The 128,105-nt window shown below is 45.6% G+C and overlaps 1 protein-coding gene and 1 non-coding gene across 3 annotated transcripts; both read left to right on the top strand.

Moving 5' to 3' along the window:
• Positions 1 to 24,439: 24,439 nt before the first annotated feature.
• USP12 (ubiquitin specific peptidase 12) lies at positions 24,440 to 102,955 on the top strand. Of its 2 annotated transcripts, XM_059042105.2 has the most exons (9): positions 24,440 to 24,686; positions 58,235 to 58,315; positions 68,396 to 68,609; positions 84,007 to 84,236; positions 87,943 to 88,019; positions 88,132 to 88,215; positions 95,005 to 95,202; positions 97,704 to 97,782; positions 99,763 to 102,955. In XM_059042105.2, exons 1-9 carry the CDS (start codon positions 24,639 to 24,641, stop codon positions 99,862 to 99,864), a joined length of 1,113 nt encoding a protein of 370 aa, XP_058898088.1. In that variant the 5' UTR covers positions 24,440 to 24,638; the 3' UTR covers positions 99,865 to 102,955. The 2 variants fall into 2 exon arrangements, with proteins under 2 accessions (XP_058898088.1, XP_066872935.1); XM_067016834.1 differs by lacking the exons at positions 95,005 to 95,202; positions 97,704 to 97,782; positions 99,763 to 102,955 and adding an exon at positions 92,934 to 93,225 and having other exon boundaries at positions 24,519 to 24,686.
• On the top strand, positions 96,893 to 96,966 carry TRNAR-UCU (transfer RNA arginine (anticodon UCU)). Its single transcript has one exon. It is a non-coding gene; the product is annotated as a tRNA-Arg (tRNA).
• Positions 102,956 to 128,105: the final 25,150 nt, after the last annotated feature.

Below are 128,105 nucleotides of genomic sequence, written 5' to 3'. Positions count from 1 at the left end.
ACCCTAGCGTGTGCGCCTCCGTTAATAAATGCAGCCCCGCTTTTCCTCCTCTGCATGTGGCTGCAGGGAACTTGCCCTCAGGCCATCGGCATGTGTTGAGAGGCAGTCAAGCAGGAGGAATAGGTACCGTGGAGCCTGGACTGACTGACTGGTGGTTCCCAGACCTGCAGAGCTTGGTCTCAGGGTATCGTTCACACTTTACAGTGACGCTGCTGGGCATGTCCCGGGCGTGATGGTTTAAATCAGTTTAAATCACATAGTCCTTTGGGACCCAGGGTCAAATGTTCAGTCCCTGTGGGGCTCTCCAACGGTCCAGGGGCTGCTTTTCAACTGAAAAACTCGTTACCAGCAGTGGACTTTACTTGGGTCCTGTTGGGCTTGGCCAGGAGCCCCCGGTAGCACCTCTGTCTGCCTCAGATCCTCCCGTGCCACTGGGTCTGCTGCTCAGACTGCTTGTAACGCAGCCCGGATTCGTCTCTGAACCCCTTTCGTACCCTGTGCCCACTCAAAACCGGGAGCCTTGTAAGATACCCAGTAATTCGGTCAGAGCGGCACACAGAAAAATAGGGTTTCGTCTGCCTCGAAACTCACCACATGTCGTGTCTCCTCTGTGGTACACGGGGCGAGATGCAGCAGCTCTCTCTCCCGGGTAGCAGGAGACACCCCAGCATGCCCCAGACCACTGGGCCCCTGGAACCAGCAGTGATGTCGCAGCCCTGGCCTTCCCAGGGGGGGTCATCTCCTAACTTCTTGAAGTCCATGTGTTATGAACGCACCTAAGGCGCTTGCCACCTCCTGCTCCCTAATTCACATTAGCGTAATTCCATCAGTGTAATGGACCAGCGTGATGTCCTATAGAATATCAAGACAAACCAGCTCCCTCCAGATTATATTACGATAGCAGGATTTGATTTAGCTCTAAGGCAGGACAGTTAAGATATAGTGCTATCCTTGGCACATGAAGGCAAACTACTTTTAATTGTTTTTTTTTTTTTTTTTTTGCTGATAGAGAAAGGGCACAGTGAAAGCATTTTCCAGATAATTAGGTGCATACTGGGTGCCCCAAAGTGTTGTCTTTCGAGCAGCCAACCCACAGCAACCCTGCTGAGAGAAAGCCAGGGTCATAAATTTGCCAAGCGGTCTCCAATCTCCTGCTGGTGCCTCCAATTACCCAAGTCCAACTGAAAGCCAATCCTACAGGTCAGCCCGTGGGACCCAAGGCAGAGCGGAGAGGGCGGAGATTGGGTCAGAGATGCAAATGGAAACCAGCCACCATACTGGAACGTGACATAGCACACACCAGAGAAACGGATGAATAATTCGATCCTGCTCCAATGTTAAGGGAGGGCCCCTTTCTCAAGAGTAGAATTTTGGAGTCATGTCACTGGGCAGGAAGCTTTCTGGATCAAACCGATTAAAGTTAGGCTGCCAGGACAGGATGCACTTTCTGACTATTTAATGTACAGTGGAGTCAGAGATCTTATATGCTAGCGAGTGCAGGATTTGAGATTTTGAAAATTCTAGTGTCCTCTGCTGATACACCACTGTTTCAACAGTCTCCTTCGTGAGGTTGAGTTTTATCACAACCTAATTCCTCCCACTTTCCACTCAAGTTGGGGCACATTCTTCCTTCTGGAGATTATCAGGAGGTACAGGGTGTTAAGATATGGGCACCTATGAACCTTGAGGACATTATGCTAAGTGAAATAAGCCAGTCACAAAAAGAGAAATACTGCCTGATTCCAATGAGATGAGGTACCTAGCATAGTCAGACTAATAGAGACCGAAAGTAGAATGGCGGTTGCCAATGGGTTAGGGGGAGGGGAAATGGGGAGTTATTATTTAATGGGTACAGAGTTTCAGTTTTGCAAGATGAAAAGAGTTCTGGAGAAGGATGGAGGAAACAGTTGCACAAGAATATGAAGGTACTTAATGCCACTGACCTGTACACTTAAAAACGGCTAAGATGTTAAATTGTATGTCATGTGTACTTTACTACAGTTTTAAAAATTGGGGGGAAAAAAGACATTGGTACCTGCTGTAGGAAAGCATACTTTAGAGATTCCTCAACTGACGAAAATCCCAGCATTACCACTTACTAGCCTTGGACAAGTTACTTAACCTCTCAGACCCTCAATTTCCTTACTTCTAAACTGGTATTGATAATGCCTATCTCACTGGGATACTGAGAGAATTAGGAAGATAATATGCATAAGCATTTCCAGCAGCAGCCCTTTATAGACCCTGATGCCCTTTGTCCTTTGAAAGAAAAACACAGGAAAGGAACCATCTTAGGACAGGCAGGCAGCTCTCAGAGGCAGCTTGTTTGGGCCCATCCCATCCCATGAGGCATAAGGACACGTATAGATAGATCCCTTAGGTGCTGGCTACCCTCGCCTACAGGGATTACACATTTTCACATGCTGTTCCTTCAGGCTAGAGTGCAGTTCCTCTTCCTTTCCGTTCTGGCCACACCCCTCCTCTTGTGCCGACAGAAAACCCGATCATCCTTCAGATCTCAGCTTAAACACCCTTTCCTTTGCAGGCCTTTTCTCACCTGGTCAGGGAATCCCTCCTGTAACACTGTGCTAATGCCGTGAGCTGTCTGTTCAGCTACTCAAGATCATAAACCCCATGAGAAAAGGGACCACGTCTGTCTTCTTCCCACTTGTAAGCCCAGAGCCGCGTAGATCCCAGGGAAATGGGAAAGGATGTAGGAAAACAGTGGAAAGACGTGGGGGCCTTGAGAACAAGAAAGCACCGTCCTCGGACAAGACATTTTAGAAGATTTGTAGAAGATAGAAAGTGGATAGAGAGTGGATCATAGCAGAACAAAATGATAACTCCAGACCACCATGGAAGTAGTGGCTGTTTTTCCTGGCGGAGCGCTGGAGAAATTCCAGGACTTGGAGTCAGCAAGTTGGGAGAGAAGGAGTGATGACTTGAAGCGCCATCTGTACACTGGCTCAGACAGTTAGTCCTTCCCCTCCATGAAACATGTGGAGCAAACACCGCTTGCTGGGGCCGTAGCCCTGGGAGTCCTGACTCCGACAGTGTAAAAGCTGTGTCTGCGGAGGTCCCACCTGAAGGGGTGGGGGCAGCAGACTGAGGCAGAGCAGGGGCTAAGACTTGGGACCCCCATACGGAGCCCCAGGTAAAGGTCTCCACTATCAGAGGGGATTCCTGTTGGTTCTCACAATTCCGAGCCTGCCTCTGAAGGGGATGGACCCATTTACACAGACTTCTTAGCCACCCCGCCCACCCCGGTTCTGGTGGGGGTGGAGGGTGGGAGCGGGGTGGGGGAGAGGCCTTTCAGGTAAATGGGTCTATAGCTATTTGCAAAGGAAACTCACGTAAGTTGCCTGTGAAAATCAACGTATCCCATCATTCCTAAGCCAAGCCATGCCAATCAAAGATCGTAAGACGTTTAAAAGCAACTAATGCTGTGAAAGACCAATTTGAACAAGTAGAACACGTCGTTTCAGAGAGTGGGAGACAAGAAACAAAACTTTAAAAAAGAACTTTCTAATCTAAACTCCAAAAGATAGACTATCCATTGAAAAGAAGAATAGGAACAGATGGCCATGAAAAAAGAGCCCTGAGAAAAATCAAAATTCTCAAAAATTAAAAACATGATTGCTAAAATGAAAACGCAAAAGTAGGTCTGAATGAAGTAAAAGATCAAACAGTGATCCAGAAGATACAGACAGAGATATTCCAAAATATGGAGCAAAAATGAAGGAAAGTTAAGAAACATAGAGGATTTGATATCTATCTAATAGGAGTTTTGGAAGGAGAGAAGAGTGAATGAAAAGAAAGTGTTTAAAGAAATAACTAAAGATAATTTCCCTGAACTGAAAAAAACTTGCGTGTTCAGATGGAAAAAGTTAACTAGTACCAAAGACAAGGAATTAAATACACACACACACACACACACACACACACATTTTGATTAAGGTTCAGAATGCCAAGTTTAAAAAGAAAAACACTAAATTTTGCAGTGAGGAAAGAAAAGAAGTTTCTCATAGGAAATAAGGAATAAATTAGAATCAGAAATATCTAAAGTGACATTGTTTGCTAAAACATAGGGGAGCAACGACCCCCAAACTTAAAACTACATCCATTCAGACAAGCAAATGTGAGGATAAAATTAAAATGATGTTAAACACTCACAAAGTTTATCTCTACATATTCCCTTTCTGGAAAAATTAATCAAGGATGTGCTCCTCCCAAAGGGAGAAGGAATCCAAGAAAGAGGGAGGTGTGAATCCCAGAAGCCCAGGAACCAGCCTAGGAAATCATTGAAAAGAACCACAGGTGGTCATGTGTGTAACAGGCCTGGAAAGCTGTCAGTTCAGATTAAAACAGGAAGTAAAAGGCCTCCAAGAAGATGTCTTTAGGAACAAAATAGATTTCATTACACACATTGAATATTTAGGAACCTGGAAGTACTTAACGACAAAGTGAAGATATTTCAATAACTCCATATAAACATGCACACGCACATACACACCAAAGGAAACTAGAAACTGGGGAAAACAAAACAAATGCTGTACAAGCTAGTCATGATCCGAACAGGAAGCTAACTAAAACATGATTTTGAGCTATAGCGGAGCACAGGCTCCGGACGCGCAGGCTCAGCGGCCATGGCTCACGGGCCCAGCCGCTCCGCGGCACGTGAGATCTTCCCGGACCGGGGTACGAACCCGTGTCCCCTGCATCGGCAGGCGGACTCTCAACCACTGCACCACCAGGGAAGCCCTAGAAAAGTCTTTAATCGTGACGCAGGTGTCATGACGCTATACTTTTCTGTGGGTTCAGTCACATCACTTGTTTCTGCACTGAACCTCTATACAGAGCACAAAAGACTTAATTATAGTTGTAGGACAGAATGAAGATGTAAGAGCAATGGCAAACTTGAACAGAAATAGGGAATGGGAGAGAAGCAGAGAGACCTGCAGATCCATGGTGACCTCACCTCACAGGGTGGCCGCCTTTTACAGAGCTTAGGAGAGCTCGGAGGGAAACCCTTCCCCCTGCGGCGTGGGATCTAGAGAAGGGAAAGGAAAGGGCGGGGAAGGGGGTTTTGTACCCCAGCGTCTGGCTTCAGCAGTGACCATGGCTTTGGTCTTTAGTCTCAGGGGGGAGTTGCTGTGCTCATCACCGTAGGAGTCAGATTCTCAGCCACCTCTGCTTGTTTTGAGACCCACAGCCCAGGTCCCACTCGGCTCTTACCGTTTCTCTTTTCTTGTCCTCATGAGTAATTGTCTTATTTCTGAGCCATGTTCTATCTTTTTTTAAAAAAGTTTCCTCTGTGTATATTTCGTTTGGCATTGCTTGCTGTTTTCACAGAGGATGAAATGCACCTTGCTGTACCATCTTGACTGGAAAGCCACTGTATTACTACTATAATTCTGAAAATGATATCTTAAAACATGGAAAATCCATTCCTCTCTCCTTGTAGGATCTAATCTGCAAGATACTGACATTGTGTAGTCATTGGTTTTTATACACATGCAAAACCAGAACTTATCTTTCAGATCAACACAGTATCCCTTTTCTGAACTCCGAAACAGTTATTCCATGAGGGAAACCGAGGCACGGGAGAGGGTACCGTTGGTGTTCAAGTGGTTCACCCGCCCTCAACCTGTGCCCCGCCCCTCCTGCCCCCAGCCCCGCCTTCGGGGAGGAGCATATGCAAATATCTCAGAGTTTGGAGAGGTCCGCGTATAATCTCCACCTGCAGTGTGTTAACAGCCGCCTGCCCGGTCAGCACATTTCTCCTTACAGGTCACCCTAATTCACTTCTGCTTCTTCCCTTCTCTCCAGTCTCAGCGGAGATGAACAGCTGGCCCTCCTCTGTCTCCTCCTCCTCTCCCCTCTCCTCTGGGGCAGAGTCCTTTGGGTAGCAGGAGATCATTATTTAGTCACCCTCTAGCCGTTTCTTTCCCTGACTGGCTCACGCCCCTTCCTTAAAGGTCCGTCCTAGGTCTTATCCTGAGCAGTTAGTCATCTGGTGGCTCTTCTTCGAAATCCTTCCTAGGCGCTTTTCCTCGCTAAGAGCCGAGGTCGGAATGGATTGGATACTCTTCTGGTAAGCATTTCCAGGAGGGCTGAGACCGTAATCCTTTTCATAATTCTTAGGATTAAAACATAAAACACAATGAAGCAAACCACTGACAACTGTGCCCTAACAAATAAGTAAGCAAATACATAAAGTTGGGGGGGTGCCCTCATTCCTCTTAAATATGATCATTCTGTTTCCTGCTCTGAGCCAGTCTGTTATCTGCTGGGCTGTTTTCCTCCCAGGGTCCACATGACCACTCAGAGTAAAGACTTTCCTAGGCTCCCTCCTAACTTGATGGGACTCTGAGACCGAGTTCTGACCAATGGAATGTTAATGGGAGTGTTGGATGCAACTACTGACAACTATTTTTAAAGGTTAAGGGCAGGCCCTTTCCCCCACTTTCTCCTTCTCATTGCCTGGAAAAGGAGATCAGATGGGAGGCATCCCTCCAGGGGCCATGAGGCAGCTCTCTGTGGATGGAAAGGCCCCGGGATCCAGATAATCATATACCGGTTAGAGCAGCCCTGGGCTGCCTACCTTCTGGCTTATTTAGTGTGTGAGAGAAATTAAATTCTATTTTCCTAAACTGCTGGTGTGTATGTGTGGGGGGTATTTATTTATTTCATGAAGCTAAACCTGATTAAGCGGCCCTTAGAATGTGTTTATATATGTTTCGTTTTGTTTTGTTTCACTTGCAGAGGATGATACAGACAGAGAATACCCAGCTGGTTGTGTTTTTCTCTCCTCTGTGTATGAACAGCTCAAGTGTACCAAATGCTTACTATATACCAGGTATTTGGTATGCCTGGTTTCATTTAATCCTGACATAAACCTAGGATGCTATTCTTATTTTCACTTTAAATGAGAGTACACTGACACCCGGAGGTTAAATAGTCATGCTCAGGGTCACATACCACAGCCTGACCCTACAGCCCACCCTCCTGGCATGTGAGCATTGATTCTCTTCCCCAAGGATCTACCGAAAAGGTGTTCATAAGAGTTACCGTGCGTTGAGCCCTTGCTCCATGCAGGCACTGTGCTGGGACAGAAAGCAAATTCTAGAAAGGCTGGAGTGAATTGGCAGAGGGGAAGCAGAGCAGGCAAGGTAGCTAGGGGCTTGAATTGTGTGTTTCCAAATTCAGAGCGCCTTTCAGCCGTGCTGTGTGGTGCAATATTCCTCTTCCCACTCATGTATTTTGACATTGTGATTGATAGAGGCATTCTTTTTGAAGCTCAGTAATCCAGGATTCTTTCTTGTTCTTTCGTCTAAATTATTCTCTTAAATTGCTTCACCTGGACGTTCCCTTTGTTTTATGTTAAGCATATTGATGTCATAAACATCTTATTCATCACATGCTGATATTAATTCTGGAAAGTAGTTACTCTGAGGTACATCTTATCTTACTGACTCACATCCAAACTCATTATGAGACAATAGAATATGAAGTATGATAAAAATACAGCAATTTATCAGCTATTGACCTGGAGATATTATACATGACTTAAGCTACAAATAGAGTCAAATGAAACATTTGTTAGTGTCACTTTCATAAACTAACAGACTAACATTAAAAAATCGTCCCCTTTTTATTTTTTTTTTTTTTTTTGCGGTATGCGGGCCTCTCACTGTTGTGGCCTCTCCCGTTGTGGAGCACAGGCTCCGGACGCGCAGGCCCAGCGGCCATGGCTCACGGGCTCAGTTGCTCCGCGGCATGTGGGATCTTCCCGGACCAGGGCACGAACCCGTGTCTCCTGCATCGGCAGGCGGATTCTCAACCACTGCGCCACCAGGGAAGCCCCAAAAATCGTCCCCTTTTAGACTAACAGCCTTTGGAAAATTCAATACTCAATAAACTATTGATTGATGACACATGAAAATAACCGTTCTTATTTATTCTCCTTTAGCTATTTTTTTTTTTTTTTTTTTGTGGTACGCGGGCCTCGCTGTTGTGGCCTATCTTCCCGGACCGGGGCACGAACCCGCGTCCCCTAGCATCGGCAGGCGGACTCTCAACCGCTGCGCCACCAGGGAAGCCCTCCTTTAGCTACTCTTGAATAGGAGAAAACTCTTCATTTCCACTTTGAACAATTAGTAAGGTGAATTTCAGTCCAAATTACACTATCCTTCCTGGTGAAATTCTTTCATAAATTTTTACGCTCCTTTCTGGCTTCTTGAATAATCAACCTCACCATCTTTTTAATTGAGAATTATAGATAAAAGCATGACTCAGAGCTGAATATAAATCCTACACATTGTAACTTTGCACCAATATTGCAAATTAGATTCTCTGAGCCATTTTTTTTTCATGTTGATGCACTATAATGACACAAATAATATCAGTTGCAGGATATAAGAACTACTTTGCATAGGAAAATTGGTTATAGGGCTTTGAACTACCCAACTAGTTCTTGAATATGGAAGCAGTATCGTTTCTGTACTACCATGCAATTGTAAAAAGAAATGGTGAAGCATAAAAACAACTTAAAAAGAGACAAACTCTATAATTTTGATCACTATTAAAAAAAATAAAAATTATGTATTGCAAAAATGTGGCATTCAAAAAACGCAAACTACAAATTTGTAAAAATAAATATTTAAGACAAAAATATAGAGAGCTCACACAAATAACTTAAAAAGCCGTAGGACACCAGCAGAAGCATGGGCAAAGACTTCCGATACATAATTCACAAAAGAAGAGTTACCAGTAGCTAATAAACTTAAGAAAAGTTACTCTCGAAAACAGAGAGATGCCAATTAAAGTGCACAGTGATTTTAAAATATCTCATATAAGCAAACATTTTAAAATAATGCACCATTAAATAGAAGTGGTTGGAGTGGACAGCCTTGCTTTGTTCCTGATCTTAGGGGGAAAGGATTTGGTCTGAAACCATTAACTGTGACGCTAGATGTACATTTTTCAGATGCTCTTTTTTTTTTTTTTTTTTTCAAATTCCCAGTCCATCTCTCAGATGCTCTTTTTTTTTCAATTTTTAAAAAAATTTTTATTGCAGTATAGTTGCTTTACAATATTGTGTTAGTTTCTACTGTACCTCAGATGCTCTTGATTGGGTTGAGAAATCTTTTTATTCCAAAATTCCCTTTTCTCTGTTTTGACAAGAATGCTCAAGTTTGGCAACAATGCAAGAAGACACACGATACTTTGCCGTGGGAGTGTAAGTCTGCACACTCTCTAGAAATCGTTAGCAATATGTATCAAATATTTTGTGCCATATTTTATGTCAGTCCTTTTGTTTCTATACAGTTGACCTAAGAAAGTCATCTGATATATGGTTAAAGGTTTATTTTTTTATTTTTTATTTTTTTTGCGGTACGCGGGCCTCTCACTGTTGTGGCCTCTCCCATTGCGGAGCACAGGCTCCGGACGCGCAGGCTCAGCGGCCATGGCTCACGGGCCCAGCTGCTCGGCGGCACGTGGGATCTTCCCGGACCGGGGCACGAACCCGCGTCCCCTGCATCGGCAGGCAGACTCTCAACCACTGTGCCACCAGGGAAGCCCTGGTTAAAGGTTTATTTACAAAGATATTCATTGGAATGATATTCACAATAGTGGCAAATTGAAACTAACGTTAAGGTCAATATTGGAGGATGGTTAGGATACCTGTGGCCAAATATAAAAGCGAATAATATGCAACCATTCAATTTCAATTTACAGAGGCTTTTTTTTTTTTTTTTTTTTGTGGTATGCGGGCCTCTCACTGCTGTGGCCTCTCCCGTTGCGGAGCACAGGCTCCGGACGCGCAGGCCCAGCGGCCATGGCTCACGGGCTTAGTTGCTCCGCGGCATGTGGGATCTTCCCGGACCAGGGCACGAACCCATGACCCCTGCATCGGCAGGCGGATTCTCAACCACTGCGCCACCAGGGAAGCCCAGGTTAAAGGTTTATTTACAAAGATATTCATTGGAATGATATTCACAATAGTGGCAAATTGAAACTAACGTTAAGGTCAATATTGGAGGATGGTTAGGATAACTGTGGCCAAATATAAAAGAGAATAATATGCAACCATTCAATTTCAATTTACAGAGGCTTTTTAATGCCATGCGAAAATGCTTACAAGTGGGGCAAAAGTATGGTAAAGACAAGATCTGGCCCAGGAACATGGTTTCAGAGTCAAGGAGGTGCGATGAATGGATCTGAAGTGACAGGGCTCTGAGATCCCGGTCAGGGACGTGATGTGGGGACCAGAGATTGAGTGAAGACCCAAAGCAGGGTCACAAAACCATAGCTCTGCATTCAGCGGGGGAAGAGGTAGAACGCAATGTAGGGAAACGGCAACAGAGAGTCATCAGCGAGGAAAGACAGAACGTGGAGGCGACAGAGGCCACACTGCTTTAACACGGAAAGCAGAACGGTCTCCTCCGTGAGTCCGTCCACCCTCAGCCCCCGAGTGAGGCCCAGCGCTCCAGAGCAGACTCTTTTCAAACTGCAGACGCAGACGACTGGAAGGAAATACACCAAAACGTTAACCGTGATTTTTTGGCTGAATGGTGGATTCTGGATGGTTCTAATTTCTTTCTTCATGCTTTTACGTGTTTTCAAAGTTTTATAATGACAACGAAGTATTTTTAAGAATTTCCGACCATAGAAAATCAGCTTTCTAATTCCCTGTGCTAAGTTCAGAAACGCACTATAATGGGACAAAATAACTAAAAGATGACAAGACTTCAGGGTACATCCTCTTAATCTCCAGGCCAATTGCCAGTTGCTTTCTAGGTGAACTTTCACCCCAAGTGTCCTCAGGGCACTGCAGTCACCTATGCCGAGTTGAAACTGTGTCAGATATGTTTGTGCTAAACCTGAAAGGTTTAGCAGTCCATGGGCAGTTTTAAAAATAACTAGTCTTAACATACTCATTCAGTCATTCACTGTGTTCCCACTAGATGGTGAAAGTATTACAAAGAAGAAGCAACTATGTCTACATGTCTTACGTTCGAAGTCCTTATGTGGCACATAGGCTAGAAGCAGAACACATGAGCAAAGCAGGAGTTTTAGAGAAGCGAAAGAATACTTCTGCCTGAAGAGATCAGGGCAGTCTTCACAGTGGAGGTGACATTTGGACTTTACCTTAAAGTAAACGGGTTCCAACAGGTAGAGAGGGGAGGATGCCATGATCTCCCTGAGGGCAGGAACTATATTTATCTTGTTCACTACTTATTCTGTAGCTACTGGCTCGTTCCTGGTGCTTAGTAGGTGTCCAGCAAACATTTATTTAATGAACATTTGTGGGCAGGGTGGAGAGAAGAGACGCATAATCAGATTCTCAGCAGTGGGGAAACAGGTTTATTCATACAAAAGCTACTTTTCTTTTGTGGAAGGATAAGCCAGATGAGGAGGAACATTGGAATTTAAACTGGAAAGTTATATACGGGGTCCAGGTATGCTAGACTAAGGGGCACACAGTAGGTAATCATGATGGTGGACTGGAAATGTTCATCTGGAGTGGTTTTCAAAATCAGTGGAATAGATCAAAAGTGAAGAGACCAAGTGTTAATCTATTAAAAGAGTATTGGGGAGGGACTTCCCTGGTGGTCCAGTGGGTGAGACTCCATGCTCCCAATTCAGGGGGCCCAGATTCAATCCCTGGTTGGGGAACTAGATCCCGCATGCCACAGCTAAGACCCAACACAGCCTAAATAAATAAATATTTTTTTAAAAATAGAGAATTGGGGAAATGTGGCTGCAGACTGTGTATTTGATGTTAAAGAATTATTGTTTTTTTAGAATTTATTTTATTTACTTTATTTATTGGCTGTTTTGGGTCTTTGTTGCTGCGCGCGGGCTTTCTCTAGTCGCAGTGAGCGGGGGCTACTCTTTACTGCGGTGCACGGGCTTCTCATTGCGGTGGCTTCTCTTGTTGCAGAGCACGGGCTCTAGGGCGCATGGGCTTCAGTGGTTGTAGCACGTGGGCTCTAGAGCGCAGGCTCAGTAGTTGTGGCGCACGGGCTTAGTTGCTCCGCGGCACGGGGGATCTTCCCGGACCAGGGCTCGAACCCGTGTCCCCTGCATTGGCAGGAAGATTCTTAACCACTGCGCCACCAGGGAAGCCCCGAGGAATTATTGTTCATTTAGGTGTGCTAATAATATTTTGGTGATCTCTTAAAGAAATACAAGGAAATATTTACAGATAAAATAATATGATGCCTGGATTTACTTCAAAATCATCCCGGAGGGTCCAGGGGTAGGGGCACCGGTGAAACAAGTGTGGCTGTGTATTGATAACGGCCAAACTGGGGGATGGCAAAGGAACTTTCTGGGTTGATGAGAAAGTTCTATATATTGACTAGGGGTGGCAGTTAAACAAGTATATACATTTATCAGAACATCGCACACTTAAAATCCATGCATTTTACCATATGTAAATTTTTTGTAGAAAAATTGGGTGATGGGTAAATTGGGTTGATTTTACTATTCCCTCTACTTTTTTATATGTTTGAAAATTTTCATAAAAAAGAAAAAAAGAAGAGAGAGAGAAGAAGGAAGAAATCTACTGCAGTATTGGAAGCAGGAAAATTACTTAAATTAGAGTGGTGGCATGGAATGAAGAGAGACGGATTAAGAGTGACACCTTTTCAGGTTCAAACAGGGGATGGATCGTTGGATGGAGCAGGGTTCCGCCTCATTGGCGCGCTCACACGGTGTTGCAGAACTGCACCTGGGTTGGGCTGCTTTAACCCAGGCATTAAAAGGAGACAGCACAGGGCTTCCCTGGTGGCGCAGTGGTTGAGAGTCCGCCTGCCGATGCAGGAGACACGGGTTCGTGCCCCGGTCCGGGAAGATCCCACATGCCGCGGAGCAACTAAGCCCGTGAGCCACGGCCGCTGGGCCTGTGCGTCCGGAGCCTGTGCTCCGCAACGGGAGAGGCCACAACAGTGAGAGGCCCGCGTACCGCAAAAAAAAAAAAAAAAAAAAAAAAAAAAAAGGAGACAGCACAAAATAATGTATTCGGTGTTGTCTGATGCAGCTCCCATCGTCTGCAACCAACTTCAATATCAGCATCATCAAAAATCATCAAAATACCTACTTGATATTCTCATCCACAAAACTGTTGCTCCAGCATCTCTGAAGGGAAAAAAAAAAAAAGACGGTGAGAAGAAAATTTCTTTTATGTGCTTTGGTTATAGGATTGAGCCTTTCTCAGTCCATTGAATAGTAGACCCAGGAGGAAAGGTATTTAGGGCTCTCCTGGGCAGGTCTAATCCTGAAGAGATCTGGCCCGGTAATTACTGTGCCCTGAGTGCCTTCTTCTGTTGGAACTATGTCCACGGGATAGACCTTACTGCCATTTTCGTGTCTGTTGATTTGTTTTTATTTTAATATTTGCATGGGAGCAATCTGTCTGGGAATATTTTCGTACAGATTTGATATTATGATGACTAAAAATGACTGTCGGTGGTGCCTGATGTAAGCGTTAGGGAGCAAGAATGGGTTGCGGAAAGTTTCCATGACGAGGCTGACTGATCCTGACCCTGTGCTAATGTGAACAGGTTCTAACACCGTGTGTGCCCGGCGGGCTACTCAGCCATGGCTTTAGGATAACATTCTGAATTACATTCAGACGAGTTAAACGTACTGCCCCAGAGGTACGCTGACAGGGTGGAAAGAAGACCTTACCAGAGGCAGCTCTGGCCTGGAAGTGGGTCGTTCCCCTAATCCTACCAAATGGACGCATTTACCCAGCATGTCCCCTTGAGGCACAAGGCTGTCTGAGGTACAAAGACCACCTTGGCCAAAGCAAGCATTCGGCCAGAAGGGAAGAAGCAAAATGTGTTGATGAGAGCGGGGTCAGGGAGATGCTAGGATGCTGGCTTTGAAGATGGCAAAAGGGGGCACAAGTCAAGGGAAGTGGGTGGGCCCTCAAAGCTGAAAAAGGCAAGGAAACAGACCCCTTCCTGGAGTGTCCAGAAAGGAATACAGCCCCATCCAGATCTCGAGTGTAGCCCAGTGAGACACGTGTCAGACTTGTGATCTTCAGAACCAGAAGATGATAAATTTAAGTTCTGACAAAAGGAGACAGCCCAGCTCTGGGGGTGAGCCCGCTTAGTCAAAGCAAATTCCCATACCTCTACCCCCGCCGGTGATCTGTTCAGAAACTAACTTATGTCCATTCCCTCCCCTTAACTGTGAACTCCATGAGAATGTGGATGGTCATCTGCTTTGCCGATTACCTAATAAATGAATTTATCTTTTTCATTCCTCTTCAGCAAACTTTAACTGATCGCCTACTTTATGTCAGGGACTCTTCTGAGTGCTGGGGATGAGAAGATACATAAGACTCCAGGAGTCTAGCAGGGGGGACAGACGATTCCCTAACAATGCACCGTGATAAACACTGCCATGAAGTCGAAGGGAGAAGGCTGAGTGGGCACTGCCTGCTGGAGACGGGCAAGGCTTCCCGGCACCTCTGACATCCAGCGGATCGTGGAGGATGAGCAGAGGTTTGCCAGGTGAAGAATTAGGGCAAATGCGGTGACCACACGATTTGTTGCCTAAGCCAGGACACGTTGGAGAGTGAAAGGAAGGCTGTTAATAATTACACCGAACAACAGGTGTCAACAGAGACTGTTCTGGGCAAACCAGGCCACGTGCTCCTGCTTGGCGGGAGGAGCAACGTGGGCGAAGGCAGAGGTGGCAGAAGTGCGCGGGGAGAGGGAGACCTCAGTGTGTTGGAATGAGGAGTGGGGCGCGGGTTGGGGAGGAGCTGGTGTGGCAGGTGGGCGCCCATGCGAGGGGCCTGTCTTGGCGAGCAGAGAACTTCAGCTTGGTCCTGCAGCCCTGGGGACCCGTGGAGCTTCTCGGCAGCAGAGCACCGGGACCAGATTTGCTTCTGGGGACAACAGCTCCGGCTGTCCCAGGGAGAGAGGCCCAGAGGGACCCAGACTCGAGGGAGACCAGAACGGAGGCTGGTGCGGTGTCTCATTAGGGGCTGCCGGGCCCTGATCTCAAGCGGGATGGGAGGGCGGGTCCCAGAGGAAGCACATACGCTAGGTGTTCCTGAGGTGGAACTGATGGAAGGGCAGAGGAGGGGAAGCAGAGACGGGTGATGCTCAAGTGTCCAGCCTCGCGGACGGGTGGCTCCTGCTGGTGACACGCAGAAAATGACCTCATCTCCTTGGCAGACTCAGGGTCATCGGGGGGCAGGTACAGGAAGCTGAACCTCGCAGGGCCCAGTGCCCAGGCAAGTGGGCAAAGCCAAAAGCTAAGTCACTCGATCCAAAGGGTCAGCACAGACGGAACAGAGGGAGACCAGGGAAGCCTGTGAAGGAGCACGGGAGCAGACGGGCAGAGGGCAGGGACCGAAGCCTGGTTTCAGGTTGAGCCACAGGCATACCTGCGTGTTTGTAGCCTCTGCATCCTGGTCACGCTTCAGAATGGAGCAGAGATCCCCGGGCAGACCCCTGGGAGCGCTGAGAAGACAGCGCCTAAGGGTGGCAGAAGAGGTGAACCTGGAGGCAAGTCAACGTAAGGGAAGTGATCTGTGGGACCAGAGGGCAAAGGAAGTCAGTAAGTATAAAGGAACCCTGGCATTATCTGTAAGTCCTTGGTGAGTTTTTTTAATGATTGTTTTTTATTGTGCTAAAATATATGCAACATAAAATGTACCATTTCAACCATTTTTAAGTATACAGTTCAGTGGCGTTAAGTACATTCACATTCCTGTTCAACCATCACCACCGTGTGTACCCAAGTCCCTTTCAACAGCCTCAACAGAGACTCTGTACTCATTAAACACCAACTCTCCGTTCCCCCTCCTCCCAGCCCCTGGCTTCCACTGTTCTATTTTTTGCCTCTAGGAATTTGGCTATTTTAGATACTTCATGTGAGTAGGATTATACAGTATTTGTCCTTCTGCTACTGGCTTATTTCACTGAGCATGGTGTCCTCAAGGCTCATCCATGCTGTAGCCTGATGGACTCTTGGGCTGTTTCCACATCTGGCTATTGTGAATTCATTACTCTTTGAATCAAGCAACCATACTCTGTTCTGACTGAATCACCTTATTGAGGAGAAAAGAGGAAAGAATCCAGGGAAGCAGCCAGGCACTCTTTTATCTCACTCATCCTGGGGGCCAGCTGGGGTTCTGATATGCAGTATCTCATTTAATCTCCCCAACAACCTGAAGAAGTAGGGATGTTCCCTTCGTATCATGAGGAAACTGGAGCTTAGAGGGTCAAGGGCTTGTTCCGGATTGCAGGCTGGATATCCTCTGTGGGTGGAGGGGAGGGATTCAGCCAAGGCGACACCCTAGTTCTTAACTTGAAGCCCATTGATATCTCAGAAGTCGACTACTACAACCGTAGAGCTTTATAAAATCTGTTTTTCCCTTATTATTTTCGTCGTCTATTTCCTATTTCTTAGTAATGATGGACAGGGGAATCCTTACAATAAAAAGCTCCTTGCTGCTTACAGGCTGCAAAGACACGGAAGCAGTTCCTCCCGGGACACTGTGTGCGCAGGTTATCAAAAGGAGCAGCCCTGGGCTTGAGCCTTGGAAAGGTGGGCATGCGTTTCCCTGTTACTTGGAAGACCTATTAAAAGAAATTCTGGTATCATCTGTCATTTGTGTTATCCTCAAGTTTTGTGTCAGAAAGCAGATATATCTGCTCCTATGTGTAACTATTGTTAAAAGGAAAAAAAAGTAAAATTTCTACCACGCTTAGTAGAATTGACCAGAGGGAATTGGGAAAGGCTACAGGAGAGAAAAACAAAAAAAGCCCTACAAAAACACCCAGAGGGGCTTCCCTGGTGGCGCAGTGGTTGGGAGCCCGCCTGCCGATGCAGGGGACGCGGTTTCGTGCCCCGGACCGGGAAGATCCCACGTGCCGCGGAGCGGCTGGGCCCGTGAGCCGTGGCCGCTGCGCCTGCGCGTCCGGAGCCTGTGCTCCGCAGCGGGAGAGGCCGCAGCAGTGAGAGGCCCGCGTACCGCAAAAACAAAAGAAAAAAAAAAAAAAAAAAAACACCCAGAAAAGGTTAAGATGCCTGGGAAGACGAGCACTCTTCCTGTGCAGGGCAAAAGCACAGGACTGTTCTGTGGACAGGTGTTGGGTAACGGTGGTCTTGTGATCATTGGTTATGTGGTCACTGCACCTCTCTTCTGTTTGGGCCTTGAGGATGGAGCGCCAGGAACAGAGAGGATTTTCTGGGCTCACCTCCCTTCTTCCCATCTCTCATTTCCTCCACAACCTCTTCCTTTTGACAGAGCAGGAGAAACACCCATTGCTAGCCCTCTTGAAGCAGGCAAACACAAGCTTGCCCTTCTGTAAAGAGACTTTTATCTTCCTTAACTTGCAGAGTCTGAGCCAATGCAGGCAGAAGAGCCCAAACGGAGGCCTAAGGAAGGAAGTGTCAGAGTTCAAGTGTGTGTTCTATTTAGGCAGAGACAGACCAGAATTGAACTAGGCTCCCATTAAGTTACTTAAAAAAAATTTTTTTTTGGTTTGGATTGTGCCTAGTAATTTTAAAATATTGTCACATAACTGTCTTTAAGTTAAAAAAAATTCAATTTATTTAATTTTTGAAAGAGTTATACATTTGCATGTTTCCAAACTCAAAACGCATAAAAAGTATGCAGTAAAAACTCTCTTCCATCTTGTTCCCCAATTCCCCCATTCCCACTTCCGCAATCCTGGGAAATCACCATGAACAGTTTCTTGTATGTCTGACAGGAGTTTCTGTACGCTAAATATATTTTGGAATTTTTGTGTTTGTTTAACATTGCTATGCTCTGCTGTTTCAGTAATTTTTTTTTTTTTTTTTTTTTTTTTTTTTTTTTTTTTTTTTTTTTTGTGGTACGCGGGCCTCTCACTGTTGTGGCCTCTCCCATTGCGGAGCACAGGCTCCGGACGCGCAGGCTCAGCGGCCACGGCTCACGGGCCCAGCCGCTCCGCGGCACGTGGGATCCTCCCGGACCGGGGCACGAACCCGTGTCCCCTGCATCGGCAGGCGGACTCTCAACCACTGCGCCACCAGGGAAGCCCTGTTTCAGTAATTTTTAAAAAGAAGTGGGAGCCATGCCTGTTAGTCTCAAGAGACGACAGAGCTTGTGTGTCTCAGGAAACCCCCAGGGGGTACACTGCCCCGTACTAGGTGCCCTAGGCGGTCTCCTCAAGGTCAAGTGCCCAGGAGGCCCGGTGGGCGGGAAGATGCAAAGCTGGCAGTAAAATCACAAGTTAGAGCCAAACGTTTACAATACAAACTCCAAGTGTATGGTCAAACTCCGGTAAATCATATAGAAAAACCACCCTGACACTTGAGAAGTAGGTTGTTAAGGAGAGGGCAGGGTGAAGGAAGAAGCTGTCTCCAGAGGAAAAAACCTAAAGGCACAGTAAAGAAAATCAGAGCTGTGATTGGGGAAGTTGTAGATGCTTGAGGCTTTCTGGAGTCCAGAAGGTACATTTTCTTTTCTTTTCCTTTTTTTCTGATGAACTTTCTTACAAGAGCTGAGCAAATGCTGAACTGCAAATGGGAAACTCCAGACGGAAGGCAGAGAAACAGCAGAGTATCTGCGAGTGCTTTCTGAGACTTCACATTCATTGTGTTGATTAGTCGAGATACATCAGCTCTATGTACCAGGATTCTTCTGTTTTTATTTGCTCTGGAGGTGGACATACTTAAAGTGTAGGTGTTTTATCAGTTTCCATTCATTCACTAACATTTATTTATTGAGCACTTACTGTTCTTTCTCAGGCCTTGGGGACAGAGCTCTAAAATAGACAGGGTTCAAGTTCTCTTGAGCTTACACGAAAGGGGATCTGGTGGCATCAGGGCCAGAGGAGGTGACCCTGTAAAGGAGGGGGAGTGTTCCAGGGAGAAGGAAGGGCCAGAACAAATGCTCAGAGGTGGCATGGAGCTTGTCAGTGCTTGAGGAATAAGACAGAGGCAAGTGTTACCTAAAAGATACAATTATGTTACTCTTTGAGATTTTCCAACTTTTCCCTTTGGATCAGGTGACCCTACTCTCTAGTCAGAGGTAGCATTTTGGATGACCCAAAGAAGAAACAATCACTTCTCTGAACCCTTATAATACTACAAGTCACACAACTGGTACTTAAAGTGATTTGTGTACAAGTCTTCTCTCTCAACTAGATGGCATGCTTTTTTCCTTTTTCCTCTTTTTAAGATTTATTTTATGTTTTGGCTGCATTGGGTCTTCGTTGCTGCACACGGGCTTTCTCTAGTTGCGGCGAGAAGGGGCTACTCTTCATTGAGGTGCACGGGCTTCTCATTGCGGTGGCTTCTCTCGTTGCAGAGCACGAGCTCTAGGCATGCGGGCTTCAGAAGTTGTGGCACACGGGCTCAGTAGTTGTGGCTCGTGGGCCCTAGAGCGCAGGCTCAGTAGTTGTGGTGCACGGGCTTAATTGCTCCGTGGCACGTGGGATCTTCCCGGACCGGGGCTCGAACCCGTGTCCCCTGCATTGGCAGGCGGATTCTTAACCACCGTGCCACCAGGGAAGTCCCGACGGCACGCTTTTTGAAAGAACAAGCTTCTTTGTTCCCTGTTTCCCACAAGACTTCACGAGTCGGAGGTACTCAACAGATACGTATTGACTGAAGCCATTCAGATGCCCACTGCTGAGTAATTACATGACTGGAACGGATCATGTTTGTATCAGGGTTGTCGCTTTATGGCTCTGTCTCTCTCCGTTCTCCCCTTTTCACAGAAGAAAGCGGTGGCTGACGGAAGCATTTGAAAAGGTATCCCCTTCTCAAGTTAAGCTAAGCCACTTTGGCACTTTCCCTAAACAGCCGGGGTGCCCCCCAGCCTCCTGTAGTGAGGCCCTGCTTACTGAGGAGCTAAGTACAAACGAAAATATTCCAGTTTACCTCTGTGCTCACCAGAAGTCAAGGTTTTCTCCCCAGGTATACACCTGTCAGTTTGATGCCGCCCTGAGATTCTCTGCCACGTTCAGCCTCAACAAATTCCAGGGTGGGAATCCAAATGGAGAGTATGAAGAACAAGGAACAGGTTTTCAAGTAGGCTGAGTCTACCACTTAGTACTGATGGATATGATGGTAGAGGTTCCAGAGACCATAATCCCTGCTGGTGTCACTGTGGGTCAGGTTGTCCCCTTCACATTCCACACTCACCTCCACAAACTCCACAGGACGCTCAGTGCCGCAGCCTCAGACGTACCTCTGGCTCCTGTGGGTCAGTGCACGTGACTCTCCCTCTGCCTTCTCCTCCCCCGCCGCTGTCCATCCTATTCTTCTGGACGGTGAGGCTGTCCTCAGCTTGTCCCTGCTGCAGGCAGGGTGAGTCTCACCTGCCTCAGAGCTGACTGCACTTAGTTCTCCACTCTCGCAGCCCATTTTCCATAAAACTCATCTGTCTACCCCAATGGGCCGTGTGCTCCCTGAGTGCATAGATTTCTCGTAATCACCAGTAGATGACCAACAGAGATCCGTTTCAATGAATGGACTCATTCTTCAGTTTTACATAGAATGTAAAGGGGCTGTGCCTTGGGCCCTCTTTGAAAACCTAGATTTAAATAAAGACAAAGTTTTAGATACATTAGTTATATGCCATGCTGCCTGGCATATCGGAGTCATATATCCGTAGGGCCTATGCTTTGACTCTACTCATCTGAATTAGAAATCAGCCTTGAAAACTAAGTCACTGATTTTTTTTATTCAAACCAACAAAAGTACATCAGTGTTTTGATTAACATCCACCTCTGGACAGCTGGGTGAAGTTAATTAACACCACCAAGAAGGTTATTCCTTCGGCTGTCAACGAGCAGGGTAGAGAAGGGGGGAGACCCTGGGTTTTCAAGTCAGAGCGTCTGGGTGGGGCCCCTGGCCCTGCACTGGCTGGGCAGGGCCATGGTGAACGTGGTAAAATGAGCACAGAATGATCCAGCTCCAAGGGCCCTGGGAGGTGACATTAGAAAATGCATCGAAAATACTAATCAGTCGACTGGCACACGGCAGAGGCTTGTTACATCAGAGGGAGTAAACTGGCAGCCTGAGGGCAGTACTTGCCCGTCCTGACGTTTAAAATGTTGATACTGAACGTCCATTCAAAGCTCTCCAGTCTACGCTGAGTGCCAGGCACCTTCCTAACTGTGTCTCCGTGTTTGATCCTTGTCACACCCCTCTGGGGTGGGCATAATCGTTACCCTTCTTTTCCAGATGAGGGAAGTGAGACCTGCGTTTATTTTGTAGCTGTAACCTGGTCCCAAAGGAGTGAGTGCCTCTCAGCCTCCTTCTGTTAGAATCAAAATGAGGCACTTTGACTTGAGCTGGGTTAGCAGGCTGGATACAAGCGTGGCCTCTGGAGCTGGGTTAAAATCCTTGTTCCATCATTTTTTAGTTGTGCAACCTTGGGAAAGTTCTCTCTGTGCCTCCACTTGCTCATCTAGAAAATGGGGACGGTAATAGCACCTACTCCACTGGGTTGTTACAGGGACTTGAGGAAATGCTTGGTGCACGCGTAATTCCTTGATAAGCACTCCCTGCCGCTGTGGCTGTGCCTCTCCACCCCCTCTCCACCACGTCCTTCCTTGCTCCATCAAGGGCAGCATTTCACTCATTGATGTGAGCTGGTGCAAACCCAAATGGCTTCGGGGAAAAGAGAGGTGGCAGAAATATATGAAGTGACACGTGGTTAACTGGAGACAGGAAGAGAACAGAAAAGATGAAGTGGCTTGCAAGGAACTGGACCGTAAAGGATTGTGTAAAATTATTCAAACAAAACCATTTAAAAACGTCGTGCTAACCAAATGGAATGAGCTTGCCCTAATTTGTTTACTTGCTTGGTCCCTGAAGTTACCTGGGTGTAATTTGTAGCTGATACACTCAGGAAGGCCTGAAAGAGGTCAGTTGTTCACAAACTCATCTTTCCCTATGTACAATGAATCCCTTTGTAAAGCTGATACAGCTGCAGGTAAAAAACTATATTCTAAGTCCAGATGATCCCTTTCAAGCTCTGGGGGCACAAGTGTGACATTTCAGCTATATCTTATCTTCATCTGCATTACATATGGTAAAAAACAAACAAACAAACAAAGAAAACAACACCCCAGTGCAGCACCTAGCACATGGAAGATTCTCTCTTTACGTTTGTGCCTTTCCACTCAACCTTAACGCTGGGGAGGCGAGGCATTGGGAGGTTTGCTATTAGGATCTGTTATCACCTGTGAACTTATTTTTTAAATTAAAAAAAAAATTAAATCTTTTGGCCATGCCACGTGTCATGGGGGATCTTAGTACCCCGACCAGGGATCAAACCTGCGTCCCCTACGTTGGAAGCGTGGAGTCTGAACCACTGGACTGCCAGGGAAGTCCCTCATCTGTGAATTTAGATGGCTATAACATCAACTAAACACAACTTCAGATAGTTCTACCAGAAACCGATTTAGAAAGGCCCTCGTTCTTACATACACTTAGGTATAAAGCTGGTGGCCTCTGTTCCATGGACAAGGAGAGATCTTGGTGGGCAGCCTAGATGGAGATGGGGCTCAAATTCTGACACATTAGACCTGTTCAACGGGACAGAATGACAACCAGACTTTCATCCAAATAGATGAGACAGGGTCCAGTCTGTCATGGGCATGGCAACGCTGGTAGGAGGCCCAGGCATGCCCTGGAGGTCTAAGCAGGATCGAACATAGCAAGAAACAACTCAGGTGGGTGATACTTCCAAGTCTAGGTAGGGAAATGGGGAGGTGAGCACCCCAGCTAACTGAATGTGTGGTTCTGGCACATTCTAGCACTGGCTCGGGTATCAGGGCAAAGAGGGAAGTCCCGGCTTCCAGGGAGGCAGGTACCTGCAGCAGCAGGCCAGTTACTAGGGGACTTGGCTATATTCTGTTTGCAATTTTGTTTCCCCCAAGCAAGCTTATAATGGAAATCACTATGGAAACAACATGCATGTACCAGAAATCTATTTTTCACCTAAATTTTGTTTGAATGTTTTGTGTTTTAAATGTTTTGAACTGAAGAGTTAAGGCATATCTGATTTTAGAGATTCATCTATCATTTGTCATCTCTGCCCCACTGAAATGGGGGAACCTAAAAAAGCATCCCATCAGTTCTTCAATCGTGAAAAATCACAAGCTTTCTAATACAATAATTTATAAAGTTATTCTACTAACTTGAACTTCTTTCTCAAATAGGAAGAAGCGAAGCTGAGCTGTCTGACACGAAGAACAGGGTGCAATGATGCATTTTATCAAAGCGGAAAATAGGAACTATCCCCCCTGGCTAATACTGCTTCAGCAATTCTCACAGGACATTTTTCTTACTTGAGGGACTTCTTGTCCCTGGGAATAACATCATCACTGCTGGGTTGAGATCCTTCCCTATTTTGCAACTCAACTTTCAGAACAAGTATATTTAGATACTATATTTATAACCAAATTCTAAATTTATGGCCAACAAGCGGGCGGAAATCAACTTCGCCCCCTTCCCCATAATTTACCTTTCTTAATTCAAGGAGCCAAATATAGTTTCTTCTTTGCCTCTTTCATTTTTTTTTTTTTTTTTTTTTTTTTTTCTTCCTGTACGCGGGTCTCTCACTGTTGTGGCCTCTCCCGTGGCAGAGCACAGGCTCCGGACGCGCAGGCTCAGCGGCCATGGCTCACGGGCCCAGCCGCTCCGCGCGCGGCATGTGGTATCTTCCCGGACCGGGGCACGAACCCGTGTCCCCTGCATCGGCAGGCGGACTCTCAACCACTGCGCCACCAGGGAAGCCTGCTTCTTTCACTTTTAATTAATTTGTCTTTCTGACCCAGGATATTCACCCAATGTATGTAAAAAGAAACAAACCACCTTACATTTTAGGTGCTTGGGACATTGGATAACCCGGGCTATTTTAACCGTTCAGAAGCAGGTTTGCTCCCACCGCACCCAGAATTATCGAGATCACCCCCTCAGTTTTCTGTCTGGGCTAGATGTTCCCTAGCCCTTGGTAGAGGCTGCTGGTCAGCCCCTTCTAGGATTGACGTTGGTCGCCCCCAGAACCCTTCTTGCCCCTCGCGCGGCGCGCGGGCTCTAGGACCGCGAGGGCCGTGGGCGGGAGGCGGTGGCCAGTCCCAGTCCCGCCCGGTCCGAGCGCGGGGTGAAGCCGGCGCGGGAGTTCCCCGAGTCGCGCGCTCAGGAGCCGGGGAGGCATCCGCGGGGAGCGGGCGGCGCCGGCTTGGGGAGTGGGCGGGGCCGCGAGGGGGTGGGCGGGGCGCGACGCCCGGCCGCGCAGCTGCCAGCAGGCCGGGCATTAGGGCCTCGGCGGATCCCGCTCCCCAGCGCGCTGGGCGGGGTGTGCGGCGGGCGGCTTCGCGGGCAGGCGCGGGCCCCGAGGCAGCGGCTGCGCCCTGCGCCGGGGAGGAGCCGGGGGCGGGCAGCCGGCAGGCGGGGGTTGGGGCCCGCGGCAGGGAGTGCCGGAGCGCCGGCGGCGACGACGGCAGCAGCGGCAGAGCAGGCTCGGTGCGTGGGTCCGCGGCGCCTCGGCGTCCGCCCGCTGGCTGCGGTGCGAGCGGGCGGCCCGGCTGCCCTCCTCCCCCTCCCGCCGCCGCCGCCGCCGCTGTGATTGGGTGGAAGATGGCGCTGGGCGGATGGAAATCCTAATGACAGTCTCCAAATTCGCCTCCATCTGTACCATGGTAGGTGAGGCGGGAGGGCGGCGGGCGGCCCTCGTCCCAGCCGTCGCCGCCCGCGGGGCCTAGCGCTGGGCCGTGGCCGGGAGGGGGCGGCGCGGGCCGGGCGGGGGCGGTTGGACGGCGGGGCGCAAGCGAGCGCGGAGCGGCCCCGGGAGGCGGGCGCGCGAGGGTGGCCGGCGGGGGCGGCGCGGGTCGTCGGTGCCCGGGCTCGGCCGCGGGTCCCCGCGGCGCCGGGCTGTGGGAGCGCGAGCCGGGGCGCGGGCCCGGCCGGGGCCGGAGGTGGAAGCACGCGAGCAGCGCCCGCGTTTCCGTCCGGAGGCGCGCGGGTTCGGGCCCGGCTGGCCGGGCCAGGAGGGTCCCCGGCGGGCGAGGGGCTGCGGCGGGAAGGCGGGGTCCCCTTACCGGCCGCGAGGGCACGGAAGTCGGCTCAGGTTTCCTCCCCGCGCCTCTGGCGAGGCCAAGTCCCCGCCGGCGCCGAGGGGAAGGGGGTGTGTGTGAAGGTGGAAACTTTAAATAAGAGCTGTCGAAAATTTTCCCCTTTTTCTCCTCTTCTGCGAGGAACAAGCTTTCCCGTCTCCAGCCGCGTGTCCAGGTGGCAGTCTTGTCTTTGGGAATCCACGTTGATCTTGAAAACAGCTTAAGCATTCCTGTCATTTGTTTACTTGAACGCCCAAGACGCATCAGTGTGTGGCTTGAAGTGTTTCTGTGCAGGAACTGACGGCAAGGGTTGCTGTCTGTGTTTTACTGGGGCTTTTAAATCGATTTAAAGGGAAAAGTGCTAATGCCTGTGGAAAAGTCCCGAGTTGAGCAAAACGTGGGTGCGTTTAAATCTTGGTGTTTTGTGGTTGGTCAGAAGGACCAGTTTTCCAGACGGTGGGGCGAATTCGTTTCATTAGCTCCTTATGACTTACATCTTGCTATCTTAAGTCTGAGCCATCACAGAAAAAAAGTGATTTTTCACCACGTGGGCCTAGTGATGATGTTATTAAAGACTTCTGAAATCTTTTCATCTCTTTTATGTCTTATCAGCCCTTTTTATGCATGTGGGAGACCCCCCCCCCAGGAATCTTCCATTTAAGGGTGGTACGTTTCATATACCTTTCTTTAAGGAGCGGTGAATCAGATCGAAAAGATGCTTTAGAACCAGATTCTGTACTGCACGCTGAGGAACAGTATAAAAATGGCTGAAATCAAGTGGGATTAAAATCTACAGTATTAAAGACATCACACTGAAGAATGAATCATGAAGAATCCATTTCCTCAAATGGATGTTTGTTTTTCTTGCACAGTTCATATATTAGGAACCATTGATGTTAAAGGGACTGTATTTAAAAATTTTTTTTTAAATTAATTAATTTATTTTTGTCTGTTGTGTCTTCATTGCTGCGCGTGGGCTTTCTCTAGTTGTGGCGAGCGGGGCCTACTCTTCGTTGTGGTGCGCGGGCTTTTCATTGCGGCGGCTTCTCTTGTTGCGGAGCATGGGCTGTAGGCGCGTGGGCTTCAGTAGTTGTGGCTCACGGGTTCAGTAGTTGTGGCTCGCGGGCTCTAGAGCACATGGTCAGTAGTTGTGGCGCACGGGCTTAGTTGCTCCGCGGCATGTGGGATCTTCCTGGACCAGGGCTCGAACCTGTGTCCCCTGTATTGGCAGGCGGATTCTTAACCACTGCGCCACCAGGGAAGCTGAAAGGGACTGTATAAAAAGGATTTCCAAGGGTCAGGTAGATTAATTATTTTTAGATATGCCAGTTATTATTCTCTTTTCAAAGGAATGTGATAATTATGTCTTTGAAAGTGATAATCTTACCAGATTGCTGAGCTACACAGATTGTCAGGTCGTAGTTCACTGTCAAAGTCTAGAGTTTCTGGAGTGATGTGTTGCTCTTCACTGTTTAATCCACTCAAGTATATCAGGTATACATTTAGCACCTACTACGTACAAGAGAGTATGCTGAGTGCTGGGGGTAACAGCAGTGATCAAGACAGTCTCTGCTTTCATAGTGTTTACATTCTAGTTAAGAGAGACAAACAATATTCACATAAACATATTAATATATGCTCTAATCAGGTTAAGAAAATGAGGCAGAGAGAGATTTGCCATGTCAAACACTGAGTAAGTGGGATTTTGATCTCAACAATTTTAGACTCCAAAACTCTTTCCAGGGCTTCCGCTCAGGTGCATTAATTACGTGCGGTGTGTGTGTATTGTTGGCAGATAGGGAAACATCAGTGGCCGGCCAAATGAGATTGCCCCAAAAGTAGTGTTAAAATTGTATGTGCCTGTTTTGAATACATTCTGATGTGCTCCCAAGGTAGTGCTAAATATATCAAAATATCCTGCAGTCTTATTCTTTAAAGAGAACTTCTGTCTGTCTTCTGAGATACTACAAAATTGACAGTCCAGAAAAGCAAAGGTATGTATCTCTGTGCCTTTGTAGGCTTCTGACCTGGTCACAGCTGTCTCTCAAGCAGGTAGCCTTCCTTGAATAATCTTAGCCCTGTCCCTCCCCACCCTCCATCTCCCTCATACAATTTCACAGCAGTTTTGTGATCTCAGTAGCACTTAACCATACTTGCTGTGTTGTAAATTTTTCTCTTATCTCCTTATTAGATTCTGAAGGCCTTAAGCGAAAGGACTATCATTTATTTCTACAGTTTGATGGAGCAGTACCTTCTGCATACAGTAAAAGTCTCCCTGCATCCTTCATTTCTTCTGCTGATGTCTGGGGGGGAGTAAGTTTGGTGAAACATGCCTGAGATTGGAGTTGTGTGTGGGGTGATGCAGAGGAGAGGGGCTGGTCCTAATGAGAATGAGCTCTCAGAATCAGCAGCTGTGAAAACGCTTATAGTGAGTTGACGTTTTAGTCTATAAATAATAACATTGGCATAATTTTTTCACATGTCAACACAAGGTACCTGGGCAAATAGCAATACCTTAATAGGGTTAAGTAACTGTTAAAAGCAAATCTCTTTTGATGTGTCTTATTCTAGATCACAGTTGTTCCTCTGACATGCGAACGTCAGTTAAGTTTGTTTCTCTTAAGTTAGTGTTACAGCCTGACCGCGTGAGTGATTATGTTTAGGTTGCAATGAATCAATTTGCAGGGTACCTCTAGAAATGCCTCTTGTTTGCCCATGAAATAATTTCAGTATCACGTGGTGCTTGTTTTGCTGATGAAGTAGCTTCAGACTTCAGGGCCTGGCTCAGAGTAGCTACCTAATATTTAATATTATACTTCATAATTGTGAAATAATGGGGAAAGGGACCGAATGCATGTAGAGGGATGGCCTGTGTTTTGAAATTGAAGTGGAAGTTGTAGAGCAGCTTGTGGTGGCCCAGGACTAGAAAGTGACCATACCGGTCAGGGCACAACGCTGGGGGCTCCACGGATGTGAGAAGCACCCTCGCTTCCTGTTTGGGTTGTAGGAGTCCTGGCGGGGAAGGGCGTGCAGGGCGGTGGGGGGGGGGGTGGATAAAGGAGAAGTCGTTGCAGGGGAACGTGGTCGATGGTGGGGTGGCCTGGCTCCTTGCCCACCCCCAGTCACTGGGTTTCGGCTAGATCCCCTAGAACATGGTGTCATTGAAGCCAAGGCCACAAGTCTGCTGCTCGGTGGGTCTGACAGGTTTGCTTTGAAAAAGCCTGTACCCAGCACAGCATCCTGCGTGTGGGAAACTTTAAGCTGACTGTGCTTTACTGCGGGAAAGTCACAGGTGAGACTGGCTCTTTGTCTTTTCTTATTGTCTGAGTCTCACTGGGGTCACTCACGCAGAGTCAGATGCGTGTGTGGTCCGTGCAGTGTATCACTCCAGAGGGAGGGGCGGGAGGAAAACCTCAAACCCCGCAGTGCCTTGCTCGTCGGGGTGCGGGGTAGGCTCTTCATGTAGTCCGAATATTAGAGTAAATGATAGCAGCCCTTGTTCCTTCTTGAGAAATAGGGTGGGTGTGATTCTTTTATTAGCGAAATATTTAATTAATTTTATTAATATTTTAGTAGTAAAAAAGTGTTTTCTATGATGGGAACATTCAAAGTGAGTTGCCCTTGGTTTACTAATTTTGCTGTTTTTAATGTTAATTTAGGAGAGATGAAAACTTCAGAAATAAGGAGTCTTCTGTCATATAAACGGTTGGATAAGGAATGTTTGAACATGTGTTTGAGGACCTTAGCAGAGAGATCATTTAGAATAAGTTTTATTTAAGCCTGCTGATCATTCGAATTTGGCTAAAATACATATTGGACATTAAAAATTGCACATTCTCATTATAGAAAATTTGGAAAGTATTCTATAAAAAATAGTTTGTTAACTCTTAAGGCAGCAGAAAAGAAAATAACTTTATCTCCCAGAGCTTGTCTATTTTTAATTAATTAATTTTTTTTTTAATTTTTATTTTTAATTTAATTTAATTTTTTTTTGCGGTACGCGGGCCTCTCACCGTTGTGGCCTCTCCCGTTGCGGAGCACAGGCTCCGGACGCGCAGGCTCAGCGGCCATGGCTCATGGGCCCAGCCGCTCCGCGGCACGTGGGATCCTCCCGGACCGGAGCACGAACCTGTGTCTCCTGCATCGGCAGGCGGATTCGCAACCACTGCGCCACCAGGGAAGCCCTTAATTTCTTTTTATTTTTTAAATTTATTTTAAATTTATATTATTTATTTTTGGCTGCATTGGGTCTTTGTTGTTACACGTGGGCTTTCTCTAGTTGTGACAAGCGGGGGCTACTCTTCGTTGCGGAGCCCGGGCTCTAGGTGCATGGGCTCCAGTAGTTGTGGCATGCGGGCTCCGTAGTTGTGGCTTGTGGGCTCTAGAGCGCATGCTCAGTAGTTGTAAGTGCACGGGCTTAGTTGCTCCGCGGCATGTGGGATCTTCCCGGACCAGGGCTTGAACCCGTGTCCCCCGTATTGGCAGGTGGATTCTTAACTACTGCGTCACCAGGGAAGTCCGTCTTGTCTTCTTAAAAAAAAAATATGCCCTAGGTAAAATTTCACATTTCAGTTTCCCACGTGAATTATTGGCACTTACCACAAATAAAGGTAAGACCACTGGGATTTGAAACTTTCCATATGCTTAAAAAGTATGGTTTTAAATACCATATTCAATTAGGTGAAACAGCTATAAAGACTCTAGTCTCATTTCATTTGGCTTTGCTTACCCCTTGGTGGTTTTCTCCTTCCACCTCCAACTAAACTTTTTTTTTTTTTTTTTTTTTTTTTTTTTGCTGTACGCGGGCCTCTCACTGCTGTGGCCTCTCCCGTTGCGGAGCACAGGCTCCCGACGCGCAGGCTCAGCGGCCACGGCTCACGGGCCCAGCCGCTCCGCGGCACATGGGATCCTCCCGGACCCAGGCACGAACCCGTGTCTCCTGCATCGGCAGGCGGACCCTCAACCACTGCGCCACCAGGGAAGCCCTCCAACTAATCTTTTTATAGTAAATCTCTGAGTAGGTTAATTATTTACTGTCCCACGACCCATGTGGCCAGTTGAGCCAGACTTGATCGCAAGGTACCTAGTTTTCTTCCTTGGTTCTGGGTTTCTGATAGGCCCCCAGAGACTGAGTCCACTTCCATTTTCTCACAAGTTCTTTCTTCCTGCCTTTGAAGTCAGATTTATTGAAGGTCTCCTGAAACTTTTACTGTCTCAGGAAAGATTATTTAAGCATTTGTTTAGTTAGCATTAATTCCTTTCCAGAAACCTTCATTTTTTAGATTTAAATAATCTGATTTTGTTTTGAATTCTCCTTCAGCAGCTCAATTCCAGAAACTTAATATAGTATTTTGTAATGTGTCCTACTGCATGGTATATTAAAAAGAAAAGTTGGACCAGAAGGAAATTTCTAGTCCAGATTTTGACATTTAGATCTGTGCATATGGGAAAGTCTCCTAAAACTTTGTGAGTTGGTTTTTCTCATCTGTAAAATAAAGGGGTTGGATTAGACACGTAACTATTCCTTCTGTGTTTGTTTCCTTCTAGACCGAAAACTCAGTATTCTCTGATCCTTTGAGAGTTTATAAATGATTGTTGATGCCATCATTTTGGGAATGCTAATTGTGTTTAACTGATTTTCTTTTACCTGTTTGACCCCCTTCACCCATTTCTCTCCACCCTCCCACCTCCACCACCTCTAGCAAACACCAGTCCGTTCTTTGTTCTACGAGCCTTTTTTGTTTGTTTTTAAAGATTCCACATATAAGTGAGATAATATGGTCTTTGTCTTTGTCTTTGACTTACTTCACTTAGCATAACACCCATGATATTCATCCATGTTGTCGAAAATGGTAAGACTTTAAGTCCTTTTTTATGGCTGAGTAATATTCCATAGTATATATGTACCACATCTTCTTTATCCATTCATCCATTGATGGACATTAGGTTGTTTCCATATCTTGGCTGTTGTAAATAACGCTGCATTGAACATAGGCATGCATTTATCTTTTTGAGTTAGTATTTTTGTTTTATTTGATAAGTATCCAGAAGAGGAGTTGCTAGATCATATAGTAGTTTAATTTAATTAATTAATTTATTTTTTGTGGTACGCGGGCCTCTCACTGTTGTGGCCTCTCCCGTTGCGGAGCACAGGCTCCGGACGCGCAGGCTCAGCGGCCACGGCTCACGGGCCCAGCCGCTCCGCGGCACGTGGGATCTTCCCGGACCGGGGCACGAACCCGTGTCCCCTGCATCGGCAGGCGGACTCTCAACCACTGCGCCACCAGGGAAGCCCAGTAGTTTTATTTTTATTTTTTTGAGGGACCTCCATATTGTTTTCCATAGTTGCTGCCCCAACTTACATTCCCACCAGCAGTGCACAGTGTGGTTCCCTTTTCTCCACATCCTCACCAACACTTGTTATTTCTTGTCTTTTTGACACATTCTGACAGGTATGAGGTGATATCTCATTGTGGTTTTGATTTGTATTTCCGTGATGGTTAATGATGTGCAGTGTCTTTTCATGTTACTGTTGGCCATGTGTATGTCTTCTTTCGAAAAATCTGTTCAGATCTTCTGTCCATTTTTTGATCGCATTGGGTTTTTTTGCTGTTGAATTATACTTAGTTTCCTAGTTTTTTTTTTTTTTTTCTAGTTTGTTTTTTTCTTGTTTGTTTGTTTTTTGGCCACGCCGCTCGCCTTGGGGGATCTTAGTTCACTGACCTGGGATCGAACCCTCACTCCATGCAGTGGAAGCATGGAGTCTTAACCGCTGGACCGCCAGGGAGGTCCCCCTGGTTTTTTTTTTTTTTTTAATGTTATAGAGTTTATGGAAAATTACAGTCCAAAGTAAATATATTTCTTCCTTCAAAAGTATTTACTGGAGGTTAGTGATATCACCATTTTATTCATAAACAGGCTAATCCACGCTTTTTTTCTTTTTTGACTTTTTTTCTTTTCCAATGCCATTTTAAAAAAAGATTTGAGGGACTTCCCTGGTGGCACAGTAGTTAAGAATCCACCTGCCAATGCAGGGGACACAGGTTCGAGCCCTGGTCCGGGAAGATTCCACATGCCACAGAACAACTAAGCCCTTGTGCCACAACTACTGAGCCTGCTCTCTAGAGCCTGCGAGCCACAACTACTGAAGCCCGTGTGCCACAACTCCTGAAGCCTGGGCGCCTATAGCCCATGCTTCACAACAAGTGAAGCCACTATAGTGAGAAGCCCAAGCACCGCAATGAAGAGTAGCCCCTGCTCGCAGTAACTAGAGAAAGCCCGTGCACAGCAACAAAGACCCAACACAGCCAAAAATAATAAATAAATAAAATAAAATAAAATTTTTTTTAAAAGATTTGAATTTGTGCCCTTTTTGAGATCCCGCATTTATTTTCGTGGGTGTGAGTGTGACCTTAAACAAGTTACTTCGCTGTGCCACGGTTTTCTTATCTGTAAAATGGGGGTGAAATAATGTCCACTTCATAGGGTTATAGAATGGTACCTGGCCCAGGGTTAATCATCTGTAGTGTTTGTAGTTATTATTATTACCTTTGTAAAGTGATTTGCTCCCCTCCATGAGGTAAGGTCTCATTGGCACTACTAATACTAGTAGCCAAAATTGAAATTTTTAAAGTAAAATGCAGTTATTTTCATTCATTTTCATCATAAGAAAAATTAGTTTATTAATAGTATATGCCTGAGAAAGCAGACATTTACTTTGAAGTTAAGTGAGCTAGATTATAATATTGCAAACTAAGAATGTAGTTTATCTTTTTTCCCTGTTTTGAATATTTTGTAGAAAGATTTTATTCCTTTCGTATGGGAATAAAAATGTTCTAATTTGTAACATTCTCAAATATGTTCTAGAAGTTTAGATAAGTTGGGAATACTACTTTCAGAAGAAAAGTCTTATTTTTTCTACTTAAAAAAAAAAAAGCATACCAACTTTTTGTCATTGTTAGAATGAAACGTGTGTTTTAAAGTCAGCTTCAGGCCTTATTTCCTTTCAAATTTTCCTGTTCTTTCCTGAGGCCATATTGTTGCACTTGATTCACTCAGACCTCTGCCCCCACTGGAATGATATCTCTTGTTGGCCTGCGGTGCAGTTACCCAACCTGCTTTTTTTAGAAGAGGATTATTTAAATATCTGTAAAATAAGGTGTGGGTAGAAAAGGGTAAATGCTAGATGTTATGAGGCGTTACTGGGTTGCTGAATTTAAAAATTTAATCAGAGACCTAGTATTGTTGAAAATAACTATACATAAGACTTCATCATTTAAAACCTTGTGCATAGAATTTGTATTAGAAGGGGAGAGACAGTTTATATATGTAATTCGTTTTGGAAGAAAAACTATGAAGTCTTTACTTTCACAAAAGCACTCAGTCAAGAATTTTGTGATACTCTAGTGTGAATGAAGTAGGTGATGTTCAACATAGAACAGGATTGCGTGAGGTGCTGTGTATCTTCCTTCACTCCTGTGTGTTCACTGGCTTATCCTGTGCTGCCGCTGCTTCAAAAGAAAGATCATTAGCTTTTCCTGAGAGTTGTGTGGTGTCTACAGAATGTCTAAGCTTGCTTAGAATCTCCATCTGTAGTCGTCCCTGCGTCTAAAGCTGCATGCCAATAAAAATTTATTTCCAACTTAAAACAAGAAGTGGATGTTCTTCCAGTGATAACGAACAGATGTTCTTATTGAAATGCTTCATAGGTGCAGGAACCAACCAGCATTTCCTACTTGTGAATAGCGGTATACTTTAATGGAGTTAGAATATTATTGCCTTTGATTTTATTTTAGTGCTTTTTATTTCAGCGACCTAAGTAAACCTTCTGCCTGATGGTGAGTAAGTATATAAGTGCTTTTCATGGAAGGAGGAGTGGATTTATTATTTTTAAGCTAATAGCCACATGTTCTCTCTCTCTCTTTTTTTTTTTTTTTGTTTTGTTTTGTTTTATAAAGAGTGCCTTTCTTCGTGAGTACTTTTCAGGAAGTATTCATGGAGGCTTGCGTTCTGTCAGGGTGTTATGCGGGTCCTGACAGTACAGAGATGACCATGATAAGCTCTGGTCTTACAGAGCTTCCCATTCAGTGTGTCGCGAATGGGTTATGGTCGTGCAGAGAACACCCAACTTCTCCAACTTCTGGTGGGTTTTCCCTGTGAAAATCCAGCCTTCGCCCAATGACCACACTTGAAAATCTGCATCGTTGTCTTGTTTGAAGGCATTTATAGATTGCCCTTTTCAACTGAAAAGATATAAGTGGACTCTTCCACCTTTTTTGTCTCTCTGTTTGTGGTTGGTTCTATTACTTCAGTCCTTTCAAGGTGGCGTGGCTGCCTTGCCCCTCCTTTCTCGTGTCCTGCCGTCTCTCTGTCTCTCGGTTGCAGTGTTTCACCCCAGATGTCACCGTCTTTCCTTTTCACTTCTGGGACCGCACTGTGGTTATTATACCACCTCAGTGTGTTCTGTTAATGACGACCAGGGCCGTCTCAGCAAACTTGGTGCAGTGGGAGGTGACTCCTGTGATTTTCAGCTCCCCGGGGAATGTGTGTGCAGATCTGGCACTCGGTGGCTCTTAGAGGTGCTGGTGCTGAGTACCTCGCCAACTGGTTTAGCAAACTTAGAGATGATAAGTCCGGGCTGGATCATTAACAAGAATTAGGGTATTGGGGTCCGTTTTTGGTTGACATGAAGCTGATGAGCCCTCTCTGAATGTGACGTGATGCTGTGACAGGAAGAAGGTTGGGCTGAATAGTCGTGGCCCAGGTGAGAGATGAAATTTCACGATAGAATCTTTGTAAAAACCTTCAGAGTCGTATTCCTGGTCGGCAGGGAGTGGTTGGTAAATATTATTATTTTTGAAAGCTGTCAATTATATATTTTTACTGAATTTAAATGCTAGAAAAAAGTATTCAAAAGTATTTATCTCGGGCTTCCCTGGTGGCGCAGTGGTTGAGAGTCCGCCTGCCGATGCAGGAGACACGGGTTCGTGCCCCGGTCCGGGAAGATCCCACGTGCCGCGGAGCAACTGAGCCCGTGAGCCATGGCCGCTGCGCCTGCGCGTCCGGAGCCTGTGCTCCGCAACGGGAGAGGCCACAACAGTGAGAGGCCCGCAAAAATAGTATTTATCTCTTCATCTATTTACTTGTAATACTGCAGAACTCCTCTTTTAATACTTTCCTATAGGAAATTTTTATTAATAGACCTATTTTTATCTTATTTTCCTTCTGTCTGTTTTACAACCAACCCATGTTTAGTACTGATTCTGAACTATAATGACGTGGTCACTTTAGAAATGGGGTGGTATATATGCCTTTGAGGTTGAATGAATTGTTTTGAACTATCAAAATGAGGATTTTAAAAGTGAAATAAACCACTCAGGTTTAGCTGTATGCATTGTTAAAGAATATTATGACCTTTGGTTTCCTTGGAAACAGTAGTTTCTTTTAATTCTTCATTTTTAAAAAATCAAAAAAATTTATTATTTTAAAAAGTACAAAATTGTGTGAAGTCAAAAAACCTATCTCTCGCAAAGAGAAGGAGGAGCAGCCCTTTCCAAGAGTGAATTATTTGTTAGAGTCTGTGTGTGTGTGTTTGTGTGGCTGGCCGTTACCTGAGCACATATAAACATACAGTATTGTGTGTGTCATCACCCCCCCAAAAAAGTCTGCAACTTGCTCTTTTCACTTAGTATATTGAATACAATGGACATTTTCTTTGTCATTATATTGTTTCATTCTGGGTCAAAACTGTGCTCATTTTAATTCTCCATCATCTTCAGTGTCGATCGTATTAGAAAGGTTGGATTGTATAATACTGATTGCATATTTTCATTTTCTTTAACATCAATTGTGTTAGTTTCCTAGGGCTGCCAAAACCAAGAACCCCAAACTGTGGTTTAAAATAACAGAGTTTTACTGTCTCACAGCTCTGGAGGCCAGAGTCCAAAAGCGGCCGGGGCTGGGGGTGGGCGGAGTGGGCGCCTTTGGAGGCTGTGGGGCGGCTGCTCTCTGCCTTTCTCCTACAGCTCTGGGTGGTCTCCAGGCAGTCCTTGGTTTGTGCATGCGGCACTCCAGTCTTTGCCTTCATCTTCACGTGATGGCCTCCACTTCGTCTCTGTTCCTTCACGCCGCCTTCCCTCAGTCCATGTCTGTTTCTGTGTCCGCATTTCCCCTTTTCATACGGACGTCAGTCATACTGGATTAGGGCTCACCCTGGTGACCTTCAACTTGATTACCCTTGTAATGACCCTATTTCCAAATAAGGTTCATATTTTGAGGTATTGGGGGTTAGGACTTTCAGATGTTTTTATTGGGGGGTACGATTTATCCCAGTGCAGCAATGGAGCAGTCAGGTTCATTTTTACAAATCAGTATCAATGATGTTCATTAAGTAGGTTACGTACTAGACACTAGAGTTGGCATTTAAGTTTCAGACTTCGTCCTCAAAGGGCTTTCAGTCCTTTATATATATATATATTTTCATATATATGAAAAAATCAATAATGAAAGTAAAATGCTACATTAGAAAACACTTAATGAAAAAGAAAGCAATGAAGGGGAAATAGGAAAAAAGACAGGAGTCGGAAAAAATTTATAAAATTATAAATTTTACCATATACATCTTAGCTTGTCAGAATCACCTTTAGATTTATACTAGATTAATTCCAGTGGTATATAGGAATGTTATTCCTATATAGGTCCATTCCCTTTCTCCCCTTTTAGGGCTTTATTTTTATATATATTACATCTGTTAATGTTATAAACACAGCAATACATTGTCATAATTAGTACTTTACCATCTATTTGCTAAGCCCATTACAGCTTCGCTCCAGCCCTCCCCTTTGTGCTGTTACTGGTATATGTATGACGTATATTACATTTATATTATAGGCCCAGTAATACTTTATATATTGTACATACATACTATTTTATACAATTGCTTTTTAAATCAGTTAAGAGAAGAAAGAAAAAAAAAATGTGTTTATGGTGTCCTCTGTAGTGAAACAGTTACTGTCATGGGTCCTCTTTTTTTTGTTCATGTGGACTACAGTTATCATCTGAGGTCATGTGCCTTCAACCTGAACAACCTCCTTTAGTACTTCTTGTAAGTCATGTCTGCTAGCAAAAAATTGTCAGGGTTGTTTTGTTTTGTTCTGTTTGGTCTGGGAAAATCTTTGTTTCACATTTAGTCTGAAAGCTTTGCCAGATTTAGTATTCTTGGTTGACAGTTTTTTTATTTGAGCACTTTGAATATGTTACCCCACTGCCTTCTTGCTGCCTTGTTTCTGTTGAGAAGTCAGCTGTCAGCATTGGCGTCCCTTCTAAGCGACCCATCCTTTTTCTCTTGCTGCTTTCAAGTTTTTCTCCTTGTCTTTAACTTTCAGCATTTTCACTATCATGTGCCTGTTTGTGGGTCTCTTTGTGTTTATAACCTATATATTCTTTTTAAAAAATATTTATTTATTTATTTATATTTATTTTTGGCTGAGTTGGATCTTTGTTGCTGCACGCAGGCTTCCTCCAGTTGCGGTGAGCGGGGGCTACTCTTTGTTGTGGTGCGGGGGCTTCTCCTTGCGGTGGCTTCTCGTGGTGGAGCACGGGCTCTATGTGCGTGGGCTGCGTAGTTGTGGCTCGTGGGCTCAGTAGTTGTGGCTCGCAGGCTCTAGAGTTCAGGCTCAGTAGTTGTGGCGCACGGGCTTAGTTGCTCTATGGCCTGTGGGACCTTCCCGGACCAGGGCTCTAACCTGTGTCCCCTGCATTGGCAGGTGGATTCTTAACCACTGGGCCACCAGGGAAGCCCTGACCTATATATTGTTAAATTCTGGTTTATGTTAAATGCCTGTACCTTTCATTTGGGAGTTTGTTTTTTTGGGGGCGGAGCGTTTCAGTTATAGTATAACATATCAACTTTGTAGGTCAGAATGATTAGATTAGTTCAGAATCGTTATGTCTTAACCAAGAATATATTACTATAGTTAAATATTACATTCTCGCAGAAGACATTCATAAGAAGATTGGACAGAAACTAAAATGAAATGATAGTATCAATCCCTTTCATGAATTATATATTGTTGTGCCTGTAGATTAGCTTTACTGTATATTTATTCTACAGATAAAATTGTTTAGTGTTCTTTGGAAAGGCAGTGGTTATGAGGGTGTCCTGCTGCATGTTTATCGGATGGTGTATTAGATTTCTAGGGCTTCTGTAACAAGAGCTGCAAACTGGATGGCATAGAACAAGGGAAGTTTATTGTCTTACAGTTCTGGAGGCCAGAAGTCCAAATCCAAAGTGTTGGCAGTGTTATGCCCCCTCTGAAGGTGCTAGAGAAAGATCTGTTCCAGGCCTCTCCTAGCCTCTGATAGCCTCACTTGAAAGTATTGAGCCTCAGGTGTTCCTTGGTTTGTCGATGGCCACTTTTACCTGTGTCCCTTCACATCATCTTCCCTCTGTGTGTGTCTGTGTCTAAATTTCCCCTTTTTATAAGGACACCAGTCATTGGATTAGGGCTCACCTTAATGACCTCATTCTAACTTGATTACTTCTGTAAAGACCCAGTTCCTAAGTAAGGTCACAATCCAAGCTACTGGGAGTTAAGACTTCCATATATCTTTTTTTGGGGCGAGGGATACAGTTCATTTAATAACAGATGGCTTAAAGGAGTATTGCCATCTTAAGTTCTTTCAGAAATAAGATAGGGACTCAAAGAACTGTAGGGTCTTTTTTTTTTTTTTTTGCGGTACGCGGGCCTCTCACTGCTGTGGCCTCTCCTGTTGCGGAGCACAGGCTCCGGACGCGCAGGCTCAGCCGCTCCACGGCACGTGGGATCCTCCCGGACCGGGGCACGAACCCGCGTCCCCCGCATCGGCAGGCGGACTCTCAACCACTGCGCCACCAGGGAAGCCCTGAACTGTAGTTTTTTAAAGGGAGTAGCAGTTAGTTTGGGTATGTTTTAAACTAATTAGTTTAAATATCTCTAACCTCACTTATGAGCCAGGAGTGGAGCTCTGTAGTGGCGGAGTTTATACTTAATTTTGCATTAAACTAATAATGGCTGACCTTTTCTGGAAGTGGATGTATCAGTAGTTAGCTGACTGCTTGATTTTTTTTTTTTTTCCTCTTTGTGACTGCTCAATCCGTCACCTTCTACCCAGCCTCCCACACCCAAGTCTTTTACAGCTGTGTAATATTTTCTTTTAGTTACATGGATACTTAATAAGAAATTGTACTGTTTTACTGATTATAGAAGGAATAAATGTTTGTGATGGACAGCAATGTGTAAAGAAACTAAAAGTCACCTGTAACTCGTTAATCAATTACTAGTATTTGATAACAAGTTTTTGTATGTTCTCTTGGTCTTTTCCTTACGTGGCAAACATGATTTTTAAAACACAATTTGTATTAAATATTCTTTTTCTGTCCTGTGGGTAATTGAGTTAATTATTAATGCTGGTGCTCTCAAATCAGACATTTTAATATATTTGCTCTTATATCTTTCTATTCTGTGATGTCTTGGAAACCAAGATATACTTATTTTTGTTGCTTTTCATTTTCTCTGTTGATAACAAGTTTGGTATAACAGATTTAGAGAGTTTGGGAGTTAAAAAAGGACCTTAGGACAACTAGCCCTTTATAGTGACAAGTAAGTAGTGCAGGGGAACTAAATCTGAGATCCCGATATTTCACAGTGATGAGCAGATTCTAAATGAACTCCTTCAACATAGTGGTTTAGATTGAAGTTATGTGGGAACTAGTTATGTTATTATTAATTTGTCCTTCCTTCTGAGAAGCTACCAAACTGGAAAGCAAGCATTGGAAGAAAGTGGTTACGCAGGAAGTCTTCAGCTAACAGACGGATTTCCAAAGGTCTTTTTTTTTTTTTTCAAAGGTCTCTTTTAAAGTCAGTTGATTGGCTCTCGTTATTGATTCTCCCATAGAAACAGTGTATAAATTGAGCTCCTTAGCCAAATGGACAAGGTGTGTTTCAGCCCTGATCAGTTACTCTGGCCCAGCGGTGTCGTGGCACATAGTTCACGCAGAAGGGCTACCGTTGCCACGTGGAAAAGTGGGGCTTGGAATTTCTTGTCTTTTGCCACCTGTCATTCTTCAAGAAGGAGACTCACTGGGAAATGTCTTACACTTGTATGGTTACTTGAGGAGAACCTGACGTTTGGGGAGGTTGGTGTGATGAAGAGTAGGAGTCTGTGTCTGACGCAGACCCGCGTTCACGTTTCCCCTCTGGCATTTATTAGTTACAACTTTGGGCATATTACCTTAAACCCTTGAGTTTATTTTACATATAAAATGGGCCCAAAATAATATGTGTAACAATTGGGTCGTGCTTACTGTGTGCTTGACATTATTCTGAGCCCTTTACATATATATATATATTTTTTTTTTTTTTTTTTTGGGGGGGGTGCTATGCAGGCCTCTCACTGCTGTGGCCTCTCCCGTGGCGGAGCACAGGCTCCAGACGCGCAGGCTCAGCGGCCACGGCTCACGGGCCCAGCCGCTCCGCGGCACGTGGGATCCTCCCGGACTGGGGCACGAACCCGTGTCCCCTGCATCGGCAGGTGGACTCTCAACCACTGCGCCACCAGGGAAGCCCTAAGAAATTGTTTTTAAATTAAATATCTGAATCAGTATAGGCAAGTACTTGTGTATGACTTTACCTGCATTTATTTATATCCTACCATGTAAAATAATTTAAGGTGGGCCTTGCATGTATAGAATTGCTGTGGGAAAACTCTGTCTTTCTAAAGGAGTTTCAGACATTTATCTAAGAACGACTGTTTTCGAAACAGTTTTATACATGTGTGTAGCATAAGCTGTAGGAAATTTATCACAGCTGTAGGAATATAGGGTATATCAGCATTATGGAAACTAATCATACTCCATTCAGATGTAAACTAAGGCAAGCTCTATTAAGTCTGTCTGCATCTTTTTTTTTTTGGTGATACGCGGGCCTCTCACTGCTGTGGCCTCTACCGTTGCGGAGCACAGGCTCCGGATGCGCAGGCTCAGCGGCCATGGCTCACGGGCCCAGCCGCTCCGCGGCATGTGGGATCTTCCCAGACCCGGGCACGGACCCGGCCACAAACCCGTGTCCCCTGCATTGGCAGGCGGACTCTCAACCACTGCGCCACCAGGGAAGCCAAAGTCTCTCTGCATCTTCAATACTATATTTTGATCTGTATGCTGAACTTCTTTGCCAAAGAAATCATCAATCTGGGAAAAGTGCAGCAAAATGTTAACAGTAATAGTTAGAGATGTGTAGTGTATGCAGTAGGAGCAAACCGAAAAGAATAAGGTGATTGTGCTTGGAAAGATACTGATTAATGTAAAGAATGTGGATACAAGGCTGCAGGATCATTTATTACCTCGGCTGGGGCCCTTTGGAAGTGAAAGGTGCACGGTGACACCTGGTAACTGTCTCAGGTGGGGCGGGGCAGCGTCGTCCTACTACAGAGCGAACATGGATTTCTCTGCCGTATCCTAGAAGTCTAGAATCATTATTTCTTTAAACTCAAGAGAAGGAATAATAGCACAACCAAAGGGGCAAACACTATACCAAATGTGGCAAACGTAGAGCTTTGGAACTGAAAATAATCACAAATTTAGCAGCTTAAGCCAACACACATTTATCATATAACAGATCCACTGCCAGTTGAGGCTCCTATGAGAACTGAGCTCTGGCCAACACACTGATTGCAGCCTTGCAGGGGGCAAGGCTGAGTGAGGGCCCTGGCTTTTGGCTGGCTGTTAGCGCTGAGAGATTGCCTGCGGTTCCTGGCCACGCGCCCTCTCCTCCATGCCGCCCCCTCCCCCATGCGGCCCCCTCTGCCGTGGCCCTCTCTGCCGTGGGATGGGCTGTCTCACAGCACTGCAGCTGGCTTCTTCGAAGCCAGTTACTGAGTCAGAGAGCAAGCCTGGGAGCAATGCGGACTCTTCTACAAACGCAGAATTGTTGTCCCATGACTTTGTCATGGTCTGTTGGTTAGAAGCAAGTCACTGGCCCTGCCCACATTTGAGGAGAACGCTTTAATTCTGTCCACCCCAATCATGCGTTCACAATTAGTGAGAAGTCTCAGTCTGACTGAGGTTTAATTCTTGCTTTGTGTGGGAAACATCGTACTTGTGATTATATTATGTGGAGGGGCTGCCTCTTTCTGAACTAATCAGTATCACTTATTTGGCAGTTTTGCATTTTGTTTTAACCAAGCGTAGTCTCTTTTTATCATAGAAAAACAAACATCTATCACGTAGATGCATAGTATCCTGTGCTGCTGTGCACCTCTCCACTGGCTGCAGCCCAGAGCATCTCTTGACCAGCCTGTGTCTTCTTACATCCCACCTACTGTAAACCTCCCGGATTATTTTGAGGCAAATCCCAGGTATCGCTTTATTATTGAAATATTGTGTGACTTAACATTTTATGTGCTGGATCCTGGTCCTCTGCTGTACTGTATGTTCCCTGCGGATATGGACTGTCCAGTCCGTACCTTGCTTTGTCCTAGTGGGGCCTAGTGGGTTGGCAGCTACACACGCACAAAGTCAGGTCAGAATCCCCCGGTGGTGGGGCCTCGCCTGCTCTTTGCAGTTGCTTTTCATGTGGACCTGTGTTGGGGAGACAGTCCCCTGATAACAGCTCCGCAGTAACTCAGCCCTCTGGTGGGAAGAATTCTAGATGGAGTTCTGCCTGACTTCTAGACGGAAGGAACCCCGTGAACACAAAGCTTGCTCCTGGCTGTGCATGTTGATATACGGTTGTATCCTACGTAGAAAACAGCATATATCTTAGGATTTGTATATTTCATAGACCTTGATATTTCACTGTTTGAATATGTAAATGTTTAGGGATGTGGCTGATATAATAAAGGGTTACCTATATTTAATTTATAAGCTTTGTTACGCACAGCGATTTGAGATTAAAAAATAAATTGTGACTGTTTTCATTCATTTTATGATGTAATTTTATTCATCTTCGGATTGTCTGTAGGCATCTTAGCAGCAGCGTCTTGTTCTTGATGCTTTTGTGACATCCAGCGCGGCTGGTCAGAGTGCGCCATCTCTACTTTCGTTTGAGTGCATCTATCCCTACGTGCAGCACTGCTAAATTTGTCTTGAAGCATTGGTGGGTACTGTGGCTTGGAATGGCATAGCTAGTCATGGAATGGTAACCACTGGTTTTTGCTTGCTCGTTTGCCAATATCGCCATATAATGTATCACTGATTGCTGGCCTAGTCTACCCTTTATAAAAGTGATTTTAAAGGCGACTTTGTTATAACATCCATCACGAACTATAATGAGATCGTATCTCTAGCATAATTAATACATGTGTTCAAATTTCTTTTTCTGTAAAGGAATTAGAATTATCATTTATTGGGGTTGTTTCAGACTTCCTCGGATAACCCTTTGTTGTTCAAAATGAAGTAATTGTGAGAGTATTTTTAGGTAATAGGAGAGACTCTAGGGGGCCGGGATGGAAAGAAGCTCTCTCTCGTCTGAGGGTGCCCCGTGTATTTGGGCAGGTGATGTGTGCATTCTCACCCTGGACTCCCTGAACTCTTACTTTTCCCTCCTCTCGGACTGAATAGGGGAGACCTTTTTTTCCCCTTTTCCTGTGTCAGTTTCAGAATATAACAGAAGATGAGTCTAGATGGCGAGCCAAATGTGATAAGGAAATTTTAGAAATTGAATTGCTTTTGGTCAAAGCACTTCCCTGGACATTGCCTCCAAGTTCTGTCCCATGGGTCTTTAGCAACCCTATAAAGAGAGCTTCTTTAGTCCTTTTGGTCTGAGTATGGTGACACATTTCAATTATATGTATGACTAGTAAAATTATTTTTTATAAATTAGAACAAATTTGAATATTTTTCTGAAGTAGATAATTGACCTGTAAATTTCTTATACGTTTCTATATGGAATACTTAACAGAACATTGTTGGAAATTATTGCCGGGAACAGTGGTGTGAATGAAACAGCCTTTGGTGTGAGCTGTGAGTTTCTGCTGAGATTGATTTAGCACCAGAGGGGCTCTTTCTGTTACTGTAGGTGTTTATTAGTAAAGTTTTTTTTATATGATTTAGATAATACATTCTGTGGAGAGTAGACTACTTGAAGTAATATACTTGTTAAGATAAAAACTCTTGTTTTATGAGAAATCTGTCGTAAAGGACCCCGAGGCCAGTCTGTGCGCAGCCACCTCTTCAGCGGTGTCTGTGGGAGTAACAGAAAGATGTGTCTGCATGCGTGTGCTGAGGGGCTGCTTGTGCTTCGTTTATTAAACTACAATAGAGGCAGAGGGTAAATGGTGCTACCGCCGGACCGGGTCTTTGTGAGGAATTCCTAGGGGATTGGAAAGTAGTGACGGGAAAGAAAGGAACCACCAAACAGAACAACTGACTGTGGTCCTCCCAAGAGAGCCCTTGTGGAAGCTTGAATTTGGAGCCTGCAGTTCACGGTTGGCGTGTGGCTGTGATGCCATCACCATGGTAATCGCTGGAAGAGCTGGCTCAGGGGGCCTCTCTCTTCCTGTTCACGCAGAGTAGCTGGCACGTGGGGTCAGGCCAGAGACGTGGTCTTTGCAGAGGGCGGGTGACCTTCTGTCTGGAGGCGGATAGGCCGTTAGGGCTCAGGAGTGGAGAGATCAGGGAGGGGCGTGTGGTGGGCTGGTGTCCCTGCAGACGTGGGGCTGGGATGCAGCCACCCTCGGCCACGCCCCCTGGTACCCGGCCTCCCTCCTCCTCGGAGCACCCGCTTCCCTGGAACTGGGAACCAGCTCTTTCAGGACAAATGTGGAGGAATCGCAGACAGAGATACCGATGCTGGTCATCTTTCACTCACGAGTCAGAACAGCTAAGCAAGGATTTCCAGAAGCTTAAGGAGTAGCAGGAGCTTGAAAGAGAACAAGAAACTTGGTTCTCCTTTAAGTGGCAGTAGTTTAATGACTAAGGGCCACATTTCTGTTCCTTTGCTTTTTTCTTTTTGGCTTTCCTGTACTGCCTTTTGTTGCAGTGATGATATTTTCTTTGTTTTCTGGCGGTTACCTATATAGTTTTTCGCATGCGTAACGAAGCTTTTCCTCCGTCGAGGATGTTCAGCACCTTTCTCCCCGTCTGCTTCGAGTCGAGCTCCTGAGCGGCGTTAGCTGCCCTCTGGGCCGCTGTCCTTGGAGCTCTTGGGTTTTGAGTAAAGGGTGGCAGATCTCGTCATCGCTACAGAAGCAAACGTGTTACAGTCCCTGCGTAGGTGGACAAGTGGAGGGAGGAGAGAGGTAGAGGAAGAGGCAGCTGGTTTCATGGCGGGAATTTAGTCCTTTAGGAAATTCGTTGATCTAGCTAGAGATTTGAATGTAGAATTACTAGATGCCCTGAAGCGGTACTATATCTAATGATTTGCAATAAAAATTAGGAGGTGACGTGGGGAAGGAGAGTTGGAGGAGTGTGTGTGTGCCAGTTTTTCATTTGCAGGGCAGATTTAAAGCTGTTGACGAGATAGCGATTATTTACAGCTGTGATAATAACCACCTAGAGCTGAAACCAAGCTGTTCGCAGCTGGTGTCTCTGGGGAGAGGACCTGAGGCAGGGAGTGGCAGTTAACACTTAGGTTTTTCTCTGTACCCTCCGCAGTTTGCATGGTTTTCAGTGTGTGAACCTGCAGTATTTATTAAATGAAAGTGTTACACAAGGCATCCAAAACGGACCTGAAGCTCGTTCTAGTCTTTATTGCAACTGTCCAGAGGGAGCTAACTTCGGACTTTGGGATCGATTAAAGCGCTGTGTATTTTCCTTCTACCTACACAAGTAGCTTCCAAAACAAAGTACAAGTAAAGTACTTCACAGTCTTCTATTGGAATTTTCCATTGTGTTGATCAGTTTGGTGAAACGATCACTTAGGGGAATTGGAGTGACTGATGCTTCTAATTCTTTTACGAAGTGAAGTTTCACTCTCGTTGTTTGATTTCCACACCTGTGAGCTCGGCAGAGTAGGTGTTTCCCTGTGTTAAAAGGTGAGGAGACCACGCCGGGTACAGTGACTTGTTCACGGCTCATGAAGTGGCGCCGAGCTTGGGCTCAGACTCTGTCCCCGGCTCCGGGCCCCCGCTGGTCCTGCTGCCTCCGCACGGGAAGTTTATAACGTCGCCAAACTCAGGTTCCCCCACTGATTTCTCCCTGCGTTCTGAAAATTGTATCCTAGTTGTCTTTAAGATATGTAAATCTGTGTTTATTTTAAAAGATGAATTTTACTGCAATTTTTAAGAAGCGCCACCCATGAACACTGGGTGTCATTCAGCCTCTTGCTGTTTCAGCAGCTGGCCGACACTTCCTCTCTGCGCTGCTGAACGGATCTTTTCTCAGACGTAGGTGCCTCCCAGAATTTTCCTGATGTCTTTGTTTTGCATTGTTGTGGCTTTTGCTGAATCAAAGCAGTTGAGTGTAGATGTTGTTTGCTTCAAGGATTAGCTTATCTTTTGGGGCTGTGACACTAAACAAACAACACTCGGCCTTATCTGATCCCAGCAGTTATGTTTTTCACCCAAGAAATGTTGGATTTCAACAAGTGACTTGCTCTCCAGGAAAACGGTGGTGGGAAAGGAAGCGTATTTATTAACTCTTGTTTTGGGATCCCAGTGTAGCATCCTTGACCCTTGATCACCTGGTCTTTTTCTTAAAATTGTGGTCAAATCTATATAACATACAATTGGCCATTTAAATCTTACGTGTAGATTTCAGTAACATAACTACATTCAGCATATTGTGCAGCCATCACCACTATCTAATTCCAAATGCTTTTATCTCCCCAGCCGGAAGCTCTGTAGCCATTCAGTAAAACTCCCCATTCCTCCCTGTCCTCCCTGTCTGCAGACTTCACTGCCCTCTAGTCCGCTTTCTTTTTTTTTTTTTTTTTTAGTCTGCTTTCTGTCTTCTGTGAATTTGTCTGTTGTAGGTATTTCATGTACGTGGAATCATACACTGTTTGTCCTCTTATGTCTGGCTTATTTCACTTAGCATGATGTTTTCAAAGTTCATGCATGTTGTAGCACGAATCAGAACTTCATTTCTTTATATGGCTGAATAATATTCCGTTATATTATTCCACATTTTGTTTATTCCTCTCTTGATGGACATTTGGAGTTGTTTCTACCTTTTGGCTATGTTGACTAATGCTGCTGTGAACCTTGACCTACAAGTGTCTGACTTCCTGTTTTCAGATCTTTTGGGTATATACCTAGGATTGCCATATGGTGGTGCCATATTTAATTTTGGGAGGAACCACCAAATGTCTTCACATCCTCACCAAGGCTTGTTGTTTTCCATTTTTTTCCCCTGGATTCTGGCCATCCTGTTGGGTGCAAAGTGGTACCTTGAGATTTTGGTTTGCATTTCTCTAATGAGTAGTGATATTGAGCATCTTTAAATGTACTTATTTGCCATTTGTGTATCATCTTTGGAGAAGTGTCCATTCAAGTCATTTGCCCATTTTTTAGTTGGGTTGTTTTTTTGTTCTTGAGGTGTTGGAGTCCTTTACTCTGGATATTTATGCCACTTGGTCAATAATCCTTTTACTATGTTGCTGAATTTGCTTTGTTGGTGCTTTGTCGAGGTTTTGCATCTCCTCGTAAGGAATATTGCCTGTAGTTTATAGCGTCTTAGTCTGGCTTCAGAGTCAGGGTAATGCTGGCTTCGTAAAATGAGTTAGAAAGTGTTCTCAGTTTATCAGAAGAGTTTTACAACCCCTGGTTGTAAGTGTTCTGAAATAGTTGATGCTGAGGATTTGTCAGCTGAGTGGTGTTGGTGGCGGGACGGAGCCTGGGACTTGCTGCTCTGTGCTTTCTGTGACATCATGCCGCCTTGAGTGACGTTCGGGACAGGACTCCACGTGGGGCCAGCTGCGCTCAGTTCCCTTCTATATTTGACAAAACTATGTAAGTTTGATGAGAATTTTAGTTTTTATTACAGTTAGCCCCTAGAATCTGGAGTATGGACTCTGTTGTTATAGTAACAGAATAAGTCAGTCAAGAATTCATATAATTTTGGGGCTTCCCTGGTGGCGCAGTGGTTGAGAATCCGCCTGCCGATGCAGGAGACACGGGTTCGTGCCCTGGTCCGGGAGGATCCCACGTGCCGCGGAGCGGCTGGGCCCGTGAGCCGTGGCCGCTGGGCCTGTGCGTCCAGAGCCTGTGCTCCACAACGGGAGAGGCCACAACAGTGAGGGGCCCGCATACCGCAAAAAAAAAGAATTCATATAATTTTGATTTCACTTCAACTTAATAATACCTTTTAACTATATGGTGATTTTCCTGTCAGGAATCTGAGGGACTTTACAAGTAATTCACTTTACCGTAGCCTAGGATTTGGGGAGAACAGAGGTGGCCATGCTTTCGTAGGTGGACAAGCGTTGCCCCACGTTTGCTGATTGAGCGCCGCCGCCCACGTCAGTCACCCGGGTCAGGTGTCTGAGGATTGGCCTGGTTTCCGGTCCAGGGCCCCTTGTTCTTTAGAGAGCTGAAACATTTGGTAACACAGCATATAAAAACTGTCAAGAATGTGGTAGAAAGGGCTCAAAACGATGAAACATTTCTTGTAATTTTCTTTGGCCTTGCAGGTGAATCTCTGCATTGAAAGGTATGCAGAGATGCTGTGAAAAGCAAATCTTGCCCCCCTTTCCGGTCGTAGGTAATGGAGTTCAGATATAGCTGCGTTTTAAACGTTTAACCGTCCATGAGGTATTTCGTGAATTACTTGGCCTTGGTAGAAGGGTGGGATGTGTAAAGTTCATTGTGCCCATTCAACTCATTAAGTATGTTTGGTCATGTTGGAGCATTTTCTTTCGGATGTTACTGTGAAGCTAAATGTGACGGAGTGACAGGGTAATTCTTGCTAAAGAAGCCCAGTGTCACCGCTGTTGCTTTGACGGAGGTGAACCAGCGAGGTTTCCTTCCGTGACTCTGTGTCTTGTGACCACACGCAGGTCAGAGCGTATGGGTTTTTTCGTTGTGGCACCAGCTCAGTGCGAACACTTTTCCATCCCTTGACTGACTGCAGAGATTTGAAGTGAATCCATGTCTTCTTTCATCCTCTTCATATAAATATTCTCTGTACGTAACACACATTTAGCCACGAATTATATAACCAAACTTTTCGTTGGCGATATTAGGTCAGATAATTTGAAGGTTGTAGCTTTTAGCTCACGTCTGATAGGAACATTGAGTTTTAGTGGATATTTGAATTTTTAGCGGTTAAAATTATATGCCTATTGTTTTTGGTTTGGTCGTTAGTCATTGATTTACAGTAGTGATGCAGATGTGTAATTTGTTGCTTAGCTTCTGTTTTTTACGTGGCATGTCTGTACATGTATCACTTTTAGGTGAAAAGGATTACGTAAGTGCCGACTTCTGAGTTAACTTTAAATTTTCAGTCTTTGGCCAGTGATTAATCCTAGAACTGAGTTTTCCTGGAGAGCTTAGATGAGGAATTTCACACGTGTAATATGTGCTCCTGTGCTGGCAGTTGAAGGAGAAAGTAAGCTCCTTTAGTTTCTTCTGGGAAGAATCCCGGGGGCGGGGTGTGGTCAGGCGGGTAGGAGGGAGGATGGGACATACACAGGGACGTGTGCATGTGTGCACACCTACCGTCGGACAGTGAACTTGTACGGTTTCCCCTTCTTTGAGGAGCTCACGGAGATGGCTTCCAGAGGACCTGCCTCGGGCCCGGCCTCGTGCGCTGGCCTTGGGCTCTGCCCTCCCTGCGCGGCTGAGGGTTGCCGGCGGCACAGCCCGTCTCGCCGGGGTGGCTCTGCCCCGTGTGGCCGCTGCTCCTCAAAAGCACTCGCAGCCCCTGTGATCTGCTGCAACAGGGCAGCGCCGTCTTAGGTCTGGGCCAGTCCGGGGGTCCTTTGTCCTTTCTGCGGAGCCCATTTGAACTCTGATGGCAGAGTTACAAGCAGAGAAGGCCACTGTGGCGGGCCTAGGATTCTTAGAATCACTGTCCTGAGTGTGGGACCCCCAGATCCTTCCTCAGTCAACGTGGGGATTTCAGGTCTTCGAGGGGCCCAGCCCAGGGTGGGAGTAGGAAGGAGCAGAGGGGGCTGCGTGCTCAGCACCTTCGGTGCCGGGCGTCGCCCTGAACGCCTCCTGTCCATTTGGCGGAAGCAGGCCCCGGAGGGGCTGTGGTTTGCCCCGTTGGGGAGGCGGGGAAAGTGGGGCTTGGGGTGAAATAGCTTTTGCCCTGAATTCACACCTTCAGTGTGACTCTGTATTGCTGCTCACTGTTTTAGAATTGAAGCCTTTTAGGTTCTCAGTCGGTGCCACACATCTGGCCTCTCTCACCTCGCTGGTGAGGAAGGTGAGCGGTGATTTGCAGAAGGTGACGCCGCCTAGTTGTTCATGTGTTAGAACCAGGCCAGGAAGGCAGGCCTCCCGGTCTGTGGGCCTCGCTCAGGGCCGCACAGCCTGAGCCGGAGGGGGACGCGCCCTCACGTGCATCAGGGCACGTGCACAGCGCTGATGCAAATACCTCTGAAGGAAAATCGAGGCTTGGCTCTTCTCGTTCCATGTGTTTGTGAAGCCTTCCCCCAATTCTCCAGCTCTCAGCGTCTTTCCTGTTCTGACACCCCGTAGTGCATACTGTGTTGTGGCAGAGCAGTTTGCTATCTGTTCTCTCCTTTATAACTTTAGATTTATTTTAAAAATAATTTTCTACCTGTCATCATGAAAGACTAATTTTTATTCACTGTGTACTCCCCAATTGGATTATGACTTTGGCAGTTTCTCTTTATCCTTTTTAATGTACATCAAACGTTTTCTGATTTGAAGCCACAGTGAAAATTCGCTTTACAGCTAGACCTAACATGCATACTGGAATATTGGAACAAAAGTTCCACAACCCGTAGTTTCCTCTTGGTAGGGAGATGTGCTGTCATCTGTTCTGTTTTACTGACAAAGCGAGTGGTGCTTGTGAGCCACTGCGTTGTTCTCACCCCGCTGCTAATGGGTGTGACTGTTTGAAAATAACATCCGCAGCTTTGGGCACAGGCTGGGCAGAAGTACTCAGATGCTTACTGAGGTTCATCTTTTCTGAAGGACTGCTGCTTTGGGATGATTTTTATGATGCCTGAAACTGAGGTTATGGAAATGGTTTGTTTTTTCATTAAAATGTTTGTTGTCTTTGATTTAGTTTCAGGGATACAGCGTTTCCGGGAGAAGAGGCGTGGACTTTCAGCCCTCTCTTTCTTCTCCATTTTCTTGTTTAGGAGACAGAAACTTGTTTCTTACATCTTCCTACTTTGGAATCATCCTTTTACAGCTCGCATTCATTTCCTCTTTGTTGTGTTCACATCCTCACGTCGGCATGGGCTCTTCCTGTGCCTCCAGAACTGTTCTTAGTTTGCTAAGGTCACTTGCTCCTTTGATCATCAGGAAGCCTTTCCTGCCTGTTTTGGCAGTTCTCCTTTGGGTACTGACCTGATCTGACCCACTTCGGTATTAAACTTGGAATGATAGACGCTGGATTCTAAGATAGGACTTGAAACACAGAAGTGGGGAAAATGTATTTTCTCATGTTTGTATTAAATACAAACTATCTGCTATAAAGAACTGTAACCATCTAATGTAAAGAAGGAAGTGCTGGCCGTCTGTCCGTATCTGTGGGTTCCACATCCGAGGACTGAAAATATTTGGGGAAAAAATTCTGGAAAGTTCCAAAAAGCAAAACTTGAATTTGCTGTGTGCTGGCAACTATTTTCACAGCATTTACATTGCATTGAGTATTACAAGTAATTGAGAGATGACTTAAAGCGTACGGGAGGGTGTGCATAGGTTATACTCAAGTACTACACCACTTGACATAAGGGTCTTGAGCATCCTTGGATTTTGGTACACGTGGAGGTCCTTGGAACCAATTCCCCACAGATACTGAGGGACGACTGTATTCTTGATAAGTATGTTTTCTTGATGGAGATGTTCATATTTTAGGTTTTCATCATTTTTTATTTCCTGCTAAAATGTATTAAGTACCCTGTTTTCTTAAACAGTACACACTGAACATAATTAGCTTTTCAAAATGATATGTCTTCATAGATACCATTTGTTACCATAGTCTAGCTTTAGATTGTGGAAGAGATCTCCTTAATTTACTTTGTTGAAAAGATTCCTCGGTATCAGTTTGCTTCTGTATAATTGTTTCTTTCTCATAATGGCACATGCAGGGCAGTCAGATGTGTGTTTTCCACCGTTGACTGTATAAACATTATTTAATCAAAAGCAGCTGTCTCCCAAGTGATTTTCTTTTTTCCTATTTGCAGATGGTATCTTCAAAACATAGGTATCCTTATCAACAAATAAAGGGTATCCTTATAGTTTCAACTTACTCTTCTTTCGCTTGGATGGTTATTTTTGGCATGATGCAGCTTTCTAAGAATCATACTAGGTGGGTTTAAGGAGGCACTTACTCCATGGCCTGCAAAGTCTTACATGGGACGATTGTTTCTGAGGATGATACTGTACTAACTTTCATCCAGAACCTTGTTAGTGTCTGACCTTCAATAGACTGTGCAACGTCTTATCCTTAATGTTTTAATAAGCTTGGAAGAGCCGGTAGGTTCACACATTGTTAGAAATGTGGGGATGGAGGTACTATAGAGATCAAGATCTTACATAGGAGATAACCCAGGTCCCGAGAGAGAAGCATTTTTTCTCAAGGTATTACAGCTAGTTAGTGGCATGGCCAGAGCCAGACTCAAGCCTGTAGCTTTGCTAGTTGAGTGCTATTTTTAGTGTACCCTGGTCTCTCTCAGTAGCTCCATAATGGCTCCATTTTTCCATGAAATGTTTTCCATGAAACAATACTTCCTATTTTAATAAACCTTTAGTTTCAATTAGTAGCATTATACTGACAGGGATATTGATTTTAAAATATTATCCAATATTAACCTTGTTTCTCAAGCACAGCCATTGAGGCTTTTTTTCTTTCTGATTTTATTTATTTTATTAAACTTTTTTTTCTTTGAAGAACAATTTTAGTTTCACAGCAAAATGGAAGGGAAAGTACAGAGATTTCCCATGTACCTCCTGCCCACACGTGCACAGCCTCACCCCTTGTTGACAGCCCCTCCAGAGTTGCACACTTATTACAGTTGATGAACCTATGCTGACACATCGTAATCATCTAAAGTTCATAGTTTACAGTGTACCCTTGGTGCACTTTCTGTGGGTTTGAACAAATGTATAATGACGTCTGTTCATCATTATGGTATCGTACAGAGTGTTTTCACTGCTCTAAAAATCCTCTCAGCTCTGCCTGTTCATCCCTCCTTCTCCTTAATCCCTGGCAACCACTGTTGTTTGTTGTTGTTTTGAACTGTCTTCATAGTTACCATTGAGTTTTTAACTTTCAATTAATTTTTATATTTAAAAATTTTATACTTTTTATATTTAGAAGTTTTTTTTGGTTCTTAAAAAAAATCAGCTTAGGCTTTAAATTCTCATCTTTGTTCTTATAATCAAGCTTTGGCTATTTCTTTGCACATATTAAGTGTTTGTTTTGTATCATGTCTGAAATAGTCCTGGTATTTAATATCTTGAATCTAATTCTGCCATCTGTGCTTCTGCTGGCTTTTACTCGTGGTGCTTTGTTTTTCTGTTCTTCTGTGTATGTGTGATTTTTGATTGTGAACTCAAATCTCTTGGAGTTTTATTTGTGGGAATTCTTCATGGGGTAGATTGAATTTGTCTTCTAGAGTGAGTTTGTAATTCCGTTGGTTGCTAGTTGTAAGGTGGAAGAGGGCACTGTCAACTCAGGACCTCTTTGAATTACATTTTCTGCCTGATTTTGTTCGTCTGTAAGATCGTATGGCATGTGTGAATTTGGGTCACAAGCTTTGAGTAGGGCCAGCTTGTGGCTATGACTGTTGGGAAGATATTTATCATCTCCCCCACTCCCACACCTAGGACAAGTCAGGCAGGTTTCGTTGCTGTCTCCTTCTGTGGTGCAGGGTTATTTCTCGTTCCCCCCTTAGCTGAAGACGTAGCCCTCTTGGGCTCACTGTCATGCCGGGGTCTTCTGCTGGCCTCCCTGTCTTTGGTTGGCCCTAAGCTTCAGCGCCGGTTATTATGCTCTGTTCCATCCAGCTGTCAGAGTAGGGTGCACAGGTCACTAGTGTTGGCAGGTGACCTCCATGTAAAATCTGTCTTTGGCATTTGTTTATCTCCCAGGGTTCTCCCATGACTTCGTTTTTTGGTTTCTGCAGGTTCCTTATTTCCTCACCAGCTCAGTAAATTATTATTGTCTTAATTAAAAAATTCATTCACCTTTTGGTTGTTTTCGTCAGGAGGGTCACGAACATCTAATTCCTTCTTCTGGATGAATTTGTAGTAATAGGTACTGAGTCTAAAATAATCGTATGTAAGTTACAAAAATGGAGACAGAACCGCCAGAAAGAATGTCTTCTTCCTTCTGGGCGTGCTGTGTCCTCAGACAAAACAAGTGGATCCTGTTCCCCACGAAAGCTTTAGAGCAGAAATTCCTAACTGAGAACACCAACATTTCTTCCCTTTATCCCAGTAAAGAATCGTGATTTCGTAAAGCACTGTTAATTGCAGTAGGGTCATATTTCTCAAGTGTGGGGATGCAAGGCTGTTCAGAGCCATTACTATTGGATGTTGACTTGTTCTAGGCTCAATTTAAATCTTGCGGTGCTTGACTGACTGTTATTTGACATGATAGGGTGTGTCAGCCTTCAATAAAATCTTCAAGGGATGATGTTTGAGAACCCTGGTATACGTACTAAAAATTGTGTGGCAAGTTTTTGGCTTCGTGGTGGTTTTTCACCGGTTATATCTAACTGTAGTTTTGAAAACGCTTAAATTAAAAAAAAAACCACTCATCGGAAACTGGATTGCTTTGTCTACACTTTGCCTCTGTAGTTAGCATTTGGCTAGAGGTAGGCATGTGCCCTGGTCATTTCTGCAAGAAAGTCTTGAGTTCGTGCCGTGGGACTCTCCTCCTGAAGTTCACAGAACCCGCTCCGCGGCGTCATCCTGCTGTGCGGAGGTTCGGTTTGCTGTGCCGTGCCTGCCTTCAGAACTGTCGCCAAGCAAGTTCTGTCCCCTCTGTACTGTCCGTCTCCATCTGCTGCCCTTGCTGTATCTGCAGCCACAATCCCTCCCTGTCGGTCGAATCGTGCTGCTGGGCATGTGTCGGTTCGCTTAGAATTCCCTGCAGCTTTGTGTTAATGCAGTAGTGTCCTCGGAAGCATCGATAAAAGTGATTGGAAATATGGCAGAATGTTAAGTTAGAAGACACTTTAGAAATTACCTGATCTTCGGCTGTGAAAACCTGTTTGTGTAAAGGCTTACTTGTAAACCCAACAGATAAGCTTGGAGCTGGGGGTTTGGAAAATTGCTGAGGAGACTGGCCCTTATTATTTTGCAAATAGAAAGTCTTAAATTACCAGAAAGGTTAAATGACGGTGGTCTGAGTTTCCACGTCATCGCACTTAACCTCCTCCTCAATCCAGCCCCGTTGGGTTGTGGTTCTGCTGGTGGCTCGGCTTTTGGGGAGTATTGTGAGGGTTCTTCCAGGGGCTGTGTCGCGGAGTTGGCCAGGTTGAGGAGATGATCTGTTTTTTTTTTTGTTTGTTTGTTTGTTTTGCGGTATGCGGGCCTCTCACTGTTGTGGCCTCTCCCGTTGCGGAGCACAGGCTCCGGACGCGCAGGCTCAGCGGCCATGGCTCACGGGCTTAGTTGCTCCGCGGCATGTGGGATCTTCCCGGACCAGGGCACGAACCCGTGTCTCCTGCATCGGCAGGCGGATTCTCAACCACTGCGCCACCAGGGAAGCCCGATGATCTGTTTTTTTAATGAAGCTTTCTCATTTTCTCCTTCTGATTTTTGTTTCCTCCTCTTGTTATTTCTTAGCTATTGCATGGAGTCGGTCATATTTATTAATATTACTGGCCAATGAGAGTAGCTTTTCTTCCCCTTGGAATTGAAGGGAAGGGAGAGAAGGGAAGCGGCATTTACGGACACCGGCTCACGTACAAGGCACAGCCGGATGCTTTTACAAAAGCTTCAACTCAGTTTATCCGTAGCCACTCTGTAAAGTAGTTGGTGCCATTTCCCTCTTACCCTTAGGAACTTGAGGCACGGAGAGGCTAAGAACTTGAACCGTAGTCAGAACTACCCTGAGGCCAGGATGGGTGGGGGAAGGGCTTTCTGAGCAGCGCCTGGAAAGCGTGTGGGGACACCAGCGGGACATGGGGTGGTCAGAGCACACGGGTGTGGCATGCGATCGGTGTTAGGGCGGAGAATGCGCACATGGTGTTCTGTTCTTGCTTCATCCCGAGGGCCAGAAATGCTTTCCCCAGGTATGTGTACTGGCATTTTATTGTCCCAAGTACATAGACGCATGAGGTTGTACTTTGGATAACAGCACCTTTTCTTGTCTTTTTGTGTGTGGGGGGGAAAGGGGTTATACTCATTTGAATACACCAATATCAGTTTAAATTCTTACATCTGGCTTAGTGATACTTTTCAACATATGTGAGGAAATTCTGCGACAAGATACTTGAGCTGGCGGGGGCAGAGAGTGGGCTTGTAGCCTTCCACCAAGACGGCTCTGTTCAGTGGATCCTGAAGTTGCCGTAATAACTGAATTTCCTGTCGTTATAAAACAGTTCATGGAGAGCCAACTTTAGAAATAAATGGTATCTGTGAAGTAGTGATTGTGTCGGGGATTTATAGAAAGCTGAATAGTAATTCCTAAATTAAAAAAATAAAGACAGTATCATGTATGTATACAAGTGCTGGATGGCTGGAGGGCATTTGAGAGGAAGTGTCTCCTTTTGGTGGAACGTGACCACTAACACCCCCCCCACCCCCCCACCCCGGCCCTTTCATCAGTACTTATTTCAGGCCTGGCCCATCAGGAAGTCGGGGCGGCGGCGTCTGACAAAGGTCTGGGCTTCCCAGGCTCCAGAAACAGCGGGGTGGGCTCTGGGCACCAGGTGGTGCCGACCGTGCTCGCACCCTTGGGGCGGCATGGCGTGCGTGTCGTGTCGTCATCTTTGTGCAGCTCCGCAAGGTGGCGTTGGGCTGTTTTGTGAGTAGCATCGGTTGTATTTGTCCGGTAGTGTGTGTTCTTGGGAATTGCCGGGTAGACTTGTGCCGAGTTCCTGTGTCTTCCGAACTGCTTCTGCTTCCCTTTCCGGCTCCGTCGGGAGCCCCTTTGCTAGTGTGCGCGGGTGCTCAGGGCCTGTGTGCTGCCCACCGCTCCCCCCGACTCCCCGTCCCTGTTCCTTCAGAGACCTCAGGTGCACAGAATGGAGTCGGTCGTGTTCCTGAGACCGTGGCGCGCGGTTACCGTCTGGGCCCGGCCCCCCTCTTGTTGGGCTTCATTTTGTCTTTTCCCTTTTGTCCTTCGCCCTGCGCTCCACATCCTGGCCCTCTTCTTCCGGCCCCACTCAAGTGTGTTCCGTGTACATTCTTCCAGCCCGTTTACCATGGACTGTGTTATATCTGTGTGTGCTAGTGATCTATGTTGATCTCGTTTTTACTTTGTTTACTTAATACTATGTTTTTGACAAATATCCATGTTTTTGTATGTAAATCTAGTTCATTTATTCTGACTGCTACTGGTATGCTGTCATTTTATAGACCATCTAGATTGCGGTCAGCTGTGCGGTCGTCAGTGACATTTCAGCAAACGTTCTTGTCACCTTCCATTCTGTGTGAGAATTTTCCAGGTATATACCTCTGAAGAAGTGTTAGCTCACTGAATATATGCATATTCAATTTCACAAAATTTCAGCTCTCTGAGATGGCTGCTCGGAGATTACACTCCTGTTAGACCATGTGATACAGCAGGGGCTCCCATCCATTGCTGAAAACAAGGAGCAGGATTTGCTAGAATTCCTTGATCCAGGCTTTGTCCGTGAGAATGTTCCCGCACACTAGCTTTTAGTCATATTATTAAAAGCCTTTATTCTTCACTATCACCCTTTATTTTCTTTCCATAATGTTAGGTGGCGATAGGGACCAAGAAAAGTATTTTAAGGGTTTCTCTGTAATGTGTTTATAATTGTGACAGTATTGGGAAAATACTGTAAATACTAAGATTTCTGTTTTTCATTTTATAGGGCGCCAATGCCTCGGCATTAGAGAAAGAGATTGGTCCAGAACAGTTTCCAGTCAACGAGCACTATTTTGGATTAGTCAATGTAAGTACCCGTTGATATGTAGCCCTCAAATTATGCTTGGAAGTAGTGTTAAGAATGATGAATGCAGTTCATAACTTATTAAAGGAAGTTTGCTCCTTTGTATCCGTAGACTCAATGCCAAGAAACATGACTTGGAATTTCAGAATTATCTCTAATGGGAGGGAAACAACATTGCCTGAAGTCTTTTTTTAAAAAATTTATTATTATTATGATTTTTGGCTGTGTTGGGTCTTCATGGCGGTGTGGGGGCTTCTCTTTGTGGTGGCTTCTCTTGTTGCAGATCCCAGGCTCTATAGACTCACGGGCTTCAGTAGTTGTGGCTCGCGGGCTCTCTAGAGCGCAGGCTCAGAAGTTGTGGCGCACAGGCTTAGTTGCTCTGCAGCATGTGGGGTCTTCCCGGACCAGGGCTCAAACCCGTGTCCCCTGCATTGGCAGGCAGATTCTTAACCACTGCGCCACCAGGGAAGTCCCCGTTGCCTGAAGTCTTAAGAGTCTTGGAACAGTTTCTAACTTGTCAGCCTGATTTTTTTTCCTATTTTGTGTCAGAATTTTCTCATACCCAAAATTTCATATGGCCTAGACCAAATGATCTCTTTGATTCTTTGAGAATTATTTACGTGTCTAAATATAAGTGGTCCAAATGTACAGATATAAATATAGTTTTGTAAATGCCCCCATGTGTCTATAGCGTCTTTGTCAGTTTGCTTCTGGCATTGTCCCAGTGGTATAGATTTAAAAGTGTGAAATGTAAGAAAAAAACATAGCCTTGCCCTTGTGGAGGTAATCATTCTAATTATACATTATTAAAACTTTGGAAGAACTTTCTTCTTTTTTTTTTTTTTGTGGTACGCGGGCCTCTCACTGTTGTGGCCTCTCCCGTTGCGGAGCACAGGCTCCGGACGCGCAGGCTCAGCGGCCATGGCTCACAGGCCCAGCTGCTCCGCGGCACGTGGGATCTTCCCGGACCGGGGCACAAACCCGCGTCCCCCGCATCGGCAGGCGGACTCTCAACCATTGCGCCACCAGGGAAGCCCTGGAAGAACTTTCTTTAGAATTGTTAACTCTTTCCTGAATCATGAGAAAACACCACAGATCTTTGTTATATAGTTGTCATGGTAGTTTATGTTGAACTGTACTTTAGGTGGATCCATGGTGAGTGTTTTAAAATGTGTATTGGTGGTAATACAGGTAAGAAAGTAAGTTATATGGAACAGATTGGTGTGTTACTGAGTACTGGCACGTCATTGTGTACAGATAGATTTCTTGTGCGATTTGAGGAGGGCAGTTGCGGTGGTATGTGTGTCTTGCCTTGCTTGGGGACCCTTCTCTGTCTGCGCTGGACATAAGCTAGTAACACAGGATCAGCAGTGCCCACCCTCCCTCTCTTCCCCTCCCTAGAGGAGGCCACTTATTAGCCCTCGGGCTGTTTTTTCTGGAATGTATCCTTACAGCCTAAATCAGGTACTTATACTGCCATTAAAAAAAAAAAGTCTACTGACTTCCTGTTTTGGCAGATGAGAAACTTCACTCTCTTTTCTCACCATCCCTGCCCAACTTCACTTTCCCCCAGTTCTCCCAATATGGAATTAATCATTGCTTTATTTTTTCCATGTCCTAAACTTTCATTTATTCTTCCCAAAGCCTTCAGCAGAACTAAAGAAAGCCAAAAAGACCTTCTCAAGATCAGTTGCCACTGAGCGGTGCCTGTCAGGTACCCCCCAGCCCCCCGTCCTCCTGCTGTGCAGCCTGTGCCTGGTGACGTCTCTTCCATCGCCCGTCACATTCCCTGCACTTGTCTCCTTGCCTTCATCCCGACTTCTTTCCGGGTTTTTCCTCCCTTGCTTTGTGGAACACATTCTGTAGATGCTTGTTTAGGAAATGTGCATGGATACAAACTTTGAGATCTTGTGTATTTAAGACTGTTTTGGTTATTGTTAGAGCTAGATATCCATCCTAGGTTACAACCTTCCTTCAGAATTTTTCAGGGCTTACTCCGCTGCTTTCTGGCTTCTGTTGATGCTGAGAGGGTGGATGCCATTCTGGTTCTCGATCTCTTATGTACAGGGCTTTTTTTTTTTTTTTTCCCCTTTAAAAAGTTTTGGGGGGGGCTTCCTTGGTGGCGCAGTGGTTGAGAGTCCGCCTGCCGATGCGGGGGACGCGGGTTCGTGCCCCGGTCCGGGAGGATCCCACGTGCCGCGGAGCGGCTGGGCCCGTGAGCCGTGGCCGCTGAGCCTGCGCGTCCGGAGCCTGTGCTCCGCAACGGGAGAGGCCGCAACAGTGAGAGGCCCGCATACCGCAAAAAGAAAAAAACGGAAAAAAAATTAAGGTTGGAGCTTTGAGGGGTCGGGGAGACCCCTTAGTTAATTGAGAGACGAACATTTTAACAGCTTCCTCCTGTCCCTGTGCCTGTCTGCCAAGTAGTTGGTGTTGTAAACAACATGGAAGGTAGTAGCTGCTGTAAGGCACTTGGTGGCTGACCTTTCCTAGCAGTTGGATTCTGTTGAAGTGAGGCACAGGCATATTTTCTTTTCGTCAGTCTGCTCTTAGCTAAGTGTGCAGGCTCACTTTAATTGCTCTTACAGAAAGCTAATCCTGAAAAGGGTTCCCATTAGATCTGCCTGATTGGATCCCTTTTTGCGACCAGTAAGTGGTAGAATCACTCAAGAGCACTTGCTTTTGGGAAATAGTATGTGTATTTGGGCAGTTAGAAAATTAGACTTTTTTTCTTTTTTTTTAATGGAGAGAAGGAGAAAAAAAAAAAACCCCAAAACCCCACAGTTAATTAATCTACCAGAAAATGCAGAGTGGTTACTCTTTACTTTGTTAATAACCATCTGTTTTCCATTATTTTCAGCTGTAGATATTTTTATCTTGGAGGAATATGGCTTTTATGGCCGTTTACTCTTAATGGTAACTCTGATGCCATCACTGTGATTTGCATAGTACATAGAGTGGGGATTTCCTGTTGGGTTAACTCTTGTGAATAAGTTAGTATTTCTGATGGTACAGGATGTTAGGAGAGGGGAAATGCTTGTGTCGCTCAGGGGTGCAGAAGCCATCTTGAGGAGGGAGAGGAGCCTTTGGAAGCTTTCTCTTGCTGTGAAATACCCCCCTTATGTGTCTGCTGTTTGTAGACAGCTAAATTCTTTGAAAACAAATTGTTTAATCTGATAAACCAGATTGCCCTTTTCCTTTATGTCTTGTAGCTAATGAGTACTTATTTTAGTAAAGTTGATAGTCGTGATTTAAATTTATTTTATTTATTTATTTATTTGGCTGTGCTGGGTCTTGGTTTCTGTGCCGGGGTTTTCTCTAGTTGCGGCAGGTGCGGGACGCTCTTCATCGCGGTGCGCGGGCTTCTCACTGTTGTGGCCTCTCCCGTTGCGGAGCACAGGCTCTGGATGCGCAGGCGCAGCGGCCGTGGCTCATGGGCCCAGCCGCTCTGCGGCATGTGGGATTTTCCCAGATCAGGGCTCGAACTCATGTCCCCTGCATTGGCAGGCAGACTCTCAACCACTGCACCACCAGGGAAGCCCGAGAGTAGTGGTTTAGACTAGTAGTGTCTCTTTCCTACTTTCTGTGCAGTCTCTCCATTTTTAAAAAATTTCATTATAATTATTATTTTGGCTGCACTGGGTCTTCGTTGCTGTGTGCGGGCGTTCTCTAGTTGCGGCGAGCGGGGCCTACTCTTCGTTGTGGTGCCCGGGCCTCTCACCGCGGTGGGTTCTCTTGTTGCGGAGCACGGGCTCCAGGCGCGTGGGCTTCAGTAGTTATGGCTCACGGGCTCTAGTAGAGCGCAGGCTCAGTAGTTGTGGCGCACGGGCTTAGTTGCTCCCCGGCATGTGGGATCTTCCCGGACCAGGGATCGAACCCTTGTCCCCTGCATTGGCAGGCGGATTCCCAACCACGGCGCCAGCAGGGAAGCCCAGTCTCTCCATTATTAATAGCCTTTTAAAAATCATTTCATTATATGAGTTTATTTTAATTTTCTAACACAGTAGGTTCCCAAACACAAGTAGGTTTGTGGGGCTAGACCATCTTATAAAAGTCTTTTTAACCTGAATTGCTAGTAGTCACTAGTTGGAACTCTGAATCCAGGGAACAGGGGCCATCATGGCGGAGAGCAAGAAATAAAAATGGAACTTTCCATTTGTAGGTTGTAAAGTTGATTAGGCCTGTGTCTCTTGGTTCTGTCTTCTTTTGCATCGGTTTCCTTTTCCTTTAGCTTCTCTCCACCTGATGGCCGTCTTATATCTTCAGAGATCCCAGACCATCCATATCAAACCTGACCAAAGAACTCTGCCCCAAGGCCTCTGGCCAGATTGGATCCAGTGCCCGACCTTGTTGCAGGGTCTACAAAAGGGCTTGTCAAAAAAACAAAAAAATTTTTAAAACCCCCAAAAAACAAAAAAAAATTAAAAACAAAAACAAAAAAAGGGCTTCCCTGGTGCGCAGTGGTTGAGAGTCCGCCTGCCGATGCAGGGGACGCGGGTTCGTGCCCCGGTCCGGGAAGATCCCACGTGCCGCGGAGCGGCTGGGCCCGTGAGCCGTGGCCGCTGAGCCTGCGCGTCCGGAGCCTGTGCTCCGCAACGGGAGAGGCCACAACAGTGAGAGGCCTGCGTACCACAGAAAAAAAGAAAGAAAAAGAGCTTGTGACTGACAGTCGTACAGAACTAGCACAGAGAAGTCGGTTCCCGTGAGGAAGCCTGGGGCAGGGGAGCAAGGGAGGGGGGAGGAACAGATGTCCATGAGAATCTGGATTAGGTTCACCTGGCTGCAGAGAGCGGGTGGGTAGGGGCACGTGGGGTCTAGACTTATGTAAAACAGGGCCACCTAAACAGATTGTGGTTGGAGGAGGAGGGCCTTCCCATAGAAGGGAGGGTGTTCACAGGAAGGCACCATCGCCAGCCAGCATGGAGGCCCGTGGGGCACTTAAACATTTAAAAACATTTCTTAAAGGTAATACTGTTGACATAATTGTGATTAAAACCAGTAGTTTCCAAGTGAAATATGTAAGATGATTCATTGGGGACCAAAATATGAGCATTTCTAGTGTTTATTTTTATCTAAAAAGGAAAGATACAGGTTAAGCTTTACTGATTCTTAATAATTGGTTGACACTGGCACCCATACTACTCTGTCCACGTGTGTATTGGTCCTATGTCACTGCAAGTTGCATAGTACCAAAGGCTAAGTATCACCCCTCTTATTCATTTGTGCTGTTGCAATCTATTATGATTCAGGTGTAGACTTAGGGATTACAGGATTTAATCTATTTCAGCTAAGCTAATTTTTCAAAAGGGACAGATGGCTCAAAAAGGTTGTTTCAAAAATAACCATGTAGTGATGAGGTATTCTGAACCATGATAAGTTCTTCATGCAGATCATTCATTTAATTCTTTACAAGGTTGTAGAGGTGGGTGCTGTTATAAATGTCATTTACAGATGAGGAAACCAATGAAGAGAGAGTGGCTTGGTAATTTCCCAGGGTCGGGTAGCAGAACCAGGCTTGAACCTAGATAGCTTGGTTTTAGATCCTGTGTGCTCAGTGGCCAGGCTTTGCTGCTCTCAAGACAGATAATTACTTAAATGAATTCAAACAAATTTGGTAGATAGGATCGACTATCTAATACCATAGTTTAGAAAGTAAAGGCTGTCATGGAGATAGTCTTTTCCACTTGGACCTACGTATGTATCTTTATGGAGATACCTTTTTCAACTTTGATATCCCTTAAAACTACATAGCCAAATAACTGAGCTGTCAAATCACTCTATTAAAATCTATAACCCATAGTTTACAAAAAAGCAGTATTACTAAGTCTCATTGCTCTTACTTAATAATTTTTAGTGAAAACAAAATATTAGTATAATAATTTGAAATGTTCATCTTAATCACATTTGTTATATTTTTAGTGTACGTAATGTAGTACATATATTATTTCTAAACAGATATGCATGTATTAGGGATTTGTGCTCAAAATGATCTCATTGATGGGGATATGAGAAATCTTTTTTTTTTTTTTTTTTTTCCCAAGACTTAGAGAAAACAGGGATAGGTCACTGTGCAATTGAGAAGTCAGCGATCAGACCTTTAATATTTGTTTCCCCTGATTTTAAACCTGGTCATACCTTTGACCTTCAGAACCAGCTGAAAAAAGCACAGGGTAGGTTTCAGCCCTATTCAGAAGCAAGAGTGCAGAGGAAATCATCCCAGACAGTCTGTTGCATGAAAGCTGTATACTTGAAGGATGCGTTTTTAGGTTTCAGGAACTTCAGTGAAAGTTACTACTAAAAATCAGGGAAATTGAAGGAAAATCTTCAGAGTTATGAATAAGATTGAAAGTTAGTTTATTCTGGAGACCTAGTAGTAGCTTCAACCTCTAATTTTTCTTTAACGGGGTTGATGAAGGTAAGTAAAGAAGACCGTAATAGAAAAAGCCTCAAAGACTGGTTGTAATGTTACCTATTGCTTGTAGTCAGAAGATTAGCAGGAGGCTGACTTCCGCATTCTCTACATGCCAGCTCCTCAGCTTATTTTATTTGCTTTTTTATTAGTAGGTCAAGCTTCATCATCATAAATGTTTCTAATATACTGTAAGATGCTGTCTTTTGTTTATCTTCCTGCTTAACTTCCTGTTTAACTTCCTGTGGAAGTTGTTATAGTTCGCTGTTGTTTATTGTTTAATAAAATGTCCGAATTATGGGGATTGTATCTTCTGTTCAGTTTACAAAGCCATAGTTTGTTGGCCATTGGGGTCATTAGACTGTTGTACAATTACTAGTATTTTTCAGACTAATTAATACTGATTAATTGGTAAGATAATCTTAGTAGTATTGGAGATTCTACTGCAGGTGTACTGAGCCCCTGGATAGGCTTTATTGAAGGATATCCATGGTTGTATTCATGATCAGTAATATCGAGGCACCATCGTCATACACTTTCAGCATTTCTCTGGAAAGCCTGTAAACGCATCTGTCTTTACGAAATCAGTTCTTGGCTCTGACTAGCAATGTGAACCTAGAAGTTGTACGTCTTCACTGAGTCTGTGGTCCTGTTCCTTTTTTGGGGTATTTAACTTCTTCCTCTGTTCCCTGAGTATCTTGTAAATTGGTAGTTCAGTCTAGACACTTGGTTAAAGTTTAGGGATTTTATTTCGTCTTTTAAGGCAAGAATACTTTATAGGAATTGCTACGTATTTCTTGGTGCACCACATCACGGGATGTAAAGTTTTGGCCGTTCATTTTGAATGATGCTGGAATGCATTGGGCGTTCAGGTCTGAGCCCCCCGTTTTAAAGTTCCCCACCAGCCTTCAACCAAATGTTTTAGGTATCCAGGGATAATTATTACCCAATCCATTACTTACAGTGATTTCTTCTGGATTTATTAGCCAGAATTATTCTCTAAACAATAACTTTAATGCCCCCTGAAATGTGGTTTTTATGAGAAAGGTGGGGTAAAACTTTGATGCTTTCCTTTTTTATATTCTTGTTTACAACTTGCACTGCAGACTGATCAACCACATAGATATTTGCGTAGTTGATGTGCTTTTTAATCCATTGCAGTAATTCTTCTTGATGAAAGTTGGCTCTTCCAGCCACACAAAAAGATATTCCAGGCTAATCTTGTGCATTGTACCTCTCCTGTCCGTTACGTTGTACAGCCCTGTCTGTAAGTTGTCCTAGTTCCTTTTTGTGGGAAAAGGGTTTGTAGAGGCCACAGTCTGGATGAAGGGGAAATTTACTGATGTGGAGGCCTTTTCAGTGGACAGAACCTGAGAACGCAAACACACACACACACACTTTAAGATTTACAAAGAGGCATGAGTTTATACTGCTATTTCTAATTCCAATTTAACTTTAAAGGGCTTTTACTCTTCTGATTTTTACTATTGTATCTTTTTTCCTTTACCTTAAAAAATTTGATTACGGGCTTCCCTGGTGGCGCAGTGGTTGAGAATCTGCCTGCCAATGCAGGGGACACGGGTTCGAGCCCTGGTCCAGGAAGATGCCTCATGCTGCGGAGCAACTAAGCCCATGCTCCACAACTACTGAGCCTGCACTCTAGAGCCTGCGTGCCACAACTGCTGAGCCCGTGTGCCACAACTGCTGAAGCCCACACGCCTAGAGCCTCTGCTCCACGACAGAGAAGCCACTGCAATGAGAAGCCCACACACTGCAACGAAGAGTAGGCCCCGCTCGCCACAACTCAAGAAAGCCTGCGCGCAGCAACGAAGACCCAACGCAGACAAAAATAAATTTTAAAAAATTATTCTTTTTGATTCCTAGGGGAAATTAACAGAATTCCTTCCGTGCTTTGTCTTACAGTATATCTTTAGTGGTTTCAAAATAGCAATATCAATGGGTTAATTCTAACAGTGTGAGTACTGAATGCTGTTTTAAGACTTCTTCGTTCTTTCTGTTCTTAGACTGTAGTTCAGTAGGCATGGATAGTAAAAATCCTGTGTTTTAAAGTTATTTGAAGTCATTCTTTTCTTTTCTTTAAAAGCTTTATTTATTTTAAAATTTACTTTATTTGGTTGTGTTGGGGTTTTTTTTGCTGTGCGCGGGCTTTCTCTAGTTGCGGCGAGCGGGGGCTACTCTTCCTTGCGGTGCCGGCTTCTCACTGCAGTGGCTTCTCTTGTTGCAGAGCACGGGCTCTAGGCGCGTGGGCTTCAGTACTTGTGGCTCGTGGGCTCAGTAGTTGTGGCACACGGGCTTAGTTGCTCCGCAGCATGTGGGATCTTCCCGGACCAGGGCTCGAGCCCGTGTCCCCTGCATCGGCAGGCGGATTCTTAACCGGTGCACCACCAGGGAAGCCCTCATTGTTTTCTTTACGTAGTTCTACCACCAACTTGGTACACATTTAGGTCTGATTTATTTCTATTTATTTTCAATTTTAGGAATTTGTTCTTTCTGTTCCATTTTAATTTAGTTTTTAAAAATATGGGTACAAAGTAAACTTTTTATAACCGTGTACATGTACAGCAGTGTCACTTTCATTGCTCTCTACTCTTTTCCCTTTCTCTATACATAACCTTTTTTATTAGCTTTTGATGTATCCTTCCTAGTTTTAAAATATAAGCAAACATGTGCATGTGTTTATGGACGTAATTGCAGAGTGCCTGTTCTTCAGCACTCTTCTCCACTTGCCTGTTTCTGCTCACTGTATGCCTGACCCCACCCCGTGGCAGTTCTCTGAGAATTGTCCTCGTTCCTTGTTTACGCCCCAGGTCCTCAGTGATGGACTTCTGGGGGTTTTATTAGCCGGCTTTGGGAGTCAGTGTCTATCAGTGGGAAGGAAAAAAAGACGGCAAAAAATATGTATTAAACTCTGTTATTTTCTCTGTAAAGTAGGACGACTTTCTCCCCTGTTATTAAAGAGAAGGAAACTGAGGCTGAGTGATCAGTCACCTGCCCCAGGCCACGTGGCCCGTGAGAGGTGGGGCTGCAGTTCAGGGTTCAACTCTGGAGCCGAGTCCGTGTCCTTCTGACGGGCGGAGAATAACGTGACCTGGCACTTGGGCATTTCAGTGGCGGTTAGGCTGTCCTGTTGATCACTTTTCCATCTAATATTTCAGAGCATCTTGTTTTTCCTTATTTTTTGTTTTTGTTTATTTTTTGGATGGCACTGAAGAACCTGACAGTAAACCTCACTCTTATGGGTTTTTTTAAAGAATTTATGAGAGTTACATTTTTTAAATGTACAGTATGGAAAATGCTTTGTATACCACCAGTACTGTCATAACAATGGGAATTGAAAAGGGAATTCTCCAGAAGCCTAAACCTTAACTAATCTCACTATTTAAACTATGTAGTTCTTTAACTCAGTTTTAATAAAGGCCAAGTTTATTGCATGTAGTTTTCTTCAGTTTTAACCTGAAACTGATGCCAGGAGCATCCATTTCATGTCAGAATGGGTGATTTGCAGTCAGGACAATTATTTCTAATCGCAGATGCCTTTAAAGTTACGAGGATCATCAATTCCCTATCTTGTCTTTCTCTTCTCTCAGCTTTAGAAATTCTTTCTCTGAAAAATGTGTTGTCTCAAATTTAACAAAAATGTTTTTTTTCTATTCTAGTTTGGGAATACTTGCTACTGCAATTCAGTTCTCCAAGCACTTTATTTTTGTCGTCCGTTTCGGGAAAAAGTTCTCGCGTACAAGAGTCAACCTAGGAAGAAGGAGAGTCTTCTCACGTGCTTAGCAGACCTCTTCCACAGCATCGCTACCCAGAAGAAGAAGGTTGGAGTCATACCTCCTAAGAAGTTCATAACAAGGTTACGGAGAGAAAATGGTAATTCTTCTACTTCTTAGTGTATTGCTTCCCAATGGGAAGAGCAGGTGCAACAAGCACCAGCTGAGCATCTTTATGCCTGATGATGCGTTAGCTGCTGAAAAGCCAGCGGTGATATTCCTGTGTGTAGCGCAGTGCCGGTGTAGTGAGGAGACGGTCACACCGTGATCACCGTGAGGTGTGATTGCTGTTTGAAGTATGTCGTACAGAGATCAAATTCTGTGTGCCAGGAAACGAGAAATCATAATTTCTCTTTTTTGCCTGCTTGGCTTTTCTGTCAAGAAAAGTTGTGGGTTGTTTTTTTTTTTTTTCCTTTCATGTATTGTTCATTTGTTGTTCTCATAATGCTCTCATGTATGTTAACTCATGTGATCCTTACGATAACCTCATGAGAGAGCATGTTATTTCCCCCATTTTAGCCATAAAAAAACAGAAGCTGAAAGACTTGCCAGGAGTCACACCCCAGGGCAAGGAAAGACCTAACACAGGAAAGTAAACTTTCTGGCTTAGGGTGGGTAGCTTTTGCCTTCGCCTCCTGTCCCCGCCCCCCTTTTACAAACAGTAACTGACTGCATCCTGCTTCCCTTTTCTCTCTTAAAACATTTTTCATTTAATTTCCATAGCAAGCCCATAAGTTAGACATCGCCTCCTCACTGGCCGTGGCGTCACTGGCCCTCGGAGACGCTAAGGTCACCTGTCGAGCCCCACGCTTCTTCCTGGCGCCTGAGCCCAGTGTTCTGTCCCGTGTGGCGCGCCACCTCAGAGGCTCACATGGACTCAGGAAACATGTAGAAGTCTGTCTGTCTGTCTGTCTGTCTGGATGCAGGCATTTCAGTCGTGGTAGAAATAAAATTGAGTAGCATTTTGATTTATTATCAATATTTATTTATATAAATATATATATAATAAATATATATTTATTATCAATATTATTTATTATTTTGATTTATTATCAATATTTATTTATATAAATATATATATTTATTATCAATATTATTTATTATTTTGATTTATTATCTATGAAATACAGTGATGCGCACAGAAATATGACTTGAGAAGTCGTTAGTGCTGATTTTCACACACGTCAGTGGGGAGGCCTGCCCTTCGGTCACTTGACAGTGTCCATTATCACATGAATTGAGATGAGCGTGGGTCATATCTCGTTCCCTAAAACATACGAACGAAGATGCCGGAATAATATGACTCTCGGTTACTACTCTTGAATCTGGTGCCTGTGTTAAAGGTTTTGTTCATTTTTCTTCATACACAAATATAGATCAGTTGATTAATGGCTCACAAAAACACATCTTTTTTTGTGTTTCCCTGACTAAAGCTAAACCTACTTACTTTCTTGAATTACAGATGTGTATAGTATCTTCTGTTGGTAAGAAAGCCAAGTACACGTCTGTTAGAATGCGGACTGAGTGATTCAAGTCTTCTCAGAGAGTCTTTTTGTCTGTGTTGATAGTAAACTTAGAAAATTTTGTCCTGGTAGAAAACTCATGTACCGTTAACCCGTGGACAACATGGGTTTGAACTGCACGGCTTCACTTATATGAGGATTTTTTTCAATAGTAAATACTGTAGCACTGCAGCATCTACGGTGGCTTGAATCCACAGGTGCAGGCCAGGTACAGAGGAACCACGTATACAGGGGCCCAACTGTGAGTTATATGTGGATTTTCAGCTGTGCATAGGGTCACCTCCTGACCCCTGCTTTGTTCAAGGGTCAGCTGTACATGATAATTGAACATGCCATCCTTTCTCAGTGATTTTGTTAGTATTTTAGAAATGTTCAACATCGGAAACATAAACTTACACAGAATGCCTATTATTTTCCTTTTCATTTAATAGTACATTTTCCTTGCCCTTATTGTTTAATAATATATCACATGTATTCTGTCTTAGTTTGGGCTGCTGTAACAAAAATACCATAGACTGGGTGGGTTAAACAATAAGCATTTATTTCTCACAGTCTGGAGGCCAGGCAGTCCAGGGTTTAAGGTGCTGGCAGATTCACCGATGGGTGAGGGCTGTCTTCCTGGTTTGCAGACAGCCACCTTCTCTCTGTGGCCTCTTATGGCGAAGAGAGAGGGAGAAGCAGGCTCTCTCGAGTCTCTTATAAGAGCACTATTCTCAGCCCTTAAGACCTAAATGACATCCCAAGGGTCCCATCTCCAAATAGCATCGTACTGGCAATTAGGGTTCCATCATATGAATTTGGAGAGGGGCAGGTGCATCCAGTCCATAACATTATCTTTACATGAACAATGATTTTTAAATTTAGCTCGACTCTCCTGCTGAACGCAGAGTTCACATTTCTGTGTTTTGAAAGTTCTGTGTGGTTCAATACCTGCAGCTTTATATGTTTGCTTATCAAAGCTGGGATATCTTTCCGGTATTTGTTATTTTTTAGTAGTTTAATTTTTTTGAATTTTTTTTTGTGTTTAGGCAGAGTCAGTTGATACACAATAGACTTCTTAATTACTTTGTTGAATGAAATTGATTCCAGAATGAATATTCCAAACCCATCTTTTCATAAGCTTTGTTTCATTATTCTATACCTCAGAAGTAATATTTAATAGACAAGCATGTTTTTCACTTGTTGTTGCTGGCTTTTATAAATATGTTTTGATTTTTGGCTTTTGACTTTTTTCCCGCTAATTAATGTAGAGGAGAGCATGCAAATCAAAGAAGATTTAATAAGGTATCCATTGCATAACTCTTGTAAGATTTTATTGACTGGTTTGTTTTAAATCTCTGGGAAGTGTGTTACCTATTTCAATATCTCCACTAACTTTCATTGCTGGAGTGTTCTTTTTTCTTCATATTAGTTTATTAATTATGCAGTCTTTTACTGTTCTTTTCATGCTTACCCTAGAGATTACAGTATGTATCCTTGACTTATTAGAGTATATTGTAAAAAATATTTTAACCACTGCCCCCCCAAAATTCAAGTATTCTATAATACTTGAACTCCATTTGCTCCATCCAGCATTATCTAGTATTGTTAAACATTCTATTTTAATTTTTTTAATCTTTTTTTTCATAGATCTTCGTCGGAGTATAATTGGTTCATAGTACTGTGTTAGTTTCTGTTGTACACCAAAGTGAATCAGCCATATGCATACATATGTCCCCATGTCCCCTCCCTCTTGAGCCTCCCTCCCATCCTCCCTATCCCACCCCTCTAGGGGGTCACAAAGCACCGAGCTGATCTCCCTGTGCTATGTGGCTGCTTCCCACTAGCTATCTGTTTAACATTTGGTAGTGTATATATGTCCTTGCCACTCTCTCACTTCATCCCAGTTTACATTTCTCCCTCCCCGTGTCATTAAGTCCATTCTCTACATCTGCGTCTTTATTTCTGTTCTATCCCTAGGTTCTTCAGAACCTCTTTTTTCTTTTTCTCTTAGATTCCATAAATATGTGTTAGCATACGGTATTAGTTTTTCTCTTTCTGACTTACTTCACTCTGTATGACAGACTCTAGGTCCATCCACCTCACTACAAATAACTCAATTTCGTTTCTTTTTATAGCTGAGTAATATTCCATTATATATATGTGCCACATCTTCTTTATCCATTCATCTGTTGATGGACACTTAGGTTGCTTCCATGTCCTGGCAATTCTAAATAGAGCTGCAGTGAACATTGTGGTACATGACTCTTTTTGAATTATGGTTTTCTCAGGATATATGCCCAGTAGTGGGATTGCTGGGTCGTATGGTAGTTCTATTTTTAGTTTTTTAAGGAACCTCCATACTGTTCTCCAGAGTGGCTGTATCAATTTACATTCCCACCGACAGTGCAGGAGGGTTCCCTTTTCACCACACCCTCTCCAGCATTTTTTGTTTCTAGATTTTTTGATAATGACCATTCTGACCAGCATGAGGTGATACCTCACTGTAGTTTTGATTTGCATTTCCCTAATAATTAGTGATGTTGAGCATCTTTTCATGTGCCTCTTGGCCATCTGTATGTCTTCTTTGGTGAAATGTCTATTTAGGTCTTCTGCCGATTTTTTAATTGAATTGTTTGTTTTTTTGATATTGAGCTCCATGAGCTGTTTGTATATTTGGAGATTAATCCTTTGTTGTTTCATTTGCAAATATATTCTGCTATCCTGAGGGTTGTCTTTTTGTCTTGTTTATGGTTTCCTTTGCTGTGAAAAAGCTTTTAAGTTTAATTAAGTCCCATGTGTTTATTTTTGTTTTTATTTCCATTACTGTAGGAAGTGGGTCAAAAAAGATATTGCTGTGGTTTATGTCAAACAGTGTTTTTCCTATGTTTTCCTCTAAGAGTTTTATACTGTCTGGTCTTACATTTAGGTCTTTAATCCACTTGGAGTTTATTTTTGTGTATGGTGTTAGGGAGTGTTCTAATTTCATTCTTTTACATGTAGCTGTCCAGTTTTCCCAGCACCACTTACTGAAGAGGCTGTCTTTTCTCCACTGTATGTTCTTGCCTCCTTTGTCATAAATTAGGTGCCCATATGTGCGTGGGTTTATCTCTGGGCCTTCTATCCTGTACCATTGATCTATATTTCTGTTTTTGTGCCAGTACCATACTGTTTTTGTTTTGTTGGTGCTTTTTTTTTTTTTTTTTTTTTTGCAATACGCGGGCCTCTCACTGCTGTGGCCTCTCCCATTGCAGAGCACCAGCTCCAGACGGGCAGGCTCAGCGGCCATGGGTCACAGGCCCAGCTGCTCTGCGGCATGTGGGATCCTCCCGGACCGGGGCACGAACCCATGTCCCCTGCATTGGCAGGCAGATTCTCAACCACTGTGCCACCAGGGAAGCCCTACCATACTGTTTTGATTACTGTAGCTTTGTGGTATAGTTTGAAGTCAGGGATCGTGATTCCTCCAACTCCGTCTTTCTTTCTCAAGATTGCTTTGGCCATTCGGAGTCTTTTGTGTTTCCATATGAATTGTAAAATATTTTGTTCTAATTCTGTGAAGAATGCCATTGGTAGTTTGATAGGGATTACATTGAATCTGTAGATTGCTTTGGGTAGTACAGTCATTTTCACAATTTTGATTCTTCCAATCCAAGAACATGGTATATTTCTCCATGTGTTTATGTCATCTTTGATTTCTTTCACCAGTGTGTTATAGTTTTGTGAGTACAAGTCTTTTGCCTCCTTAAGCAGGTTTATTCCTAGGTATTTTATTCCTTTTGTTGCCATGGTAAATGGGAGTGTTTCCTTAATTTCTCTTTCTGATTTTTCGTTGTTGGTGTATAGGAATGCTGGAGATTTCAGTGCATTAATTTTGTATCCTGCAACCTTACCAATTTTATTGATTACTTCTAGCAGTTTTCTGGTGGCATCTTTGGATTTTCTATGTATAATATCATGTCATCTGCAAACAGAGACAGTTTTACTTCTTCTTTTCCAATTTGTATTCCTTTTATTTCTTTTTCTTCTCTGATTGCCATGGCTAGGACTTCCAAAACTGTTGAGTAAGTGGCAAGAGTGGACATCCTTATCTTGTTCCTGATCTTAGTGGAAATGCTTTCAGTTTTTCACCATTGAGTATGATGCTTGCTGTGGGTTTGTCATATATGGCATTTATTATGTTGAGGTAGGTTCCCTCTATGCCCATTTTCTGGAGAGTTTTTATCATAGATCAGTGGGGTTTTTTGTTTTGTTTTTTTTTTTGTGGTACGCGGGCCTCTCACTGTTGTGGCCTCTCCCATTGCAGAGCACAGGGTCCAGACGCACAGGCTCAGCGGCCATGGCTCACGGGCCCAGCCGCTCCGCGGCATGTGGGATCTTCCCGGACCGGGGCACAAACCCATGTCCCCTGCATCGGCAGGCGGATTCTCAACCACTGCGCCACCAGGGAAGCCCCCGGTGTTAAATTTTGTCAAAAGCTTTTTCTGCATCTATCGAGATGATCATATGATTTTTATTCCTTAATTTGCTAATGTGGTGTATCCCTTTGATTGATTTGCATATATTGAAGAATCCTTGCATCCCTGGGATAAATCCCACTTGATCATGGTGTATGATCCTTTTAATGTGTTGTTGGATTCTGTTTGCTGGTATTTTGTTCAGGATTTTTGCATCTATGTTCATCAGTGATATTGGTCTGTAAGTTTCTTTTTTTGTGATACCTGTTTCTGGTTTTGGTATCAGGGTGATGGTGGTTTCATAGAATGAATTTGGGAGTGTTTCTCCCTCTGCAATTCTTTGGAAGAGTTTGAGAAGGTTGGGTGTTAGCTCTTCTCTAAATGTTTGATAGAATTCACCTGTGAAGCCATCTGGTCCTGGACTTCTGTTTGTTGGAAGATTTTAAATTATGGTTTCAATTTCATTTCTTGTGATAGGTCTGTTTATTATTTCTAATTCTTCCTGGTTCAGTCTTGGAAAATTGTACCTTTCCAAGAATTTGTCCATTTCTTTGTGGTTGTACATTTTATTGGCATATAGTTGTTTGTAGTAGTCTCATAATTCTTTGTATTTCTGCAGTGTCAGTTGTGATTTCTCCTTTTTCATTTCTAATTTTATTGATTTGTGTTCTCTGCCCTTTTTTCTTGATGAGTCTGGCTAAGGGTTTCTCAGTTTTGTTTATCTTCTCAAAGAACCAGCTTTTAGTTTTGTTTGTTTGCTGTTGTTTTCTTCATTTCTATTTCATTTATTTCTGCTCTGATTTTTATGATTTCTTTCCTTCTACTGAGTTTGGGTTTTCTTTGTTCTTTCTCTAGTTGTTTTAAGTCTGTAGGGTTAGACTGTTTACTTGAGATTTTTCTTGTTTCTTGAGGTGAGATTGAATTGCTATAAACTTTCCTCTTAGAACTGCTTTTGCTGCCTCCCATAGGTTTTGGGTCATCACGTTTTCGTTGTCATTTGTTTCTATGTATTTTTTTACATTTCTTCTTTGATTTCTTCAGTGATCTCTTGGTTATTTAGTAGCACACTGTTTAGCTTCTGCGTGTTTGTGTTTCTTTCAGTTTTTTTCCTGTAATTGATTTCCAGTCTCACAGCATCGTGGTCAGAAAAGATGCTTGATACGATTTCAACTTTCTTAAATTTTCCGAGGCTTGATTTGTGACCCAAGATGTGATCTATCCTGGAGAATGTTCCATGTGCACTTGAGAAGAAAGTGTATTCTGCCACTTTGGGGTGGAATGTTCTATAAATATCAATTAAATCTATCTGGTCTGTTGTGTCATTTAAAGCTTGTATTTCCTTATTTATTTTCTGTTTGGATGATCTGTCTATTGATGTAAGTGGCATGTTAAAGGACCCTACTCTTATAGTGTTACTGTCGATTTCTCCTTTCATGGTTGTTAGCATTTGCCTTATGTATTGAGGTGCTCCTATGATGGGTGCATAAACATTTATAATTGTTATATCTTCTTCTTGGATTGATCATTATGTAGTGTCCCTCCTTATCTCTTGTAACAGTCTTTATTTTAAACTCTATTTTATCTGATACGAGTGTTGCTACTCCAGCTTTCTTTTGATTTCCATGTGCATGGAATATCTTTTTCCATCCCTTCACTTTCAGTCTGTATGTTTCCCTAGGTCTGAAGTGGGTCTCTTGTAGACAGCATATATATGGGTCTTGTTTTTGTATCCATTCAGTCAGTCTGTGTCTTTTGGTTGGGGCATTTAATCCATTTACATTCAAGGTTATTATTGATATGTATGTTCCTATTACCATTTTCTTAATTGTTTTGGGTTTGTTTTTGTGGGTCTTTTTCTTCTCTTGTGTTTCCTGCCTGGAGAAGTTTCTTTAGCATCTGTTATGAAGCTGGTTTGGTGGTGCTGAGTTCTGTTAGCTTTTGCTTGTCTGAAAAGCTTTTGATTTCTCTGTTGAATCTGAATGAGATCCTTGCTGGGTAGAGCAATCTTGGTTGTAGGTTTTTCTCTTTCCTCACTTTAAGTATATCCTGCCACTCCCTTCTGGCCTGTAGAATTTCTGCTGAAAAATCAGCTGATAACCTTATGGGGATTCCTTTGCATGTTATTTTTTGTTTTTCCCTTGCTGCTTTTAATATTTTTTCTTTGAATTTAATTTTTGTTATTTTGATTAGTATGTGTCTTAGTGTGTTTTTCCTAACGTTTATCCTTTATGGGACTCTCTGTGCTTCCTGGACTTGGGTGACTGTTTCCTTTCCCATGTTAGGGAAGTTTTGGACTATAATCTCTTCAAATATTTTCTCAGACCCTTTCTTTTTCTCTTCTGGGACCCCTGTAATTTGAATGTTGGTGCATTGAATGTTGTCCCACAGGTCTCTTAGGCTGTCTTCATTTCTTTTCATTCCTTTTTTCTTTGTTCTGTTCCACAGCAGTGAATTCCACCATTCTGTCTTCCAGGTCACTTATCCGTTCTTCTGCCTCAGTTGTTCTGTTATGGATTCCTTCTAGTATATTTTTCATTTCAGTTACTGTGTTGTTCATCTCTGTTTGTTTGTTCTTTAGTTCTTCTAGATCTTTGTTAAACATTTCTTGTATTTTCTCAATCTATGCCTCCATTCTATTTCTGAGATTCTGGATCATCTTTACTATCATTACTCTGAATTCTTTTTCAGGTTGACTGCCTATTTCCTCTTCATTTATTTGGTCTTGTAGGTTTTTACCTTGCTCTTTCATCTGTGACATACTTTTTGTCATCTCATTTTTTTTTTTTTTTTTAATAAGTGGGATTGTGTTCCTGTCTTACTGGTTGCTTGGCCTGAGGCTTCCAACACTGGAGTTTGTAGGCTGTTTGGTAGAGCTGGGTCTTGGTGCTGAGATGAGGAGCTTTGTGAGACCTCACTCTAATGAATATTCCCTGGGGTCTGAGGTTCTGTTAGTCCAGTGGTTTGGACACAGAGCTCCCACCGCAGGAGCTTCAGCCAGACCCCCAGCTCGTGAACCAAGATCCTGCAAGCCACGTGGGGTGGCAAAAAAAAAAAGAGAGAACAATAACAAAGTAAAAAATACAATTAGAGTGGGAAACTAACAGATATGTTAGAAAGACTATAAAAATAAAAATATAGATGAATCAACAACTGGAAAGTACCTCAGTACCACAATAGTAAAAAAAGAGGAGGAGGGAAAAGGAAAAGAAAAGGAGAAAAAAGAGGGGGAAAAGCCCTTGGCTGTGGAGGGCAGGGCGTAAGCACAGGCGAGGTTTGGGTGGTGGGCGGGGCCTATTCTTAGGACCCACAGGGCTGGAAAAGGCGCTGGGAGCTATGGGGGGCGGGGCTTAGGCTCAAGGAACAGAAGGGGCCCAGGTGTCCCCCCCACCCCTGGTCTCAGAGGGCAGGGGACCTCACCTGGGAGCCCAGCAGGCTTCCTGGGCTCAAGTGGGAGGGGCAAACACCCTCCTCTCCTCTCCTGCTCCTCCCACCTGCCTCTCCCGTTCTCCCCTCGTTCTCCCCTCGGCCTCCTTCCTATGCCCCCGGGACCAGTGCGGCCACGGGGAGGGGTGGGCGCTGGAGGGCAGAGGAGCAGTCTGGGAGCTCAGCAGGCTCCCGGGCCGAGTGGGCAGGGCAGATGCCCTGTGCTCCTCTCCCTCTCCTCCGGGAGGGTCCCTCCCATCTGCCTCTCCTGCTCTCTCCCGCCTCCCTCCTATGTTCCCAGGACCCACGAGGCCTGGGGGGGGGCTTTGGAGCGGAGGTACCAGCCTGGGAGCTCAGCAGGCTCCCCGGCCCACTTGGGCCAGGCCATCGCCCGCTGTTCCTCCCCTGCTCTTCCCAGAGGGTCCCTCCCGCCTGCCTCTCCTGATCCCCCCGGCCTCAGGGGCGCCGATCCTGTCTGGCCGCCACTTCTCCTCCCCCTTCAGTCCCCCCACGTCCTACCGGTTCACTTGGGGGTTCCTCCCATCTCCTTGGGCGTCAAGGTCCCCACCAGTGGCTGGCAGGCACCCTAGTTGGGAGACGTTAACTCGGCTTCCTCCCACATCACCATCGTGGAATGTATTTTCTGGAGTGTTCTTAAATCAATCTTCCATGTTACGTTAAAAACTTCCCATTCTGTATTCCCAGTGGATGTTAGCTCTGTATTGTTTTAACCACTATTGCTTTATATTACTAATCATTTAGATATCCCTTGGAAAGAATCTGTTTTAATTTCCGTAATGGGTTTTTGTTTTTAAAATTTTAATTTATGTTACCTAATCAAGGCAGAAGACACCGTAGCTCTGTGGTCCTACACGTGGTGTGGCAACAGTCGCTCCGTATATAGGCAGTCTTTGATGACGGAATACTTGCACTGCATTCGTGATGATTGCCTAGTCCCTGCTGTGTTCCAGGCACTATGCAGAAATTAGGGATGATGAAATGAGACAGACCTCTGCCCTCACGGGGCTGACATCCTAGCGAGGAAGACAAACAGTTACGGAAGATAATGTGTCATTGCTACAAATAAAAGTGAGCAGGGCAAGGCGGTAGAGGATGAGGGAGTTGATCAGTGATGTGAGAGACAAGTCCTTTGAAGATCAGAAGCAGGGTTTACCAAGCAGGTAGAACAGAAACTGCAGTTGCCCTGAGTGCTTGAAGGACAGCAAGAAAATTACTGCAGCCAGAGTGGAGTGAGGTGAAGGTCGAGTCAGAGAGAAAGAAGGGCCAGGCAGCTCCGGGTTTATTGTGAAAGCCACGGGGGGCCCCTGGAGGGCTCCGCTGTGCATCAGAAGGTCCCCTGGCGGCAGGGCGCCTGGCGGCAGGAAGGGGCACCCACGGGCAGGCCGAGGAGAAGCATGGCGACTGGCCGGGAGACTCCTGCGGTCGGCCGTGGAGGTAGGAAACGAAGCCATCTGTTTATGATGACTGACTTCTGTCAGCTCTCCCTTGTTTAGAGGAATTAACACGCGGGTTGGTGACCTCACTCGCCGCGAGTTGACTCAGCTGGATCATCTAAGGAGGACTGGAAGTCAGACCAGCCGGCTCGAGGCAAAGGGCATTATTCGCATTGTTGTTTGGGGCCGAGTTTATTCTTCTCATGTCGTCTTAGCTGATTCAACCCCTGTTATCTGTTCCTTCATTCGTTCACTCAGGAAATGCCGGGCACATCTAATGTGTGGCAGTGCTGTTCTGAGTGCTGGGGATACAGCAGTGAATGCAGTAGGAAGGGTGCTGGTTCTGAAGGAACCTGTATGTGCACAGCAGCATTTCAGGTGCTATGGTGAGACACAGATACAAAAATACAAACACACATTCAAGTATTCGACTTCCTCAAGCGAGGAAATAACTAGTTGTTCACAAATAACAGCTATTAAATAGATTTTAGTAAATAATTTCTCATATTCATTAATCCTTTTTCTCCAAAAGAGCATGAAAGATATTTTGTATGGTGAAAAGCTGTAGCTATTTCTGAATTATGAAGAAAACTTACTTTTAGGCAGTGATTTAGTTTCCCTCTTTTATTTTTTTGCATTGATGTTACAGCTGTACCAGGACTTTGATAGCTTATACGTTTCGTATATGTTTATTTAATATTGACACTTTCTGTCTCTCCCGCTGTGCTGTCAGTTCCTCGGTGTCGGGAGCCATTTGCTTCCGTGCACCTTTGTAGTCTGAGGACTCAAACCAGTTCCTGGCACATCGGAGGCGCTTACTAGATATTTACTGGATGAGTGAATGAATGAGTGAATTTGTTTAATTTGCCAAAGCAAGTTTGAAGTCTGCCTTGCCAATTATGCTTCTTTGCAGAGCAGAAAGCCACCCATAAGAAAGCTAAGAGTTTAGAAATTAAATATAATACGGTTTACAGGGATTGTCGTGAGGCCATTTAGTTGATGATGTTCGGACGTTTATGTGGTCTTGGTCGGTGTTTAAAACTACAGTGGCTGCTCTTCGTTTAGGCTCTGCAAGGTTCTGGTATGTTCGGTTTACTATGTTTATAGAAAATGGACTATAATACTTAAAATATTTTAACAACATAGAGTATCTTGTGATTTACTTTGCATCTCATTTGTAGAGCATTCAGGTCAATTGAGGTATTTCTTTGAATATGATGTCATTGTTCTGTATTAAGGGAACATCCCCCCCAAAAAGATATTTCATCTTTTAAAAAAATAAAAGCATTTGCATATTTCTGTGTTACAAAAAATATTTGTTTTGAAAAACATGCATATATGCTAAAATAACTTGAGAGGGAAGGGTGAGTCTAGCTTGTGGCATTAAGCCATCATGTAGCCATCCACTGTGGTGAATTATTCATCCCTCACCCTAACCAGGCCCGGAGCAGTGATTCTAAAGTCTTTGTCCTGGTCCTCTCGCAGCCTCCCTCCCCCTGTTTTCTCCATGACTTCCCCAGTCTGTTTCCACTTTGCTCAAGACCCCTGATCGCCTCTAGCATAATCTCCTTTCAATCCTCATCTTAGTGGGCCTCCTGAGCTTGGTGATTCTAGACTTCTGACCTGGGGAGGGCTAAGTGAGAGATGGAAGCTCTTGGTTTTTGAGGGGTTCCATTCGCGTCCAGGAGCTGCCTGGACACGGAGCAGGTTAGGGCTGGAGTCGGGGTGGGTGGAGAAACCGTGGATCAGGCCATTAGTGGGTGAGAGGAGGTTAGCCATGACCACAGAGGGGTGAGGGTTAAGGGTAGGATGGCCAGATCGTACGAGCTTTCTTGATTGAGGGAGAGTTTTTATACGCAAGTGACAGTGTAGTGGTTTAGGGGTGGCAGCAGGAAGCTAGAAGATGCCAGAGGTTGAAGAAGTGGGGAGTTTAGAACAGAAAGCTCGTATAAGGAACAGCAGACAAAGGGTTGCGAAAGGAGAAAATCCCAAGGATGAGGAAGGAAATGAGGTACAATAATAGTGGAGACTAGGAGACTGGGGTGAGGGGCAGGGTGGTGTTCTTAGGGATGGAGATTATTGCCTTGAGAGGGAAGGGGAAAGGTCGTTGACCTCAGTTACCTCAGCTTTGGTGCACAGACCAGTCCATTGGCGGCACCATCTGAGGGCTCCCGGCATGACTTGGCTTGATCTCGGAGGTGGAGAGGATGGCCGGAGGGTTTGCAGAGGTGCAGGCGTCTCAGGGTGTGGGTGGTGTGCAGTGACTTCTGCCGGAGCACATGGTGGGAGTGGTATCAGATGCTTTGGATGCACTGTCCCTCGTGGGCAAAACCCAGGAGACACGCAGTACAACAAATTAAAGATCATTTAGAGGTGAAGTCCACATGGGCTAATGCAGTAACTCTTAGGACTCAGGGCTTGCTTTTTTTTTTTGGCCGTACGTGGACCTCTCACTGCTGTGGCCTCTCCCGTTGCGGAGCACAGGCTCCGGACGCGCAGGGTCAGCGGCCACGGCTCACGGGCCCAGCCGCCCCGCGGCATTGTGGGATCTTCCCGGACCGGGGCACGAACCCGCGTCCCCCGCATCGGCAGGCGGACTCCCAACCGCTGTGCCACCAGGGAAGCCCAAGGACTCAGGGCTTTTATTGTTCTTAAAAATAACATAGGGAGTTTGTTTAAGGCTAATCAAACCCCTCAGGACAGACTTATAGCAGAGAAGTGAGGTATGGCTCCAGGCGCAGGCCTGGCATCCTTGTGTTGGCCTGTGAACACGCCTGTGAACACGCCTGTGACCAGAGGTGGAGCCCCAGGATGGATCCAGACAGTCTTGCTCTAGCACCTGCCCCTTAAATGTGATACTTTCCAAAGGTCTTTTTGATGCCTAGATTAAAATCTTATTTTCTTTTAATATTCATGAAAATGAATATTTTCACTTGCTCCCATTTTATCTTTATAATAACCTTGCAGAGGAAGATGGTATTCCATTTTAGAGACAGGAAAATCAAGACCTTTTTCGTAACAGTGGGGTTGAATGTTTTTTCATGTGTTTTATTTAAACTTTTGAAGTTTGTTTCTGTAAATTGTTGATTTCAAGTCCTTTGCCAACTTTGTATTTTCTCTTGTGTTGAGATAAACTCTTTATATGTTGAAGATGTTAATAACTTTCAGGTTTCACTGTTTTTAACTTTTTCAGTGAGTTCTAATGCATGGAACTTAGTTTTATGCAGTCATGTCTGTAGCTCTTCTAAAATGTAATTTTTAAATTCCTTTTATTTTAGGAAGGTACTCCCTAAATTTTCTTCTCAATTTCTAGGCTGTCATTTTAAAAAATGTACACTGTGAACTTCCTGGCACTTATTAAATGTTTACGGAAGCTCTGAAGGTGCAGCTTCCTGACTGGGCGCTCATCTGAGTGCGTTGTGTTGGCTGGACCGCGGGCGCCTTGTGTGGCCAGGTGGCCCCGGCTGCCTGTGTGTGGCTCGCTGGGGCCGGATGGCCTGGCTTGAATCCGGGCCCTGCCGCTTCCTGGTAGTGACTCTACCACTTGATCCCCTTTCCTCGCTTGTGAAATACCATTAATAGCAGTGTCACAGGGCATGAGACCCGGCCCCTGAAGTCCTTCCTCTTCAGGCTCAGGGTGCGTGATGCAAGCGCAGGTCAAGCACTTAATGTTAGCCACCCTCAGGTTTCCACGACGTTTACTTATTCCTGTAACCGCAGGGAACGTTGCACAGAGTTACAGACCTCACATTTGGAAGGGGCCTTAGAGATTCTCTGGATTAAATAGGGAGTTCACGCTGCCTTTGTTCCCTAAACCCGACTGCACAGCAGAGTCACCTGGAGGAGCTTTGAAAAGTGCAGGTTCCAGGCCTCATCTCTGACTTAATCAGAATCTCCAGCATGTATGGCCCAGTATTTTTTAACGTTAACAGCTTCCTCTGTGGTTCTTAACGCATTTGTGTTGGCACTGCCAAGAGGTTGTCCAGCTTCTGCTTTAAAACTTTCCATGTAGGGACTTCCCTGGTGGTGCAGTGGTTAAGAATCCGCCTGCCAATGCAGGGGACACTGGTCGATCCCTGATCCAGGAAGATCTCACATGCCGCGGAGCAACTAAGCCCGTGCGCCACAACTACTGAGCCTGCGCTCTACAGCCCGTGAGCCACAACTACGGAAGCCGGTGTGCCTAGAGCCTGTTCTCTGCAACAAGAGAAGCCACCGCAGTGAGAAGCCCGTGCACCGCAACGAAGAGTAGCCCCCGCTCGCCACAACTAGAGAGAGCCCGTGCGCAGCAGCCAAAGACCCAATGCAGCAGCCAAAAAAAAGAAAAAACTGCCATGTTGAAATATTTGTGAAGTAATAGATTAAATGAGTTAATAAAAAGCAGTTGTTTCTTATCTCCTCAGTACATTATGTGTGAGGATAGGTTTTGCTCTTTTCTCATTGATCTATTAGTATTTTTTTAAGATTCTCTTTCATCATAACTTTATTTTCTCCAAATTCAGTCATAATTTGTATATGTGAAAGATACCTATTTCTTATACATTACTATAACAGTTCCAAACATTTCACTTAGTTCTGATAGAATACTGTTCTTTTTTAAAATTTAGTTTTTAATGAAGTTATTAATTCTGAAATAAGTCTCTGTATATTCTTATTTTTAGAGCTTTTTGACAACTACATGCAGCAAGATGCCCACGAATTCTTAAATTACCTACTAAATACAATTGCTGATATTTTACAAGAAGAGAGAAAGCAGGAGAAACAAAATGGTCGTTTGCCCAACGGCAATATTGACAGTGAAAATAACAACAGCACACCAGACCCGACGTGGGTTCATGAGATTTTTCAGGGAACATTAACTAATGAAACCAGATGTCTTACTTGTGAAACTGTAAGTATATCATAAAATTTCGTGCAGAACAAATCGAATCCATTATCTTAAGTGCTCTTTGAGAATGGGTGTGGGAGATGAACTTGAAAGCTGTAGTCCTCAGGTGTGGAGCGTCTGAGTGTGACAGACGTGCTTCTCAGCTGTCTGCTTGTTCGTAGTGAGTCCTGAGGTGGCAGAGAAATACTTGCTGCAGTTTGAACCATTTGAGTTTGTTTCACTACAGGAGACCGTAGAGCCGTATTCTGGAAATTATAGTCTTAGTTGAGCTCGTAAGAAACCTACGGGTCAGGGAAGTATATTCATTTGTTGTTCCTTTTCATGCAATTATGTTTGTTGCTTATGGGAATAAAAACTGAAGCCTGCCGTGTACACTCAAGGAGGGAAACCGCCCACTTGCTGGGCAGCTTGTAAAGGTGAGCGGCAGGTACATCTCTTGACAACGATTTACTCATAGTGTCGGGTAACGCAGGCCTCCTGTTACGTTCTTAACCTTGTCCTGCCTTGACGAATGAAAGGTCAGACTCTTCCTTAGGCACCTCTGTCCAGTTCTGCCAGTGACCCCCCCTTTACAGCACAGCCTCCTCTCAGCACAGGGTCTGGTTTTAGAGTTTAGTAGTTTGCATCGCATGTGGTCACCATGCTTCCTTTAGCCTCCTGCAGTCTGGAACGTGTTCACAGTCTTCTTGTCTTTTATGATACTTACATTTTTAAAGACTATGCCCCTCCCCCTTTTAATCTAACATTCCTCGTTTCAAGTTTGTCTGATGTTTCCTTCTAATTAGATGCAGGTTGTGCATTCTTTTTTTTTTTTTCTTTTATTAATTAATTTTTTATTTTTGGCCGCATTGGGTCTTCGTTGCTGCCCGCTGGCTTTCTCTAGTTGTGGCGAGCAGGGGCTACTCTTTGTTTTGGTGTGTGGGCTTCTCATTGCGGTGGTTTGTCTTGTGGAGGACAGGCCCTAGGCACATGGACATCAGTAGTTGTAGTTGCAGCACGTGGGCTCAGTAGTTGTGGCTCGAGGGCTTAGTTGCTCCGCGGCATGTGGGATCTTCCCTGACCAGGGCTCGAACCCGTGTCCCCTGCACCCCCAGGGAAGCCCGGTTGTACATCCTTGGCCGGGACGATTCATAGTCAGTGTGTGCTCGTCAGGGCGTCACACGCAGGCGCACAGTTCCTCCTGCCCCTCGATGGTAAAGTTGATTTTGCTCTCCCGTTCGCGATGTTGTTCTGTTTCTCCACTTCGTGATGACCCTTTTCTATGCCCTTGTAACTAGTAGGCAGACTGTGGGAGACACAGATATTCTTGTTCCTTATCAAAATCTCCCCCCAGACTTAGCATTCACTGATGCTTTTTGCCCAATCCAGTCTTTACTGTGATGGTTGTACTGCTAGTGTTTTTTTTGGTTTTGTTTTGTTTTGTTTTCGGTACGCGGGCCTCTCACCGTTGCGGCCTCTCCCGTTGCGGAGCACAGGCTCCGGACGCGCAGGCGCAGCGGCCACGGCTCACGGGCCCAGCCGCTCCGCGGCACGTGGGATCCTCCCGGACCGGGGCACGAACCCGCGTCCCCCGCGTCGGCAGGCGGACTCTCGACCACTCCGCCACCAGGGAAGCCCACTGCTGGTTTTTAATAGCAGAGGAGAGTAGCGTGGTCAACTGGAAAAGAGTCCACAAGCTAGAAAAGTAAGGGAAATGCTTTATGGATGTTGGAAAGAATAACATAGTGTACTCGGTTAACTGAATCAGGTAAACTTACACTGGCAGAGACTAATAAGGGACCGTCTTTTTTTTTAAAATAGATTTAAGAAAAGAGTGGAAAGTACAAAGAGTTCCCAAATTGCCCCCCTCCCCACTTCCCCCAATGGTAACATCCTTGGCATTAGTAAGATATATTTGTTGGAATTGATGGGCCAATGTCGATACTTTATTATCTAAAATCCATAGTTTACATGAGGGTTCATTCTTGGTGTTGTCTGTTCTTTGACTCCTCTTTGTTTTGACGACTGTATAATGCGGCGTCAGTCACTACAGTACCCACAGGGAGCTTTCACGCTGTTCTCCACGTATTCCTGCTTCCCTCCTCCTCAGCCCCTGGCAGCCACTGGCTGTTTTACTGCCTCCATAGTTTTGCCTTTTCCAGATGCCATGTGGTTGGAATCGTAGAGTGTGCAGCCTTTTCAGGTTGGCTTCTTTCACTTGGCAGTATGTATTTGAGGTTCCTGCCTGTCCGTTCACAGCTCGATAGCTCATTTCTTTTTACTGCTGAATTACGATTTATTGTCTGGAGGTACCAGCGTTTATCCGTTCACCCGCTGAAGGACATCAAGGTTGCTTCCATGTTTTGACGATTATGAACAGAGCTGTTATGAACATGCATGTGCAGGTTTTTGTGGGGGCGTAACTTCTCAGCCTCCTTGGCTAGTACAGCACTGGGCACACTTGCTGGATCATGTGGTGAGAGGAGTCTGTTCAGCTGTGGAAGGAGCTGCCAGCGAGGCTGCACCTTTGCACACTCCCAGCAGCTGTGAGTGGGAGTTCCTGTTGCTCCACATCCTTATCAGCGTGTGCTGTTGTCAGTGTTTTGGATTTTAGCTATTCTGTTGTAGATGTGTAGTGGTGTCTTGTTGTCGTTTTAATTTGCATTTCCCTGGTGACATACCATGTGGAGCATCTTTTCATGTGCTTATTTGCCATCTGTATATCTTCTTTGGTGAGGTATCTGTACTGGTCTTTGACCCATTTTGAAAATCAGGTTGTTTGTTTTCCTATTGTTGAGTTTTAAGAGTTCTTTGTATATTTTGGATACCAGTCCTTTATCAGGTGTGTCTTTTGCAGAGATTTCCTCACAGTCTGTGGCTTGTCTTCTCATCCTGTGAACCGTGTCTTTGGTAGATCAGAAGTTTTTAATTTTAAGTATTAAATTTTAATTTTAATAAAGTCCAGTTTTTTCCTTCATGGAAGTGCTTTCGATGTTCTTTAAGTGCTTTTGGTGTCGTATTGAAAAGTCATCACAAACCATCAATGGATGTAGAGTCGTTGCGAGTGGGAGGCCCCGGGGACCGAGTCGGAGGCCCCTCCCATTGCATCGCCTCATCTCCTTGCACGTAGGAAAAGTGATGACTAAAGTTCTGTCCTACTCCAGTTCAGATGAATAAATAGTAACTTCATTTTTATAAGATGATTTATTCATAATTCAAACAGAACATTGTTCAATTTTGGGGGGGAATAAAGTCATAAGTGAAGATTATAGTTTGGCATTTTGGGCTAAATTTTTTTCTTAAATGATAAAACAATACAGATATCACATCCTTTGCCAAACATTCTCATTCAATCTTGGCCTGTGTTTTTTAAGAAATAGTGTATATGGTACAGTTTGTTTTATGCTTCACAGTATTACCAAGATTAGGGGAACTAATGGAATTTCACATCACACTAGCCTTTGCCAGTAAGAAAATCAGTCACAGGTGCACTTTGGTGTTTTACTTCTACATATAATGAAAGTTATTCATTCAGTGTCCTTTTGGATAACTTGGGGGAAAAAGAATTCTTTATATACTTAATTATATTTAATAATACTAATAATAGAGTGCACTTAATTCTGTCATTTTGGAACAGTGATTAAAGAAATCAAAGGTTGTAAAGCAATTATACCCCAATGAAGATGTTAAAAAAAGAAAAGAAATCAAAGGTATTTCCCTATCTTTACAGATAAGCAGCAAAGATGAAGATTTTTTAGACCTTTCTGTTGACGTGGAACAAAACACATCCATTACTCACTGCTTAAGGTAAGTGCAGAATTATTTATTTTGACATGTAATGACTGTCTTTGGTTTAGAATATTTTTAAATGAATACCTAATTTTCTGGTATAGACAGAATTATTTTGTGTTTTATACAGGGGTTTTAGCAACACAGAAACTCTATGCAGTGAATACAAATACTACTGTGAAGAATGCCGCAGCAAACAGGAAGCACACAAACGGTGAGTTAGCGTTTGTAACATTTACAGTGATTCTTTGGCAGTGTTGTAAATGGGCTTTTCTAGCAGAAAGCCATCTATGACAATTTGCAATGAGAAAACATTCTTTCTTTTATCACCAACAGCTCAGACTCATTAGGTAAACAGTATTCACCTCTGGTACCCTCAGGTGATTTTCTGCCTTTAGTGATTGTTTACTAATCATAAACCAATACAGTTAAAATATTTTGCTTTTGGGCTTCCCTGGTGGCGCAGTGGTTGCAAGTCCGCCTGCCGATGCGGGGAACGCGGGTTCGTGCCCCGGTCCGGGAAGATCCCACGTGCCGCGGAGCAACTAAGCCCGTGAGCCATGGCCGCTGCGCCTACGCGTCCGGAGCCTGTGCTCCGCAACGGGAGAGGCCACAACAGGGAGAGGCCCGCGCACTGCAACAACAACAACAACAACAAAAAATTTTGCTTTGAAGCTTTCTTGATTATGTAAACTTTTTCTTGGTGAGGAAGGATGAGAGGAAAGTACTTTACTCACCCTCACCCTAGTGTCCACTGTTGCTACATAGGATTTTGTACCCGCTCTCCGTGTGTTATTATCAAGGCGGTATTTTGGTATCAAGGAGTTAAATCATCATCATCATCATCATCATCCTGATTATTTTACTTTTTATTTTGAATCAAACTCAGAAAAGTTGCGTGAACAATACTAACAATGTTTTTTTTACCCTAAACCACTTGAGAGTGAGTTCCTGATATGACGTCCCAAGATCCTGGACGCTTGGGTAGCTGTTTCCTACCAGAAAGGAAGTCTCCTTTGTACTGAATCCATCCAGGTCAGGAAAGTAACACTGATGTGTTACTGTTACCATAGACCTTATTTTAGTGTCACCAGATGTCCCAATAATGTCCTTTATAGAAAAAAGGATCCAGTCCAGACTCACACATGCATTTAGTATTCATGTCTCTTTAGTCTTTTTTACATTTAGAACAGTTCCTTGGTCTTTTCTTGACTTTCATTATCTTGGCACTTGAAAATTACAGATGAGTTATTTTATAGAATGTTCTTCTTTGGGTTTGTCTCATGTTTTTGTATGATTAGGTTCAGGTTATGTATTCTGGGCAGGAATCACACGGAAGTGATGCTGTGTTCTTCTCATTGTGTTCTTTTAAATGGCACACGATTCTAATATGTGTCAAGTGTCAGGGTTCCCAAGACCACTCCTGGATTTGGTGATTGACTAGAAGGACTTGCAGGACTCAGCATATATAGTCGTGCTCACAGCTGAGGTTTATTACAGGGAAAGGGGACAAGTACAGTCAGCCAAGGGGAAGCCAGGCCAGCTTGCAAGAGTCCTGTCCCCGTGGAGTCACACAGACGTACTTAGTTCCTCCAGCGTCAAATGTGACAACATGGGAGAAGTGTTGTCTCCCAGGGAAGCTCATCACCGACTCGGTGGCCGAGATTTATTGGGGGCTGGACAGGTAGGCATCCTCTGCCTGGCATGTACCAAAATTCCAGGCTCCTGGAAGGGAAGCAGGTGTTCAGCATAAACCATATGATTTGCACAGACAGTTGTCAGCGGCATCGACACACACTTGTCAGTTAGGGAACAGTTGGGGACACCCCCCCAGTCAAGTTCCCAGATGTTAACCCAGGACCATCCTTGCACCCGGCCTTTCCGAGGACAGTCTGAGGCCTGCGCTGGGACTCTGTCTTGCACGTCCCGTGACTGGTACTGTTCTCTTTGGACACTTGACTAAGGTGCTGTCTCCCAGGATTCTTCACTGTGAAGCTGTGCTTCTCCCCAGTTGTAATTCGTACGTATTTTGAGATTGAAAGTTTGATGAGAAATGGGGATATTTACAATCTTTTTCATTTTTTAAATCTCAGTGAGGACTCAGGGATTCCTGTCTTATCCCGCGTTTAATGATTGTCTCGTTTATTTTCATGTTCACATTATCCCGATTTGGCCAGCAGGAGCCCCTTCCCGCTGCCTCCTGTGTCTTCTGCCCCGTCCCTTCGTTCTCCAGCCCCTCTTTACTCTCTAGTGCAACAAGATGTCCAGGCTCGCTTTGTACCTTCCCTGCCCGCCACACTGGTACCAGCCGTTTCTCGAAGGAGCCCTGGTTCCTTTTAGGGGGAGAATAACGTTTAAAAACCAGGACCATGGTGTAGGTGTGCTCGTTGCTGTTGCCGTGTCACTGTTCCTGGGCCCCCTTAGTGAACAGAGCTGGAGGACATGCGTGCTCTTGTACGTATGTACACACATTTACATCGGTACTTATTTATCTGTTGGTCTGTCTGTATCGAAAAACCACAAATTCACAACAGTACCTCCAGTTTCATCCAACACCATAGGGTTTATTCTGGTTTTCTCCTTTTTCATATTTGTAAGCCCGTCCTCTGACGGTACAGATTGGCTCCCATGATCCTTATATATTTAATTGTTTGGTCAGTGCCCCTGGAGGTAGCCAGGCTTATCACCGCACCCCTGCCCCCCGAGAAATAAACCCGCATTTATATGCTCAATGATCTTCAACAGATGGTGGTGGGAAAACTGGGTGTCCACATGCAAAAGATTGAAGTTGGACCCTTACTTCATACCATTCACAAAAATTAACACAAAATTGGTTAAAGACCTAAACATAACACCTGAAACTATAAAACTCTTAGAAGAAAACATAGGGGGAAAAAAAAGCCTCACGATGTTGAGTATGGCAGTGATTTCTTGAATGTGACACCAAAAGCACAAGCAACAAAAGCAAAAACAGATAAATGGGACTATATCAAACTTAAAAACTTACGTGCAACAAAGGAAACCACGGAACGAAATGACATGAATGGGAGAAAATATTTGCAGAGTATTAACAGAATGGGAGAAAAATATTTGAAAACCAGGTATCTGATAAGAGTTTAATATCCAGAATATAAAGGACTCACACAACTCAACAGTAGAAACCAAATCACCCAATTCAAAAATGGGCAAAGGATTTGAGTAAACATTTCTCCAAAGCTGACATACAGATGGCCAACAAGCATATGGAAAGATAACATAACTAATTCTCTGGGAAATGCAAATCAAAACCACAATAAGATACCACCTCACATTAGTTAGGATGGCCACTTTCAAATAAAAAGAGAAGATAATGAGTGTTGATAAGGATGTGCAGAAAAGGGAACTGTGCATTGCTGGTGGAAATGTAAAATGTGGCAGCCACTGTGGAAAACAGTGTGAAGGTTCCTCAAAAATATTAAAAATAGAATTACCGTATGATCCAGCATTTTGCTTCTAGGTACATATCCAGAAGAACTGATAACAGGATTTTCAAAGAGATATGTGCATTCCCATGTTCATTGCTCTGGTATTTACAATAACCAAGAAGAGGTGGAAGCAACTTAAATGTCTGCTTGACATTAAGTTTATAAGAGGAAACTGTGGAATTTTATGTACGATTATTAAGCTTTTCTGTGTGGTCAAGACTTGCCCTTTTTCTTTTCTAATATAAACATTTAAAGCTATAAATTTTCCTCTAAATGCTGCTCTGGCTGTGTTCCCACAAATTTTAACACGTTGTATTTGCATTATCATCCATTTAAAAAATCTATTCTAATTTCCCTTGTGACTTTGTCTTTGTCCCATGGATTATTTAGAAGTATATAGCTTAGTTTCCATATTTCAGGGGGTTTTTTGCTATTTTTTTGTTTTTTCTTTTTTGTCAGGAAAATATATCCTGTGATCTCTGTCTTTTGGAATTTATTGAGACTGCTTTCGTTGTCCAGTACATTGGTCAATGTCCAGTTGTACTTGAGAAGAACATGTATTCTTCAGTTTGAAATGGAGTGTTCCATAAATGTTGATTAGATCCATAATTTGGTTGTTCATACCTTCCCTATTCCTACTGACTTTTTTTGTTAGAGAAGTCTGTTAAAGACTAACTCTGTGCATTTATCTGTTTATTTCTTTAATTCTATCAAATTTGGTATTTGGAGCGTGAAGCTTTGGTATTTGGTACTTGAAGATTGTGTCCTCTTGATTAATTGGCCCTCTTTATTATGGAATGTCTTTCTTTATCTCTAGTAACACTCCTTGGCTTGGGTTCTACTTTGTCTGATATTAGAATCAGCCGGAGCCAGCTTTGCTGACTTTGTTAGTTAATGTCTCTTTCCATCCTTCTACTGTTTAAAAATAGTTTTAAATTATAATTAGATATTATCTAATTATAATTAGATAATAGAAAGGTAAATACCTCTTACGTTAGTGCAAAATGAACACACCTTATTGTTTTAAAGATGGAAAAGCAAGAAAATGTATATCATAAATTCATCCAAATTTTAATCATTGGGTAGTAGGTAAATGCCATTAAAAAAAATCTAAATAGAAAATTAATTTATAAGTCAGTTTACAGAAGATAAAAATCAATGTCGGGGACGTCCCTGGTGGTCCAGGGGTTAAGACTCTGCTCACAATGCAGGGGGGCCCGGGTTCGATCCCTGGTCAAGGAACTAGATTCCACGTGCTGCAGCTAAGACCCAGCACAGCATGCGTGCTTGCACACATGCATGCGTGCATAAATAAATAAATAAATAAATATTTTTTTAAAAAAAAATCAATGTCTATTTCAAACTTTAACTAAAAAGGAAAAAAAATGTTCTCTGTCCTCCCGTTTTTTTCTTCAGCATATTTGTCTTTTGGAGAAAACATTACATTGTGAGACCCCTTTTTTAGCAGCAGTGACAGAGACCAAGAGCTCCTTAAGGTCCCCTTTCTCCACACACGTCTGAATGGAAGGAAAGCCAGAACCCTATCAGTCCGTTGGTGGAGTTGGTGGAGTTGGTGTTTCAAGCAGGAAATCAACTTCCTTGTTCTTCTTCTCCTGCACAGTCTCCGTAATGAATCTGACTCGGCTTATGTATGTGTTCATTTCTTCCTGAGCCATTTCAGTATGAGAAAAATGTTGTGAGATAGTCTGTCGTCATCTTTAAAATGTGGCCCCACAAATATTGGTGTTTGACTTTATCCCGTGTCTCTTCACAAGTGTTGGGTTTCGTCTGGGAGGAAGTGCTGCTGGGAGGATCCGTGTTCCTGCCATGTTGTCTGATGGCGCGTATTTTATACGCCAGCGTTTGGACGTGTTCTCTTTTCTCCATTTGCGCTTTTCCCCCTCTGCTCTGGCTTAATTTCTAAAAGCACATTTTTCCTAACCCCCAGGCCATCTGTCTCCTCCTCCTAATCTTAACTGACTGTGTCTAATTCACTGCTAACATGTTTAACACTTAGAAAAACCCTCGTGGGTTTGCACCTCACTGGACATTTTCAAGGGATAGTTTGCTTTTATTGTTTTGAAAGAGTTTGTTTTAGCAACTCTGTACCAGTTTACTTGAACATCTGATGTTTAAGAGTTGGATTACTTTATATATAAATATGTATCTTGACTTTTTTACTTTCCGTAAGTATTTTCCCATGCCGTTTAGAAACTTTCAACATTGTGTGAAGTTGTATAATATTCTGCTGTGTTTGTATTGTAATGTATTTCAGCATTGTTGAATAGCTAGGATTCTCCCACTTTTTCACAACATAAAATCACTCTAGAACTGAATTCTTCTCAGAAGTCTTGTATTTGAGATGATATATTTAGTTTCAATTACTGAGGCAAAGGCCATAAAGGCTGTTAATTTGTGTTGCTAGATTGCTTTCCAGGAATGATTAGGTTTTACATTTATTTTCGCTCATGTTTTCCAAAAGCCAGGTTAATAAACGTTTCTGGAATAATAAGCTGCCGAACCGCATCTAAGATCTGTAGAATGCAGATCTAGAATAATGCTATAAAATGATTTGTTTTCACTTCATTAGAGGCAGAGGTTTAATAAATTTCATTTTTTAATTATGAAAAGAGTTTTGCTTCACTGAACACACACAGAATTCAGTTCTGTAGTGTTTGTCAAGTACCTACGTGTGCTAGATGGAGAAATATAATAAAAGAGATGGTTTCTGTCCATCCGGAGTCCAGACCCTAGAAGAGAGAGACCCGTAATCATCTAAATGTTTCATAGTGTAATAAACTGTACAGATGTGAAGTGAATGTGTAAAGTGCTGATGGAGGGTTGAGGAGAACAGTTATTTGTGCCAGAAGATCAGGCGTCGGCGCTGAAGTGAAATGGAGGAGCGGAGGCATCTCGGGGAGAGGCTGCCTGGAGGGGCCTTCAGGGTGTTTGGGGATGGGGAGGCCCGTGCTTTACAGGTAAAAGCTTCACTCCTGCGTTTCCAGGTTATTTTATTCCCTTTCCAGGATGCAGGCAGCCACTGCTCTTACTAAGGAGCTGTTCCTTGTCTCTGGCAAACGCCTTTAATGGATGGTCTTTAATGCTTTTCTCACTGTCTCCTCCTCTCTGTTCGTTACTGAAGTATGTAGCTGAATAGAACAAATGGATCTCAGCCTCCATTCACCTGCAAAGGAGTGAGTGGCCTTAAGGAACTGGTTTTTCCTGCAGCCGGCACGGTGACCTGTATTCCAGAAGTACAGAGTTCTTAAGCGAGGAATGTACCGTCATATCTCTGTGGGAGCCGTACCGAGTGCTGTGTCAGATTGTGTGGTTTGGTGATGATGCGGGGTGGGGGCCGTCTTAAGACTTGCAGAATTTTGCTTTGCTGATACAAAAGTCATGGGTAGAAATATGCAAAAGCGGGCAGTGCCAGGCTGTGAAAACTATCAACTGTCCCCTGAATCGTGAAGCTTGATAATTCTTCTAAGGACACGGTGAATGTCTTCTATGAAATTTTGTTTTCATGTTTATTTTAACAGGATGAAAGTTAAAAAGCTGCCCATGATTCTAGCTCTGCACCTGAAAAGATTTAAATATATGGATCAACTTCATCGATATACAAAACTTTCTTACCGGGTAGTTTTTCCTTTAGAGCTTCGTCTGTTTAACACTTCAGGCGATGCAACCAATCCTGACAGAATGTACGACCTCGTGGCCGTCGTGGTTCACTGTGGAAGGTAACGGGGCCGTGGGCCGTGCCGGCAAGAGGCTCAGTGGGGGTCAAGTGCGCGCACAGGACGCTCGGGAGCCACTCGGAGGCAGGCCTTCCGGAGGTTTCCGTAGCCCTCGGTGCGGTCTGACGGAAACACGTTTATTTCAAATGGATATTTCAGATGCCTTTGACCATTTCCTTCTTAAAACCTTTATATATTAAAATAGTGTGTTATTGCCTGGATATGATACTTGTTCTTATTATTTAAATATTTTTCTGGGACCTTTCAGTCCTGTTAGTTTTTCTTTTCCTTTTTTTCTTGATTATTGGTAAAAAAAAAAAAAAAAAAAAAAAAACACTGCTTAAAGAGGTTTTACAAAATAAGTTATTTCTGAGATTAATTGGATATGTTCATCATGTTAATGATTGTGAAAAACACTTTAAAAAGGTTTTAGAGATAATCTTCAAAGATAAGCTTTCTGATTTTATAAGTCCGTGTGTTTGTTTCCTGTTAGCCAATATAGTGTACTAATCTCATCTATAGATCGTAATTTATAAAATAGCTCAAAAAATTCTCCAACCACAAGAGTATCACATAGTCAACATTTATATTTGGAACATACAGTCTTCATTGACTGTTTAGAATTTCCTGTAATAATTTTATTTTTTATGTATTTATTTTTGGCCGCACCGTGCAGCTTGCGGGATCTTAGTTCCCTGACCAGCGATGGAACCCAGGCCCTGTCAGTGAAAGTGCCGAGTCCTGACCACTGGGCCTCCAGGGAAGTTCCTCCTGTAATCACGTTGAAACAGGGCACTCATCCTTTCCCCCCGGCTGTTGGAAACTTGTACTTACAGCGTCTTGTACTCCAGCCTCTCAGGAGCTGTCCCTCCCTCTCCCAGCTTTCTGCTCAGAACATGTCAGGACAGCTGGGAGGGAGTCCCCTTCTGGCACAGGCGTTAACCTCCGTGGTCTGTGTCAGCCCGTGTCCTGCCTCTTATCCTCAGCAATAATCTTTGTTTTCCATTTTTGGAGCATTATGTTTCTAAAGTAAGAGTGATGACATCTGAACAGAGGAAAACAATACGGGGTACCTTACAGAACCCTGGTGTAATGATCAGACTGGAGGTTTATTTTAGCATTAAAGGTTTTTTTTTTTTTTTAAGTTTTGAGGTATTTTCCTCTACAGTGAAAAAGTACTCTCTGTGTGTCATTTTGTCACCTAAGATATTCATCTCAACTATGGAATCAAAGATCTGAGGAAACTTGGAGGCAGCTTATTCTTATATCTGAGGTTGCTACTTTTAAAGTAGTATTCACCATAAAGAATAATCTGGGTTGAAGATTACTTCAAAGTCTGTAATATAATAATTGTGGTAGAATTATAATTTGATTTAAAAATTATATATAAGCTTTTATAGTGAGTCATACTTAAACTGGGAGAGGTTAAAAATCTTTGACGTGGGGCTTCCCTAGTGGCACAGTGGTTGAGAGTCCGCCTGCCGATGCAGGGGACACGGGTTCGTGCCCCGGTCCTGGAAGATCCCACGTGCCGCGGAGCGGCTGGGCCCGTGAGCCGTGGCCGCTGAGCCTGCGCGTCCGGAGCCTGTGCTCCGCAACGGGAGAGGCCGCGGCGGTGAGAGGCCCGCGAACCGCAAAAAAAAAAAAAAAAAATCTTTGGCGTGTTCTTTGTAAAGAATTTCTTTTAGGGACTTCCCTGGTGGTCCAGTGGTTAGGACTCTGCGCTTCTACTGCAGGGGACACGGGGTTCGATCCCTGGTCAGGGAACTAAGATCCCGCAAGCCACGAGGCACACCCCCCCAAAAAAAATTTCTTTTAAAAGAAATAATCCCACCTTTATTTTTACATTTTTCTAGATTTCTGTATTCCAGATTTGTTGAAAATGAGATGCAGAGGCAATTAATTATAATGGTGCTAAGAGTGAAGCACTAATAAAGTAAAGCTAGCACTAATAATACTAAAAAAAAGTCACTTGTCTAAAGAAATTTATGAAGTTGGAGCTTGATTTCAGAGCCAAGGATTCGATATCTTTACTTTTTCAAGCATCACATGGCATCTTTCCTCGAGAAAAACTATTGCCAAAGGTTAAGACTCAGAAATAATTCTACACGCATTGTTTTGTAGTTTAATTCAGCATGTTCTGGCTGTGATCGCCTCTCCTCCCCCACAAAAAGGCTAGAAATTTTTATTTAAATCTTTTATAGAAGCAAATTGGAAAATTACTTCAAAAATTATAATTTTAAAAGGCAACTAAGAATTTTATAGTATAGCTTTATATAAAGAGAATACTGGTTATATCTCTCAAAGTAGAGTACTGATCATTTGGTTTTAAAATTGAATGCCAGTTCAGATCAATGTAGCTTGATCTTTGGGGTGAAAGAATAGGTAAGGAATATTTTTATCTGTTTCAGTTTTTCTACTTTATAGAACGTGGAACATAGGGCATAGAAGAGCAATGCTAATAAACTTTGTATAAAATTAACTTTTATTTCTCTTTGTTTTAGTGGTCCCAATCGAGGCCATTATATTGCAATAGTTAAGAGTCATGATTTTTGGTTGTTGTTTGATGACGACATTGTAGAAGTAAGTAGTTTCCTAATTTCTTGTTTTTCTTCAAAGTTGTGTATGTATTTTGCTCTTGACTTTTTCCTTACAGCTTCTCATTGTACACGACAGGTCTTCAGATTGTAGTCTAATTTCTACTTCTTACTCCCTAACATCCAGTCCCATTGCTGGAATGGTCAGCTAACCTTTAAAATGTTTAGAATAGGCACTTCCCTGGTGGCACAGTGGTTAAGAATCCACCTGCTAATGCAGGGGACACGGGTTCGATCCCTGGTCCGGGAAGATCCCACATGCTGCGGAGCACGTAAGCCTGTGCACCGCAACTACTGAGCCTGCGCTCTAGAGCCCGCGAGCCACAACTACTGAGCCCGCGTGCCACAACTACTGAAGCCTGCGCGCTTAGAGCCTGTGCTCCACAACAAGACAAGCCACCTCAGTGAGAAGCCCTCACACCCTGCACAGCAACCAAGAGCAGCCCCTGCTCACCACAACTAGAGAAAGCCCGCGTGCAGCAACAAAGATCCAACGCAGCCATAGATAGATAAATAGACAGATAGATGAATAAATAATTTTTTTTTTTTTTCATGGTATGCGGGCCTCTCCCTGCTGTGGCCTCTCCCGTTGCGGAGCACAGGCTCCGGATGCGCAGGCTCAGCGGCCATGGCTCACGGACCCAGCCGCTCCGCCGTATGTGGGATCCTCCCGGACCGGGGCACGAACCCGTGTCCCCTGCATCGGCAGGCGGATTCTCAACCACTGCGCCACCAGGGAAGCCCGAATAAATAAAATTTTAAAAAAAATGTTTAGAATGAAACAAGGGAAATCTTTCAACAACAGAGCCAGTTTTAAAAAAACACTATTAACAAAATAATTTATTGAGCTGTAAGACACAGTAAAGTATGCAAATTTTAAACAACTTAAATTTTTACATGTGAAGGTACACGTGCACGCACACACGTAACCACCATCTAGATCAAGATATAGTATATTTTCAACACCCCAACAAGCTCCCTTATTCCTCCTCCTGGTCGGTACCCACAGCTTTCCTCCCCTACCCACCATCCTCTGGAATCCACTATTTTGAATTTTATTATGTTACTGTGATTAAATTTGCCTATGTCTGAATATAAGTGGGCTCATCCAGTGTGACTGCTTTTGTGTCTGGCTTTTTTCACTCATCAGTACCTATGCAACTCAATCTCGTTGCCTGCAATAATAGTTCTTTCTTTACTGCTGTCTTATTTTCCATTGTACGGATATACCACGTTAGAAACTTGACTTTTTGTCCATTGTTGACTATTACAAATAAAACTGCCTTGATTATACTTGTACAAGTCTTTTGTTGGACATAGGCCCTCATTTTTCTTGGGTATATTTTAGATTGAACCATATGAAATAGCCATTTTTGTAGGTCCCAAATGGTTGACAGTTAGTGGTTTCCTATAGTTCAGCCTATACCCAGGAATAGAATTGCTGGGTCACACTCAGGGTAATTGTATGTTCAGCCTTAGAAGACGATGCTAGGGGCTTCCCTGGTGGCGCAGTGGTTGAGAATCCGCCTGCCGATGCAGGGGACGCGGGTTCGTGCCCCGGTCCGGGAAGATCCCACATACTGCGGAGCAGCTGGGCCCGTGAGCCGTGGCCGCTGAGCCTGCGCGTCCGGAGCCTGTGCTCCGCAACGGGAGAGGCCACAACAGTGAGAGGCCTGCGTACCACAAAAAAAAAAAAAAAAAAAAAGACGATGCTAAACATTTTCCCCAGCGTCTGTGCCATTTTACATTCCTCCCAGCTATCAATGAGAGTTCCATTTGTTCCGCATTCTCACCAATACTTGGTTGGCATCATCCGTCTTTTTAATTTAAGCCATTTGGATTGTGCAGAGCTGTTTTATGAATGTGAAAATGAAAGGCATTTTTCTAAGAAAGGTTGGAGATTTTATTGGATTTAAGCAGTTCAAAGAGCTCGTTTTTGTACTAACGTTTATGTTTTGCCTCACAGAAAATAGATGCACAAGCTCTCGAAGAATTCTACGGGTTGACGTCAGATATCTCAAAGAACTCTGAGTCTGGCTACATCCTTTTCTATCAGTCCCGGGACTGAGGGAACCGCGATGAAGAGAGACTTTCTGCCTCATTTCTTCTCTGGTTATTCGGGAAAGGATCAAGCAACCAGTTTTCCAAGAAAAGAGAAATGCAGGAAGCTCAGGGGGCAGTAGCGCACTTTGCACACAGTAAAGCAAAGACTGGATTAACACGCTCTTCCTAGCACGGTAGTTGATTGACTGGCTCAGGTATCACGCTGTCTGCGCAGTTCCACACAACAAGGCGGTGAAATCAGAGATGCCAGCTCCTCTTGTAAAACAGCCTTCCAGTAACTGACATGCGTTTTCTCTTCATTAATTGCACCAATAATGATTGAACTCCTTGGGGGTGCAGTGGGAAGAAAAGGAATCTGTGAGGTGGTGCTGACAATTGCAGGAGATGATGTTGAACACACTGCATACGTTTGCCTGGTTGAACACGTCCAGAAGCAACGCTGGGTGGTCTTTTCAAGTGAAAACCAGAAATTCTTTTGGGCCCAACACTTGCAGTTGCCTTCCTGATGTAAAGAAACTAACAGATACTAGAATCCAGTGTCAGGAAGGCAAATACGTTTGCTTCTCTGAAGAAGCTTATAATAATATACAGTATATGTATATCTAGGGAACAGTTGGTTAAAAGTGGCTTTTTGTTTCCCCAAGGGGAAAGACTGGCTTTGTAATTATAATTTTTTTCCTTATTTATTTTACTTAAAACTGGTAGAGTCTAAGTGTTGTATGAAGTGCCCATGATTCTGTCAGTAAATTTGAGCATATTTTTATTAGTTTTTGTCAGTTTAACTAATCCTTTGGTTTGTTTCTGTTTTTAAGGTGAATTTTAAACTCTGTTTTAAATCATTAAGTTACCTTAAGAAAAATTGCAATGAGAGGAGGTACATATTCTTTTTCAGGAGGAACTGATATCTCTGGCTAAATATTTGTCCTAGTTGTCAGTCAGTTATTTTATTCAGTTTTAATTTCAGTAAAATTAAAAACTATCAAAAATTCCCTATCATTGTGGAATGCTCTAAGAAATCCTGGTGCAGTGGTGGTGTGCTGGTCTTGAGAGTTCTTCAGCACTCTGTTTCAGGTGGAGGCCACGTTTGGAAAACTTATGTCATAGCAGTTATGTTATTTTCAAATGTTCTTTATCCTGGAAAGAAGTGATCCATCCCAGCCCCAGCTCCTGGAGAGCTAACAGGCCCTGTGAGGATTACATGTTAATGAGGTCGACCAGAAGTACTTTGAAAGCAAGTCTTTTTTTTTTTTTTTTTTTTTTTTTTTCTTCCCCTTCCACCTTTACAAATGTTATTGGAATTTAACTTTGTGTTTAAGACTTCATTCTGTTGGGAGTTTCAAGAAGTAATACGTGTGATGTAAGATGTATGTCAACCGTTGCAGTTGACACTTTGCCATGCATCGAGAAGTTGTCTGACAGTGGCCGGATGTAACTTGCTGAAAATAATTGAATATACAAGATAATAGCAATCAGGTCTTAGATGTTCTTTATCCATGTTTTTCCAGGCAGTAATCCTTTTTTTTTTAATTGTTGTAATTTTGTAAACGTATTTTACTAATACTGTTGAATCTGAAAAACAAGCAACAAAAAAAATGTTTTGTCTGCTGCTATTATTAACATTTATTATCTGTACCTTCTAGCTCAGGAAATGACTTCACCTATTCGTTCCATGAATAGATCTTCAACAGGGTCACTTAGCTAATTGGGCTGTTGAAACAGATGTGCTGGGAGAAAATGATGATATATTTTGACAGATTGCCTTTTAAGAGACAGTTTCTAAAGCCTTACCCTGGCTGGAATGGTTCTGTACAAATGATATGGCCTGCCTGATCTACCAACATGGCACAGAGAATCACAACCAAGAATGTGGGCAAGGTGTTAGCTGCGGAGGTGGATGCATTTTTTATTTTGAGGGCTTCAGCCAAATTGTCTTGGAATTTAAAGCTAAATTTCTGCAGCTTTCAGTATGGAGACGAGGAGTAACGTGAAGCTGAACCAGTTTTTACTTGCGTTGGGCCACAACGTGTATGAGAAAGATAGATGAAGTCATTTGCATAAAGGTACAGCCATTGGGACACTATGTCGTGTTTGTTTTTACTTTTGCATTTAAAAAAAACATACAGTGAAGTAAAAGCCAAGGTTAAATTTCCTATTAAAGCAAGTTCTAGCGTTGTTTTTGAGTTCCATGGTAGTCACACACTGTTCACGTCTACACCCTGTTTACTAGGATGACTTGGCAGGAGGGGACGATGGGGTGATGGTTCTCAATTTTCTTTTTACGCTCTTAAGTGCAGCTGCATCTACGTAAAATGTTTTGAAGCTTCTCAGAAATACAGTATAGTTTAAAAACATGTAGGGTTAGGGTCGGGGGGAAGAATGCAGATATAGTAAGTAAGAAGAGTGACCCAAATAGAACGTGTTGTGAGGTTGCGTGCTGGTCCGACTGATTGAAATGAGGGGCGGGTTTCAGTTGTAAATGGCGGCTGATTGCTGTCTAACTGTGTACATGTTTGTTGGGATGGCTATCCCACATTTTGTATATTGGAATAAAAATTTCTATAAATTATCATAACTGAAAGTAAATATTCTAAATTAAGTCTCGCTTCCAAGTCACATGGCTTCTGTCTTGGCGGCTTTACCTTTAGAAGTTGGTTCGAGACAGGAGCCCTGAGACTTTAGGCAAAGGGAAGAGGTGGGGAATGTAATATATGGGTCTCGTCGCCTCTAACCATCCGTGTAGGGTTTTTTCTTTCCTTGACGGCAGTAGAAAGACCTCACTTCCATAACTTACTACTCTTGATACTTTCTTTGAAGCTACTTTTCAATAAAGATTCTCTCATGAGGTATTTACCTGGGAGTTGGGAGGCTAAGGCGCTCAGGTCCTGGCTCTTCAGTGAATTTAACTGTGTGACCTTGGGCAAGTCACTTAACCTCTCTGTGCTTCCGTCTCCCTATCTTGTAAAATGGGAGTAATACCTACCTCACAGGGTTGTTGTGGGGATTAATTAGATATAATGTCTGTAAAGCATCTAAGGTTCTCGAAGAAGGCGCTATATAAATACAAGATAATATCTATTAAAGTTGGTTTATTTGTGCTTGTGGGGTTTTGTGTGTTTTTTCCTTTTTTCCTCAAATGCATTTGCAAACTAGAAGTACACACTTCGGACACTGTTACTGGTTTTGCTCAAAAGTTACTACTTTTGTGACCCAAAGAGATTTTCCCAGAACACATCCCATTTGTGTAAAATAGCATTCCATACATGCCTGCATGTTTCTTTGGCACGTACCTTGCATTTATTTGAATTTTTTTTTTTTTTTTTTTTTTTTTTTTTTTTTTTTTTTTGCGGTACGCGGGCCTCTCACTGTCGTGGCCTCTCCCGCTGCGGAGCACAGGCTCCGGACGCGCAGGCTCAGCGGCCACGGCTCACGGGCCCAGCCGCTCCGCGGCACGTGGGATCCTCCCGGACCGGGGCACGAACCCGCGTCCCCCGCATCGGCAGGCGGACTCTCAACCACTGCGCCACCAGGGAAGCCCTATTTGTCTTTATTTAGTAGCATTGTCTTTACAGAAATCCCAAGTTTAGAAATTTAAACGTAGAATCTCAGAGGGCAAAATATCTTAACAGTCACTGTTGCTAGCACCCCGGGTCCCTTCCAGGGTAGTACTTGCTCCTGTAAAATCAGCACATGAACTTGAGAACTTGAAGTTTCCTCAACTGTTGAGTGACTGCTGTTTATTTATCCTCACCATTCTTGGGAACCCTGGCCTGGAGGCGTTCTTGTTTATTCACATCTCTGAAGGACTGTCCTCTCGGAGTGAACACAGTACCTGGAGGTGGGGAACTGAGATAATCATCTGTATCATGTTGAACTTTGAGTAAATGCCATTGTCTGTTTTCAAGAGTTTTTCGTGCACTGTTGAAAAGCCAAGACCACCCCTCCCTTTTTCCAAGTTCCCTTGTCTTCCAGTACCTGTGCGTGTTATTTGAAAGCTTTTCCTCTTCTCATTGATGTGTTTTCTGTGATAACCTTTTTTTTTTAATCTCCAGAGCTGCTGAAATAACCTATCATTTTTGAGTTGAGCATGTGATAGGCCCTGTACTCAGCATTTTATGTTGTTTAAAGATTCATCTTGAAGACAGTGTCTATGAGGTTCATTTTACAAAAGAGGAAACTAAGGCTTTTCAGAGGTTAAGTGATTTTTCTCAGAGTCACTCAGCTGGAAAGGTAGTAGATCCAGGTGTCAGTGGATCTTAACCTCTTGTTTCCCTGTGGAAGGTTCTAAATTACTCTCAGGAATTCTCCCTCAAGCAGCCACTATGGACCCCTGATTTCTGAAGAAACAAGCCTACACTTTCATCATATGCCACTTACTATAATCCACCTTAATAATGGGTTCCTTTCTTAAATTTCCTCACCTGCTGTCAATGATTTGCCCTATAATTAAACTGATCTAGGACTTAATGAAAACGTCATACCTTCTAATTGTTTTCAAAGAAGCAAAACTCTTTGAAGATCAGAAAAACAGTCCCACTCTACTGATAAGTCATTCCCAAGTCTGGATAATTAGCAGAATCACTGGAGGAATTTTACAAACGTTCAGACTCCCGAGATCCATCCCCGGAAGATTTTGACTGACTGGAGATGAGAAATTGAGTTCTCAAGGGCTCCCAGGTGATTCTAATCATCCAGGTTTGGGCCTGTGTTAGAACTCACCTGAAGTTCTAGATCACGGTTTTCTGTAAGCTCACTGCCAATCTGGAGTTGACCTGTTGGGAGCATCGTCAAAAAGTGAAATCATCTAAGGAATACGCACGGGATACTTAAGAGGGACTGAACTCTTGTCTTTACATACAGCATTGGAAGGGCTGCCGTCTAGGGGGTGTTTTGCTTCTAGGGTTGAGTTGCGACAGCAGTGGGCAGAGCAGAAAGGCCCTTAAGTACAAGGGAGAGCTCTCTGTTGGTTCAGCAGTGAGAGAAGATAAGAAATGAAGCCTCGAGCTGACGCGTTTTACCATTGGCAGGTGGGATGCCTAGACTGGCTCAGAGGTTGTGCTAGAAAAACAAGCTCCTTCCCACGTGAGGCTGCAGGGCCAGAGGGCAGACAGGGAGCCATGCATCCTAGGCCAGGGCTCGTATTAGCTCCTGCCCTGCATCCTTTAAAATAGCTGGACATAGGGTGCTATCATTTACTGCAGGGAGAATCTAGATTGCACGGGTCACTAGGGTGGGAAGCACCCCTTCGCCTGTCCCTGACTTGAAATGAGGTAGGTGGGTTGAGCAAAGGCACATGAGGCTCTAGGTTTCAGGTGGCAGGAGTTGATTTCGTATTCCTTCAGTTTGTACGGGCACAACGGCCTTGGGTGAACCTACCCTGCATAAAAGACGCACTCCACCGTCTCTCAAAATACTTTCCTTTGGAGAACACTCAGGTTCTTCAGATTTAGGAACCTCTGAATTGTGGCCAACTTGGTAGAAGGCATTAAAAAGTGACCGATGGGCTTCCCTGGTGGCGCAGTGGTTGAGAATCCGCCTGCCAATGCAGGAAACACGGGTTCGTGCCCTGGTCCGGGAAGATCCCACATGCCGCGGAGCAACTAAGCCCGTGAGCCATGGCCGCTGAGCCTGTGCGTCCGGAGCCTGTGCTCCGCAACGGGAGAGGCCACAACAGTGAGAGGCCCGCATACCGAAAAAAAAAAAAAAAAAAAGTGACCGAGGAGCGATGGCTCACCTTGTGCAGTGGTGCAGGCCCTGCCCAGTGAATCCTGGAAAGTGCATGTTGGGTCATTGACAAGATCGCAGAAGAAGAGATGTGATTTTCCTGTACTCGGCCATGTTGTCACAAAGTCTCACCCACTGCAAGGCCCAGGAACAAGACAGTGATCGCATACTGTCTGTGCACATTTTGGGGTGATAAAAGCAGTGGTTACTTGTGTTGTCTATAACCTGTTTACCGAAACTTCTGTGTGCCGGTAGCTTTTCCCTTCAGGAAGGAACCATTTTCCAAATGGTATTTGTTTTAGGATGCAAAAATGAATTTCTTGGCTGGACTTTGGCTAGTTTTTAATAACCTGCCAGAGTGTCGTACTTATTTTAAGGAAACATAAAAAGTGATGACAGGATGATAAGGAAGGTAGACTTACAAAATGGCCTGTCCACGGGTAAGGCGATCAGATGGGATAATGGAAGCTTCAGAAAATATAAGCATCTTACCTATTTTCCCAGCATGACATGTACTTATCGTTCTAAAAGCCATCTCAGTTGTTGTACTCCGCCCAACAGATGTATTTTTTAAGTTCCTATCGTGAACCCAGGTATGAGCAATGTAGCGTCTGGACTTCTATACATCATAGATACTCTGTTTTACTGTAGGTTGAGCTATTGACGAGAACTGGTTTGAAATCACGTTGATTTACTGAATGTAGTTACCAAGTGAGATAAGGCTTATGATCCTATCTATCCCAAAGCAGGCAGGCAGGGGTGGGGAAATCCCGAGCTGTGATGTGGAGAGGGGTGCGGGGGGGCCAGAGTGGGTGTGTGTGATGAAGCTTCAGGGCAACAGGACTCTGCCGTGGGCTGGCTGGGGTGCAGGCGAGGGGAGCAGTGTCTAGGAGGACTCCTGGATTTGTCTCGCTGGCACAGCTTAAGAGACAGAAGCCTTCTGCTGAGAACCCTGGAGGAGGACCGGGCTTGGGGGTACGAATGTACCACGGTTTCTTTATAAGCATTTGCTTTGAACAGACGCACATTTCCTGGCAGTTTGGGGGAGGCCTAGCCCTGGTGGCCGGGGAATCACTGGCGTTCACACGCTCAGGATCTATTAGCCTCTGTCCCACATGCCACGGGGCAAAGCTTCAGCATTAGAATTTGAGATTAGGTACAAAGTTGAAATGGCTCTTGTACTTCTGAGATAATTACTCTGTGGCCAGGGAACTCCCAGAGTGTGTTACAAGGTCTACAGTGATTCCGAGGTATTTAATAACTGGGGACAGACCGATAAGCTCAGCAGCCTCACGGTGAAGAATGTTGGGTGTCTTGAAAGCTCTTATTGGAAGTGACTCATACCTCTGTCCTCTGCTCTGGCAGAAATAATTTCCTTCTATGGAAAGATGATACGTCTTAAGGACCGCGGAGGGGCTTTAGAACGAGGACCCAAAAAAAGGCAGTTGAAGGGCGACTTGCAAAGTTTTCAAAGGAAGTTTTGTGCAGTGAATTTACTGCCAGACAGACTGAAGTCCGGTCCGATGAATCTGATGGACCTGCCCCAGGACCCGGGTGCCACTCTGTTAGACGCAGGCGTTGCGGTCCCACTGCAACGAGGAGGAGGGCTGATTGCAGGACAGCCCTGCAGTCGCCCCTGCTGTGTGATGGTTTCACTGGTATCAAAGATGCTCCCGTTCTCCCCAGGGGGCGCTCTTGTCAGAGGTAGCTGGTGACGCGTCAAGTTTCTCTGACACAGGCCTCCTGGTATCCTTCCCAGCACCAGTGTAGCTCGGAACTGGTGGTCACTTGGTGACAGTGATGTTCATTGCCTTCTCCTTTATATGCTGAGCTAATCAGACACACATTAAGTGCACAGCAAGCCAGCCCTTCAGAGCCTCAGGACCCATTCCCATAGCCCATAAGCCTGCTTTCCTCATTTATAAAATGGCAAAAGGAAGGCTATCCTGTAGGAATGTCATAAATGGGATCGAGATGCATGTAAGATACACCTGTTCTGGGCGACAGTCCCTCAACAGCATTGTCTGGAAACTTCAGCAGAAACCTAGCACTGCGTTCTTAGGTATTGAATAGTTATTATGTGAAAAGCATCACTTCAGTTGTGGCAGGGGATATAAAGATGTGGCTCAGATACCATTTCTGTTCTCACGGCCCTCACGGTGTAGAAAATAAGCTCATATTTGAAGAAGAAAGACAAAACGCGAGTAAACTGTTCTGCAGGTTCAGGAGGAGGTGTTAGAGCAGACTCATGTGGTTTCGAGCGCATCTCAGCCCCGCTCCACGTGTCAGCTGGGCACACGCCCGGGCTTCACTCAGGTCCTCGCCTGTGGAATAGACATCACTGTGGACGTCTGGGATGTCACAATCCCAGAGAGTGAGGATTCCATTGCAAGGGCTCGGCCAGTGCTAGCAATGGTCTATTTATGCAGCTGCTATTATTGAGCACCCACTATGTGCCGCCAGTTTCCAAGAACACAGAGTGAGGCCTTGTGCAGTTCCGTGAAGGGGACAGGCAAGTCCATAATGAATTGCAAGGATACAGAGTGTGGAGAGCCCTGACGGGGACGTAAGTAAGACGACGCAGGAACACAGAGGAAGAGCATCTCAATCAGACTGCAGGCAGGGAAGCCTCCCAGAGGAAACGCCACTTGAGCCGAGCTTTCAAGGAGAAGTGAGGGTTATTCAGAAGAAGGAGGGGATAGAGAGGGGATGCCTTTGATGATAAAGAAGACAGTATGTGAGCAAGTGCTGTGGACAGAAAGCGTCACCTCCTTGGGAAGTGCGCCTGTAGTGTGGCCGGAGCCAAGAGGCAAGGAAGGTAGGGCTCTAAATCCAAGAGCCTAATTGATCAGGCAAGGAGTCTGGATTTTCCTAAAATGGAGAGAGGAGACCTCGGGAGGCTTTTAAGCAGAGGACTGATTTCTCAGAGTGACGCTTGCAAAGAGCCTTTTAGTAGATTCCTCCTGCCTGGAAGAGGAGGACCAGTGAAAAGGCTGCAGTCACCCAGCTGAGAAGGCATGAGAGCCTGGCCGAGGGGTGGCTTTGGGGATTGGGGGGGCGGGTTTGGGACACGAGACGCTGAGATAGAATCTTTAGGACGTGATTGCCGTGGTGGGGTTCCTGCGGGTTCTCTTGCAGGCCGTTTGGTCCCTCTCTTCACGCCCCGGTGGGGCCTCCTCACCTACTCCATGTCTCCGACTATCAGCGATGCTAGTGAAAATCTTTGCCTCTTGCCTAGGTGCCTTGAGCTCCAGGCCCTTCTAGCCAATTGTCACGTGGGCAGCTCCATCCAGGTGTTACACAGACACCTCAGGCTCAACAGGCTCGACCCCCATCCTGCCCTCACTCACGTACACAGGTCAGAGACTGGGAATCGTCCTCCACGCCTTTATGTCCATCCTGCCAATACATCCAGACCTCAAGTCCTCTCAGGACGACCCTCTAAAGCTCCTGAGCCCACCTACTTTGATATCTCTAGGCCATGGCTTTGGGCCAGGCCTCCACCACCTTGTGCCTCCTGATCAGCATTTTGGCCTCCAGTCCTGGCCTCAGTAAATCCATTCCCCACAGTGAAATTTGAGGGCTCTTTTTTTTTTTTTTTAATTTATTAAATTTATTTATTTTTGGCTGCGTTGGGTCTTCGTTGCTGCATGCGGGCTTTCTCTAGTTGTGGCAAACGGGGGCTACTCTTCGTTGCGGTGCACAGGCTTCTCATTGCGGTGGCTTCTCTCGTGGACCACGGGCTCTAGGCCTGCGGGCTTCAGTAGTTGTGGCACGTGGGCTCAGTAGCTGTGGCGCACGGGCTCAGTTGCTCTGCGGCACGTGGGATCTTCCCGGACCAGGGCTTGAAACCGTGTCCCCTGCATCGGCAGGCGGATTCTCAACCACCGCGCCACCAGGGAAGCTGAGGGCTCTTTTTAAAGCACGCACACTTTCTGAATACATGCTGGAAGAACCCATCTAAAACGCACACATGAAATGAGACTGAGCTCGTGGAGAACGAGACCGTGTGGCTGATTCGCTGGGACTCCTCAACACGAGCTGCTTCAGTGCTGTGTCTTAAACAGAGCAAGTGTTTTGCTGAGTGCAAATGTTTGAATATTCATTAGGTGGGGATTTTGAAGAATGGCTTAAACATTTTTACACGCATCTTCTGTGCACATCATAGAATGTTTCCTGGAAGTGGTGAAGGGAGAACTTAGACAGCCAGCTACTTGTTCCAATGTCACTCCCTGGAGAAAAACTCTTTGCCCCATTGCCTTGAAGAAATGCCACCTCCGTCAGGTCCCGAGATCCCACACGAACCCGCAGCTCGCTGGGGCCCTCTCTTTGGCTTCCGGATCTTCCTGTCTACCTTCAGTGAAAAATAATACAGACAAGCACACAGGAGAGCCTAGTGCTTTCTATGTCTGTTTAATACATTTCAGAAAGTATGCGGGTGCTGTGGGTTGTTTTTTTTTTTTTTTCCCCCCACAGGACACTGTTGGCACCGCACAGAACACAGGCATTCCCCGGATTTGAGAAACACCGAACTCGTGCATCCTGCTTTAGAAAGGCCCAGTTGACCCAGGAGGAGGTCAGACTCGCGTGGCTTTTGCCGTGCACCTGCTCTGGCCAGGCGTCGTGCAGGAAAGCGTTCAGGTGTCTCGTTGAATCCCCACCTCAACCCTCTGGAGCAGCGGTCACGCCCTCTGTTCTCCTGGGAAGGGTGGGAGACTCCGGGACTGTGTCCCCGCGAATGTCTGATACCTGCCGAGCAGCGCGCCACGTGCTGGGGTGGAAGGCTGCTTCTGCCCAGGCCCTGTCCTCAGTCGCGCCGCACTGTGACTGCCCCGCCAGGAACAGGAGGGACGGGGCGACTTAGGGAGAGCTTGTGAGCAGGCCGGGGCTCGCCCTACGCTCGCTCGCACCGCCTGACGCTTCTCCCCTGCGGGGGGCTGGGGAGGAGAGGGAGCCTCGCGAGAGGAGCGGGTTCCCGTTTTCCAGGCGAGGAAACGGGAGACGCGGAGGGGTGAAGTCCGCTGCTCACGGAGCGGCGAAAGCTGGGATCCGGACCCAGGAGACGCCGGGCTCGAGTTTGCAGCCTGCACAGAGGACCGCCCGCACCCTACCTCCACTCGCAGGCCCGGCTTTTGTGCCCCGGGCCTTAGAGCAGGCCGTGCCCCCTGCCCTCACCCTGGCGGCACCCTCAGCGGGATGTCACTGCCGCGCTGGGCCGTTGCGTCCTGGGCTCTCCTGGCCGCCAGAGGGCCGTGGCCGGCCGGCCCCCCGCGGGCGGGACGGATCGTCACGAATGCATATGGAGCTGACTCTCAGACCCAAGACCGAGCCCAAGACCCGCCGCGGCGAGGCCAGCTGGGTGGCGCAGTGACGCAGTGACGTTTCCGTGACGCAATAACGCCATACGGCCCCCACCAACGTCCTGGGCATGCGCCACACCCGCCCCCGTCTCCCTCGTTTATCCAACAAATGTTTATGACCCTCCCTCCGAGGCACGGGGCTGAACATCACATGTATCCGTGGTTTCCATGGAACAGTGTCTCGGGGTTCAGGCTGCGGGTCCGGGGTTTGAGAGCATCGAAGTGGAGAGATCATCACAAACTCGCAAAGGGAAGTAAAATGTCTGGACACACCATCCAGCCATGCTGTTAGGAGGGTCCTTCCTGCACCTGCACTGTGGACGCCAGCGCCCCTGACTCTGTGCACGTCATCGACCTTGACCGCTGAAGCCTAATTCTCCAGGTTATGAAAGGATATTACCTTCGTGAGCAGCGTGAGACGGGGTCAGAGTTCCGTGCAGGGCAGTGTTTGCACAACTCAGCCCAGCTCTTTGGTTTCCCAGAAATTGTTATGGAACCGAGAGCCGGCGCGGAGATCCACTGATGACTCGGGAACAGGGCGGGCAGACCGGGGATGTGGAGAGACGGGAGGCCACTCCCCGCAAGCGCTTCTAGCCTAGTGCCGTGGACCCCTTACATCTCAGCAACCGCTTCTGCAACAGAGCCGTCCTTCGTTTCGATATTTTATGCACCTAATTTGGTTCCATGCGGGAGTCTTGTCAGACTCGGGCAGTAAGTCTCCAAAGTCAAGGCGGGGGTGAGTTGAATGGGGGAAATTATTGTTTTCTCAAGGAGTAAAATAAACAGAGAGGATGGGTTATTACATACTCAATAATGTGGGCCCCTTGATTAAAAATACAAATGTAATTCAGCTCCAAATCATCCTCTAGTTTGCTGTTCTACAAAATTAGATTACAGTCGTAAATGAGCTGAGTCTCTTAAACACAAGCCGTTTCCCTCACATCAACTGTCTCTGGAGAAACAGCCTTCCTAGCTTGGATTTTCCATGCATGGAATTTTGGCCAAAACATTACTAATCTGAACATTTGAAGTATGCATCCTACAATCATTAAAGGCTAAGAGGGGGCTTCCCTGGTGGCGCAGTGGTTGAGAATCCGCCTGCCGATGCAGGAGACACGGGTTCGTGCCCTGGTCCGGGAAGATCCCACGTGCCGCGGAGCAACTAAGCCCGTGAGCCATGGCCGCTGAGCCTGCGCGTCCGGAGCCTGTGCTCCGCAACGGGAGAGGCCACAACAGTGAGAGGCCCGCATACAGCAAAAAAAAAAAAAAAAAAAAAAAATGCTAAGAGGCAGCATAGCAGAATGCGGAAGCTTGGACTTTGGAATCAGATAAACCTGGATTCGTTACTTGACCAGCTGTGTGAGTTTTGGTCAAGTTACTTAACCTTTCTGAGTCTACTTTTTCAGGTAAAAAAAAAAAAAGAAATAAATTAAAACATTTTAAATGAGGATAACAATGTCTACCTTATACGGTTGCTTTTCAGGTGTTCAGATACTGTATATAAAAGGGCGTATTGTCCCTCTAAGCAAACTCCTGAGGAAGCCACATGATGAGGAAGGACCCGGAACAGGGGAAGTGGCCCCATGGTTTGAACATTGCCTGCCATCTGGCCTGAGATCCCACGAAGGGTATGTGCCCTCTGGGAAGGCTGGCTGCACCTGCCCTCTTTGCCAGGCCCCTTGTCACCCGTGAATCAGTCTGCACGGCACGCCTTCGGTTTGCTGCCAGATCACCTTTGCAGGTCACCGTTATCGGGTCATTCAGAAATGGATTCCGGAATGGGAGTCAAGGCAGCAGAACCAGCTCACATCTGTGCCTAACAAAATGGTCATTCCATCAGAGAAGGGGAAGGTCTGAACCGTGGCTCTGGTTTTTTCTTAATATAAATTTATTTATTGATTTATTTTTAATTTTGGCTGCGTTGCCGTGCACGGGCTTTCTCTCGTTGCGGCGAGCAGGGGCTACTCTTCACTGTGGTGTGTGGGCTTCTCATTATGGCGGCTTCTCTTGTTGCAGAGCGTGGGCTCTAGGGCGCATGGGCTTCAGTGGTTTTAGCACGTGGGCTCTAGAGCGCAGGCTCAGTCGTTGTGGCTCACGGGCTTATTTGCCCTGCGGCATGTGGGATCCTCCCGGACCAGGGCTCAAACCCATGTCCTCTGCACTGGTAGGCGGGTTCTTAACCACTGCGCCACCAGGGAAGTCCCTGTAGCTCTGGTTTGATGAAAGCAGGTGTCATAAACATACATATGAGTGCCCCAGAGGAAAGGATCTGGGCCTCGAGCTCTGTCCTTCTCATTCCCAAGGAGGATTTGAAAACTGCCATGAAAGCTGTGGCTAAAATTTTGCCTGAAGGATTATAAACACTGAAGGATTATAAACATTTAACTTTGCTTTTAGAGCTCGTTACTGATCCCGCATCTGGGCCGAGTTGGGGATGGTGGACCGGGGCCCAGCAGCTTCTGAAGCCCGTACATCTGAGAAGGAGAGGATGAACATCCCACGACCAATGTGCATGTGACGCTGCCAGGCCGGGATCCCAGCACGGGGACATTCGGAAGAGGGTGTCAGTGAGTGACCGGATGGGGAGTGATGTGGGAGGAGACCCACAGCTGAGGCCATCGTTCCCCATCGGCACGTGGGTGACAAATGACCAGAAGAACAGGGTGACTGAGACGTCGGGGTTGTATAAAATGTTACCCAGGGAGGAAAGCAGGAGCTCAAAGTTAGGTTCACTTCAGGTTCAGAAGTCTGTCTGTTTTTTTTCTGGCCACACCAAGTGGCTTGGGGGATCTTAGTTCCCCGACCAGGAATTGAACCTGGGCCCCCTGCAGTGGAAGCACTGAATCCTAACCACTGGGCCGCCAGGGAACTCCCCAGAAGTCTGTCTTTTAAAAAGGATTAATTTATTTAGAATTTAAAGGATCACCAAAGAATTGAGGATGACTGTCCAGTCTTTCTTACTAGAGACTGAGAGCTAGGTTCAGTTTACTAACTAATGATACAGGTTAACTGTATTGATTGAAACCCAGCATTCCGTATGGCTCTGATACTAACTTCAGTTCCTTCTCGTGAACGCTAGTTCCTTGACCACGAGGGGAAGAATGAAATTTCTTGCCTAGGCTGTGTTTGGATCTTCGCTACAATTAGCCACCCTAATTTTGCTTTTGATTCTCTCCTGTGGGACCCAGACCGGTTTCCATCAGATGAACCATGTGCTTGCGTCAGGGACTTGTTTTCTACAGGAGTCCTATTTTCCGACCTCCTCTATGCTGTCTCACTGGAGCAAACTCGCTGGCAGGTAGCAATGAACCTGGTGTCTCCCCAGCTCACCTGCACACCTTTGAGGGGAGCCGGGTTTGTTCCTAAACCAGCTGATGCCCATGGTTCATATTATTGTACTTAGGAAATGTGATTACACACTAAGAAGTCAGCCAATTAACTATTACATACGTGAATATAATGAGTGAAAACGGGAGAACTGCTTCTTTGAAAGCTAAGTTGAATGATTTGGAAAGATTCAATACAGGCAACTTAAAGATTTGCTTTAAAGTAAGTGTAGGGGAGACTGGGGGAAAATAATTTAAGAACGGAAGAATTCTGTACTGAAATTGCTTTTCAACAGTCTGTAAGATCTCCTGCCCATTTAAAGTAATCAGAATTTGAAATTGTAGCTAACACATTATAGACGTGATTTATGCAAAAAAGGAGACAGCAAGAATCCCCAGTTGGGGCACTGCGCAAAGAGAAGGCTTTGGCCCTGGGTCAAAATATTGGCAAATAATTGACCATATATGTGTTTTAATGTAAAATATTTTTTTTTTTTTTTTTTTTTTTGTGGTACGCGGGCCTCTCCCTGTTGTGGCCTCTCCCGTTGCGGAGCACAGGCTCCGGACGCGCAGGCTCAGCGACCACGGCTCATGGGCCCAGCCGCTCCGCGGCACGTGGGATACTCCCAGACCGGGGCACGAACCCGCGTCCCCCGCATCGGCAGGCAGACTCTCGACCGCTGCGCCACCAGGGAAGCCCAGCATTTATATAACTTTTAAATCTTTGATTCATCCATTTAACACATACTTATTGAGTGCCTACTCTGTGTCAGTGTTCTCAGCTCTGGGAATGCAGAAATGATTCAGACCAACCAAGTCCCTGTGCTTAGAATGTGCATTCTAGTGTAGGAGTCTGCAGGAAACAGGCGTGTAATATATACCTATGATGTCACGCACCTCTGAGAACCGTGCAGGTGAGCAGAGCCCGTGTGGGGTGAGGAGGCAGGGGCAGGAAAGGGCTCTGTAACGAGGACACGCGAGAGCAGAGAGGGAATCACGTGGGGAGCCACGTGGAGATCAAAGGGAAGACGAGAGGGGCGGAGGGGCCGGTGGGGCAAGAGCCCCAGCCGGGCCTGAGTTGGACTTTCTGAAGGAACCTTGGGGGAGCAGCTCGCGAAGGGGAGCACTTCGGGGTGAGGAGGGACACGGGCAGGGCCAGGTCACCGCGGGGGTGACTTTGGATCTTACCCAGAAAATGAGGGAAGCCACGTGGTGGGTGGGATATGGGGGGAAGGAGCCTGGCTAGGGCTGATTTCTCATTTTAAAAGGCCGCTCTGCTGCTGTATGGAGAATTGAAGGTAGGGGGGCAACGGTGGAAGCCCAAAGTCACAAATGGCACAGACAGGGCCCAGGCAGAGATGCCCAGGAGGACGAGGAGGGAGGACCGGACGCTCAGGGCGGTGCGGGGGAGCGAGGGAAGCAGGTGGAGGCGGAGGCCTGGTGGACACGGAAGGGAGGTGGAGGGGGGCTTCGGGAAGGGGCAGGGATGTCGGTGGGCGCGTCCCGGGGGGATGGGAGCGGAGGGGCGCCCTGGAGGGCCAGGTGCTGCGGCCTTTGAGTTCATTAGAGGAGAGAAGGCGGGACTGGGTTCAGCAACGACGACGAAGCCTGCTTTTCGTCTGTCTCCGCAGCTGATGCGTGGGGAGGTGGGCCCAGGCCGCTCTTGCCCATTTTTGGCGGCGCCGCCCGTGGATGCTACTCCGCAGAATTCCGCAGAGGGAAAATAAGCCAGAGGCTTACATTTCTCAGGCTTTAGGTAGACGCTCAGCGGTTGGAAGGCTTTTGGAAAACGTCTGTTATGGGAATGTATTTTATATACACGTGTCGGCAATCTATTTTAAAAAATGGATGGGCTCCCCTGGTGGCGCAGTGGTTGCGAGTCCGCCTGCCGACGCGGGGGACGCGGGTTCGTGCCCCGGTCTGGGAAGATCCCACATCCGGGAACCCGTGAGCCGTGGCCGCTGCGCCTGCGCGTCCGGAGCCTGTGCTCCGCAGCGGGAGAGGCCACAACAGTGAGATGCCCGCGTACCGCAAAATAAATAAATAAGGTTCCCGGAAGCCTCAGAACCTGGCTGGGTCCCTAGCGCGGACCGGAAATATCCCGCATCAGGTCACCCTTGGGGAACAGGAATTTCTGCCGAGGGATATGGGAGAAGGCGCGCGGTTCAGAGATGTTACCCCGACGGCCTGGCTTTAATCTTCTGCCATTGCTGCCTCTAGGCCTCGGTTCCGGCCCTTGGGAACAGCCGATGCCAACAGGTTGAAGATCCTAAATCCTTGAATTTTGCCCCAGCACAGCCCTGCTTGCCCTTGATAAGTCCGAGACAGGGAGGTGAAGGCAGACATGTGCTTTTTAGAACAAGAAAGCCCCACGTGGGTCCTTACAGACGAGTGTGGCCCCCGTGAGGGATTCCTCTTTCCTGGGCTGAAGGCAGGTCAGGGCCCCGAACCCAAACAGGCTGCGTGGGCCTTGCTTTGCAGCCCACACCTGCCTCTTTCCTGGTAGGGACCAGGCATTCCTGCCTAGAAAGGGCCTGCCCATCAGGGAGAGGCCTGAGCCCGGGCCTCCCTCCCGGGAGGAGCTGCCTACCTCCCCGGGCCGCCTGGGTGGGGAGGGGGCTGAAGGTGCAGGCAGGGTCAGGTGCCTGAAGGGACCAGAGGAGGACCGGCAGGACGGCTCCTGGGGGCGCTCGACCAGCTTGTCTTAAGCTTTGAAGATAATGCTTTTACTGGTAAATAACACCAGCATACCTAAAGTTGCATAAAAATATAGGTACAGTTTAATACCTAGAAGTCCCCTGTGTGCGTCTTTCTGGTCAACCCCCTGAGCCCCCAGAGTGACCAACAACCTGTGTGATAACCGTCTCTTTACTGCCCTTTATAGTGTGAGCATGCACGTGTGTACCTTAGACACCGTTCTTGAGCTTGATTTCTAAACTGCATAGGAATGGAGTCGCGCTCTGTTCCTTTATCCTGCTCCTCTCCCTCAGCATCGTGCTTTGAGGTTCATGCATGCTGTCGTGTGCAGACTTAGTCCCCCGGTTCTCACTGCTTGTAGGATTCTCTCCAGTCAGTAACCAAAGTTACTTATTCATTTGACTGTAGATGGGGAATTGGCTGCTGGCAGTGGGCTGTTATGAATATTTCTGAATATGAGTCACACGTGCAGTTTCTCTGTGGGCTGTACCTTGCGAAATGGAAGTTCTGGGTTTGCATATCTGTAATTTTAAAGACGGTGCTGAACTGTTTTTCAAAGAGGTGTCTGGGTCGTCCAAATCCATATCCTTGCTGACTTTCATGTTTGTTAATTATGAAAAGAGTAGGTCAAAATCACCTGCTCTGTGTGAAGATTTGTCATTTTAGTTCAGTCTTTTTTTTTTTTTTGCTTTATATATTTAAGTCTAGGTTATTAGATATGTCAGATTGTTATATCTTCTTGGTCAGTGGATCATATTCAAACCAATTTTGATTTCAGTGCAAGAATGTTGATAAGAGCACTGTGCATTTCCGGTAACGCCAGACAGCCCCACATGGGAAACTGCCCGGATGTTATCATTTTATCACTACGAAGTGACCCTCCTCATCTCTGTGGATGCTTTTTGCTTTGAAGTCAGTTTTGTACTTCTAACCTTGTTGCCTCCAGGATCCTAGAGATCCTAGAGAGCCCGAGGGAGTGAATTTGCTGAGTGAGCCCAAGAGGGCAGGAGAGAGAGTCAGGCTGACCCCCTTGAGCCGCCCGGCCCTTGGGGCTCAGAGAGGTTGGGGGACCCTCAGTCCGCTCCGTCCTGGGGACTGGAAGGAGGCGGGGAGGGGGTCAGAGGCTTGAGGACAGTGCTGCCCTAGGGACACCTGCTGGCTGGGGGGTCAGCTGCGCACACACACGGCCTTTCCACGCGCTCACCCCTCCGCTCTGAGGTTTGGTTTCCAAGGCTCTTGTTTCTATGCTGTGGTGTGGTTGTCGACAGTATTTTCAGAGGAGGAGCTTTGAAATGCAAAGGTATTTATGACAGTGGAGTGACTCAGGCTGGGGCTCTGCTGTGGGTGACTCAGGAGCTGGGCCCGGGGCGGAGGGTGTTCTGGGGCTTACAGGGCTTATTACTGGGCAGTGAACAGAAACCTAGACCCCTTGAACCGAGATGCAGGCTCCTCGGCTGCCCCGAGAGGCAGGCTGGAGTCTGGAATTTGGGCTCGGCGACAGGACAGGAATGGAGCTGGTCCAGGCCAGCGGGTCATAGCTTCCATCGGTGTGTGTGTCACTGCGGGCACAGCGGCCGAAGCCAGATTCTGACTCACCCCCTCGTTCACCTCTGCCTAGTGTCACCTTAAAGCTGGTCAGCAGAGAGACCGTGTGCGTCCGTGCACTTCACAAGTGGGGACCTTCCAGACCTGCCCAGCTTTCCACCTCACCAAGAAACGTCCTACCTTCTTTGAGCGCTCCAGCCCCCCAGTCAGCGGTCCCCTGGTCCCACACTCATTGGAATCGTGCCCTTGTAAGTAATAAGTTCAGTAGTATGGGATCAACCAACACTGTCTTATTGGGTGAGTTCCAGTGTGTTTAATCTTCATGCATCTTAAATCTGATATGGAGCCTAAAACCCCCAATGCACTCCTTCACTCAGGCCCTCTATGCTTTGGCCTCACCGGCCCGGCATTCTTGTCTGTTCAGTAAACTCTCTTTGGGAAAGAAAGGGGTAAACTTAGATTCTCCTCCAGATCTACAGATGCAATTTCAAAATGACATCTCCACCCAAGGACCTAGATGCCTGTTGGCTGTGCATGCTGGGTCATTCTGTGTGTGTGTGTGTGTGTGTGTGTGTGTGTGTGTGTGTGTGTGTGACTGAGTAGTATTTGGAAGCCTGCATGCCTCTTTTCTATAGTTAGAAATTACTTGCGAGCTCCAGGCCTTATTCTCTGTCTTGAATTTATAGACAAAGGACCTTAGCTCCCTGAGGCTGATGTGAGACAGCAACAACCTGTTTTAGCTCTTTTGTGGATGAGCCGGGACCAGTGTGCAGGGACGTGGACGGACGGGGTGGGGACACGCGAGAAGGCAGGTCCAGGCCTGAGGGCTGTGGGTGTGACAGTGAGAGAAAGTTTGGAGGGACACTTATCAAGTAGAAAAGAGCAGAAAAACAGGTGGTGAGAGTTCAGGGGCCAGTTAAGTAGGACGTTTCCTCTCATTCCTTGTGTGTTTTTCCCAGGGATCTAGAACTAGCTTTTCCCCCACAGTCACGTGCTGCGTCGCCAGGGACACCGGGAGGAGATGCCGGCTCTTGCCTCCAGAATGGTCACCTTGTGGTACCACCTTGGGTTGGGCTGCAGCACTTCCTTCTTTTAGGAGACCAGGGAGCTCCAGAATCCATCTGTTTCCAAAGCAGAGTGTACGATGCATGCGTTCCTCTCCCCAGAACACTCATTAAGTGCGCTTCAGTGCAAGGCGCTGCCTGCACCTAAATTTTCACACTGAAAATGGCCGGCGAGTATCGGCATTGGTCAGAGTGACATGACCCCCACGGAGATGGTGTGCAGCTGAGCTCCTCCCTTAACTGGGAGGCAACTCTAGGGATAAGAGCAAAATGACCCACAGCCCAGGGATGTCATGGTCAGCTGGGATTGCCCCCGAGTTCCTACCTCTGCAGCTGAGTGTGTCCCGCCCGTGTTTGTGGGGTTAGTGTCAAGGCAGCGTGGAAATCAGTGACTTCAGTTTGAAGTCGATGCATCCTTGCGGCGTTTCTTACCCCCATCTGACAGTGCACGGGCAGGACCTGAGCACCCCCGTGCGAAGAGCCGTAGCTGCCTCTCAGTGCCCTGTCTGGGGGTCAGGCCCTGTGCACAGGAGGCTTATTCCTAATCAAGCCAGAGCCTTGCATGGCTGAGGAAATCGGAGCCTGAAGAATCCTGCCCCACCCCCCCAGCCTGTTCCCGGAAGAGCTCAGGGTTAGTAGCCCTCTTGGCTTGTGGTCTGTCCATTACCCCACCGGGCATATTTTCCATCTTTGTCTGTTTCATTTCCTGCTCTCCAGAGAAGCTATCCAGAGGCGACTCCTGCTCGCAGAGGGACACTTTCCCGGCCGTCCTGGAAGGCCAAACACCTGCCCAGAGTCCTTGCTCTGCAGGATCCCGGTTAGGCGCCTGACTTGCTCGGGCTCAAGCCTCAGGCCCCCGGCTGTGCCCCGCTGGTCGTGTCCTGCTGTCTTTGCACCCCGGGGCCCGAGCCCCACCCGGAATGCGGTAAGCGCTTGCTGTGGACAGAGCCTGCCTCCTTCCTCGCCCCCCTGGCCCCTCCCCAGCCCTTCCTCCTACATCGCAGTGTCCTGACTGTCCCCCAGGGCCACCTACTGGCCTTCTTGGCATGCTACGGTGTCCCAGGCTGTCAGATCACAGGACAGCCCTGAGGGAGAAAGTGCCGTGGGATTTGGGTCAATGAATGAAGCCAGGCAGCAGGGAGGGTCTGAGGGAGATGGACTGAGCTGCCTCAAGGTTCAAACCTAACTCTGGTTTCTTCCTTACGGGCCTGTGCGGGGGCCCCAGAAGGTGCGGGAAGTTAGCATTCAAGTTACTTGCTGCTGCATACGGATTGGCGGTTGGTTCTGTGTTTGAAACAGGAGCTAACGTTTAGCTGAGCCCGTGCCGGGAGGGTTCCGGACAAAGGAGTGACCTGTTTCTCACAGGGCCCTGCGTCCGGTTTGGTGGCCTAGGGGAGCCGTGGGTTTGCGTCAGCGAAGGCTTCTGCCCAGGAAGCCCGTCCAGCTTATTCTGGGCAGCTGATGGGACCCCCTGCAGTCCAGGTGGGAAGAAACCTCAGCTCAGGGCTGGCCATGAAGGGTTGGGGACCCCCCCCACCGGGGGACAGAGTGGCTGGAGAACTACCCTGATGGCTTGATGGCGGGGTCCCTTCTCCCACAGCCAACGCTGCAGGTGGAGCTGAGTCAGGAACCACAGACAAGGCGAGACTCGGGGCCCTGTAGCCCGGTGGTCGCGTCACAGGCAAGAGGTGACTTTTGGCTCATGGGATTCAAGACCTATTTTGCCACAGAAATAGAAAGTAGCAAGACAAAGCAAGGAAGTCATTAACTGTTATTACTGTTGCCGTAGAGTTGCTTTATGTTTTGTTATAAAAAAAAATTCAACTGAGTAAACTTGAAGATCTGATTGGCTTTGTTAGCTGAGTCATAAATTGGGCGGCATCCCATCCAGGTGGGAGCTCGGGGGGTTTTTATAGGCGGAAGGAGTGTGGGAAAGGGCAGCTATTAGCCAAAGGAAAGAAAGGATTGTTCCAGGCCAGGCTGACCTCGTTTGGGAGAAGGGTAGGCAGGGGTCCTATGTCACCAGCCTTGATCAGGAAATTGCAGATTGGCTGCTTTAAAGGTGACATTGCTAGGCGGGATTGAAACTGCCATTAAGGGGCTTCCCTGGTGGCACAGTGGTTAAGAATCCTCCTGCCTGCCAATGCAGGGGACACGGGTTCGAGCCCTGGTCCGGGAAGATCCCAGAGCCCGCGAGCCACAACTACTGAGCCTGTGAGCCACAACTACTGAGCCCGCGAGCCACAACTACTGAGCCCGCGAGCCACAACTACTGGAGCCCACCCACCTAGATCCTGTGCTCTGCAACAAGAGAAGCCCGCGCACCACAACGAAGAGTAGCCCCTGCTCACCACAACTAGAAGAAAGCCCACGCGCAGCAACTAAGACCCAACACGGCCCAAAGTAAATAAATAACAAAAACCAAAAACTCTTAAAAAAAAAAGAAAGAAATTGCCATCAAGTCTTGGTTTGCTGCAGGATGAGGGTGAGGCACAAATGGCTCTATCTGGGGCTTGTAATTTCTTTTTCACCATTTTCTCAGCCAGTGGCTCTGATCTTTCTCGGAGTCCTCTCCCCTAAAAGAACACGGTAGGGTCCAGGGTGAGGTTTGGGCTTCCTCATAGAGTGTTTCATCTCATCTAACTTCTGCTCCAAAGTTGGTGAACTTCAGGCAAATTTTTCACCATGTGCACATGGTAAATACTTGGGTGACATTTTTATAGGCGCCCCAAATACTTTAAATTATAATGTTAGTGAATGAGAAAATAATAGCCCACGAATCATCAAAATCACTCCCAGGATTTCCAATGTTTAAGAGCCTGGCTCAGGGGGTCCTGAACCCAGAGTTTCCAGCTGAAATGGTGCCCCCGTGGTGATATTGTACGTATAATAAAAATATATATTTGGTTTCGTCCCAGGTTCCTGGCACAGGGCTTCTAGCACCCTTGGAATTTCCTCAGTGATAGAGGTGATTGGAACAGCTTTTGTTATTCATAGAAAGCCCCTTTGACCTCATTCAAATTTATGTTAACGAGGTGACTCCGGGAGGGTGGAGACTGGTTGCCTGAGGGACCAACGCTGTGATTAAAGGATTGGAACTTTCAGCCTCACCCCTGGACCTCTGGGGAGGGTGTAGGGCCAGAGATTGAGTCCAGTCTCCAGAGGCCAGGGATGTAATCCATCAGCCTTTGTAACGAAGCTTCCATGAAAACCCAAACTCAAGGGCTTTGGAGAGCTTCCAGGTAGGTGAACACCTGGAGGTCTGGGAGGGAGGCACACCTGGAACTCGCCAGGTCCCTTCCCACACAGCTGGCCCTGTGCACCCCTTCCATGTGGCTGCCCCTGAGGTGAAGCCTTTATCATAAATTGGTAATAGTAAGTAAACTGTTTCCCTGGCTTCTGTGAGCTGTTCTAGCAAATTACTGAACCTGGCAGGGGGTTGTGGGAACCTCCAGTTTGTAGCCAGGCTGGGCAGAAGTTGTGGCTAACCTGGGGAGGCACTCCCTGCGACTGGTGTCCGAGGCTGGGCACAGTCTTGTGGGATGGGGCCCTTAACCTGTGCGGTCTGGGCTGAGTCTGGGTGGTCAGTGTCAGAATTGAGTTAAATTGTAGGGCACCCAGTCAGTGCTGCTTGGTGTGGAAAAAGCCACACTTCAGTATCTGAAGTGTTCGGAGTACAGAAGCCGAGGTTTTTCTTTTAATCACGGTTAGCAGTATAAACACAACTTATAGTTTCCCTGTCCTACCAGCTTTGAAATTGTGTGCTTCTTCATGAATTCTTACAATCTGCAAACATTCGAATCACTTCAAATGTTGGCAAACAAAGTGAAGCTTTAATAATATTTTGCATGACACCATTTCAACGTTGCCTAATTTGATTTTTTTTTTTTTTTGCCTAATTTGAATTAGTGTCAGATATATTCATTCACTGAACAAATCTTTTGGGAGTGACTTCTGTGGACCAGCCTCTTCTAGGTGTTGGAGATTCAGCAGTGACAAAACCAAGTCCCCACCTCTGAGGACTTAATAGTCTCAAGGGGGGACTGACAATAAACAAATAATTGCTATGATATGAGGTCAGGTAAGGTAAATTCGGTGAACAAAAATAAAGCAGAGGAAGGGATAAGGAAAGATGGAGGAAGAGGTGTGGTTTCAGATGGGCTACCAGACGGGGGTAGGGGAGGGGCAGAGGCAGCAGCAAGCAATCATAGTGTCTTGGGGGACATTTTAACACACACCCATTAACTGTGTGTCTTTGGGCAAGTGATTTACTTAATGTTTCTGAGTCTGTTTGCTCATCTGTTGAACCAGGATGATAGTAATACTTGGCTCATAGGGTCGTGGTAAATATAGAATGTGATCGTGTGCCTCAAACCTTTATCTCTGACCCCAGCACATACAGAGGATGTGCTGAAAACAAGGTGACTGTCACTATTATTATGATTATTGTGATTATTATCACCAGGAATAGGAATGTCTTTGAAAGGACTTACTACCATCAAGGCACGGGACTCGGGCAGAGCACAGACGCAGCCTCTCCTGGGAAATGTCTAAACTGTAAACACGTCTGTGGATATTTAAACACACTAACTCTCCTGCTGACAGGCGCTGATGAAGGCTGAGGGTGAGAGAGCTGAGCCCAGGGTCACTGAAGAGAGTGGAGAGTGGGGTTTTAGAGGACACGCTCATTATGAGTAGGTAACTTTAGGGCTGAAATTGGATATGACTTGAGAGTTCCTCGCCTGAAAGAGAAAAAAGCCATCCAGACACCACTAATGCCATCTTCAGTATCTTTTGTGCATGCTGTATTGATAGGAAGGAGCATTTTGCAAGCTCCTATCCACACCCTGGAATTATGCTTAGTATGTGGAGAGAGGTGTACAAGTGCACACACACACACCCCTCGAACACGTGCAGGCCACCAGGAACAGGTGCAGCCCCTCCTCCAGGCCTCCCTCCTCCTCTTGTTCTCCTTTTCTATTTTTTAAAGTTTTTCTCCTTAAAAACATCTATTTTTTTCTAGTTGATAAAACCTATATTCAGGAGGGTTATAGGTGTTGATGAAATAAAGTCTTTATTGATCAAAATCAGTAAATAATATACCGAAGAGAGAGTGGTGTTCAGAAGAAAGGATGTCTCCGTGTAAGTTTCCACTTCCAGTCAGTTTTGTTTATAACTCTTGTGAATTTGTTCCAAAGCAACTGATAAGTTAGGGAAAAATTTGAGCATAATGTGAACTTTGCGTTTCCCCGTGAGCACCAAGCCGTATCCAACTGAAGTGAGCGGGGTAGGAATTTTCAACATGCGCACGTACACACACAGACACGAGCCCGCACACACTCCTGTACAAACACGCATGCGCGCACGCACATACGCACAGCCCACGTACACGTGCACGCCCGCCTACACGTGCACGCACGCACGGCGCGTGAGCACGCACACACGCACGCGTACGCACGTAGCGGGACGCCTCAGTGCGCTCCCAGCGACCTCGCTTCACTTCGCCTGTGCTCCCAGAAGGCTGGGCTTTCCTCTGCTTTTGCGCAGGTGAGCTTTTCTATATTAAAGAAAAAAGAAGAAACAGTCATTCCACGCCGCCCACGTCTAAGGCTCCAGGTTCACAACTCCAGGGAGCACGTACGGGGAAGGCATCGTTTGTGTGTTGCACACCTTCACCCAAATCCCCGAATCCTGCAGGAGCCATCCGTTTCCGCGGCGTCCTGGCTGCTCAGTGGTTTCAGGCCTCAGCTGCAGTTTCCAAAGCACGGAGCGCCGGTGATAGAAAACGAAAAGGTCGAAAACAAATGACCAGCAGTGATTCCCAAGTTAATTGTAAAAGAAGTTTATAATGTTGGCTTACATTTTCAACTTTGATGAAACAGATAAACACTTGCTTCAGAGACCCTGTCTCTTCAAGGCAGAAACACATGCCTCAGGATAAAAGGCTGGGAAGATTGCTTGCCTTTGACAGTGTCAAGGAAAACCGAGGACAGCGGGACCTACCCGTCCCCGTGGGTGTCACACTTTCCACCGTCGTGGAGGACACGGAGGCTGCAGCCCCGCCCAGCCCCCCGTTCGCAGACCCGCTTCAGGTCATTTCCAAGGTAAAGTGCCGTGCTCTTTTTCTTATTTTTGTGTTTATGAGCTATCTATCATGTTAAAACTGCTACCGTTTTCGCTAGGGTCCTGTCTGTTTTGAACATGTCCCTGGTATTTATTTGTTCCTGGGGCCCATTTACTCCCGTAAGCCCGGTGCTGTTTATTGAGAGATTTTGTGTCCAGCAGTGGCTTTTAGGAACACAGATGTCAACATTGAAGCACAACGGACTGTATTTGGCAATGGTTTGTCAGCTGCGTTACTTGGTGATTACTTAGTAATCTCACCACGTGGCCCCGAGTGACTCAGGGTGGAGTGGAGGGGGAGCCAGTGTTAATATTTTGAGGAGCCTCACATTTATGTATTAACTGACTTTTTATTGTGTAGTTTTCCAAACATACACAAATATTCCTTCTTTTTTAGAAAATTTGTATTTATTTATTTTGGCTGTGTTGGGTCTTCGTTTCTGTGCGAGGGCTTTCTCTAGTTGCGGCAAGTGGGGGCCACTCCTCATCGCGGTGCGGGGGCCTCTCACTATCGCGGCCTCTCTCGTTGCGGAGCACAGGCTCCAGACGCGCAGGCTCAGTAATTGTGGCTCACGGGCTCTAGAGCGCAGGCTCAGCGGCCATGGCTCACGGGCCTAGTTGTTCCGCGGCATATGGGATCTTCCCAGACCAGAGCTCGAACCCGTGTCCCCTGCATTGGCAGGCGGATTCTCAACCACTGTGCCACCATGGAAGCCCCCTTTTCCTTTAAATGTTGAAAATATCTACCTGGAGCTCATCATGTCAGAGAGCCCAGGGACTGGCCATCAGGAAAGGACACTAGGGCCAGCATCAAAAACCCAGTTAGGGGGGACTTCCCTGGCGGTCCAGTGGTTAGGACGCTGCGCTTCCACTGCAGGGGGCACAAGTTCAATCTCACTTGCAGGAAGTGAGATTCCTGCAAGCCTAGTGGCGAGTGGCGTGGCCAAAATAAACACAAACAAACAAACAAAAACCCACTTGGGGAAGTGGAACCTGGAGACAAAAACAACCGGAGACAATTGGAGAAAACACCCCCAGGTGTCTGTGATCTGGGCAGACTCTCAGTCGAGGCAGGAGCTGGAAGGTATCCTGGGGAAAGCGCTGGGTCTGCGAGCATTTGTTGGCGGGGGGGAGTAGGGAGGTGGGAGTTTCAAGCAAGAGAAAAACGCGTCCAACGGCGTGGGCGTGAGGACGTCACCACACATCTGTCAAGCCCAGTGAATCATCTGGGGCTCCTGGCGTCCAGTGTTGGCCTCTGTCAGTGATGCTTGGGCGTCCGACCAGCTTAGGGTTGGTCAGCAGTTGGGAGCCTCCCGGCTGCAATCCTGGGTCCGTGCAGCAGAGAGAATGTATTAACGTTTGTGTGAAATGCCCCAGTGAGAACCACCCAATCCATTTCTGGGGGGAGCAGAGGGCCGGACGCCTTTCCTGGGGCTTACTTGGATAAGGCAACGCCTGCCGGCCTCCTCTCTTCACTAGGGACCAGGTGGGAGGCTCAGAGAGGCTGCAGGACAGGAAGAGCCCTGGCGGCTGCGGTGGCGTCTTGGTAACCTGCCCCTCCCCGCCCTCCGCCCCGCCCGGGTTTATCCCGGAGGAGGCTGACTGGAGAGGCCGGGGAGGGGTCCCCCGCAGCACAGCACACCCCCAGGAGCACGCTCACCCCGCATTCAGCTGTCGGGGATTGCCCAGAAGCAGAGGGAATAACCTCTCCTCAGCTGCTCCGTCAAACTTCCTCGCATTCCGCAGGGTCCGACGCCCCCCACCCCGGCACTGCTTCCTGCTCCGGGGGCCGGGGCTGCAGTCCCTTCGCTGGTGGTGTCGGGGAGCGGCACCTCTCCTCCTCCTGGACACTGTGTCTGGAGCACCTCTGAGCGGTGTCCACGTAGATGGCCCGGCATCTCTAGAATACGTGGGTACCTGTCATCTCTTGTTCTCGGCCACGGGGCCTCGGCTGAAACGCCAAGACAATGACAGGGCCTTTGGTTACAGTCCTACACACGTGGATCATCTGTGAATTTACTGCTCTATTCCGTTGGTCCCTTTGTGTGTCTGGTGCCACAGCTACCGTGTTTTTATTTCTAAGACCTTGTTGCATGTCTCATTCTCTAGAAGTGTGGCATGTCTCTGACCGTGGGATGTATTCTAAGGTCAAAGAGAACAGCAGAGGAATCTTAAATTTCATTCAGTTTTATTATCTGTAGTAACGGTATAGTAATTTTGAACCTAATGTACATTGGAGGATGAAACAAATAGGTAAAGCTGTTGATGTAGTGAATCAAGATTTTCAAGATGAGAGAAAAGTTAAGAAAAACACCTTTAGCTTTAATTTTGAATTGGTAATACTGATACTGATTCATAGTTTAAAAAAAAAAAGTAGTTCCTAGCTCTGTCTGCTGAAAGGCCTGGAAA

The sequence above is a fragment of the Kogia breviceps genome, chromosome 16, assembly GCF_026419965.1.
Source record: "Kogia breviceps isolate mKogBre1 chromosome 16, mKogBre1 haplotype 1, whole genome shotgun sequence".
NCBI classification, from domain to species: domain Eukaryota; kingdom Metazoa; phylum Chordata; class Mammalia; order Artiodactyla; family Physeteridae; genus Kogia; species Kogia breviceps.
The sequence above is the reverse complement of the archived record's forward strand: the minus strand, read 5'-3'. Positions and strand labels throughout refer to the sequence as shown.

Excerpts from the sequence above, each read along its gene's own strand:
- USP12 (XM_059042105.2), top strand. The coding sequence starts at position 24,639 with ATGGAAATCCTAATGACAGTCTCCAAATTCGCCTCCATCTGTACCATG. Across the intron at positions 24,687-58,234 it reads TCGCCTCCATCTGTACCATG|GGCGCCAATGCCTCGGCATT; the intron begins GTAGGTGAGGCG and ends TTCATTTTATAG. Across the intron at positions 88,216-95,004 it reads AAACAGGAAGCACACAAACG|GATGAAAGTTAAAAAGCTGC; the intron begins GTGAGTTAGCGT and ends TTATTTTAACAG.